We start from the raw sequence: 126,839 nt of genomic DNA on the forward strand, positions 1-126,839 counted from the left end.
AGAAAGGAACAATGTGGGATTTGTTAAGCTACAATTCTTTCTAGTCTCTAGAGGCCTCTAGGGGAATTTAAAGGGGGAAGGCGAACTTCCCACATTTTCAATTTTAGTTTTCTAAATTTAAAAAAAAATTGGGTTAGTGGTAACCTCCCCTAAAATAATTATAATTCTTCCCAGGACCTATGAGAAGCTACATTGTAATCGGTTCAGCGGTAAGCGAGATTCTTCGTTACACACAGACAAACACATACACACATATAGACTTCTTGTTATTGATGTTATTGATTAAGTGAAACTTGTAGCTGGCTAAAATATCTACCCCCCTCCCCATAGTATGTCCCAATCCCTGTATCCCTGCTCATGTTGCTGACACATCAGGATTGGCAAAATTGTATCTTAAATTTTGCTAAGGTTGGAAAAATATAGAAAAATCTTCTATAGTCTCAATAGCTTACAGAAATGGAAACTTAAACCAAACTAAGATTAGGTTTTTCTGTTTTAATTATTATCAAACGCAAATTTAATTATTTTTCTATACAGCTTCGAAACCGATTAATAAAGAATGATTTCCTCTTTTATCCCCTTTACCCCTTCCCAACCCCTCCTACTTAATAAACGAACTGACCAATGAATAACAGGGGAAATAGTAGGCTAAATTGACGATAATTTTTCACCTGTCATAATATCCGCGTATATTCTGCATCCATTATAAAATGTATAAACAAGAGCAATGTTATCCAAATGTAATAATACCAATAATATGGAACTTTCAGAGTAGCTGCACTTCCCTAGATGTTTTTCTTTTTATTTTACATAACCAAATAGTTATTATTCCTCATTGTAAAAATATATTTACTTTATGATTGTGTTAAAATAACAAGTTATGTAATAAAGTTAAATAACTTTGAATATATTTGAATATTTTCTATAACATTAAGACACATATAATGTATAAGGTGAATAAACACAAAACATTGCAGAACTGGATTCATTTAACCAATGAACAGTAGATTTTTGTAGCTAATTTTAGAGAAGGAGGGGACATTGGGCTGTTATTACACTAGTGCCTAACGGTTTATAATTACGTTTTTTATTCGTTGGCTTAACAACTTTTGCAACTTGTATAGCATTTTCATTTGTAGGTTCATTAAGTTTCAACCACTAATTATATTGTATAGATGGGGTAATTTTGTGTATCATCATTGTGGTTGTACTTTTATTTATCGGCTATTATTTTATTCCTTTAGATCCCTGTATTTTATAGCCAATTAAAATTCTTAATATTTATATTATAAGGTGTGTTACTTTTTTATATGTTTCAACAATATTTGGCTACAACTCAGTCAAAATGCTTACAAAATAGACCTTTTTCGACCTAAGATACTCAAATACTTCCTATACAAGCCCCATCAATCATGTTTTAAGATATCCCCATATTTCAAGGAAAATTGACAAAAAAGGCAAATTTGGGTATTACCTTTTTATATGCTCAGATACCACAAAATCAATAAAAAAATACTTATTTTTACTTTTCTCTCAATTTTAAAGTTTGATTCTGTTGAAGTAAATATTCTTGAAGGGAATCATGCATTGATTTTACAGAAACATAATATTTGGTGGAAATAAATGATCTTCAAAAGAATTTTTTTTTGAAAATAAGAAATTTAACCCCCATTGCCATAGAGGACAATCAAGTGACCTCTAGTGTTCATGGTTTTGTCAAGTACATGTTAAAGAAAAAAAAATAGCCAAAAAAGTACATAAAAAAGTAACTTAATGTGTTAGAAAATTAAATTGTCTAACTTCAAATTTGGGGATGCTGCCTCCAATGAAAACATATAAAAAGAACTTTAACAATCTTATTAAAATCACAGTATTTACCTTATGAATTTGAGAATAAAAAAATCATGAGTGTATATTTAGGGATTTCTCTTGATTGGAGGCTGCTAGGAATATATAAATCAGAACATAGATCAATAGTTGTGTTGCCATAATGCTCATGTTCTTCAATGCCTTCCGGGACACCATCACAACCAGTAAGAGCATCTTTAAGGTCAGCATCCCCAAATTTGAAGTTAAACAATTTAATTTCTAACAAGGAAAATAACTTGAACAAATATTTTGAGGATATGAATTTCATTCTTTCCATTATATTTTGCATAGATCTATGCTATATGCATAATCCAAAGGTCCTTCTTTGAAGCCTATTATATAAAACTGCGCCCCTAGCATTTAGACACTAGCTATCTAATCAAAGGGGCAGAAATTAGCTAGGAAAATAGGTAATAACCATTATCTAGACTTAAATTTGAAATAAAATAGCGAAAAACCACTAAAGGAACTTATCTTAATTAAAAAACCAAAACGACCTAGCAGTTATTGAGATAGCAAGCTGAAAAGAAAACCTTACTACTTTATATAATAGGATTGTAAATTTCTTTGTCTGTAGCTTAAGATTTGGATAACTACTGAACCGATTAAGCTTTTTATTTTAAGTAATCTTCTAATAGGTCCATGAATGATTCTAGGCTATATAGTTGTTATATTGTTTTATTTCAGCCCATTTTCCTACTTTACCTACTCCTTCCAAAACAGAGCTCCTATATTATATGAGCGCAGACGCAAGTTATCTATAATCAGATTAAAGTTCAATACTCTTTATAGATTAAGGAAGTTTAAAACTAAGTAAAATAAAAACTCCCATCCAATGAATAAAACTTAAATCTGTGACATTGATTTAGTTGAATAAGATATCCTTGATACTTATTAAGGGATAAGGAATAAGAAGAAAACATGATTGCCCCTATCTACAGATGTTAACAAGGATGACAACATTAATAAAAGTAAAGCTTTAAAATCAGAAGGAAGGACAAACTATAATAACTCTTGAGTATCAGAACTTAAGAACTTATAAAAGGAACCTTAATTTGTTGGTCTAAATAAAATTATACAAAGATTTGTTTCAAAATTTTGTAAATAAAGATTACAGTAAAAGAATATACTTCTATTTCTAGGATTTTTAAAAAATCCACTATCCCTATTTTGTTTTAAACCACCTTTAATGTATGTATTACACCATTGGGATAACACCCCCTACACCACCTTAACAACAATTTAAATACCAATATTGTTGTCTGCATTACACTACACCCCAATAACCCTCTCAAACTTTGAAATCACTCCTTTTACCCCTCAAAATTTTACAAATACATTAGATCACCCCCCTCAAATATTTGAAACCTCTTATGTTAACCCCTCCAAAAAAAAGCATGAACGTCCCTGGTAAAAAAAAGATAAGGGGGTGTCACTACCCTGGCAAAAGTTTTTTTCGTTGCCGTATCCCTGTCTCTTAATCTAAACATATTAAAATCTAAACTTGTATTCAGTTTTACAAGATATATCTTAATTCTTAAATTAGGGTGCGTCGATTTTTTGTTCATATTGCATATAGTTGCTTAGATTTTTTAGTTTTGAATATTGTACCTGTCAATAAAAGAAACAATTTTAAAAGAGGGTGTAAATATTTGTATATATGAACACGCAGAGATCTAAATGAAAAGACAATGGCCAATAAAATAATGTATATCCCCAATGAATATACACAGTATTACCCCTTCTGCAGATCAAAATTTTAGTTAAAACATTTGAACACTCATCTGGTTGAACCAACTAATCAAAATTGACTAAAGTCCCAAAAGTTTCTAAGCCAACGAATAAGAAAATGCTATAAATAAACTTTAGGAAAAGTGTTATAAGTGCCCCCCTTTCTCTCATGAACACACGTACAGAAAGTATGAAATAAATAAAAATTCTATAAATCGATTTATTCTAGCACATGTTTACGGTTGAAAGAGTGGATTGATAATCATGAAGGATTACCAAGGAGGGAGGGGATATTGGAATGTAAATTATTCTAGTACCCAAGGTTTTCTCGTTTTGTCATTTGGGTACATTTAGTAGATCTTGATTGATTGGTACATAAGTTATTAATACTTTTCCACCAAAACTTTCAATCTACAGACGGGGTTATTTTTGTTAAGCATTTTTGAGGGGTTTATATCTTATTTTCAACTAGCGGCTACGCCCCCTAGAGGCCTCTAGTGGCACTTTAAATGTTTGGTGTTAAAAAAAAATAATACGATACATTGCAATGTTGCGAGGGAGTCTCTATCAAATTGCTACGATACTTTGCAATGTTACGTAGGAGTCTCTATTCGAGGGGGGAAAAATCGATTTATTGTGATTTCTCTTGGCAGGGTGGTGGTACCCTCCCCAAAAATAGTTATAAACCTTCCCGGGACCTATGAGAAACTACCCTGTTAAGGAGAACCCGATCAGTTCAGCGGTTAGCGAGATCCTTCGGTACAAACACACAGATACACAAACACACAAAGAGACATCCTGTTACTTTAGTATAAGGATTGTCTTATCCCATAAGATCACTGAGGATTTCAGAACTTTATCCTTGCATATGTGGTTATTGCATTAAACAGCAAAAGTAAGAATTAGCACAGGGGTAGTGTTTAGTCTAATTAATATTTACAAATCCTAAGCAAATTTTTATAGACAAAGATGACAACATTTATAAAAGCTAAGCTGGACAAATTACAATTGACAAATGTAAAGTGATAACGCTTTCTATCCTAAAGTAGCAAGGTTTTTTTGTCTGAAACCTAAATTTTCCATATCATTAAATCAATCGAGTTTTCCTTTTCAGGGAAGTTTTAAATATACCCAGAAATGGTTCTAGGCCATTTTATTTGCACTTTTGACTATTGGAATGTTTTTTTATTTTTTTAGCTAAACATAAAATTGTATTTGCTGTTTTGTTGAATGTTTTTTTTTTATATCTAAATAGTCCGTCCAACCTTTGAAAATTAAATCTCTGGAAAATATCAACTTCCATGTATGACAGAGTGTATATATTGTCTAAGTATATATACAGTTTGCCTTGCATATTAAAATGATTTAATTTTATTATCGTGGAAAATTGTCTGTAATACGATGCTCTTCATGATTTTTCAGTATGAATGAGAACCAGTCAAAATCCAGCGGATATTAATCAGTTTGGAAGCCATACTGGGAAAAAAATTATGATTTTCTACGTTAAAGACGTTTTCTTCAGTATTTTTTTTTGGGGGGAATAGTCCTTTTCGAGGCAACGCCCCTTAAGGGTCGATTTGTGGTATTCTTAAAATGACTTTTTATAGGATATTTTAGGTTAGGTTAGGTTATATTGGGTTAGACGATTGCCCCACAGGGTTAGGCAATTGGCCCCAACTCGCTCCACATACTATACCAGCGTTTAATAGGGCTGGCTAAAGATCTAGAAATTGGTCGTTATCGGCTGTAACACAGTTATGGTAATTTTTGGAGAAAATTGAAATAATTTTTTTGCAATGTCAAAAATCTGCAGGGTCAGCAACCCTGCAGGGCATATTCCTAGAGTGCATTATCCCTTTTGGGCTAACCTGTAACTTGTAGTTAAAAGCAAACTCCTATCATTTGTAACTTAATTCAGAAAAGTAGGGGAAGGAGAAGTAGTTGCTCGAATAGGCACTTTGGGGGAAACGTTCGATTTAGATTAGCTAAAATTTCAAGTTTCAACTCTATATTGGGGCAATTGTCCTATATTCAAGACGACATTTCAAAAGTCTTCCTTTCTTCAGTTGTTTTCTGGTTGACAACTTTAAAAGTAATAATGATTTATCAAATCGTTTTATACGGTTTTCAGTGGAAAGCACAGTGAGGGGTCTAAATCCTAGGCCAATAAAGCAGGGTTTTGTTATATGATTGTTAAAAACAGTTTTTTCCTCAGTGCCTTACTTTATTTCTATAAAGAAACCCATCATATTTTGTTATATAACAGTATTTACATCAGAAATCTCTTGCAATAGCGAATAGATTAATTTACTTTCCTGATGAATTTACACAAATTACCCCTGCTGTAGGTTACTATTGGTGGTTGAAACGTTTAAACACTCAACTTTAAGAATCAACCAATCAAAATTCTATAAACTTACTCAAAGTTGGTAATCCAACGAATAAGGAAACGTTATTATAAAACTTTGGGGACTAGATTAATACAAAGCCCAATGTACCCTGTAAATATACTAGAAGCCCTCCGCCCCCGTCCCTTTCCCCTAAGTACAAACTACCAATGAAAGATTTAAGACATAGAAAAATTTTGGATATTTTATTTATTGTCTTATCCCTATATCCCTGAGTATTACTATATACAGATACTAGCGGCTTCGCCCCTAGCATCTAGGGGCTTTGCCCCAAGAGGTTTGATCAAACCAATTTTTCGTAATTTAGATTTAAAAAAATATATTTTTTTTTGAGGGGGGGGGTATTTTTATTTTTTGAGGGGGATGGGGGTGTTCCACCCCCCCAAAAAATAGTTATAAACCTTCCCGGGACCTATGAAAAGCTACCCTGTAAAGGAGAACCTGGTCGGTTCAGTGGTTAGCGAGATCCTTCGCTACAAACAAACAGACAGACATCGTTCTACTTTGTATTATAGATAATAGCATGCACTCTTCCAAATTGCTTTCTGTCAAAAACATATTATTGTAGAAATTTTCAAATCTATTAATAATTATTTTCTGTTCAGTACATCCTAAGAATCGAGGGCGTACATACCATTTATTATTAGCCGGACGAAGGAAGGGGGGTCGGGGTGGAAAATGTTCCCTCACATGAAAGCAATAGCGTAAAGATAAGTTGTTAGTTTTTTTTGTTAGTTTTTTTTTTGTTAGGGGCTGGGGGGAGTTATGGGTTAAAAATATAATTAATGGTGGGGTAAATTAATTTTCTTATGTCTACAATTTAGGATATATAAGTTGGAAGGAATTTTAATGTTAGGGGGAGATTTAAAATCTGCATCAATTTTAAGGATTTTTTTTTATAAAATTCGTTTTTTGTATAATTCTTTATCTAAAAGCGGAAATGCATTTTAAGTTAATTAATTTTGACCAATAGGATAGGTGGATTTTAAACTACCTGCGCTCTAATTGGATGAATAATGTATGAAACTTAAGCTTCTCCAATCAGAGCGCAGATAGTTTTCAATCCACCAATCAAAAAACGCATTTTATAAAAAATCCTTAAAATTTGATGCAGATTTTAAATCTCCCCCTAACATTAAAATTCCTTCCAACTTATATATCCTAGACTCTACATGTAAATATTCTTCTTCTTGTTTCAAACTGAAAACTTTTTTCCCAGGTAGCAAATAACCACTTCTTTTAACGCCAGAAGTACAATATACTGATAATAAATATGTCAATTGCACATATACTAGTACAAATGGTCATTTAAGAAAGGTTTTGTGATTTTTTCTTTTCATGTCTTCAAGATTTTCTTGCCAAAAAAATATAAGACTACTATTAAAAGTGTACATTCATATGGGTCTATTTAAAGAATTAGATTTTTTGGGCTGCTTTGAAAGATACAGGGCTGATTTTGTAAATCTGAATTTATTTTCAAAGCTGCACGCATGTATGGTAGGTATAATGATGTACGTCACTTAAGCTTCTCCAATCAGGGCGCAGATAGTTTAATCCACCAATCACAGATGTCAAAATTATTTAACTTAATTTGTATTTGCGCTTATAGATAAAGAATTATACAAAAACGAATTTTATAAAAATTCCTTAAAATTTTATACAGATTTCAAATCTATTATATTCATTAAAATTCTTTCCAATTTTTATAGCTTAGTAGGTAATGTTTTATTTTTAACAGTCTGACTGCTTTTTAGCTGATTTTTTTGTCTTTGTAAGATTTCTAGCATTTCTCAGCTTGTATAGATCATATATATGTATATAAAAGTAGTAGAATGTCTGTCTATATGTGTGTACCGAAGGATCTTACTAACTATGGAACCATTATTTTTCTCCTTTACAGTGTAGCTTCTCATAGATCATGAGAAGGTTTAAAACTATTTTGGGTGAGTGCACCACTACCCTCCAAACATAAATCGCCTGTAGAAAAAAATGTCTGGGTGCCCCTAGAAGTCTCTAAGAGCGCTAACACAGTTCTAATATTGTATGTATTTTCCAAATACCATTCATCTAATATTACTTCTAAAAATATTGGTTGACAAACTAACGATTTTGTTTACTCTTGTTTTTCTTTCTTTCTATGTTGTCGACATGTTTGACTGAACGTCACAAAGGATCTAACAGCCAAACGACCAACCAATACAATGTAGTAGATATCTCTTTTATATAATTAATGACTAGCCCCTAGAAGGAAAGTCTCAAAATGAAATCTGTAAAGGTTACTTAGTTCGGTAATGTTAAAAAAGTTTATTTTTAAAAAAATCAGGTTGATAACTTTAAAAATAAGCTCAGAACTCATATTTTAATTTTTGGGGGTCTTTTGTCCCACTAGCCTCTAGAGGGAAAGTCCTAAAATGAAATCTGTAATGGGTACTTAGTTAAGTTATGTTAATAAAGTTTTCTTTGAAAAAATCAGGTTGATATCTTTAAAAAGATCTTTTGCTCTACTAACCCCTAGAAGGAAAGTGCCCAAATCAATTTTCAAAGTCTTATGTGTAGATCCAGTCATATAAGAGATTTTACAAAAAAAATTATGTTGATAAGTATAAAAACAAGCCCAAACGTCCGGCCCAAAATTTTATACTGAATTTCATTTCATATTAGTGTACAAACTTCCACCAACCCCCCCACCCCACCCCCCTTATGCCAGATTATTAAAAACCAAGCTTTTCTATAATAAGGGTCGATCTTTCCTTCGGTCTGTCCTTCACTAATAGTTCTTATCGTTAATTTAAGCATGTTAGAATTGTTTATTCAATTTAAAACGGTGATTTAGAAAGAGTAGCAACTACATATGTTTATCTTACATATGATATATTTATTCTATTCATTTGGTTTGTGCAATAATGATTCCTAGAATAACAGAGTACAATGTTATAAGCAAAGCGATTCTATATCAAGACAAAAATGTAAGTTTGCCCTTAAACAGTATTTTGTTTCAAAACAAATTTACATACAATTATTCGGTTATAGTTATAAATTTATATTCTCATTTTTCAGATCTTTGTTAAGATGTTCGTTTCTTCTTTGTTCTGATTTTATAGCTTCGCTTTTATGGATGTTGTTTCATCCTTATATTCAAATAACTTTTTATCAACTCTTTTAAAGAATTTAAACCTTACATAATTGAATATTGAATTGAAATAATTTTGTTGCATAAGATGTATTATAAAACTATTTATTGAAGAGTTATAAAAAACATTAAAAATGTATTATTCATACTATTTTTCAAGTTAAATAATACAATTTCTCGTATTCATTCGAATCCGGTGGATAGGAACCGGTTCTCATCCATACGAAAAAACTATGTCTAGCATCGTATTATATCCAGCTTTCTACGAATATAAAAATGTACAATCATAAGATTAAAACTAGTTTTTTTAGCCCGAGCCTTCGGAACCTCAGGGCTAAAAAACTGGTTTTAATCTTATAATTGAACATTCTATATACGCGGAAAGCTGTTTATAATACGATGAAAGAAATAACTATTATATAAATATCCAGTGATGGAACAATTTAAAATTGATCTATAATTTGTCGATAAAATGAATAAATCGTATGTCTTCTTGTTAGCAGACATCCAACAAGAAAAGAAGATTTTTCTATAGGTTTATGTTGCTGATTTCTTGAAAAGCAAATGTAGAAACTAAAAAATTAAATTGATTATATAAATGTTACAGATTGTCTGTCTGTATGTACATATATAGATCTCCTTTACAGTAAAGCTTCTTATAGGTCCTTGGCAGCAGTGTTGCGGAGCCGGGAGCCGCCATATTTTGCTGGAGCCGGAGCTGGAGCCGAAGCTGGAGCCGTAATTTTCGTTAAAAAATGGCTTCGGGTCTGGACGAGATAAATAAAGAGATTTTTTATGAATTATAATTTGATAACTCTGTTTTGTCATGTGCAAATGCCTTTTAAAACCTTCAAAAGTCAAAAATAGACATGAGGAAAAAATATGTCGAGTTTTTTTTATGATTTTAAGTCGGAGCCGGAGCCGGAGCTGGAGCCGCAATCATCACAGACGGCTTTGCGGAGCCGGAGCCGCACCAAAATCAAACGGCTCCGCAACGCTGCTTGGCAGGTGTATACTTAATTTGGGAGTGAGCAGGGCTTTTACCTGCTGAGGTCTAACCTAACCTGACCTAAAGTAATAAACAAACAAAACTGCCCTGTCCCCACCCTCTAAAAATGGAGGGTTGAGGTTCTGTGCTCATACTTTTGGGGAAATGTTCAGGTAATAGGAACCCGGTATTAGTGTCGGACTGATTATGACGTAACAAAAAAAATTAGCCAATGAGAGGACATTATTGACCAATGGTAAAATTCATAGTGGCCTCTTATTGGCTAATTTTTTTTGTTACGTCATAATCAGTCCGACACTAATACCGGGTTCAGATTTTCTTGTTTTATTAAATTTATTTAAATTTGCATTGACTTGTTTAAAAAAAACTTTGTATGATTTTGACATCCTGGTATTCAATCATTTTCTCTTATGTACTCATCAGTTTTTAAAGATCATATTTTATACTTATTTTAATTTGGTATGTCCACAAAAGATCTCGTAAACGGTTCAATTGATATTTTTAAAATTCTTAGGAAAGCTACATAATATTCCAGAATCCAGGGAAGTTGTGAAGCCCCAATCAAGTATTGCTCTTAAAAGACTTCTTCCATTTAAAAAACATTTTTTTTTATAACAAGAAATAAATAAGACACCTTCCTCAATGGATATATAATATACGTGGATATTAAGACAGGAGAAAATTTTTTGTCATTTAGGTTGCTAACATGGACACCATTTATTGGTCAGTTCGTTCATCTAGTAGGATGGGAGAGAATGGGGTAAAGTCAGCTTCGAATTTCACTTTATTAGAATACATGTTAATCTGGTGTAAGATTCAAGTTGTTCAAATATATTTTCCCTCTCCCTCTCAGAAAGAAGCCTTTATAGGCTTAGGGCTAAGCCACTAGTTTCAACGATAGAAAAGTATATATTTTTTCAATGCACAAAAAAGGAGATAAATATGTTGTTTAAAAACTGTTGTGTCAAGAAGTTTTATCAGTAAAAATATCTAAACCGAAAGGGGTACAATGCTGACAGAGGAAGAGAAGGAAATATAAAAAAGAGAGAGTAGCATGAACAATGAGGGAGTACACAGCATTGCAAAAACAAAAACAATCTGACCACTGCAGTTTTTTTTTATTCAAACAGAAAAAAAGATAGCTTCAACCTCGTCCTCCACAATGAAGCAGCTTATAGTGCTTAATAAAAATGACGTCCTGCAATATAAATTACCAATGATAGGTAGTATACATTTTACCATTGGACAATTACAATGTATACTGGTCTTTTTATTTGTCATTTGTATTGTATGACGTCATTTTTCTCTCTTCAATCCATCCTCAACACCCCACTTCCAATTTTAGTTTTAGAAAGAAAGAAGTTAAAGTAAAAGTTTTTCTTGATGTGATGTCTCTTGGGAGGTTGGAGAAACACTCCCCAACCTTTCCATGACCTATTAGAAGCTTCTATGGGAGATTACTCGTGAGATATGCTTCCCCAAAGTAGTTATAAACTTTCCCTGAACTTTTGAAAGCTTTACTATAAAAATGAACCATATCGGTCCGATGGTAAGGCAATCATTTGCTATACATAGACATGTGACTTCCTGTTACTTTTATGCAAGGAAAAGCATGCTGAGAATTTGTAATCTAAATGAAAATATTAGGATTAAGATTTTTTTCTTGAATTTTTTCCAAAACTATTCCACCCCCTCCTCCCCCCGACAAAATAATATCCATGGCCGCAGAGCTTAGCCCCTGGCCTGCTTAATTTTAATTTAAGATAAAGACAGCTTTAACAAAAACACAGTTAAAATAAAAAAATTAGTTGTGTGGGTAAAAGTATGACTACTTGGTGTCCTTTTTGGTGTCCATTCATTTTGACTTCTTTAGGGAGGTTAAAAATGTCCTGACCCTCCAAAGAAAAATACTTTTACTTTTTAAAAAAACTTAAATTGAAAATAGGAATAGGTCGACTTTACCCCCTCATACCCTAAGTGTCCTAGAAGCTTCTAGGGGCGAAGCTGCTAGTGTTGTGTTATCTCATAAGTATTACACAAAATTATTTTTAACCACTAATAACCAACCACCCTACCTTATCTTTTAAATGAATTGAAAAAAAGGGCTGGGTTAAATTTTTACTTTTGGCTAGCCCCAAATCTTACAGGGACTATAACTACAGTCCTTAACCCTGCGTGGCTACTGTGATACATTTGAGGAAGTAAATTCTCACTGTTTCTGATATGCAAATTAACATTCAATTCTTTATACTTAAATTTATTATTGAAAGAGAGGTAAAACAATCAAACAAAAAAGTAACTTTTTCGTGTTTTGTAACAGAAAAGATCAACATGATATTTTGCAATTTGAGCTTTTCCTTTTTTTTAAATCCTTTTATATAAAGAAATTTGGAGTCATTTTACCTAGGGATAATACAGAATGTCCTAATATAGAGTAGCAACTCTATCAAAAAATTATCTTAAAGTTATTTTAATGAACATATTAGAACATATTATTACTAAGATGTCACACCAGATTTTCTTTTTCTCTAATATATTGAAGTTCGCACCCACCTTACCCCTACACATCCCCTTCTACTGGATGAACAAACTGATCAATAAATGAGTTCCATGTTAGCAACCTAAATTGGCGATAATTTTTCCCCTGTCATAATATCCACATATTTCCTATATCCATTGTTATTTTACAGTTATCTACAGACTGTACATATATGTTGAAAAGATAAGTTTTAGATTGATACTATGGATAAGAAAAATATTGATTGCTTGTAAGATACTATTTCAGGACAATTTTTTGGGAATGGTTCTTTTTAAGATTTAGGCCAAAATTCTGTGATTTCTTGCAAAGAAATATTAAATACGGTAAGGCCTTAAAACCTGTCAAGATTGTTTAGCAATACAATTTGCAGTATGACTTCTAAACCTTTTGACATCCGCTGGATTAGAACAGATTCTCAGCCATACTGACAAATAATGTAAAGCAATGTATAAACGACAATTTTTCACGAATATTAAAATAAAAATAATAACCATTTTTATCCCATCTATTGGGTTATAGACAACAATTTTCTCATTTTAAAAGCTAGGTGGCATAAAAGTAAATGCACAAAAAATATCAAAATAATGACAAATATTAGGTCACCCACTAAGCATGAAAAGGAAAGTAAACTTTGGGACAGGAATATAACATGGAAAAATATGGTTGCCTCAAACTTTTCCTCCAGTCAAAGAAGATCCCTGTAAAAAAATGAGAAATTGACATTTTACAAATTGGAGAAGAAACAGGTGCATATCTAGCTATTGACGTTCATGTTCATGTTCATGTTCATGGTGGTGGGGAGGGTAAAGAGGGTTATTACCCCCCTTCCCCTTTAAACTTTGAAACCATCATTTTGCCCTGCTAAATTCGTCAAAAGACATTAGATTACCCATTTCAATCCCTCGAAACTCATTATTTTACCCCCCCCCCCCTTAAAATAAAAAGCTTGGGCGTCGCTGTAACTGGCGGTTGTTGTTGATTATTTGAATAATTTGACGGAATGCTTTTGCGGTCGAATTTCTAGGCTGTTGTAAAGTTTTTGAAAATGGAATATAAAATATCATTAAAATGATACCTACCTAATAGTATTCCCTGTCCGAGAAAATTGATTTTTTAGGTTCTCATAGATAAAAATTCTTGACAGATATTTGAGATAATATGAAGCAGGGCCGGGTAGTAAAATCGTTTAATCATAAAATTGATAATATTTTTAAAAGCGGAGCTTTTCGATAATTAGGGTCGGTCCGTCCTTAATGGTTAACTTTTTAAGCTAATTGAGGCATGTTATAATTGTCCTATCGATATCAAACTTTGCATGATGGTTCCTGTAGTAGTCAAATACAATTTAGAAAGAGTAGCAACTCTATAATCGTTGTCAGAATGTCCGTACGTCCATTTACACATGTTGAATTTTTAACTTTTTTTGATAACAAATTTTTATGTGGTATAAAATCCGATTGATCTGATTTTTATTACTACTACAACAAGGTACAATATCAAAAGCGAAGCATCTCTATAACCATAACCAAGTCCTAAAATATAAAATAAATGTCCTTAAACAGTATTCTGCATTTAAGAAGTTTTGCAACAAATTTACGTATAATTTTGTCAAAACTTCAATATTCATATTTTTTATATTCAGTTCTGACACGCTGACACTGAACAAGAGTTAATGTTCGTCTGTCCATAGGCGTCCAAGGGGGGGGGTAATGGGCCATTTGGCACCCCCAAACGATTTTGGGGGTGCCGTAGGCACCCCCAAAATTTTGTGAACAATACCCCCCCCAAAAAAAAATTACCCCTACCTTGGGGGTGCCGTAGGCACCCCCAACGATTTTGGGGGGGGGTATTTACCCCCCCCAAACCATTTTGAGGGGGGTAATTACCCCCCCCAAAATAAATGTTCTTTAAAAAAAATTTTTTGGGGGGGGTATTTACCCCCTCCAAGTTGAATGTTCTTAAAAAAAGATTTTACTGAAAATTTTTTTTTGAGGGGGGGAGGGGGTAAACTAGTTATAAAACTTACCAGGACCTATAAGACGCTTCACTTTAAAGTATAATCATATTGGTTCATTGGTTAGTGAGTTAATTATTGTATTTTTATGTTCTAAAGAATGAGATACTACTATATATTTGAATAGTAGTGGCGCCCTAAGCATCTAAGAACTCGTGTTTTCTAAAGGGTAAAAAGGGAGGAGAAAAATAGCCTAAAACCACTCAAAGGATTGACCTATAATAGTGTGGAACCATCATGGGATCTATGTGAAGCTTTCCTAAAAAGGAGAACTCAGTATTAAAAGTAATGAAATCTGAAGCTATAGTCAAATAAACCTTACTTTACTACTTTATGTTATAGGATAGTACTTATTAACTTAATAGATTAGGTAGGTGCTTTTTTTACATAATTAAATTACCCCCCCCAAAAATTTTACCCCCGGGGTAAATTAGTTTGGGGGGGGTAATTACCCCCCCCAACAGATTTGGGGGGAGTATTTACCCCCCCCAACAGACTTTAGGGGGGGTAATTACCCCCCCCAATCAAATTTTACCCCCGGGGTAAAAATTTTGGGGGGGGTAAAAAAAAATTTCGGCGCGCTTCGCGCGCCATTTTACCCCCCCCAAACACGAATTACCCCCCCCCCTAAAATTTTTTACCCCCCCCAAAAAAAAAAGCTTGGACGCCCCTGCGTCTGTCCTACTGTGGTATTCGGCAACCGTGAGCCATGTCTATGGCACCCCTGATCTGGGGTTCGGTGGAGGGTCAATGGCCCTCCCCCGAGTCCTGGGGAAGGGGTCTAGTGACCCCCTCCCTACGCTTAGAATTAATGATTTGAATCTGTCATGTTTATTATGGTTAACTGTATTCTTAATTCTCCCCCACCCTTTCCAGGGATGGGGGAATCATTATTGCCCAAACTGACCATTGTATATGTATTATTTATGCTTTCATGTTATGATTATTTATTCCTATCCATGTAATTATTGTTTGTTGTATATAGCTTCAGTATCTCTTAACCCTTCAATAAAGTGACAACTGAAAATAGATGTTGATCATTATCTAGTGAAAGCTAGAGAAGCGTAGCTTCTCTATAGTAAGGTGTCCACGTCTGTCACACTGCCGTAATCTAATTGAACTCCGGTGTCTGCCATTTATCCTCGGCGGATACCACAACTTTGGTGACAGCTGTGTGAGATTACGGCGAACCACAAGTGTAGAGCAGACGCGCATCTGAGGCTAAGGTACTCCCAGCAGTGAATCTGGCAAAACTGACGCAAGCAACCTGAATTACCCACCCTGGACAGCAAAGTTTAACTCTGCATCCGGCAGTTGTGGAAGCGAAACAGCGAAATCTGACGAATAACCGCGAGCAGCGCTGATATCTAACGGAGAATTGAGCGCCAAAAGGGCTGAAACAGGCCTGCGGACCGGCTGAAACAAGCCAAATACGTGTAGACGGCTGAAAATAGGCCAACTTTACTGCAAGAAATAGCAGGATCCGAACCAGTGGCGCTAGCAGGACGGGACATTCCCTGCCGCCATCAGCCGGATTTGGATCAGCGGCGCTAGCAGGACGGGACATTCCCTGCCGCCGATAGGCTGAAACATGCCACATAGCTGCAAGCTGCGAGCTAACATACGGGTGTAGTGCACCAGAACAGAGAAAAACTACGTCAACCCCGAGTATCCTGAGAAGCTACAACGCAGCCACCCATCTAGAAAACAGATATTATATCACATTTGCAGGGATTACCACCCTAGTGTGATGGCCAAACAATAGATTTATGAGCAAGGCTTGGATTACTGTGTATTGTGATAACAGCTAAAAATAGAACAGAGTTGGTCAACAAATCTGTTATGCAATTGTGATAAGGACAAAAATAGAGGCTAGATGTAATATAATCAAAACAATCTCAAGCCCACAGCACAACAACAATACACCCCTTATTCCAAGGGAAGGGGAGGGGCCCCTCTCCATTGAAGGCAAATACAATCAGGGTGATATAACAGATAAGCCTAAGATTAAGAAGAAAAGGCCCTATTACACCAGCACACAGTTACCCCCCTCCCTCACAGGGGGAACGGACGGAGTTACCCCCGTCCCCTCACGCGCTTCCCCCTTCCTACCCACACTAGACTAAGTCCGTCTGTAGTGTGGAGCTAGCGATCGGATACACAGAGCGCCATTCACGGGTAGCGCAACAGAGTGCGGAAAATATCATAAATCCAACGGACGAAGCGGACCAATGAGAGAGCGAGCTGAGGGGTGAGAGCGCGTTTTCCCTGTGTGCGCGGATTTGACGGCGCGAACGCGCGTTACAAGGACAGAAGATTCCACGCACACACACACACACACACACTCACACCAGAGCGGAGCTACTCCATAGCATTTAACAGGGGTATTTTTAGCAAACAAAGAATTGCAAGTTTCTTTCCTCCTAGCTCTAGTGTGATAAGGGAAAACCCAATCAGTTCCTGACAGCAGTTCAGACCCTCAACATCTATCTACCTCAACACCTCACTATTGATAAGTACAGCTAAGTTATATCTTTGCAACTAAACTCCCAACCTAGTGATACAACCAGTGTTGGCTGTTAGGCTAGGAAGCCTCAAGTGACAAACCATTCATTGTAGTACTGTATAACTTTGTGCCCGCCGTTTCACCGTTGACCCAATGGACCAGCATCAAGTCCCAGTAGGTGACCAAGCCCCAGGATGGCTCCAGGATGACCCCCAGCCGGCCCCAGCCGAGTACCGCAAGCTGATGCTGAGCAATCTGCCGGAGTTTAGAGGGCCGCCCAAGCAATCCTGGTCGGCACATATCCGCCGACTTGAGATGTCATGGGCGGCTTACCGCGTGCCACCTCATGATTCCCTCAACCGCCGCAACGCCCTACTACTGTCATTGGTAGGGCAAGCGGCGGAAATGGCGTCCCATCTGTTTGGCGAGGCAGGCCAAGCCTTGACCTACGAACAGGTCAAGACCGAGTGTGAATTGCTATTTCGCCCTGCTTTTGAATCCCAAACGCTTAAACAAGCGTTTAGGGATTACAAGCAACACTCGACAGAACCTATACAAGCGTACATATCAACTAAGTGCGCCTTGTATAGGGACGCCTACAACCATGAGGATCTTGAGTTGTTGGTGGACGAATTAAATCGTGGAATTCGTAACGCCAATGTAAAACGCCTCATGATGAACCATGAAATTGCGAGTGTACCTGAGTACACTCGCAAGGCCATGTTCACCGTGACCATGGTTACCAAGCAGCTGAAGGAAGGTGTGTGCTTAGTGGACTCGACCGACGGGCTGACTGGATCTGCCTGCATCCAGTTGCCCCAATATGACGAGTCGGAGCCAATGGAGATTGGCTCCTTGGCTCCGGGTCTCCACCAGATGGGGAAGGTCGCTCCAGATGACAAGGTTCCAGGCCGCTGCTACCGCTGCCAGGGGAGAGGCCACCGAGCTCGAGACTGTCCAACGCCTGTGGAAGTTAGCCTAGAGGAGAGGCGCACCCAGCCACGCCGTGACCGTTCTGCCAAGTGTGAGCGTTGCCACTATGACGGTCACACGGCGGCCGATTGTAGAGCTGACTGGGCCCAGGTAGCCAGCCGCAGGCGCACCGCCGACAAGGGTGCCCCTTCAGGGAAGCCCAGCAGAGTGGCCCATATGGAAGGGAGCGCGCCCCCAGCACCACCACCGCAAGCAGCCGCCCCCAGAGCTGCGGACCGAGCCGATGGGATGCCGCAGTTCGGGACTGTCCCAGCTAGAATCAACGTACTGGGCGGCGCGGCTGAACCCAACCGGGTTGGCCTAGGCTTCAGTCTTAACCATCTGGGGCCAGAGCTGATACAGCCCAACAACATAGCCGAGCCAGAGGTGCTGAGGCCCCAGCCTTTCAGCCTCAACATGATGGAACCTGCCCGACTGAGATTACCCAACAAGAGTGGAGGGGCGCTGCCCAGCGTCCCTGAGACGGTGTATGGGGAGGCCCTGACAGCCGCTGAACGAGAGAGGCAGGAGGTGCTAGCCAGCACCTCTGCATCGATGTATGGGACGCCACCCGGCGTCGCCACCTGGGATGATGGGGGGGTGCTATCCAGCGCCTCCCACCTGGTGCCTGGGGCGACAACCGTCGCCGCCACCGAGATACCTGGATCCTGGAACGAGCCAGCCTCCAACCTGATGTCTGGGGCGACAACCGTCGCCGCCACCGAGAGACCTGAGTCCTGGAACGAGCCAGCGGTCCCAGAGGAAGGGGTGACACCCGTCACCCCCAGCCAGCCAGCGCCACCAGTCTGCAGGGAGAGCCCAGCTACATGCCAGCCAGCGCCACCAGCCTGCAGGGAGAGTCCAGCTACATGCCATCCAGAGCCCTCTACCAGCCAAGGGAACCCAGCTGCTCACCATCAGGATAAGTTGAATTTGTTAAATGTGTTGCATCCAAAATATTGTAAACACCCAGCCTTGCCTGTGCCCCCTGCACCTGAGGCTGGGGAGATTGAAATTTGGGAAAATAAGGACTTGCCTGTGCCACATGCACCTGAGTTCCTAGGGCAGGGGAGGGCATTGAGTAAGGGCGAGCCTGTGCCACATGCACTTCAGCCCCATGCCACTGGGCATGCCTTGGACCAGGGAAGGGAGCACTTAGGGCTAGGGGAGCCGACACCCAGGCAAGTGCCAGTCGCTTGCCAGTCTGTCATTGGGGAGGGTATCGGGGTGCCTCGGCCGCATACAGATAACGCTCAATGGAAATTTGTATCTAGCCAGGAGCAGCCCAGCCGTGTCCAGCCCCAAGAAGCAGCCGTGACCAGAGCCGGAGATCCCCAGCCGCGTGTACGAGGAAGATGGTTACCTGGAAGCCTCTCCCATTGGTGGATGGTCCTGTGGGGCCTCCTGCTGGCAGCCGTGTGGCCTACAACCAGCTACGTCCTGGTGGGATGGGACTGTGCCAACCCCACCCATGTCACGTCTTACAATAAAGAAAAGATGTGTGACACGGAGCCCCTACACCAGGAGGTGCCCCTGGGCCATGAAATACACGTCCTGCAGCAAGTCAAGGTGAGGGAAACCACTGGGTTCAGCTGTCAGCTCACCGTGTCCCAGTGGACATTCAGGTGTGGGGTATGGGGTCACCTCAAGGTGACCTCGGTCCCCACCCTCATGAGGCCAACCAAGATAGACCCAGAAGCGTGCCGAGACCTGGCCAGGAACCGAGTATACACGTTGCCAGGCAAGACCCAGCCACTGACGTTCCAGCTGAACCACCCCCTGTTCTTCACCATCGACATGGTGGGCGCCCTCGTCAACAGCCCCGAGGGGGTGGGTTGCGAGGGGGAGGACGTCCACTTTGAGGGCCAGCTATACCGCAATGAATTAGTGCTCCAGGAGCGGCGGCTGCTGGTCAAGGAGGAGACCTATGTGGTGGAGGATGGACGGGTGGAGTCCCAGTCTGACCACCTGACCCTCGAGTGTCCCCATTCTGAGCTGTCCTGTATCACTGGGGAAGCAACCTACGTGTGGGACCACCTGGGAAGAGATTGCCCCTTGAGGCTGATCCGCAGCCTCCAGCCCAACCTGGTGAGGGATGCATATCTGGTTGACCATCAGGCCCAGTTTTTCATCAACATGACCAACCCCACCTCAATTGTGAACTGCGACTTCGAGGCCCATGCCACCAACCATCCAGCGTTGTTCGTGGCAGCTGACCCAGCCGCGGCTGCGCTGCCCAGGGTGTCGGCCAGGGATGTTGACGTTCCCCTTCAAGCACAGATCCATGCAGGTTATATTGGGTTTACCCTGGAAACGCACATGAAAAGCACTGCAGCGGAAGAAGTAGCGGCCAACTGCTGGAAGCTCCAGCAACTAGATCCGGCCCACCCGGTGCGTGTCCAGGGGAGCACGTTCTCGGTACTGAGGGGAGACATCCTGCTGCAGCTGACCTGCCAAAGGCACAAGTATGTTGTCCGCGAACACAAGGAGTGTTGGGACAAAGTGCCAGTGGAGCCCACAGGTTTTGTAGACGCTGTGACACGGGTATACAGTGAGCACGCCACCAAGATTCCCTGCTCCTCCACCTACCCCCTGACTGTGCACGCGGAGGAAGGCTGGATAGAGTTAACCCCTGCTCCCAAGAAGAGGCCACCCCCGCTGGATACGCCTAAGCAGTTGTTGACAGAACCCTTAGATGACTTCAGTTCAGGTGGTTTGTATTCGCAGGCTGAGTTGAACGACTGGCAACAACTGCTGGCGTTCCCAGCATACAAGAGTGCCATGCTGACCGGCCTATCCTATGGCTCCTGCGTTCAGCAAGGCAGCTGTTCGGCCACAGGAGACCATGGGATAGTGTCCTACAACATTGACCGACTGGCGGAGGAAGGAGAGGCAGCCCTGGATGTCTGGGCAGGATTTAGACAAGCCATCCACGAGTGGGGAGATGGCGCCGCCATACTGTGCTTGCTGTTGCTGATCCTCAAACTGCTGGGGGACCTAACCATCATTTCTCTGGCAGCAGCACAAGGAGGAGTCCGGGCAGCCCTGAATGCGATATCACAAGTGTTCCTGTACCATCCAGCTTTATATAGGAAAGCGCTGGCTAGAGCCAGGCTCAACCATGCCAAGTCCCGGGACTTTTCAGTGGACTGGGATGCCATTCCCATCGGCAGGGAAGCAGCCGAGGAAATGGTGTCTATGAAATCAACTGACAGCGGGCATGACCGCCCAGGTAGGCCAGGACCGCCCTCTGGCAGACCCCGCGGTCCCTCAGGAGGACAGGCCGCTGCTCAGACAATCAACCTGGCAGCCAGTGCCCCAGCCGCTGCCAACAACAACCCGCAGGCCCCACTGCTGACCGTTCCAGCAACAACTGTGCCACCAGCAAACCTGATACCTGCCGGCGCTGACCAACGTATCCAACCCAAGTCAGCCTCTGCCTTCTATCCCACATTGGGAGCCCATCAACCCTAAGAAGATACTCACCACTAGGATTCCATTGAATCATTATCGTTTGTATATATTTTAGCCCTAAGGAGCGGGCCGAAGGCCTCAACCACTGTCGGAAGTCTGATAGGGAAACCACCTCCCAGCCAGAGGGGAGAGTTGTGGTATTCGGCAACCGTGAGCCATGTCTATGGCACCCCTGATCTGGGGTTCGGTGGAGGGTCAATGGCCCTCCCCCGAGTCCTGGGGAAGGGGTCTAGTGACCCCCTCCCTACGCTTAGAATTAATGATTTGAATCTGTCATGTTTATTATGGTTAACTGTATTCTTAATTCTCCCCCACCCTTTCCAGGGATGGGGGAATCATTATTGCCCAAACTGACCATTGTATATGTATTATTTATGCTTTCATGTTATGATTATTTATTCCTATCCATGTAATTATTGTTTGTTGTATATAGCTTCAGTATCTCTTAACCCTTCAATAAAGTGACAACTGAAAATAGATGTTGATCATTATCTAGTGAAAGCTAGAGAAGCGTAGCTTCTCTATAGTAAGGTGTCCACGTCTGTCACACTGCCGTAATCTAATTGAACTCCGGTGTCTGCCATTTATCCTCGGCGGATACCACACTACCGTTTCAGAGCTTCGCTTTTAACGATGTTGTCATCCGTGTTTTCATTGTATTTTGTATGCTTTTGATGTTATGTTTAAAATAAAACTTTTTAAAACTTTATTATTGTATATTAAATAAGGCTTAATAAGTGCGCTTAAGCTGCTTATAGGAGCTCGAGCACATCTTTTGAAAAGCTGAAAAAGGGTTAAAGTATTATGCTCCATTTATCGATTAGTGGAAATTTACAACAGATAAATACCTGTCTTAGTGCAAGAATAGGCTTCAATGTGCTATAAATGTTTCTTCTCCACACAAACAATAATGGGGGGGGGGGGGGGGGAGGGGAGCAAGTTGGATCTGGATTGGATTAATCAAAGTTACATTAATAATTATAATCTTTCAAAGTTAGGAATAATTAATTTATCTTTCTACTAGACTTGTCTAGATGTCTTTAAATACTTCTAATTGAAATGATTAATATGTCTGACCTGAATTTTGAATAAAAATAATTTCGTCCTCTGTTATGTAAATAAATCACAATAGCGTACGGTACTCTAAATGACTCTAATTTAGAAGTGATAGTAGTTTAACAAATTGTTTTACAAACCACAATCTCTGTGTGTTTGTATTTACTTGTCTAGATGTCTTTAAATACTTCTTAATAAAGTTTAGTTCTTAGTTATTTCGATATGACTGAATATAAGCCTGTAACTGCATGATTGTAAATCAATGTTTAGAATCTTTCTATCAATTTAAAACCTAGCCTAAAAATAACTGTAATTCTCTAATTATTAAAATTTTCCACTTTTACATGTTAGAATTTAAATTATCCTAAATCTTTACTAAATGTTTATCGTAAGGAAATTAGCGCATAAAACTTAAATCATTTGTAAAGCTATTCAGTGAATGGTAAGAAATTTTTTTTTTCTAACTGTTCTGAACTTTTTTGGTTGTTTTGTATTTGCATAAGTTGTGACAATTCTAAGAAACTTGAAGGAAATACCAACAAACTTTGGCATGGGCAAAAATCAGGAATGAAGAGACACTTCAGTGAAGTAGTTGATGTGCCTAATAAAAAATTACGCCATACAATACAAATGACCAATGGCAGGCCAGTATATATTGCAATTAATTAAAGGTCTCTCGTTGGTCATTTGTATCGTGTGAAGTCATTTTTATTATGCACTATCAACTGTTGAAATTTCAGTTTCACACCAAAATCTAAATCTTCTCCCTCGATTTTTTTATTAGCACTCCAATTGAGATTTTGTATCCCCCCTCACCTTCCTTTCCCCTAAAAAATGATAAAAAAGCTTGGGCGTCTTCTTGTAAGACCATCTACTTATTGAGTTTCTGGTAACGATCATAGAGTTGCTACGCTCTCCAAATCGTGTCTGATAAAAGAATCATCTTACAAGGTTTTAAGACATGTCTAATTGAACGATAAGAGCAATTCGTTACGGACACACGGACTGACGAACCCTATTTATAGAAAAGATTCGCTTAAGAAAATGAAAGTGTCAAAATACATACTAACTAGCAAGTAGATTACAAAATTCGATATATCATATTAAAGGCGTACAGAAGGGGAATGTATTCTGATCTATGAAAAAATTTTTATAGAGGTGAAGCCAACCTTGACAAGGTTCTACACCCCACTGATACAACCTTGAAAGCATAAGTGGGAGGACTGTAAAAAAAATTAGAGGTGCTTTGAGAACCCCCTTGGCAAAACCCTGAGAACGCCACTGTATTATATTGATGGATGTAGAATATACGTAGATATTATGACAGGGGAAATATTGTCGTCAATTTAGGTTGCTATTTCCCCTTTCATTTATTGCTCAGTTTGTATATCCTGTAGGAGGGGAGGATGTGGGGTATGGATAAGATCGTTATTTATCCAGCTACAAGTTTCATTTTATTATTAGAGTACATGATAATCTGGTGTAAGTTCCAAGTAGTAATAAATCTTTTAGTTGTTAAACACAAAGCGTTATGATAGATTGGACCTGTCAACACAATCTCTGCAAACTGAAACCATTCATTTTTGACCATAATTTAATAAGTGAAGAAATATAGCTAATTAAAAAATCTAGTCACTTCTTTTTTACATTGCTTTGTCAGGCGCGTGACATTAATGGTGAGATTAGTCAGGGAGGTGATAGGTTCGATTCTCGGTCCGACACCGCGTCATAACTATAGACGTTGAAATGGTCCCTACTGCTGCTATGCCGGTTGTGCGACATAAATAGTTAGAGTAGGGGGAATGCCATAGTCCATAAATTCATCACCTTGCACAGTTAGAACTTCTCAGACAAAGGTGGTGCAATCGAAGGGTTGCTTGTGTACATAATATCCCATTACAAGAGGATGATGCTCTGAATTCTCTAGATGATGATCACTTAATAATCAATAGCAGAATTCTGCCTTTTCCAATTTTATTGGTAGGCTTTGTATTAATTTCGAGTTATTTCACTTTGTTTTTTTGTTTGTCTTAATATAAACACTCTCCGAAATAGCAGTGAAGTTGAGCAAAAATAACAAACAGACATCCAATCCTTTGATTGCATTATCTTTGTCTGGAATTTTTAACGACGAACCCCAAACTGTCCCACTTCGAGAAAGACGATTCCAGTGACGTCATATACACAGAAAGGGGGGAAGAAAATCTCTTCAAAAGAGATGGGAAAAAAGGGAAGATATTTTCTTACCCCCTTCCCTAAACGTATATGACGTCACTGGGATCGTCTTTCTCAAAGTGGGGCAGTTTGGGGTTCGTCATTTTTAACTGTTTGCAGGCCAAGGCATATCCCCGTCTCTAACTATTAGGTTAACGTGCCGGACATAGAACAAAAATTTGATTAAATAATATTTGAGGGAATGTCCTTTTGTACAAAAATTAGGACCTACCACTCACGTTTTAACCAGGGATCTAAAGGGATAAGTGATGGTCGATAGATTGATGTACATCTCCAAAGATAGTAGACAAAATTATCCCTTCTGTAAACTAAAATTAGTTGTTGAAATATTTGAACATTCAACTTAATAAACCAACCAATCAAAGTTCAGTAAAGTCCCCAAAGTTGGTAAGCCAACTAATAAGAATGCATTACGATAAAACTTTGGGGACTAGTGTAATAAACAGCCTATTGTCCCTCTCTCTCTTCGTTTTAACTCCCTGGGTTTTGATGCAAATATGTTTGTGTGTCTACTCATGCTGTCATAGGCTCAATGATAAACATAAATAATCATTCAAACTTTGAGTAAAATATAATATAGATTGGTTAATAAGACAACCTTATATTTTTATGTTTCTTATTATCAATTTAACAGCGTCTATCATTCTTTCTTTCTTTCTCTCTTTTTTTCTATTTCATTTTCTCTTTCAGACCCTTTCTCTTTTTTCTCTCTTTACTTCCTTTCCTTTCTTTCTTTCACTATCTCTCTAATTCTGTCTTTATTTTTTTATTTCTCTTATTTCCTTCTATCTATTCATCTTACTTTCTTTCTTTTTCTTTCTATTTATTTCTCTTCTCTCTATCTTTCTCTCTCTCTTGCTCTTTGTTTTTCCTTCCGTTTTCTTTTCGTTTTCTTTCATAGCCATATTATCTCTTTATTCTCTTTTATCCCCTTGTTAATTTCTTTATAATTAGTTTTCATTCTTGTTAACATTTCGCTTTATCCCTATATTTCAATCTACAGACGGGGTTATTTTTGTTAAGCATTTTTGAGGGGTTAATATTTCATTTTCAACTAGCGGCTACGTCTCTAGAGGTCTCTAGTGGCATTTTAAATGTTTGGTGTTGTAAAAAAAATACGATACCTTGCAATGTTGCGAGGGAGTTTCTATCAAATTGCTACGATACTTTGCAATGTTACGTAGGAGTCCCTATTCGAGGGAAAAAAATTCGATTTATTGTGATTTCTCTTAGCAGGGTGGTGGTACCCTCCCCCAAAATAGTTATAAACCTTCCCGGGACCTATGAGAAGCTACCCTGTTAAGGATCGGTTCAGCAGTTAGCAAGATCCTTCGGTACAGACACACAGATACACAGTCACATAGACATCCTGTTACTTTAATATAAGGATATCTCTTTTCTTTTTTACCTTTTTTAAAATTAATTTTAAATAAGAGGTTGCGGAGTGTAAGTTTTTCGATTGTTTGTTTATTATTTTAGGTCAGGTTAGGTTAGGTTACATATGGTAATGATTAGCCCCATTGTGGTTTGGCATTGAGTAAGAAACTATAACCCCTTTTATTTTCTTTTTATTTAAAAAATAAGGGGATTGCCAGTTGGGGGAGGGGGGTTATTAGTGATCAACCGGTTACTTGTGAAAAACAACCATCAAAGTCTTCATAGAAATTCAAAATTTAATCCAGCATGTTTTTCATCCATGATAAGCGGACAATCGGGGAAAATTGGTAAAGAAAGAAAATTGTGTTGAGTTTTGAGCGCGTGGGAGATTTGAATAGAGGCGACAAGGCGCTCAAATGCAAAGGACACTATAATAAAATCGCTCAGTTACACATAAACCAACAACAATGATGGTGTTACAGGTTTGAATAATATTAACTTGTTAGATTTATTGAATGGTTGCATTAGTCATGTTTGTTTCTATTGTGTTACTAATGAGGGAGGGAGGGGGTTAGGGCTGTTACAATAGTCCCAATAGTTTTATAATAACATTTTCTTATTCGTTGGCTTAACAACTTTGGAAAATTGTAATGAGTTTTGAGCGCGTGGAACTTGAATACAGGCGACAAGGCGCTCAAATGGTAAGGACACTATAATAAAATCGCTCAGTTACACATAAACCAACAACAATGACGGTGTTACAGGTTTGACTAATATTAACTTGCTAGATTAATTGAAGAGTTTTATTTTTCATGTTTATTTCTATTGTGTTACTAATGAGGGAGGGAGGGGATTAGGGCTGATACACTAGTCCCAATAGTTATATAATAACATTTTCTTATTCGTTGGCTTTACAACCTTGGACAATTGTAATTAGTTTTGAGCGCGTGGGACACTTTAGTAAAATCGCTCAGTTACATTCGGGAGGGAGGGGATTAGGGCTGATACACTAGTCCCCATAGTTTTATAATAACGTTTTCTTATTCATTGGCTTAAAAACTTTGGAGACTTTTATTGAATTTTCATTGGTTGGCTTAGGAAGTTGAATGGCCAAAAGTTTTAACCACTGATTAAATTTAAATAAGGGGTAATTTTATGTATTATTGATGTATCGGCCATTGTCTTATACTTTTAGAACCCTTTAGAAACACATTTATTAGATTTTATAAGTAAAAAAAATCTTAAAGTTGTTAATCCTTTTTTTTCTTTAATTTTATTTGGAAGACTTGGTATAATCACCTACATTTCTTGTGGACAAAACAAATCCCCACTTGCTCCTTTTTAAAAAATCTGTTTTGAATTTCTGTATATACTAGCGGCTACGCCCCTAGAGGCCTCTAGTGTCACTTTGAATGTTTTTTTTTAAAGAATACGTAACTTTTCTACTGTTTACGTCTATGAGTAAAAATTTTTTTTTTGTGATTTCTCTTGGGAGGGTGGTGGTACCTTCTCCCAAAATAGCTATAAACCATCCCGGGACCTATGCGAAGCTACACTTTGAAGAAGAACCCAATCGGTTCACCAGTTATCGAGATTCTTGGTACAGGACACACAGACAAACACAAATCCTGGTACTTTATTATAAGGATTTCTAACCACAACCTAATTGTTTTCTCTTTAGCCTGACGTCTAGCAAACTAAAATATATTAGATTGTAATTTTTAGTTGCGCAGAAAATTCATTGGTAAAACTTTTGCCATTTTAAGTTATTTACTATTTAAATCACTGTCAAAGCCATATTTTTTTCTAAAAAAGCAAGTTAGTGGCATTTGATGCGCTAGTACCAAAAGTCAGTCAGAACCTGCTAAATTCTTGCCCATTCCCTTTAAGCCAATACCCAAAGTCTGAGACTCCAAAAAATTGAATATTCGATCCATTGTCCCCTCCCTTTCTCCCTGGGTAATTGACTATTTAAAAAATATTTTAGAAATGGATTCATTTATTACTTGGATCTTACACCTGATTATCATGTACTCAATAAAGTGAAACTTGTAGCTGGCTAAAATAAATACCACCTTCCACCAGTTATCCTCTTTACCCCATCCCTTCTCCTTCTAATCAATACACGAGCTTACCAATAAATTATGTGCATGTTAGCAACCTAAATTGAGTACAATTTTTCCTATGTCCACGTATATTCTACATCCATTCTTGTATCTTTTTATCTAAATGGAAGGAAATTATTTAAGATGGTGTTTTATAGAACGTTTTTACTGTTGGTAGAATGCAGGGAATAAGAGTTCATTGGGCTATTTGTTACACTAGTCCCCAAAGTTTTGTAACAACATTTTCTCATTTGTGAGCTTAATAATTTTGGGGACTTTTACTGAATTTTTATTGGTTAGTTCATTAAGTTGAGTGTCCAAACGGTTCAACCTAAAATTGTAATCTACAGAGAGGGTAATTTTATATATCATCATGGGGGATGTACATAAATTTATCGGCCAATGTATTATCCCTTTAGATCTCTGGCGTTTTTACTTGATGGTAGAATGTTTAATTGTGTGCTAGATAAAGAAGAAAATAATGTATTCGTATCATGATACCAAACTTTTTGTTTACTGTCTATATAAACCGTCAAAAATTAGGAATCTACAGGGATAAGCCAATGGCCGATAAATTAACGTACTTCGCCAATGATAATACACAATAGTAATCCCTTTGAAATTAAAATTAGTAGTTAAAACGTCCCTAAACCTGTTAGGCCAACAAATATGAAAACATTGTTTTAAGACTTTAGGGACTAATGCAATACGTATACTGTATAATTCAATCACGATGAAATAAAAGTATCCAAAGTTTATAAGCAAATGAATGAGAGAAAACTTCCAATGCCTTCTACCTTCCTGCATTACAGAGTATCTTTGACGGGTGGTGAGGGAGGGAATATTGGGCTGTTTATTGCATTAGCCCTTAAAGTCTTATAACAATGTTTTCATATTTGTTGGCCTAACAGGTTTCGGGACGTTTCAACCACTAATTTTAATCTTCAAAGGCATTAGTATTGTGTATCATCATTGGCTAATAATCATTTTTAGTAACGTACACTGTACAAGCAGCAATGTCCAAACTTTTCCACCAGTCTTTTTAGTCTTCATCATTGGGGTGGTACATCAATTTAGCGTCCACTGTCTTATTCCTCATGAACCCGGTCTAAAATGAAATTTTTTAGCTTCTTTATCCATCGTCAAACGGTTATAAAATTATGATTTAGACCATAAAACTATCATTGTTCACTAATTATTTCCAATAATGCTTAAAAAAAGATTATTTTGCTAAAAATCATATGATACTATTTATTACCTTTAATCCTTGCAAATTTGTATTTTTTGACATAATCTTGACAATAAACCATTAGGTTAGCAAACTCTTAAGTTTTATCCGGATAGTCAGTCAGACATCATTTTACTTTGTATTATAGATTAGTTTACATCAATTTAGCATTTTTAATTTACTTAAAAAATTAAAATCAAATTTGCTGCTGTTTTTAATTCTTCTCTACTTTTTGACAATGTTTATCCTTTAAATATATATATCCTAAAGTTGAATTTTAATCTGATTAAAACAGTACCGGCGCTACTTAATCAAGTTGATAAAAAGTTTGTTTGTGGTTTCCTTCAGCGTGTCGAGTGAAGCACATAATCCCCCCCCCCTCATTTTAAAAAATAAAATTAGAATATGGGGTTGGGGGTAGTGATCGTGCAGTATATCAGTTTAGGTTAAGTTGTATTAGGTACATAAAGCCTCTCAGGATTATTGCACCGCAGGTACAGGCCCTGCGGATTCTCCATGCAGAGGTTAGACATAACCCTCCTACTCCCCCCCCCCCCAAAAAAAATGTAATTATTATGAACTTATTATTCTAAAAAAGGGGTGAGTAGTTATCTGCCCGCTTGTCACGTTAAGGGAAAGCACGTCTTTTTTTAAAAGTAATGCATCTTACTGCAAGGTCATAAATAACGTCTTGGTATCCACTTTTTGAACCAAGAATCTGAAAAAAGTTAAAATAAAATAATGTTGATAAATAAAAATTGACCTTATTGATTGACTTTTTTTAATGATTATAGATTTCCTATGCTTGACCTAATTATACCTTTGAATTTTGCAAATATTTAAAACCATTGGACTATTCTAACATTACTAAAAAAGGACGTTAAGACAGACGGATTGACCCTGAAAATATAAAGTTTCCCTTTCTTTTAAAATCTAAACTAGCTTAGTGCAATGTCACTGAGAAAATATTCATTTTTGCATTATCTACAATTATGACATTCTTCGGCGTAAAAAGAGCGATCGTGCATATCTTTTTAAATAAGCTTTAGGGACTGATATTAATCAGCGATATACGAAGGGGTTGAGTGGATTCCTTTAGATTAAACAACTATCATTTGTAGGTGTACTAGAACATTAAAATGCAAATTTCCTACCGTTCCTTTTTAGGAGATTTTGCGTTAAAATAGCATATTTTGTCTTTAATTGTGACAAAAATGTTGATCTGTAATGATATTAGAAAACTAAACTATAAAATAAATCAAGAAACAAACTGGGTATAGGCTCTGAACGGGGCCAACCCTGCAGGGCCTTTACGTGCAGTGTCCTGTATTGCTACCCAGTACCCAAAGTAACCTGACCAAAAGTAAAAAACAGACGAAAAACTACCCCTTACACATCCTTCACTTTTTAATTTAATAGCATCTAGACAGAGTCGAAAAATTGCTTCAAACCACCCCAAGACATTTAATAAGCTTCCCTGAAAAGTACAACCTATTATGATCTACAATTTCTGATATTTCATGCCTCAAACTTCACTGTTATACATATATATAGAAATTTCAACATTGAATGCTCGGTAAATAATTGATAATATTCCTGGTTTAAATGAAAAATGGTCGTCTATGTCCATAATAGAAAAATATTGCATGCATAAGTAGCTAATACCTTTTTCAAAATTTATAAAAGCAAAATTAAATGTTTTTCTTTAGACTATTTCTATTTTCTATTTAGAGATTCATTATTTGATAAAATTTGAAGCATGTGATTGTCAATAGAACCATTACTCCTAGATTTTCTTAGCATAATTCCAATTTCTTTGGGAAGTAATTTTAATTGTAGGACATACGTAGAATTATAATCACTTTTTTCGCAGAATATCTATGAAAGAACAAGACCAAATTTAGATTAAATTCCCACTCATCTAAAGAACAAAGCTACTCAATTATCCACTTTTTCTGTTATTAGCGAGGCTAGTCTTTAATTTAGTATGTGCGGCCGTTCGTCCATCATGAATAATAGTATACTTGCATGTTGCTGTATTTCATTGCATTATTGCTAGTTATGGCCGTTTTCGGTCTTGTTTATTTGCTTCATAAAATTTTCTATTATAGTGATATCACTCATTTTTTGGTTTCAAATAACAATCTATAGTACCAAATAAATCAAAGCCCAATACTTAAAGATTAAAAAACAAATAATGGAGGAAAGATAAACTTCTTCAAGATAAATAAAAAATTTTCTCGTATTCATTCGAATCCGGTGGATAGGAAACGGTTCTCATCCATACGAAAAAACTATGTCTAGCATCGTATTATATCCAGCTTTCTACGAATATAGAAATTTACAATCATAAGATTAAAACCAGTTTTTTTAGCCGGTGCCTTCGGCACCTCGGGGCTAAAAAAACTAGTTTTAATCTCATAATTGTACTTTCTAATAATACGATGCGAGAAATAACTATTCCTGGCATTATATAAAACTTCACTCTTAAAAAGAGACCAACCTTATCTTTTGTTAGTTAGCAAGATCCATAAGGATAGTCAAACATATTTTAAGGAAGGGTTTAAGAAGTGCAAGAAAAAAAAATTGGATTTTAAGTACAGAATCCTTGTTTTTTTTAGTCAACTGAAACCGTGAAGTTTGTTTTAATCTAATCTAGAGAATCTAAATGCAGTGTATTACATTTCAGATTTGTCCTTAAAAGTACAAGTAGCTAAAAATAAGACTTTCGGTACAGACAAACATATAAACTTACAAACACCCTGTTACTTTTATCTAAATATAGCTGCCTTTTTTTATTTACTATACTAAACATACATAAATGTATATTAAATCATATTTACTTTTTTCATCAATGTTTTGGTATTTACATGCTACTTATAAGATTAATCATCCTCATATAATTTACTCTGTCTTAATTTCTTTTTGACTTAAAAAATTGGCTATGACCTAAGAAAGCGAAAATCTTTGACCGCAGTAAGCGTATTACTCCTAATCCTTTAAGAAGTATTTTCATTGATCATTGTGACATTTTCTTTCTTTGTCTGTCTGTCTTTAAGATATATTTCAGGAATTAAGTGAAGCTTAACATATCAGAAATATTTATTCAAAAACTAAAATGTTTGGATGTCTTTTTATTAATCAAATGTTGCTGACCTGTAGTTTTTCAGTGATAAAATTCATTTTAAGAAAAATACATGCGATTATTCAGGCGTTTGACAAAGCAGCAGTAGTAACTATGTAAAGAAACTCTGTAAAGTAAAGAACTCAGTAGGTTAAGTAGTTATTGTCAGGGATCTAAATGGATAAGACAATGATCTATGAATTGATTTAATCCCCAATGATGTTACATAAAATTTCCCTTTCTGAAGATTAAAATTAGTGATTGAAACGTTTGAATACACAAATTTATGAACCAATCAATCAAAATTCAACAACAGTCCTACAAGTTGTTAAGCCAACGAATAGGAAAAGATTATTATAAAACTTTTGTGACTGGTGTTTTATAAATATCCCAATGTCTCCTCCCTGCCTTTAAAAATCTCTTTATTCTTGATATGCCTACATGTGATTGAAATGCCAATTGAAAATTTATCAGATATGGCAAAGCAAGGCATGGCGGGCAAAAACAAATCAAGGATGACAACATACTTAAGTAGCGAATCACAAAAAATCACAGAATGGACAAACTGACAGATGGAGTTATAGTACAAATGTTTAGTTCACGTAGCAATGAAAAAAGAGATTATATGCAAAATCATGAAACCTTAAAAATGATGTCTAAATTTTTTTAATCATGACCTACAGACAGACGGACTTAAAATGTATAGATTAGATGCGCAAATGTCATTTTCTTAAGATTAGGTAGCCGAGAAAATTATACCCATAGCGTTACGGAAGTACTGACGGACAGATAAAGTTAAATATAGAGTAGATTCTCTACTAAAAATCGCATTCAAGTCAATACCTTTGATCAGAAACTTTGCAGGGTGATAATTCTAAAATTATTTAAATTATCCTATCTTAATATATAAAGTAGTGTTTTTAGCTTAAGATTTCGATAACTATTGACCGATTGAATTCTCGCTAGAAATAGGAGAAAAGCTACTGTGAAAAATACGAAGATAATTTTGTGTATCATCATTGGGGGTGTACAATTTATCGGTCATTGTCTTATCCCTTTAGATCCCTGGTGTTTATATATATCATATATTTGTTTATAGAGTGTCTGTCATGTCAGTAATCACGCAATAGTTTCTACTCTCATTAATTTTATCATCACCATTATTTGCATATTTCAATTGGCTGGCATTTTTTTTATATTTAATTAACTTAACATGAGATTTCAAGTACGACCAGGTACAATGCTATAAGCGTAGTTATTTTCAACTAGCGGCTATGCTCCTAGAGGCCTCTAGGAGAAATTGAGAATGGGGGGAGTTGAATTCAATAACCCAATTTTTTTTATTTATCTAAAGAAAATGTAAAAAAAATTGGGGAAGAAGGATTTAAAATCTTTTTTTCTTTGGGCGATTTCTCTTGGGTGGATGATTTTATGAAATATCCTATATTATAAAGTCTGACACTCAATATCTCGAAAATTACTGGTTCGAATTGGAATTACTTAAGGATATAAGTGTCTTGGGGTAGTTTTAAACTATTTTCATAAAATAAGAAGAAGGGTCTTGTGTGTTGAGCGAATACTTGGAAAGGATTTTTCGATTGATTTGTTTATTTCATTTACCCGATAAAAGGTCCTTCCCCCCTCCCCTCGCCATCCTCCTCATTTTATAAATGCTAGAGACAAAGCCACAAGAAGAGTTTTAAGGCAATAATTCATTGAAGTAAGATAGATTGAAAGCAGGGATCTAAAGGGATAAGACAATGGCCAATAAATGGATGTATATTTCCAATGATGATACACAAAATTACTTCATCTGTCAAAATAAGAGGTTAAACACTTACCTTAATGAATCAACCAATCAAGTTAACTAAAGTCTCCAGCAAATGAATAAGAAAACGTTATTTTAAAACTTTGGGACTAGTGTAATAAACAGCCTTTTCTCCCCCCCCCCTCTCTCTCTCTCTCTCTGGATTGAAAGACAGATAGAAAATCTATAGAAAGTACATGCATTCAATTTCCTTATTCTAAAAGGCCTAAATACATTAGAAGAAAATTGCAACATCTTGGTGGTCTGCATTGTTTCTGCCAATATTTGGCATACATTCATAAACAATGCCAGAGATACAGGTATGTGACAAGAAAGGATTAATCAATTATGTCTCAATTTCTACCAGAAGTTGAGAGTATCCACCATACTGGCAAAATTAAGAGGGTGGATAAAGGCCCCTAGTTGTACACACACCTTCTAACTCTCTGGAAAGGGTCTACAAGTTACTAGGCCCATAGTTGTACACACACCTTGTACCTCTCTGGAAAGGGTCTACAAGTTACTACAACCCCCTAAAACCGCCAAGGGGTTGTTAAGTTACACCCTAACATTAAAAATTGAATTACTTTTGAGAAAATTGATTTTGTAGGGGGGAGGGGGGTGCATCCACCCACGATTTGATATGATTGTCCTTTCCTTCCCTGAAAAAGAAATATGTCAGGCTATTAATCAATTTATTTGGACCGTGTCAATTATATTTAATGCAAACTAGTGGCAAAAACTGTGCGAAACTTTTATTTTGGCTAATTAATGGTGACTAGCGGCTACGCTCATAGTAATCTCTAGGGGCATTAAAGGTGGGGGGGGGGGGGGGGGGGTGTGAAGTCATTCAGCCCCTTCCTCAAATTTAGTTTTCTTAAAGTAAAAGTAAAGAAAAACTTTCTATGACCTATAAGAAGCTACACTGTAATGGAGAACCATACCGGTTCAGCGGTAGTATTTGGCACAGACAGATAAAGATCCTGTCACTTTTATAATTGTATTTATTTTTAATTTTATGCAAATGTATGGAAACCTAAAGCTTTATTCTTGGCTAGTCCTTGAGAGAATTTTTTCGAAAAATATATTGCTACTTATAAAGTAAGCTCATATTATGATTTATATATTAAGTAAAAGATCCAACTAAACGCTTTTTAAATTTATTGTATCATTGTATTATTCCAATATGTTTATAGCATCGAACCATTAATATACTTAAGTGTAAATTTGATGTAAAAATTAATTAGAGTTTGATAATTAATGGCTATTGATATTGTATGATTGTAGGACCCTAGGTTCTAGAGGGCTTCGCCCTTTAAAACATCATTTAAGAAATATTTTTTGGCGATTTCTCTTGGAAGGGTGGTGGTTCTCTCCCCAAAATATTTATTAACATTTCCAGGACCTATGTAAAGCTATGAAGATACATTGTAAAGGAGTACCTTATCGGATCAGCGGTTAGCGAGAACCTTCTGTACACACAGACACAGATTAAAGATAATGTTATTTTTGACCCTAATTGTCCTTGTTAAAATACATTGTTTGATAGAGAAATTTAAGCACTCGCCCACACTGAGAACAGCGTAATATATAGAGAGCGTAAGATATCAAGAGGAGGAAGGGACATTGGACTGTTTATTACGCTAGCCCCCAAAGTTTTATAATAACTTTATCTTATTCATTGGCTTAACAACTTTGGGGACTTTTTTGGGATCTTAATTGGTTGTTTCATTAAGTTAAATGTCCATAAGTGGTAATTTTGTGTAACATCATCGGGAATATACGTCAATGTATCGGACAATGTCTTATCCCTTTAAATTATTCCTGGTAATATATTCACAGTAGACTTAGTAAGTAAGTATGAACGTTTTCAAATTAATGGCTCTCTCTATATAGCATAGCCAACAATTTAAGGGCGAATTAGAATGAAAATATTTGACATTTGTGAAATTTCATGCTGAAATTTTCTCCTTGTTTGAATATTTAATGTTTAACAACTTTGCTTTTATTTGTTTTTGCGAACAAAAAAAATTTAAATTTTTTCGTAAAATCTTTGATGAGGCCATTTTTAACTTTGTAAGTTAAACTTTTTTATTTAAAATTTTCAAAGTTAGATTTTTAACTTTCTTGAAATAAATAAAATCCCCTACCTAATATAAAAAAAATTAAGCCTGTCAAGGTCATTTATTTCAAAGAAAGAATATACAAGTATGGCTTCAAAACCGATTGATATCCACTTGATTATAACTGGTTCTCCGCCATACTAAAAAATCATGTATAGCATCGTATTACAGGCAATTTTCCACGAATATTAGAATAAAAATAGTAAAAAACAGTTTTGTTTGCATGGGCCGTAGGCTTCTCTAGGATAACAAAAATATTAAATATTTATTTATATCCGCGGAAAGCTGTCTATAACACGATGCGATAGTTAAATATTCTTGCTTCCTTTTCAAGCCTACTGTGTGTGTATGCATTACTTGTAAGTAGATAATTAATCAACTTCAAGATAGCCACAACATTTCAATTAAGACTGTACAAGCGTAAGGACATATATTTAAAACCTAGATGTATCTGGTTGTAGTAGTCAAACAACCCTATAATTAATGTTTGAATGTTTTTTTTTTAATTAAAATATTATAATTCCCATTAATATTTTACTAGAGGCAAAGCCGCCCATAGTTTTTGTCAATTGGGAGGAAGAAAATATAATTTTCTCAGTTATCTTAAGGGTAAGACAATGGGTGATTACTTGATGTACATCCCCAATTATGATAAACACTCATAAATTTCTTACTTATATTAAATTCATTGGTTGTACCTAAAGTTGTAAAGCCAACAAATGAGAGAACCTGATTATAAAACTGTATTCACAGTATTATTAAAGTCCATAGATTAGATAGTCATAGATTTTAATTTTGGTTTAGATTAAGTTTTCTTTCTAATATATAACATGCTTATGACAGGCAAGCATTTTTGAGATCTTAAGTAGCTGACAACTAGACAAAAACTATTTTTTCGTTTTCTGTGAACCTAAAAAAAATTATGTGTACATATGAGAGCTATCCCATCTAAATTCTTTTAAAATATTTGACTAAATATCATATCACAGTAAAGCTTAGAAAGCGTGAAAATGGTTTTAAAAAATGGGCATATTCCAGCAAAAAAAATTTGGTAATTTTTGAAACACCATTATCCCTATATATACATAATGATGTTTGTCTGTACCTATAAACTTCTTGACCGATATGTGTCTCCTTTATCCTTATACTAAAGTAACAGGATGTTTGTGTGTCTATATGTACCGAAGGATCTCGCTAACCGCTGAACCAATCGGGTTCTCCTTAACAGGGAAGCTTCTCATAGGTACCGGGAAGGTTTATAACTAATACCCCCCAAAAAAATGAAAAATTCCCTCCCAAAAAAAATTTTTTTTTTTTAAATTTTTTAACTAAAATTAAAAATGAGGGGGGGGGGGGCACGCCGCACCCCCCCCCCCAAAAAAATGTTTTTACGTTTTCTTTTAAAATCTAAAATAAGAAATTGGGTTATTAAATTCGACTCTCTCCTCCTCAAGTGCCCCTAGAGGCCTCTATGGGCGTAACCGCTAGTTGAGAATATTTTAGTATGGTATTAATTTTTGGTGGGGGGGATAATTGTAACTCCACCCTCAAAAGACAAAATTAAAAAATTTTAAAATTTTGACTTTGATAACAAAAATGTATTGCTATATTTTATAGTATTTGTAATTTCATACTTAAATTGCTTAAATACAGGATACAGTACAAGGACATACTTGCATTCTTCCAAAAATGCCAAAAATCAGATCAAAAGGATAATTAGATCATATAAAAAGTTGCTGTCAAAAAAATGTATTATTCAATATCCCTGTTAAAAACTGAATATAAAAAAATATTTGAAATTCTTGTGAAACTTCTATATCTTAGTATATCTAGCATACTTTAGCCGGTAAAATACTCGTTTTATAAGAATTTTTATGTAAAGCTGCATATGGATCTAAAAGGATAAATAGCCGATAAAATGATGTAAAGCAACGATGATACATTACATTTACCCACCAATTAAAATTCTTGATAAATCCCAAAAGTTTTTAAGCTAACGAATAAGAAAACGTTATTCTAAAAATTTGGGGACTAGTGTATTGGTGTAATAAACAGCCCAAAGTCCGCTCTCTGAAAATTGTATAGATATATTAAAACCGCATATTATCTGTATAATCTGTAAATAGAGTATGTCCGTATATCTATCCGACTATATGTTAACTTTTTTATAGACACACTTGCCTCTTACAAAGCTTTGCACCTTGCCTCTAGGGATTTTTCCCTAAAGGTTCAGTGAAGATTTTTTCAAATCTTTATATTTATTTCTCGCATCGTATTATAAATAATCTTCCGCGGATATAAAAATGTTCAATTATAAGATTAAAACCAGTTCTTTTTAGCCCCGAGAATTTAAAGCTTGTATGTGCCTAAGTCTTTCTCTAGATTAATGAGCTCCATTTTCTAGGTTACTCTATCCCTCGTGTACCTGACCTCCAGTGTGCTGTGTTACGAAGAAACTGGCGGCAATGTGTACGGATATCCTGCCCTCGGCGATGTTAAAAATCCTTACTACGCCCTTATCGACTATCCTGCTTTTGAAGACTTGCGCAAACAGAAAAGTCTGCTCAATACTTTTCCTTTCAATCAAGAAGGTAACAATCGATTTATTATTACTTGGATGTTGCACCAGATTTTCATGTAGTCTGGTAAGTTGGTGCTCTCAGTTGGCTAAATAACAATATCACACACACACACTCTTTACCCCATCCCCTTCTCTCTTACTTTAAGAACTAACTGACCAATGAATGAGGTTCATATTAGTAGGCTAAATTAACGACAAATTTTTCACTCATAATATATCCACTAATGTGTGACATACTGGATATTGAACAAGTGGAGATTGTAAAAGGGGAATTTTTGTCGTCAATTTAGGTTGCTAATATAGTTGGTCAGATATTGGTCAATACGTTCATCCATGATCAGGTGAGGGGATTGGATAAAGTCATGAGGAGAAGGGGGGGTTAAAGTTTAGGTATATTAGCCACCTTAAAGAAACATCATCAGGTTATCAGGGCGGTGGGGTATCAAAATTTTCAAGTGCACTGATCTTATCTCTCTTGCAAAAAAAAGATTAAAATAGATTTTCCTAAAATTGAATTTTCCTTTTTTTCAACTAGTACATTACTTTTAAGTCTTCCTTTTCAAAACCATTTTGCTTGCACTTTACTTCTCGTAAATTTCTAATATTAGATGTATTATACAAATTATAGTCATTTATAAAAGGAAATTTAAAAATAAGAATTTAAATATAGATCTTTTATAGGTAATCATAACTCCTTATGCTTTACCATATTCGTATGAGGAATCAATATACATACATTTCTTATATAAATTAATGGAAATATTAATTGCATCCTGATTTTCACGTTCTCTAATAAAGTTAAACAGCAGTGGGGTAAAGTAACGATTCCCTTCCACCCCCTTTATCCCATCTCCTTCCCTCCTACTGGATTAACAAACTTACCTATAAATGACAGGGGAAAAGCAACCTAAATTGACAATTGTCCTAATATCCAATTATATTCTATTTAAATACATTCATGTAATTATTTCATTTAATGGTTAGTAAATATTTTTTCGCAGACAGTATGAAAAGTTCTTTTTTTTATGAATATATGAAAAGGACTCTACGGGCGTAACCGCTATTGTACCCTCATTTCCTATTTTTTAGAAATAACCCTGTCAGAAAGCCTTAGTGATGAGCCGTTGAACGCGAAGCAAACAGAAAACCGTGGCGTAGCCAGAACTGCTCCTAAGTCAAACAAGAATAAAGTTCCCCCATATAAATTTCTCAAGTAAGAATTTTACCGGTGCGTGGAGAAAAACGTTTTTGATCCAAAACATTATTGACGGTCTTCAGTCCTTCGGGTATATTGATTTTATAATTTTCATTTCAGCGGAAAACTGCCTCTATATGCGACACATAAAAAGTTTCTATAAAATTTTATCAAAAAATATCAAAAAGTGTCTACATTTTGCCATGGTGATTTGTTTAGAAATAATGAAAATGAGACTGATGACTCGGAGGACAATGGTGCAGCTGAAGGAGATGCTACAGAGAGTCATCCTGCTTTTACTACTGTTTCTCCTGATACTACTCAATTTTCTGATGAAGAAGGTAATTATCATTGGAGTGCTACCCAAATTTGAATAAACATGATCCCTAACATTCGTTGGTTTAAAAACTTTGGGTACATTTATCTTGATTGGTTGGTATAAACTAAAAGTGTCCATACAGACTGTTGGTACATTTATTAAATATTGATTAATACCATTTTCTTTATTTTCATTCTTTTTAACAAGGCGATAAAAACCTAGTAATAGTGTCTAACTTTTTATCTTTGTGACGTAACACAAATTGAAAAATGAAAGGGGAGGTGGGAAAGGAAACCCCCCAAAAAGAGATGGATTTTTGTTACGTCACAAAGATAAAAAGTTAGACACTATTACTAGGTTCAGGAGATAACACAGATGAATCAACAACAGATGCTCAAATCCCTTTTGGTAGCTACCCGACGGGAGATGACAAGAATTACTATGGCTCCACCTCCCTCAACACACTGGCTAATCTCAATCCTGGCTCAACTGGAAAGAAATGTGTTAAAAAGGTATCATAATGTTGCAAGATTATGTTTTATATCTTTAAGTGCCTTTATGGGAAATTGAAGGATAAGGAAGGGGGATGATCAACCGCTTTCCATTTCAGTTTTGAATAAAAAAAGTTATGAAGCTTTCCTGGACCGTTGAAGCTGTGGTCGCAATTTTTGTATTACAGAAAAAAAAATTTTGTATTGGTCATATTTTTGCATAAATCAACCACATTTTGGCGGGACACTTTAATGTACACCCAAGAATGATAAAGCTAATCTAATTTAATCACAGGTGATGATGGTTGAGGAGACAGTTTGGGATGATGTGGAAATTTGTGACCATTCTTATGATAGGAGGTGTCACACATCTTTCACTACTACATTTGAGGTACACCTACTTTATATATTGCTTGCGACTACGCCCCTAGAGATAGCGATACTTGAAGGGGGTTGAATAGCGATACTTGAAGAGGGTTGAATTCTACCCCCCCCCCTCTCATTTTGATAATATTTTCTTTTTAATTCGTACCTAACTGTTACAGGAATAAGCATGCAAAGTTTTAAATTTTACAGGACTAAATAAATTTACGGATGAATCGACCGACCAACATACCCTAGATGTAGAAAATCTTGGGTTTTAAACAATATTTTTTTCCAGTACAGCTTCGAAACCGATTAGTATCTGCTGGATTAGAACCAGTTCTCAGCCATATTGTAAAATCATTCACAGCATCGTATTACAGACAGTTTTTTTACGAATATCAAAATTAAAACCATGAAATTAATACTAGTTTTGGTAGCCAGGGCCTTAGGCCTCTCTTGTTCTAATCTTATAAAGTTTCATTTTAATATCTGCGGATAAATAACTAATCTTCTAGGCTCAACAACAAGAAGAGTGTGAAGAGAATTACAGAAAGAATTGTTTTATTAATTATGAAAAAATTGCATTCAATTCAACCGTCCAAATTTGCAGGTAAATAAAACAGGGGTCTAAAGGGATGAGACAATGGCCGATTGATTGATGTACACCCCAAATGATGAAACTTAAAATTACCCCTGCTATAGATCAAAAATAGTGGATGAAACATTTTAACAATCAATTTAATAAACCAACCTATTAAAATTCAGAAAAATTATATTATTATAAAACTTTGGGGACTAGTGGAATAAAAAGCCCATTGCCCCCTCTCTCTTTGAAATAAAAGTGAAAGGGAAAACCAGTAAGTCATTTAGTGGCACCGCCAATATAGATACATTATTCAATATTTTTTGGCGATTTCTCGTAGGATTGTGGTAGTATCCTCCCCCAAAAAAGCTTTGAACCTTCCTATGACCTATGAGAAGCTGAACTGTGGAGGTGAACCATAAACCATATATGAAATAGGTGTTAAAAAATTAATAAATAACATATGAGAGATTTAAACAAAGATCAAAAAATATAAGAGAATATTATTCATAGAGCAACTTAGCTCTTAAGACCTCATTTTTCACACGGAATGAAATATTTCATTCTGATTTATTTTTGCAATTCTGTTTAATTGAAACCAGTGAATATAGTGTAACTTCATAGCAGCAACCTTGCTAAACAGCAGCTTATACCAACAACGAAATTAAATAGGGAAAAAATCACGAAACCCATACATGATTTGCAGCTGTCGTTAGGTTGCAACAATTGACAGCTTTTTTTATTTGCCCCTCAGATATAATTCGCTTATATGCTATTCCTTATTCCTGGCTAAATAGATTTATGTTTTGATTATTTTATTACTTTACTCTTGATTTAAAATCAAAACTAGAACATTTTAGCATACTGACTAATTTTTTTAAAAATCATAAAACTTAAAATTTATAGAAAGTATAATCATTAAGTTACATTGTAACAGATAGAGATGGAACAATGGGCTGTTTATTACACTACTCCCCAAAGTTTTATAATAACGTTTTATCATTCGTTGGCTAAACAACTTTGGGGACTTTACAGAATCTTGATTGGTTGGCTTATCAAGCTGAATAATCAAACTTTCAACATTAATGTTAATCTACAGAAGGGGTAATTTTGTATATCATTCATCATTGGGGATATGCATCAATTTATCGGCCATTGTCTTTTCTCTTTAGATCCAAGCACTGTAAGACTGAGGTTGCTATTTTATTTTCATTTGCTGTTTTTAAGAAATACCAAGCAAAATTTGAGTGGGTTTTATTTGGCTTGTGTACTTGTTTAAATATTGGCGGAGATTTTAGTTCCCATTCATCCTATTTCATTTATATTTATTATATGCAATAAAAAGTACATCATTACCCTCCAAAAGATGCTTTTTAATGACCCTTTATTCAATTTTTATTTAACACACAATTTATTTTCTACAATTATGAAGGTTAGATAGAAAAGAAGAAGACAACATGAATATACTGAGAAGGTTATGGATTGTTATTATAGCCAGCTAAAATTTTCAATTTATTAGAGTACATGATAATCTTGTGTAAGATCCAAGTAATAATAAATCCATTTCTTTAAGATAATCATTTATTTCCTCAAGAAACATAAGGAATCTAAAACAATAAGAAACGTTTGGACAATCGACTTAAATAAATCATCTAATCAAAATTCACAAAGTTGTTAAGTTAACGAATAAGAAAATGTTATTAAAAACTTTGGGGACTTGTGTAATACCAGCCCATTGTCCCCTCTTTCCCTGTAAAACATTCATTCCTTCCAAAAAAAATGTGGTTAGATATAATTCATTTATATGAACTACAAAATAGTACTTTTATCATCAAATAAGATTTTGACTAAAAATTAAATCAGAATTTAAAAAAAATATCTATGTACCTATTCTGTAAACCTTTTTTGATCATTAGTGTATTTTCTAAATATTAAAATATTTTTGGAGAAATTTTTAATTGGGTAGAAAGAAAACATTTCACTGTACAATAACATTAAAAACAAAATATATGTGAATAGGATAAGAGGTTGAACGCTCTTTCTTTTTATTTAGCATGGCTTTTACATTAGAGTAAAACACTAGAGTGAGAAAGGGTTAAATAACTGTATCTCCCCATCGCATCAACCTTGTGCAACCTTTCTATTGGGTTATTGAAAATCAACCAATGGTGTCGCTTATATTAACACAACCAAGTAGCAAAAATAATTTAGAAGCAGACGAAAAGGGTCGTTGAAATATGAAGGGAGGTATTTGTCTGTATATACATTTACAACTATAGATCTGTTGCTTGTACATTCTTATTTTTTGGTAAATCTTTAAGCAGTGTTGCGGGTCCGCATTGATTGTATGCGGATCCGGATCCTCTAAATTTGGTCAGTGCGGATCCTGATCCTTGACAATAAATTTTCAAAAAAAAAATTAATTCTTTAATTTCGAATTTAAAAATACTTTTAATGTTCAAGTCTGAACCTAAACCTTAAAGATTGGCTCTCATCACAAGAATGTCTGATTTTCAAAATTTGTAAGTGACTATTTTATATAAATTTAGGTAGATTTTTCAATAAATTTATACCCCAGGATCCGGATTCGGATCCTTGAACTCAAATAAGTGCGGATCCTTGCGGATCCGGATCCATAACACTGTCTTTAAGTATAAAGAGTTTAAGCCTTTATGTTTTTTAGTAAGTAATGCAATGTACTATGGCTTAATACGAAGTGTTCTCTAAACTATTTAATTTCCATTATAATTTTCTTACGGAATAAACCATTAAAAAATATTTTGGTTAATATTTAAATTAACTAGTATTCAATTAATGTTAAAAGCTTATTAATATTAATCATTTTACTAAGATTCTTAGAATAAAATTTGTTGTATTAAATAGGAAAGTTTTTTTTTTAAGTACAACAATATCTTGTAAGTCTTTAGAAAGAGAAGCTTTATATAGTGCGTATGAAATGTGGCCTACCATTGTTAATTGATATGTATACTGACCTGCCATTGGTAATTTAGTCTGTGTATTGGTCTATCATTGGTTATTTGTATTGTACGATATCATTTAAACAGGCACTATGAAAAGCTTAAAATTATGAACTTAAACGTCCATAAAAGTAAATTTAATAAAAAGCATATCTTTAAGCATCCCAGTAAATTATAAAAGTAACATTTAACAACACGAATAAAGTTAAAAAAACAGCACATTGAATTACACAGACAAACTAACAATTAAGACGTATCAAGTAGCTTTACCTTTAATAAGTGCATTTAATGAGAAAAAAATTACATCCTATCATCATTACATTTCTTTATTTGGAACTTGCAAAAAGGGTAAAAGTGTGATAAGCTAAAGTTAAATGAGTGATTATTTGTTCACAAGGTTCAAAATAGCACAATATATAAGTTAAAATTAATTGTTCCTATCCAGGGATCTAAAGGGATTAGACAATGACTTATTATTGGTGAACTGTATTTCCTCAATGATGATTCACAAACTTGCCCCTTTTGTAGATTACAGTTAGTGGTTAAATGTTTGGACAATCAACTTGAATTAACCAATCACAATTCGATAAAAGTGCCCAAAGTTGTTAGGCTAACGAATAAAAACATTATTATAAAGATTGAGGACTAGTGTAAAAAACAGCTTAATGTCCCATCCCTTCCTGGTGCCTCACCCATAACACTAAAAGTTGGTGCGGAAGTTGAATGTCTCCCCCATTCATGTTTTAAAAATGTTCCTTCCTGATTATTTTATTTGTATTTAGAAATCCCCTGGTAAAGGATTGTTCCAATAAAACTGAATCAGTGTGTAGAACAGAGTATGAATCTGAGTGTGAAACTAGACAGGAGGAACATGAGGTTAGTATGCATGTGTGGGACACCTGCCATAATTTCAATCTATGGCGTGCATAGCGATTCACCATAGGGGAAAGACAATCCGTCCCAATTTCAATTTTAGGTTTTGCCACCCCTCATGAAGGTTGCCACTTCATACTTGCAATTACATTCTGATATTTTTTCCTTAATCATTCTAATAAAGTAACAGGATGTGTGTTTGTCTGTCTGTCTGTGTATGTGTACCGATCGCTAATCGCTGAACCGATCGGGTTCTCCTTAACAGGGTTGCTTCTCATAGGTCCCGGGAAGGTTTATAACTATTTTGAGGGAGGGTAACACCACCCTCCCAAGAGAAATCACAAAAAATCGAAATTTTTATTTTAAGTATAGAGACTCCTACGCAACATTGCAGGGTATCGTAGTGACTTGAAAAGAGACTTGAAAGCAACATAACTAAGTATCGTAGAGACTTGAACAAAAAAAAACATTTAAAGTGCCACTAGAGGCCTCTAGGGGCGTAGCCGCTAGTAATAATTAATATGTGTGTCTGTTTAGCTGTTCTTGAAATATTCCTGAACTTCAGTACTGTAGTAAATGTTTTCATCCTAGTTATAGCTTATTAAAAACACAAAAAATCATTGAAATTGATCTTTTTTAGGATTATTCTTTTGGTATATGATTTTGTATAACATCCATGAGGTGCCTTCCCTTAAAGTGTGTCGTGCCAAAAGAGTAACCCCCCCCCCATTATTTTGAAAAAAATTAAAAATTTACAGATTGGGAGAATAATTTCTTTTCTTTATGTCAAATCCCTGCGGGGGTCTTAACCCTGCGGGTCTAATACCTTTATATTTTTTATTTGATGGGGGGGGGGTTCTGTTTCTGACTAGCAATTTTAGGGAAACCACCAGCCATTCTCAATAAAACATTTAATTTTGTAGGTTGATGATGATGTGGTAGACTGTCAGGAATCATATGAAGACAAGTGCCAAGATGTAGTGTTTGGTTATACTACTACAACCAAATGTCAGAAATTCCCCAAGTAAATAATTTTAATGCTTTAATAGAGAATTCTAGAACTTAAACTATAACCTCTTTGAAATACATCCAAAAAGACCTCTAGGGGCACTTGGGGGATGGGCAGGGGGAAAGTCGACCCTTCACTATTAATTTTTAAAGTAAAATTCATTGAAAAAAAAACAAATTTCAGAGGGGGGTATTTTTCCTAGAGCAATTTCTCTTGTAAAGGTAGAGTTTTTTTCCCGTAAAAATAGTTATAGGCTTCACTGTAAATGATAACCATCTTCTAGAATTAGGAAGAAGATTTATTTCTTTTAAATCACCCTCTATATCCGATACATATAGCATATGAAGCAGGCCGTTTTGGAAATGTTAAAAATTGGAAAATTCTATGAGGTAAAAGTTGTCGCAAATATAGATTAGGTATTAATTAAAAAATTTAAAAAAATTTTCTTAGGAATAAATGCACAGTGACGACAAAGAAGGTAAAGAAATATTCTCCTGTGACAAACTGCAGGAAGGTGCCCATCACACTGTGTGCCCCAGCTGGATGTGGATTCAAAGCGGTAATAGTTACATTTTTTAATTATCTTGGATAGGGGAAAAGAAAAATTTATGCCATACAATAAAAAGGACCAATGATAGGCCAGTGTTCATTGTAATTGACCAATTGTAAAATATATACTGGCCTATAATTGTTCATTTGTATTGTATAACGTCATTTTTTATTAGGCACTATAAGCTTCTTCTTTTCTGGGTAAAATAAGTGGTAATACCTTAAATTGAAAATTAAGGAGGGGGGGGGGGGGGTAGTTTTATTTTTCTATGCCTAAACCCTGCGGGGCCTTTACCAGAATGGCTAATTAGTATTCAATATAATATAATCTAACCTAAATATCAATGCACTATATTTTTTTAACAAAAGTTACAATTTATGATGAAATATGAATTTTAGGAAATATATAAAAAGCAATATATAAATGGTGAGTAAGTCTGAATTTGTCTGAAAAGGACATATTAGACAATTCAATGGCTCACCCCAAAGTGCCATGTCAAACACAGAACACCCCTCCCTTGTGTTAAAATAAATTGAAAATAAGGGCTTGTTTTTTGTTTTTTTTTATATATAGTTTTATTAATATTTAACAAATAAAATAATGAAATGAATAGATGTCTTTTGTTTTTAAATTAAATTTTTTCAGTACAAAGAATATATACTGTCTATGTTTATATCAGTAGTTAGGATGAAAAATTTAATTAATTCCATTAGTCCAAAACAAAATCTCTCTGATTTTGAAGATCCTGGATCATGGCCAGTCCATGGCCGCGGTTACCAATCACACATTTCAAAATTGGCGAGGGGACAATGGATATATAACACGTGGATATTTTGACAGAGGAGATTTTGCCATTATAATAGGTTGCTAATATAGACCTCAGATATTTTCATTATGGTAAGGGAAGGTGATGGGGTAAATTGAAAAGGATGAGATATATCGTTATATTAGCCAGCTAGAAGAAACACTATATCAGGCTACGTGAGAATCTCTGATATGCTTCTCCTTTACATTGTAGTTTCTCATGGACAGGTTTATAACTATTTTGTGGGAAGGGACCACCACCCTTCGAAGAGATATCGCCCTTAAATACATAATGTTATAAGCTGCAACATTTAGACCTGATCCAATATTTGTTTGTAGGGAGCTGAAGTCTGCCATGACAAAGTACAAACCATTGTCCAGGTATAATATTCATTTTCTTTATTTACACACAATTAAAATTATTTATGTACACAGTGTATATAAATCAGGTATATAAAGGGATAAGACAATGGGCGATAAATAGATGTACATCCCTAATGATGTTACACAACCAAGCTCTCACATCATAGAAAAACAGACATTTAAATATATATGGCTTGCGGAAAATGAGGTGCTAAAAATGAAACTGGGAAAGCATTCTTATCACTTTTTACCCCCAAATCGTTTCACACCCCCCTTGTGAATAGATGTTCACGCAACTGCAATTTTTTCATCTCTTTATATCCTTTTTTTCACAGTAATATAAATAATATTAGATAGGTTTAGTGACTGAACATATTTTACTCTCTAGGATAAGCCTACAGAAGAGTGTAATATTGAACCTCAAAGAGTTTGCAAACATGTTACAAAGCTAGTTCCAAGGTAATATTACAAAAAAATTTAATTTTTAGACAATAAAGTTATATAATTTTTTTTATAAAATAACAGGATGTCGGTCTGTCTTTTGGAAAATATATTGCCAACTGCTCTTTTCAATAAAAATGATTATACATAGATATAATGTAGTTTTTACATCTAATTTTAACCCCCCCCCCCCCATCCTCTAAAAAAAGTTTGTTTTTTTGTCAAAGCCCCCCTGCATTAAGGCGGGTTGATTTCCAACTTTTTTGGAATTTCACATTTTTTCATATTGGCAAGGGTTACTGGCAACAACGGGTGCGCGGGGGGGAATAAAAAGTACCCAACCCCTTATAAAACCCAAAATTGAAATTCCTTTAAACACAGGCATGTTGCATATCAAAATGATAGCATTAAAATGCTGATTATGAATCTGAAAACCGTTTTGAAAAATATTGCTCCTAGTTCGAATAAGAGCTCATTAAGTACCTAAAAAGGCTGATTTAGTCAAAATTGTTTATTTTGGTAGGTTATTTGAAAATTATTTCAGACTGAATCAATATTTTTCAAAACGGTTTTCAGTTTTGTAACCAGCATTTTAATGCGGTCATTTTGATATGCAACATGCCTGTGTTTGAAGGAATTTCAATTTTTGGTTTTATAAGGGGGCGGGCACATTTTATAACCCCCGCGCGCCCGTTGTTTTTGGATTTAAAAATCTCTTTCAAATTTCACAGGGTTTTATAATGGCCCAGTAACCCTTGCCAATGTGAAAAAATTTGAAATTCCAAAAAAAATGGAAATTAACCCGCCTTACCCTGCATCCCCTTGAAGAATCTTTAGTGACATCCTCTATCATCCCCTTGAACTATCTTTAATGGCCTTCACTCATTTAATGATAGAAATTATTATTTCAAAACCGATGGATCTTATAGATATTAACCCATCTCCAAAGGCAAAATAGATGAATTTAATGAACAAGCTGTTCTTTCTTAATATCTGATTTATTCCTATTGTTAATTTTATAGACTGAATCCCAAGGAAGAGTGCGTTGATGTGCCAAAAGAAATATGTTCCAGGTAGACTTATCAAAAATTAAAAACTTCATCAGTAAGATTTTAAGTAGCAAGGCTACGCTTTAATTCACCATGTACGTCCGTCTGTCAGTCACTCCGTCGGACGGTCTGACTGCATTTTCGCAGAATTTTGGCTATTTTTTTATTTGTACATTTCGCCCAATATATTTGGTGTTTTTGGTCCAATTTTTTAAAATTCTGTTCTGAGATTCGAGTTTGTAACTTACTTTGACCGTCAGTCTTTCAGCCATCATACAAAATATAAATATTAAAAAATATATGTGAGTAGGTTTTGTGATTTTTTCTCCTATCTATGTTTTTATCTATGTTCTTGACTTTAACAAATGCTATTAAAATCTCTATGTCTGTATTCTTACAACTTCTACTTTACCAGAAAAAAAAGTAATACTATTATTTTTGTTATTTTAAGGGCAAGAAGAAATCCACGAAAGGAAAAGAAGCCCATGATCAAGGAGTGGTGCTATGTGCCGTCACAAGAGTCTGGCCTTTTGTAAAGAAAATGAGCAGTTTGCCGCACAACCAATTATATAGTTGAATGTCGTCTTGCCATCAAGTCAAAATGTGCATTTATAGCACTAATATCTATCGGAATAATGTAAGTTTATGTAATTAATATTATCCATTATTATTATTTTATTCTAATGCCCTTCTTATTATGTTATTGTGAATTATGTTTTCATTTTGTCTAATTGCAATTAAGAATCTCATATTGTATGAATCTCCATTAAAGCTTAACATTTACTTATAAGAGTTTAACCAATATTTTGAATCTCATGTTACAATGCATAATGTTGTTATTTGGATTTCGCTAAAGCGTTTGACGCTGTTTATAATTAATTGACTATTTGTATATCAAACTATTGAAATTATATAGCATATTTTGTTTACATTATTATTTTTTGTATGTATTGTAAATAGGTGAAGGTTTTCATAGGTTCTAATCTGTGATCATATAAATAAATTATTGTTTTGTTTCCGTTTAAATAAAACAGTCATATCCTAAGGATTATTTTAATTTTTAGATTCAAAGATTTTAGGGACAAATTTGATACATTTTTTCTCGCATCGCTTCGGTTTGTATGATGCAAATAGAACTTATTGAGGATTTGTTTGTCTGAATTAAATTTTTACTCAGACGACATTTGGATTGATATAAAATCTAAAATATCATTATCCCATTACCAGAATAAAGTGTTCATTCTTTATGAATTAAAAAGAAAGACAACATCCAATAAAAGCGAAGCTCTAAAATAAGACGGAAGGACAAATGAACATTAATGCTTGTAGAGTATTAGAACTTACTAAAATAACAAAATTGTCTGTAATTATTAAGGAAAGTTGTTGCAAACTTGCTTTTGTACAGGATATTGGTTATGAATACCCTTACATTTTTTAGTCTTGATTTTGTATATGCCTCGCTTATATGGATTGTACCTTGTTGTGCGAAAGACCAAATTTCTGCAAAATTGTGTCAAAAGTAATCTAAGTGATGTCATAAAATGAGGGAGATGAGAGGAGAAGGGGGGAATAAAACCCCTAAAAAGAGATGGATAATTCCTCATTTTTATGACACAATTTTGCAGCAATTTGGTCTTTGTCCTTGTTGTTATTCAAAATATGAGATGAATTATATCATACAAAATGTTTTTGTTTTTAAAAACGGCAATAGATTGCAATCCAAACTATCAAATTTAATTAAAATAAAAGTATAATTCACAAGAAAAGTCGAATCAATATGACATTTATTGAATACATTGCACTGTTTTTGTATTAATACATTCTTGTTATGTTATAAAATAAGAATTTACATCAACTTTGGAAGATTTTTGTGATTATCTTCTGCTGCAGCAGGCAATGTTGAATGGCCAGTTGCAGAGTCCCTGGTCCCCATCAAATACAAGTTCAGCCTCACAGTGCATCAGGTATCCGTGCCCAGCATAACACTAAAAATACCATTGGTCAATTTATATTATATAAGGGGTTTAGATAGACCCATGACAAGGGAGGTAGAGTGATGAACATCTAGTGTATGTTTTGAATCCTCTCAATTTTGCCAGGGGTGTGGATAAAATCTCCCTCTAGTCCACTAATTCATTGGAAATTGTTAGATGAAAATTAAATTATAAGATTGCATGGTAAATATCAGATAAAAATGTACCTGGCAGTAAGTATTTTCGCAGCAGCCCTCAGCAAAAAGTCCATCAGCAGTACAAATATGGTGCTTACATTCAGCTCTGAAAATATTTTGTTATTAAAAAAAGGTTTATAAAAAAGGTTATTTTTTGAACAAAATGATAAAAAATATAACATAAAATACAAATTTATCAATAATTGAAAAAATTTGCAATTTTACCTTACTGTAGTAGATTGAATAGGTATTTGATTTTGTCAGTTTTTGTCACAATATTTACTTTATTGTAGTGGAGGGTGGAGGTGTTTGTGTGACACAGTTGTTATCACAATATTTACCTTACTGTAGTGGAGGGAGAAGGTGTTTGTGTGACACAGTTGTTATCACAATATTTACCTTACTGTAGTGGAGGGAGGAGGTGTTTGTGTGACACAGTTGTTATCACAATATTTACCTTACTGTAGTGGAGGGAGGAGGTGTTTGTGTGACACAGTTGTTATCACAATATTTACCTTACTGTAGTGGAGGGAGAAGGTGTTTGGGTTACAATATTTACCTTACTGTAGTGGAGGGAGAAGGTGTTTGGGTTACAATATTTACCTTACTGTAGTGGAGGGAGGAGGTGTTTGTGTGACACAGTTGTTATCACAATCGTCACAGACAGGCCTAAGCAAACAAAACATACTAAGAACATTTTGGGAGTGTAGTTGCTATTCTGTCTGTCTATCTATTGATGTTTTGGTCAAAAAGTAGTAATTTTATAAAGCACTTAATGAAAACAATAATAAAAACATAACAATTAAATAAATAGGGTTTAATGTACTTATGTCCTTGGTATTTACTTGAAGATTAAAGTTAAAGAATAGAGGGGACAGAAGTTAAATGATTGCTGAACACTCTGTGTCGACTTCAATTGGACTTTGAAAATTAGCCAATAGCGTCGAAATATTAACACAACCAAGCCACTAGTAAAAAAAGAATTTGCTAGTAGAAGGAAAAGGGCTCTACCACTTAAACCAGGTAGTTTTCTAGGTTTTAAATGTATTACTTGAAGGAAGTTAAGCAAAGTTTGTTTACCTTCCACCACAGTCAACTCTATCAGGGAAGTCACACATAATATCCTCGGCATTATAGAGTTCTCCATTGGGGCAGGTCACGTGGTCCTCTTGGCCTTCATAGAAAGATAGATATAAAGTTGAAGTTATTGAAATTTTGGAGAGAAAAAGAAACATAATTCTCTTGACATTTAAAATCAGTAATCACCTATCTTTAATGACAGACAGACAGAAGGACATAGAGACACACACACTTATAGCGTAGCTTTGCTACTAAAAATGGTGAAAATTCTTACCTCCGCTGTAGCAGTGGAAATATTTTCTGCAGTTGTACATATCAGGATAACTAAATAAAATTATTATAATAAAGTAAAAGTATATATATATATGTGTGTCTGTTTGCACAAAATGATCTCCCTAACTGCTGAACAGATATGATCATCCTTTTCTTTTTAAAACTTCAATTCGGGGGGAAATAGACTTCCCCTGCCCCCTCAAGGGCTCGAGAGGCCTTTAGGTGCACAGTTGCCATAGTAAAAAAGCAAAGCTTTTATATAATTAGGGTCAGTTTGTCCGTAACGGATATCTATTTATGCTCATTCAGTTCTGGCACTTTACAAGCGTCACTGATCCTTTGTCCTACCGTTTCAGAGCTTTGCTTTTATGGATGTTGTCATCCTTATTAATTCAATAAACTGAAGCTTTTTTTGTAATGTATTTAGAATCCTTATCTATAAATAAAAAAGTTATTGTGTACGTGTGCAACAACCTTGAATAAGAATTATGAATATTTGTATGACTACACTTATGACACTTGCCCCTGATTTTATCCTGTGTCCGCCAGGATTGAGAAATTGTCCAAGCTTTTTCATTTAGGGGGGGGGGGTAATCTTTATATCATATATGCAATGACATCCAAGCTTTTAATTTTTTTTGGGGGTAAAAATACAAATTTTTCGGGGTTGTCTACAGCACCCCTAAATTTATTTAGTGGTGGGGGTTGCTAATCACCCCTTTACCCTCCCCTCCTTAGACGTCCTTAACCCCCCCCCCCCTCTACCGAAAATATTTTGAATACTTACTATCCATCGGGGACGGCAGTGCAGTCAAATTCATGGCCGCACTGTTCTGTTGTAGATTGTCCGTAAACACAACTAAAACAAAAATAGCATAAAAATATTAAAATCATGTTACATACTCAAATTAGACACAGACAAAGAATGTGTAATTCTTATTTAAAAGGGGCAGGATTTCTAATTTTAGAACAAAAATTGACTTTAATGGCTGCTTACTTACGGCTAATTTGCTTAACTTACAAGTTATTGGCTCATATGGTAATAACCATTAAAATTAAGCCTACAAAAAATCTAGAACAGCCAAGATTCAATAATGCAAAGAAAGTACTAGATAAGATAAATCATATGTAAAATAATTGTTTTTCGCGCATTTATTTGCGCTGCGAAAAAAAACTGTGTACCATTAAGGATTGGCTATTTTCTATATGTTCGTTCAGCCGTTAGTCTGCTATACTCCTTCAAAATTATCTGATTATTGTTATAAATAAACGATTCTACCAACTTTCTACCAGTAGCTAATTTTGTATTGATTTTAGTAAATGAAGATATTTATATACATTATTTCATTTACCTGTAGTAACACTAATGTTTTATACAAAATTATTTAAAATCTAGTTTTATAGAACATACTTTGTTTTATTTTAAATTTATTTACCTGATAAAAACAGCAATAGCAATGAAAAACTTCATTTTGTTTTCAAGGTTTTTGAATGACTGAAATTTTCCAGCTTCCTATAGAAAAAGATAGAATTCAACTCTTATCTTAAATAAATAAGAAGTTACGTGCATGAAGTTTTAAAGAATTAATTGTGTGTTATGAAAATGGATATATAATATAAGTGGATATATGTCAAAGGAAAATTTTTAGTCATTTGGCTTGCTAAAATTGACCTCATATATTATTGACAAGTTTGTTTATCCAGTAGGAAAATTGTATATGGGGTAAAAGGGGTGGAAGGGGTTTATCGTTATTTAAGCTAGCTGCAAGCTTTACTTTACCAAAGTACATGAAAATCGGGTTCACCATCCAAGTAATGATATATCGTTAGTTATGAATTATCAGAGTTAAAGCCAGGTGTCGGCAGTCGCACACAAGGACAAAGTTCCGGCAGTAATTAATGTTAACTTGGGCTGGATACGGCCAAAGTTGCATGAATTAAAATTTTTATAACTGCCACTGTGGTGGCTGAAGCCGAATGGGCTTATAGTGGCTGCAGCTGGGAGTGGCTGAGGTTAATGCTAGTCAATTAAAATATTAGTGGCTGTGTCTAAGGACTACTAAGTAGCTTTGTAACTGCGCGGCTGACAGAGAGGCCCATTACAAAGCCGCACATCGGGTGGAGGCTGTAGCTGAGGATGTTTAAGATCAAAAAATTGTGCAGTACATCCATCTGTCTTTCATAACATTTTCTGGAACCTGTACAAAATTTGCGACTAGTATAAATTATTACAAAAATTCCTTTCGCTTAAGGTCAATTGTTCTTGTTCTGGCGATCACGTTTTCATGTTTTACTTTTCAGTTGTTAATAAATAATAGATTTGCTTATCTCCATTAAGTAAACATTTTTTTATTTTCTCATGTTATAATAGAATGTTTAATGTTAAGGATGTTAAATGTACATTTTTAATCGGTGTAATAAAATCAGCTACCAAAAACGTTTTGTGTTTTACACAATTTTTGTTTTTATTGCCTTAATAAATGTTTATTAAAGTAATAAATAAAAATTAATGAAGATACAGCTTATTTTTTGTCGTCTTCTAAGAGTTAAGTTTTTACAAAATATAAATTTTAGAGAAATGCCTTGATCAAAAAACAGATCAAGTCTACAAAATATTTAGTAGTTAAACCTGTTTTTTTAAAAGATATGCCCTTAAATAAAAGTAACCTGCGCGTTTGTACCAAAGGATCTCGCCAACTGTTGGACCGATACGGTTCTTCTTTACAGTGTAGCTTCTTATATAATTATCAGGATATAATTTACCTGGACTGCAGTTGGTCTGTCAATTATGCTATAAAAACAAAAATATTAAAACAAACCAAAAAATTATATCTCGAAGGTTTTATGATTTTTTCTGCACATCCAATTTTTTATTTCCTTTTTATATGGCTTTTGTGTGCTTCTGGGGCCCTAATGGAAAATTTTTTGTATGTAAATTGTTAAATGTTTTTGCTTAAATAAAAGCAGCCAGTAGCTATATTCCCCCCTGAAGAGTAAAGCCCAATAAGTTCTGTGGTTTCCGTGGATATTTAAATAAAACTTGTATTGATCTTATGATTTTATTTTATGTAGAACTAATAAGTAGTAAACAAAATATATTATGCCTAGATACAATTGACCAAAAGAAATTAAGTAAGATAAGATTACCTATTATAAATGTTAATGATTTTAAGCCTTCCATTTTATCATTGCATTTTAAATGGTTGCAGAGAGAAAAGTACGATCAACATGCCCCAAGTATTAAAACAAGGAAAAGAGATGGTCTTTATTTTCCAGATGTTGAAGGTTTTGAAAACAGTTTTAAAAAAGTAATGTCATTACCTTTAATTTTGCATTATAAATCTTTCTTAGTAGAACAGCTTAATAGAACTCTTGTAAGCAGAAAAAAGTTAATGCATTTTGGCTTACTTGACAATGCAATTTGTCCTAAATGCAATGTAGATTCAACAACCGAACATGGGATTTTTTATTGCTATTTTGCTAAGTACTTTATTCATGCATTGGCACTATTTCTAGACCAAAAATATAATGATGGGAATCCAGAATTCATTTTTTTTAAAGAAAACTTTTTCCTTTTTAACATCATTTATCCTCGATTCAATGATAAAGATTTTCTTCAAATTTCAACAATCATTTTAGTAGCCAAAGACAGAGCATTGAAATCTAGCAAGGACGAAGCTATAAAAAAATGGACTGTTAATAATTGCTACTCTCAAACTCTTTTTGTTGCCCAATTTTCCATAAAAATTTTAGAAAAAACTTCTTCATATAGCAACATTGCATCTGAATTTTTGAATTTTCTTTTACAAAGATATAAAGATAATATTACTTACTTTCAAACCTAAAAATGTTTTTTTTTCCAATGAAATAAAATTTTAACTATTAATACAAACAAAATATTATGCATATTGTTTCATTAATGCGAAATATTTTACTGTATTTTTATTATAAAAAAATCCATAAATATTATAGTTTATTTCATGTTATTTGTAATTATATTGAAATAAATTAATTTATAAATAAAATTTGTGAAAAATTGTAATTAAATTTTAACATAGAACTAAACTCTTCTAAGATAAAATTATCACCTAAAAAAGTTTGTGATCAAAAAAGTTAAACAACGTATTTTTATATAATAATATTATTTTGTTGTATATTCTGTACGCGGTTTGGGTATTATTTAACTCAATAGCTCTTCTTTTCTTTCTTTTCATCACTAAATAATCCAATTTCAATGCGGATCTAAAGGGATAAGACAATGATCGAAAAATTGATATAAATCCTCAATATTGATACACATAATTACCCCTTATGTAGATTATCAGTGGTGGAAACGTTTGAACACTCCACTTTCTGAACCAACCAATAGAAATTCAATAAATGTCCTAAAGTTGTTAAGCCAACGTATAAGAAAACGTTATTATAAAACTTTGGGGACTAGTATAATAAACAGCCCAATGTCCCCCCACATCTGCCTTGAAGTGTAAATGGAAAAGAAAAATTTCTGCCCTATAAGAAGAACAAAAGTTTTAGACATTTATATCAAGATTAATTCCTGAAATTTTCAAAATATTCTAACGAGTGTTTTTTGAGAAAATTAGATTTGAAAATTTCAGGTTCAATTTTCATCCCCTAGGAGTTACCGCATAATCATGACAAGAAAAGCAAAGATTATTTATTTAAAATTTTGAACAAGTTTGCTTTAATAAAGTTCTTCATGAAACCCCTCCTGAAGGGAGTTAATTATGGCCATTTTTATCAGTTGCTTTGCTAAAGGTCACGGAAATTCAGCCTTAAATAGATCATATACAGAGAGGTTTTATGAAAGACTTTATGAAAGAATTCATAAAAGCAAAGTTGTTCAAACTTTTAAATATATAATCTTTGCTTTTCTTGTCATGATTATGCTGTAACTCCTAGGGGATGAAAATTGAACTTAAAATTTTCAAATCTAATTTTCTCATAAAACCCTTCAAGAAAAATGTGCCCCCTCTCTGAATTTCAATAATAAAATAGCAAAGATATTAGAAGTCAAAAAGAAACAGTAAAATATATTTTATTTCTAAAAGCAAACATTTTCTATAATAATTTTCAATTCGTCCGTCCATCTGTCAGTAAAGGAAGACTCTAATCGTTAATATAGTCATGTTAGAATTGACTTATCGATTTCAAATTTTGCATGGTGATTCCTGTAATAAGAGGTAAGATTTCGAAATTGTAGCAATTATATAATCGTTCAGAATGTCCGTACGTCCATATAAAACTTTTAAAAGTGTGAGGAAGGGTGGAAAATGCAACTTTTTTACAATTTAAATTTCAAATAAATAGTACTTTAAAAGTCTGCATTTTTGCATAAACATAGAAAATAATAGCGAAGAGGTGAGAAATATTTATCTAACAAAAGCTGAAAAGGGAAGGAATTTGTTGAATTTATTTTATGTACTATGATATTGGAAATTTAGGAAGAAAAGAAATAAAAAAGTCTTTTCTGAGAAGGTATGAAATAAACCTATTATTTATACTAAACAAAAAATTTGAAGAAAAAAATATTTTAGAGGTCACTATGAGCGTACAAATAGATATGCCGGTAACATTAATATGGTATAGTTACATGGCGATCAAAAAATTAAAACGTAGTCAAGGACGTCAATATTTTTTTGAGGGGGGGGGGGGTTGAGGTAAAAAATATCGGTTTCCAGAGGGGAGGAATGTGGTGGATTTCCATGAATTTGAGAGGATCCTAAGGCAACCAAAAATTTGTTAGAGGGGGTTGGGATTAAACCTTAAACCTTACCCCCCCCCTCTTGGACGTCCTTGGACGTAGTGAATCTGATTAGAGTAACTATGCTTCTAAAAATTCTTTTATCCAGTAGAATTTTTTCGTTATTTTAGCCCGCTGCGTGTCTCACATTATTAGAAAATATTAAAATCTATAATACAAAGTAGTACGATGTATATCTGTCCGTCTGTCTGTCTGTCTGTCTTAAGCTTAAGATCTCAGTAACCACTGAACCGATTGGGCTCTACTTTTGAGGGAATATACCTACTGGTCCTGGGATTATTTTAAGCTATTTTCTGGGGGAGGGGGAGCGACACCCCCAACCCCCAAAAAAATTAAAATACCCCCCCCCCAAAAAAAATTTTTTTTTTACTTTTTCTTCTTAAATCTAAACAACACAAAAATTGGTTAATTAAACCTTTTGGGCAAAGCCCCTAGAGGATAGGGGCGAAGCCGCTAATCTATAATACAAAGTAGCTTGATGTCTGTCCGTCTGTCCGTCTGTCCGTCTGTCTGTCCGTCTGTCTGTCTGTCCCTTAAGATCTCGGTAACCACTGAACCGATCGGATTCTACTCTTCAGGGAATATACCTACTGGTCCTGGGGTGGTTTTAGGCTATTTTCTTGGGGGGTGGGACACCCCCAACCCCCCTCAAAAATAAAAATAAATCCAACCCCCCAAATTTTTTTTTATATTTTTTGTAAAATCTCAGTAACTGCTGATCAAATTGGGCTCTACCCTTCTGGGAATATACCTACTGGTCTTCTGGTGGTTTTAAGCTATTTTCTTGGGGGGTGGGACACCCCAACCCCCCCAAAAATAAAAAAATCCCCACTACGAAAATTTTTTTTTTCAATTTTTTAAAAACAAAAAACAGTAATTGGGGTGGGGGAACCCCACTGCAACATGGGGCGAAGCCCCCATGAATCCCCCCCCCCCCCGAAAAAAAAATCTAAATATTTTTTAAAAAATCAAAATATTTTTTTTTTAGATTTTAATTTTTGTGTATGCGAACAACCTAGGTCTAATTTTTACCAATTGAAATTTTTGTGTATACGGCAAACAACCTGGGTTTAATTTGTACAAATTAAAATTTTTGTGCATAAAGCGCACAACCTGGGTTTAATTTTACCACAGAGTAATTAAACAAAGAATAATTTTTTGAATATTTCTATTAAGGAGGGTTGACTTCCCAAAACTATATAGGGCGAAGCCCCTAGAGGCTAGGGGCGAAGCCGCTAGTATTACATAACTTAATATTCTGGGAAAGAAAAGTAATACAGTAAACAATGTGGTGAATGTTGTTATTCTTTTTAGAAAAATAATACGAGTAATTGTTACCAACTATGTCTGCTATTTCCCAGAGAATGAAGGGACAATGGGCTATTTATTACAATAGTTCCCAAAGTTTTATAAAACCGTTTTCGCATTCGTTGGCTCAACAGCTTAGGGGACTTGTGAATTGTGATTGGTTGTTTCATTAAGTTGTGTGTTTAATCGTTTCAACCACAAGATTTAATTTACAGAAGGGGTAAATTTGGGATGTACATAAATTTACCGGTTATTGTCTTATTCCTTTAGATCCATGGTTATTTCTAACAAAAAAGATATATATGTATTTTTATAAAGGTTTGTCTGAAAAAGCTTTAAAATACGCCAAGTAGAAGCTTATTTTAAAGGCAGCTGGCGTGAAGCTGCAGAAACCCTTGCAGCTTGACAGATTTGTGGCTGCTGTTCAACTTTAGCTCACAGTCGATATAATCTGCAATCTTTTAAAAACTCCATAACCGTAGTATGGGAAATTTATGACTTTAAAATTGATTTTTGTAATGGGTAGAAATCTTTATGATTTAAAATGAATAATCTTGAAAATAAGATGTTTTGAATTTAATACTACAAACAAAAATGACCTTATTAAATATAAAATAAAAAAGGGTTAGGATATTAGTTTTTTTAAAGAAAATATAGGAATTAATATTTTTTCTTTTTGTATTTTTAAAAGCTATGTATACATATTTTAATTATTTAAAATTATTTATTAGCTTTTCTTTTTCTAATGTTATTTTTTGTTATAGAAGTTTATAATTTATAGTATCATAGACAGACAATCCACACACAGGAAGCCGTGCAAACTGGGGTATACTGACGCAACCCAATCTTTCCCACTTTTGTATTAATTTTGTTGAAACATGATTCCAGTTACGTCATATTTTTCTTTCCCGAAAAAGGGAAGGGGGGAAGAAATAAAAGATGGGAGAAAAGGGGGTTTTCCCCATCTTTTTTGAAGAGATTTTCTTCCCCCCTTCCCTTTTTCGGGAAAGAAAAATATGACGTAACTGGAATCATGTTCCAACAAAATTAATACAAAAGTGGGAAAGATTGGGTTTTGTCGGGTATACTAGAGGAGGTTCATAATCATTTTGGTTGTCTAGGGTTAAAAAATCAAGAAAAAAACACTACCCTCGTTGACATTATTACTTTCCCTTGCTGACGGTCAATCAAACAGAAATACAATGATCAGGGCTCAGCATAGTCGCGTCTTTATCTGCATGGCTAAGGGTGGCTTTGTCTGTGCTTCCCAGTTGCGTGAGTATGTCTGGGTGTTGGCTGCCGAGCCCTGTTAATAATTCTATAATTGCAAGTATAGAGTTTTTCTCTTAAATATCCAACTATCCTTAAAATAAGGTAACAGGATGTCTGTTTGTCTGTGTTTGTGTTTGTATGTTTGTACCGAAGGATCTCGCTAACCGCTGAACCGATGTGGTCCTCTTTTACAGGGTAGCTTCTCATAAGTTCTAGGAAAATCTATAGCTTTTTTTGGGGAGGGTACCACCACCATACCCAGAGAAATCGCCAAAAATAATAAAAATAAAAAAACACCGAACTGCGGATAATTTTGGAACTTAGCTAAAAACATTACTATCTATCACAATTTAGCGGCGAAAATAATGATTTTGATAAATACAAATTTTATTGTTTTACACCTTGTACAGTAATAACATTTCAATACTTCAAGACTTTTTTACTTTTAAAGGTGAAGATATAAAGAATTTGAAATATTTCATGACCTTAAATAGTATAGGAGTTATATAATACAAGCTTGTACTATTAACATTTTACTTTTTCACGTATATTTGTTGTGAAAAAGCATTAAAAATAATAAACTAATTATAGATTTAATGAAGGTGTTTAGGACAAACTTTATGCATAAAAATTGTAATTGTATGAAGTATTTTAGTCCTGATTAAATAGTTTAGACTTGAGATTTGCAAAACTGAGTGAAATTGCAAGAATTCAACATAAATGCTATAAAAAAAAGTAAACTAAATTTTCAAGTATTTGACCTGTACTTGATTTTCTCAAAGGTGTGGCCTTGAAATTGCAAATCTTAAAAAAGCAAATCATAAAATAGCTAATTTTCTTGCTATAATTCATTAAAATAAAAGAACAGAAATTATAGATAATTTTTAAAAATAATTTTTTTTTATTGAAGAGTCTAGCCAAGAAATTTTTGAAATAACTAGAATTTTTGCAATTAGCTAGATTTCAGAGAGGTGTTGTAATTTGCAAGGATAGAACATTGGACAATAAATAGATATACATTTCCATTTACGAGAAACAAATGTTTCCCTTTTGTAGTATAAAATTATTAATTGAAACTTTTAGACAATCATTATTTGAAACTAATAATATCAAAAATGAATAAAAGTACCCAAAGTTTTAAGCCAGCGCATAAGAAAGCGTCTTTGTAAAACTTTGGGTGCCAGTGTAATAAACTTTCCAATATCTCCTCCCTCTCTGGCAATTTGGAACTTTGCAGCTTAACTCTACACTTTCCATATATGTAGAGAAAAATACAAGTTATTAGGAAGGTTCACTTTTTTTTATCTATAATACAAATAAGAATGATGTTTGTCCGTCCGTCCTTCCGTCTGTCCTTCTAAAGCTTAAGATCACTGTAACCACTGAAACGATTGGATTCTACTCTTCATGGAATATATCTAGTGGTCCTGCGGTGGTTTTAGGCTATTTTTGGGGACTAGGACACCTTTAACCCACCCAAAAATAAAAAATCCCCCCCCCCCCCATATTATAAAATGAATGGATAGACCAATATTTAAGTCTGTACTGTTCATAGTAAATTATGTTTTAAACGTTTTTTCCACAATTTACTTGTCGAACATTGATTCCCATCAGGGGGTAGATTTTTTCCTAACACCAGCAAGGGAACCTAACTATGCAATTTTACCCAAAACTAATATGATATAATCTAAAGTTTTGACCAAAAACAAACAATAAAACTACTCACGCTTATTTTCAACTTATTTCAATAAATTGAGAGGGTTATTTTTGTTCAACAAGACATAACTCCAAGTATTATACAAAAATTAAAACAAATTGTAAGTAAATTTGTTGAAAAACTGCTTAAAAACATGATATTGTTTACTCGTTTTAATATAATATTATAAGATCATAAATATTTCAAACCTAATCATTTCTTGTTGTTAATAAATGAGAGAAATTTTGCAAATTATTTAAATTTTTGAAAATTAAATAGAAAACAAGAAAAACACCATTCAATGACCATTAATTGTTAAGTGTCACAAAAAAATCATTATTCAAAAAACCTTAATGAATCGCAACACAACAATCAAATTTTTCTGTTTCAAGCCTTCAGCTCAATGGCCAATAAGGAATATTAAAAGTGATAAAAAAAATTTTAACAGGTAACCCAATTTTGGAAAAGTATTGAATTAAAACTCTATTCATTCAAGACAATAACTTTTTGTATAATAGATAAATTAAGACTATTTACAAATATTGATCAATTTATCTAAATTTTAAATGTATCTAATCATTTGGAAGTTTTAGTTATTTTGTTTTCATATTATTTTGTATACATTTAAATTTTAGAAAGAGTCTATTCAATGGTAATTTTTTTCTGAGTAAACTAATTTTCTTTTTGAATTAATAAGTTTTCTTACAAGATGTTTAGAAATTGCGTTGTTTCATTAAAGTAAAAGAATAGAGGGGCCGAGTTATCTATTTCACTCTAATACATACTGGGTGGGGACCCTGTGCTACAAAAGTTACTACAAAAAAACAGATAGCAATTTGCTATCAGACGAAAAAAGTCTTTACTACATGGGCCAGGTCATTGGGTTATGCATCTACATACTTATACATTTTTTTTTAACTGGATTAAATAGGAATTTTAAAAACTTGGACGCAAAGCATTTTAATTATTTTGAAAATTTTTAGGATCTACTGCAGTTCACGGTAAAATATTGCTGGTAACGAACATTGCCAAAAATCTATGAATTTTAAAGGCTGCTAGCTGCCAAACGGCTGAACGTACAGATCATACCCGCACACCATTTTAAGCGGTATAAGAAGGCCTACAAATAATATGGAATAGCCAAGATCATATGATGCACAGGGAAAGCTTCACTGAATAAAAAGCGCGTAAAATAGGCCTTTTTCGCGCATTTCTCTGCACTGCGAGATAATTATACATTATTGATTTATGGCTATTCCAGACTATTTGTAGGCCTTCTTATGCCGCTTAAAACAGTGTGCGGGCTTGATCTGTACGTTCAGCCGTTTGGCAGCTAGCAGCCTTCATAGATTTTTAGCAATATTCGTTATCAGCAATTTTTTATTGTGAACTGCAGTAGATCCAATTTTTAAGTTAGTTTTGGTTTTCAAAAATAATTTTCAAGTTTAAAACTGCTACCTATTATTGTTTTTCATCCATAATCAAAAAGTTATTTTTCTTCGTTTTCAATCATCCAGAACTGTCTTTTCAGTAATGCTTCGAAACCGATTAATATCTGGTGGATTAAAACCGGTAATCAGCAATACTGAAAAATCATGCATAACATTAAATTATAGACAATTTTTTCACAAATATTAAAATAAAAATCATGAAATTAACACCGGTTTTATCAGACCTGAGGGGCCGAAGGCACGAGCTGACAAATTAAAAAAAATATTTTAATATCCACAGAAATCTCTCCATAATACATTCCAATAAAAGCTAATATACCCTTTGATCCATTTTAGAAATAAAAACTTTTTGTTATAAAACTAAATTAGGTTACATAAATTTTATACACCAAACGTTCTTTCATACTTCAATACACTTTTGTTGGAGTGGTGTCTTATTGGCTCTTGAGTTAAAATAAAAATATTATCTTTACTTTGGATCCATTTGTGTAAGTTTGACTTTAATGTAGCACTTGATAGTAACTTAGCATAATAGAAAAATGTAATAGTACATGGTTTTATCATAAATGGTTATAGATGATAGGCGAGGTAGCTTATTTTAAATGGAGAGAAAAAGAGTTTATAATGGACCAAGCCAATTTGCAGGAAGATAGGAGACATTCAGATCTTTATTACACTAGCCCCTAAAGTTTCATAAAAAAATCTATTCTTATTCATTGACTCAACAACTTTTGGGACTTTTATTGAATTTATTCATAAAATTGAATGTCTTAAAGTTTCAACCACTGATTATAATCTACAGAAGGCATCACTGAATTTTGTTTATCATCATTGGGGATGTACATTAATTTATCGGGCATTGTGGAGATGCGATCCTAAACGCCCCATTCGCACACACAATTGTCTAATTCCTTTAGTTTCCTGAAAAATTTGACACAAACAACGGGCAAAAGAACAGATACATGTTCATACGTTAGACAAATTAATAAAAAAAAACGAACAAACACCTACAGATTAACGAACATAGAAAGATATTATGAACAGGCAGAAAAATGAATAAATATAACTAACAGACAGGTAAATGTACAAACAACTTACACATATATCGATGGACGGATGAATTCTTACCATACATACGAAGGCAACGCTTAATCTTATAAAACTAAAAACAAATGACCCACCCTAATTATTTGCAGTAAAGTTGAATTATCAAAAAGACACTTGGGAAAAATCAGAAACAAAGAAAACTAACTATTCTCATCTATAGTACAAAGTAGAACGATGTCTGTCAGTCTGTTTGTTTGTTTGTTTGTTTGTAGCGAAGGATCTCGCTAACCGCTAAACCGATCGGGTTCTTCTTTACGGGGGAGCATTCATAGGTCCCGGGAAGGTTTATAGCTATTTTCTTGGGGGTGGGACAACCCCAACACCCCCAAAAATAAAAATACCCCCCCCCAAAAAAAAAATAATTTCTTTTTAAAACTAAAATTGAATCCCCCCCCCAAAAAAAAATTTTAATTTTTTTATTTTTCTATTAAAATTGTTTTTTAAATTTTAAAATACGAAAAGTTAGATTGATCAAACCTCTGGGGGCACAGCCCCTAGAGGCTAGGGGCGAAGCCGCTAGTATTATATAAATGGGCAAAAGAAATTCTTTCAAAAATACATTTTTTTCAAATGATAGCAAATAAACCAAAAGTGTCCTCCTTATTACTCATCGAATAAACAAATAGATATACAATATTAAACTTAATTTAGACAATAAAGCAACAAATTTAAAATTTATTTTTTGGCTTAAATGTCAGGATACCGCACAAAAGTTCTTTATAAAATTGTAGGAAAAAGTAAACTTAAAGAGTAATACACTCAGTATTCATACTTTCTTGCAAAAAAGAAAAAAAATATTGCTTTAATTTCATCAACCCTATTGTATAAAGTAGTAAGGTTTTTTTCTGAAGCTCAAGATCTCAACAACTACTCAGTAGTTGTTGAGTAGTTACTACTGAATTGATTATGTTTTTCTATTTTAAGATAAGCTTCACATAGGTCCCGTGTTGGTTTTAGGTCATTATATTTTCAGATTTAAACTTTATGTGGTTTTAAGATATTTTTCTTGCAGCCACTAGAGACCCTAAATGCTAAAGGCGCATCCGTTAGTATTTTATAACATAATTTTACACGAAGTGAGGGTTGGAATTTTTTGTGGGGAGGGGAGGGGTTACTTTCTACCAGGGGCAAATTCAAAAGAACGAAGGTTAATTCCCTCCTTCCCCCCACCTTAATCAAACCTTCTTAGGTCATATACTTAGCATTAGATCGATCCAATGATTTTCTAGATCTTACTCGTCACATACGGACAAGCATACCTCCATCCACTCCTTATAAAATGAAAGAAGTCTATTGTTTCTACTGCAACACCGTTTAAGGCACAGCACTGAAAAAAAATCATTTTTCAGTTATCTTTTATTTGAAATCAGAGATAACCTAAATTTACTATTTCTTAAAACAGTTGTAATTATAATGCACACCAAAAAAATGTTTGGGGTCATACATGATAAAACTAATTAAAAGAGAAGCTTAAAAAACGGTGCATTGAAAAAGGTATGGAGAAAAGAAAGGGTTGGGAATGCGGTCAAAAGAACAAAAGGAAGCTTTTGGGGATCACGCTGTGTTAAAGTACAAGAAAAGTTTAAGAGGTTCAGATTCATTTGAAATCAATGATTATTAGTCTATTGTCCATAATAAAAAGTTCCTTGTAGCCTTTTACGAAAAAAGGTCTTTGACGTTCACAGAAAAAGAAATGTAAACTCCCTTTTTTGTTAAATAAAAAATACTAATTGCCTCCTCTAGTCTCTAAAGAGGTCAGATAATAAGCCTAAAAGCACCCAAAGATATTATTTAACTTGATGCTGTCTAAAATGGTGCAAAAAATGGGGACAAATTTCAAATTGTTTTGGCCTGTGACGTCATACCCCCATCTCTTTTCTAGGGGGTTTCTTTCCTCCTTCCCTTTTCTTTCCCCTCACTTGTGACGTAAATAAACAGCCCCGTCAAATCAATTTCAAATTTGTCCCCATTTTTTGCACCATTTTAGACAGCATCATTTAACTTCCATAAAAAAAAATCTGAGATCTTTAGCCTCAATCAAAAAAAACTTTTTACTACTTTCTCAATTACATTTGTGTAATCTAAATAAGCTTTTATAAATATAAATCTCACCTTTAACTTTCCTTATACTCCAGCACAACATGAGGAGTGTATAGGCTAAAGGAGGAGAGGGGAAGGGGGGGCATTACTATGGAAGCGGTCAAGTGAGCTGGAAACAGGTTTAGTCGGAACTATTCGACTCAGGTGCGAGCAGAGAAGGTTGTGAGAGCCTCTCTCTCTTTTCTTCCATCAAAGTCCTCCATCTTTCCATCATTCATTACTCATACATTTAGGTATATATTTAAATTAGTTTTTGTTTGTATTTTCGTACCTTTCGGTTACTCTACGATTTTTTATACACATTTGTCCGTTATTTTCTGGGTTTTTTTAGGTGAAGATTCCTCTTAACAATTCGAATTTAACTTTTACTTTATTATGTTCGTGCATTTTCTTCTTTCTGGAGAATTGTTATGAATGTTGTTATTCTTGTTGTATATAAATGTTATTATCATATAAAATGTAAGTAGACATTTTTGGGATCTTAAATAACAACAAAAAACTTTTCAGCTTATTAAGTGTTTTGTCTATTTGGTTAACAGGAGTATTTCAAGTGTTAATTTTGTTCAAATAATTTAAATAGTTCACAAAATCAAAGTTTTTTTTTTAAAGTCTGACCTTAAACGGAATGTACATTTTTCGTTTTAATCAAAGAGTTTTACACATGCAATATGTGTTTTACATAGCTTAAACTTGTCAAAAAGTCTTTCAAGTTTGATTTTTTTAGCAAAGGCTTTGGTCCACATGAGAATGAATATATTTTCTAAATAACCTATTTAATTGGGTTGGTTGTTTGATAAGGTATAGAGTTATGTTAGGTTAGCTCCCTCATACAGAGGTGAATTCTTTAAAAACTTAAAAAAATTACTGAGACTCGCTAAAAAGTTTTTGTGAAAATCCTCCAAAATCGCGTTAAAAATCTACAAAAATTAAACAAAATCTTATGTTAATAACCCTTTTATGATTTTATTTTACTTTTGTAGATTTTTTATGCAATTTTGGAGGATTTTTCATATTTTTTAAAGAATCCACCTCAGTTTAGGTTATCGCAAGGTTATTTGGGTTGAATCTTAAGGGAATTAAATTCCATTCTATCAACAATGTGAGTGTGTTGCTTTTATGTACCCCTGTCCCCTTTCCTTCCAAGAGTTCAAATTAAAGAAGTAAAATGTAAAATTGTTTGAGGCAGGGATAAAGTGATGGGAAAATGGGAAAAAATCTTGGACTTTGGGCACTAAACCTAATGTAACTTTATTTAATTTTATTATTCTTTTATTTTACAGACTCAGAGCACTAGCGCAAAGTATGCCTTTAAAATTCAAAACAAGTTTGGATTTGGGTTGGTTCAGCAAAATTGCATAAGCATTTATAAGCTCTCCTGTAAATTGTAGTTTAGCTATTTTGAATATGAAACTAAAACATAAAGAGATTAAGAAATTGAACTTTACTCGTTAAAATATAAACCAGAGGTGAATTAAAAAAAAAATTCTGCCTCACTAAAATTTTAGTGAGGCAAAAATATCTCTCTAAACTTTTAGCGAGCCTCACTGATTTTAGTGAGGCAAAATTTTTTTAAGAATTCACCTCAGAATATAATAGTGTCCTCTTTAGGGAGCCTCACTGATTTTAGTGAGGCAAAAATTTTTTAAGAATTCACCTCAGAATATAATAGTGTCCTTTTGAAGGTAACTGAGTAATTATTTTAATTTTTGTTGTGTCCAGATATGTCACTCTAATTATATTTGCATAAGCAGATTTGGCTACATTTGGCTAGATCCCTCAAATAACGCAGTGGATCATAAAAATACAAACACAACCAAATTCCCATATTTATAAAATTAAAAATGCAAGAGAAGGAGAACCTGTGGAGTTAGGTTGGGTGCAGAGTAGCCCGTTTGGATTCAGATTCCTGTTCGTGTCTCTTAGCAGTTCAATATTTTTTCGAGTCCTTGAAAAAAAAGAGTTGCTCGTCCAGTTTTCAATGTCTATTTTCCTCCCTTAAAAAAATGGGTGTTGAGGTTAAATGAAAAATTGGTGTTTTGAGTGACTATACTTGACTTTGAGATTTAATGTATAATTGTGTCAAAAAATGTGCAATTTTCTTTCTAAAATGCAATTATATTTTGCAGAACTTGTTTGTCGTTAGAGCATTCTTTTTAAAAATATTATAAAGAGAAAGTTTAAAGATAAAGGTTTACTTTTAACTTTAATCTGTTTATTGGCCATTGTATTTTTCCTTGTATAAATTCACTAGAGTAAAAAAAGGATTGTTCATATTGTTCTGATTTTAGGATATATTTTTGTAAACATGGCACCCTCTGCAGTCTTCTTTAGTTTAGCTAGTTGTCAATTAGACAAGTTGGGAAAGGGATTGATAAAAAAAAAAAGATTTTCTTCGTCGGTTTAAGCAATATTCGGGTGGCTAGATTATTAAAACATTCGTTTTCGATTTGCAACCATCATTAAGTCCCCTCTCTCAATATAATGTGGGAGCCTTTGTAAAGTAGAAAAAAAAATCGACGGTCTACCAATTAAAGTAAAAGAAGAGAGGGGGCACTAGTAATATGTAACCCTACCCACGGGTCGGGGACACTGCCGACTTTCAATTGGCTCTTTGAATATCAGCCAATAGCGTTGGAGATAGAAACACAGACCAGTCGATACAAAAGAGCAATTAGCTAGCATTCCAAAAAGGCTCCAACAATTTGGACTAGGTGGTTGTCTATACATCTATACCTATACATATATCATTATTTAATAATTTTGTTGTAGGTGAGTATAAAATCTCAACACCATGGACGCCATCAGAAAGAAGATGCAGAGCTTGAAGGGCGAGACAGAGGCCCTCTACGCCACCATCAGGAGGTTTGAGGACCAGACTAAGATGTACACAGCCACAGCTGATCAGGTATAAATCTATCTATCTATCATCAATCGGTTTATTTATTTAACTATCTGTTTATCTATCTATCTATGTAAATACCATCAGGAGGGTCGTGGACCAGACTAAGATGTAATTGTACACAGCTACAGCTGAAAAGGTGAACATCTACATATCTATCTATCTACTATCAATCTATTTATCTAACTATAAAACTATCTGTTTATCTATCTATCTATGCTACAAACCAACAGGAGGTTCGTGAACAAGACTAATTTGTACACAGCAACAGCTGAAAAGGTGAACATCTATCTATCTATCTACTATCAATCTATTTATCTAACTATAAAACTATCTGTTTATCTACCTATCTATGCTACAAACCAACAGGAGGTTCGTGGGCCAGACTAAGATGTACACAGCAACAGCTAAAAAGGTGAACATCTATCTATCTATCTACTATTAATCTGTTTACCAATCTATTTATCTTTGAGTTGAGTATCCACACGTTTCTACCACTAATCGTAAAGGGGTGATTGTGTGTATTAACATTGGGGATGTACATCAATTTATATGCTATTGTCTTATCCCTTTAAATCCCTGAATTTTCACACATTCTAAGTAACCATCTCTCTATCTATCTGTATATCAGGCTGACTGTGACATCCGTGACTATGGTAAGAAAGTGCAACAGCTGGAGATTGGATTTGACGAGACGAACGACAAGATGATCAAGGCCACCGAGTCTCTCGAGGAGAAGGAGAAGATGTTCAAGGAGGTCGAGTCGGATGTCGCCGCCTTGTCCAGGTACATGCTTGTTGGAGATAATGAGTGTCATGTGATTAGAATAGAATGATTTAGGCGTATTTTTATGATGTCACACATGACATTTTCCGTATCACCGTTCTTGTCAATAATTAAATCTAATTTTTTGTTAGAGAATCTACTCTACGATTCACTTTATATGTCCATTTGTCTGTCTATATTGCTATGAGGAAAATATGGCTGCTATTAAGGATATACTGCTAATTAGTTAGCGAAAATATCTCTTAACAAAAGAGCAACCAGTAAATAATTTACTTTGTGTGTCAGTCGGGCAAAAATATCTATTTGTTTTAGAAATGTTTCGTTATTTGATATTGTTAATTAATCACATATTCTCTCCTTTTCTTTATCTTCTTATGACTACTAGACATCTGCTCTATAACTTTCTTTGTCCGTTTGTCCATCCATGATTTCTTCATACCTTGTTACTTATGGATACTACCTTTCTTATTTTTTTCACCTTCTTATATAGGATAAAGTTACTTCTCAAAGCTAAAGATTAAAACAAGGACATATGAACTCATAGGAAAATAAGCATTCTATATATACTCAAATTCATCAAGAAATAATAGAAAATAGAAAAGCTACTGTATGTGAAAAGTCGACGATACCCGATACATCGTTTTCTTTCTACGATCCCAATATTATTTAGACGTATCATGTTGATGGAGGAAGAGGCCAAGAAGTCTGAGACCGCTCTGGCAGAGACAGTGACCAAGCTGGCCGTCACTTCCAAGGAGGCGGATAACGTACTCAAGTCTGTTAAGGTGAGTTTCATCTTTTACGTGGTTTATACATCATAAGCAAGGATGTTCTTAAGGGTGGGGGGGGGGGAGGTGTTACAGAGATGAATATCCCCTCCAAAGCAATTAGGAAGGTGGGTGAACTTAAAAATGTTAGGAAAGAACTAACTTTTGTGATTTTTTAAAATAGCTAGTCGGTACTTTTAGTACGTAGTAGATGTATAATGATCCATAGAATTTAGATATGCAATCGTTTTTTTGCCGATCTCTTATTTTGAAGTAATTTAAGCTTTAGAAAAAATGAGTTGGTTTTAAGACAACAAAAATTGCCATTATGAACAAAAATCATAAGATCTTCAATTTAACACCTTACTTTTTGAATTCTGTTGAGTGATGTTGAAAAAATCTAATTTGTTGAACCCCGGTGAATCAAAACTTTGAACTTTGGGAGCTCGTAACGAATGGGTTAAAAAAATCACAAAAGTTCTTTATTAGTTTACCCTTCTTCACCAATAAAGATACTCCTAAAAAAATTATAGGATAGGTTAAAAAAAGGTTAGGGCTCTTCAGGGTTAGACCAACGTGCAGGGGTTAAAAAGATAAGGGGAGGGTTCAGTGGTTAAGAAATAGGTTAAGGTATAAGCCCCAATTTTTTAAAACAATAACTACAGTGTGTTTTATTTTATGAGAACTTTTTTGAAAGCAATTTTACCCCACTTATAGTTATCAGAAATTAATGATTAATGGCTTATTTTCTTCGTTTTTTAATGCAATTTATAAAACAACAAACAAATATTATAGTTTTAGTCTAAAAAGTACAGTAAAATGTAAAAATTTAAAACTTAGGTGTCAACATCTAAAAATGGTTTTAGCGCATTTTTCTTATGTTCTACCTTTTGCAAGAATGGCTGCAAAACGCTTCAAAGTTGAGATATAGAGCTAAAAATTGATACAGATACTATTGGGGACATGTACTAGAATATATCAAAGTTTGAAGGCCATATCTCAATCAGGTAGGGAGTACTGGCCCTCCAAAGTCAACTACTGAAAATCAAAAAAAAAATTCTTGCAAAGGGTATAAGATTTAAACATAAGAAAAATGCGCTAAAACCATTTTTAGATGTTGTCACCTAAGTTTGAATTTTGGATTTTACTGTACTTTTTAATTAAAAAACTGAAATATTTTTTTAATGTTCTATTAATTGCCTTAAAAAACAAAGAAAATAAGCCATTAATAAATAAATTCTGATAACTATAAGTGGGATAAAATTGCTTTCAAAAAAGTTCTCATAAAAAAAACACACTGTATTATGTTAATACCGTACATTTTTACACTGCTTAATAAAAATATCATAAAAATATGTGTTGACTTGAAGTATTAATCCAACACGAGTTTAATTGATCAATGTAGAATATATATATATATATAATGTAAATATTATAAATAGAGTGCAAACAACAACAAAAATTAAATTAAAAATCAATTTCAAAAAGCAAAGCTTATTATAATAAGGGTCGGTCCGTTCGTCCGTCCGTAACGGTTAGCTCTTTTTGTCAATCTAGACATATTAGAATTATATTTTTGATTTCAAACTTTGCATTATGTTTCGCATAATAATTAAGTGCGTTTTAGGAAGCGTAGCAAGTAGTTACCAGAATGTCAGTACTACCATTTAAAATATGCTGATTGTACAACAACTTTTTATATGATGTAATTATCTAATTCATTTGATTTTTGGAGTAACGTTCTTTGGACAACAAGTTAGTACAATATTATAAGCGAGGCATCTCTATAATTAAATCCTTATAGATAAAAGTATTTTCTTTTTCCTGTATCCTGTATTTACTCAATTTTGCCAAAAAATATGTACAATTTAGTTTAGACTTACAAATTGATATTTTGCTTATTAGGTTCTAACACTTCCTTCCTTTCTTATGATTTTGTCATCCTTGTTCAAATTGCAATTCATGGTCATTGCATACACATTATTGATGTTTTTCTTTATTTCTTTTATCATGTGATGCTTTTCAGGGAGGGAGGGGACATTGAGCTGTTTATTACACTAGTCCCTAAAGTTGTATAATAACATTTTCTTATTTGTTTTCATAACAACTATGGGGACTTCAAGTGAATTAGAATGGTTGATTCATTCAATTGAGTATCCAAATGGTTTGACCACTAATTGTAAGCTACAAAAGGGGTTGTCTTGTGTATCACAATTGGAGATGTATATCAATTTATCGGCCATAGCCGTAACCCTCTAAAACCCTGGATGCTTTTAATGCAATAAAAGAAATATAATTTTTGTGCTTACAATGTATTTATTTGACATCCATCAGTTTCTTCCTATTTGCAGATTTTTCCTTTCTATTATCTACAAATATGATTCTTTATCTTTTTGAAAATTTTTACTTCATCTCTCAAACATTGAATATCTTTCTACCAAAGTATAGGCTACACCCACCCCTAGAGGCATCTAGGGGCACTTTAGAGGGGTTGGGTTAATTCAAATACCCCATTTTTATATCCTATTTATAATGAATAACTAATTTTTTGTGGATTTTTTTCTTAGTGTTGATTATCTTTGGAAGGTAGTGGTACGCAAAATAGTTTTAAACCTTCCCAGGACCTGTGAGATGCTAGATTGGAAAGGAGAATCATATCGGTTCAGCGTTTAGTAAGATCCTTTGGCGCACACACACACACACACAGACAGATATCTTTTTACTTCATTTTTTGGATGATTTATTAGTATAGTTATTAATTTTCCTTTTTGTATGCATCCAACTCCTTATATTATTATATTTTCTTATACTCTGTCATCTATCTATCTATCCCTTTCAATGTCTAGGGTGTTGAGAGCAAGTGTATGGGTAATGAGGTGAGTATTGAGGAGCTTGACAAAAACCTGAGAGCCACCTCCAAGATGGCCTCTGACAGCGAACAAAAACTGGATGAATTGAGCAGGAACATTGTTATCCATTACATTATTAACAAATATTATCCATTGCACCTAGAAGCTATGGGCGAAGTAAAACGCTTAATTGATTGGGTCATCTAGAAGTTTTTTTTTTGGTTGCTTTGGGGGTTCCCGTATGGTTTAAGGTTACAAATCTGTCCTATTTGTGTTACTAATGGTGCAGGGACTTTTAGGTTTAACTTGGGGTTTAATTTTTTTATTACTTGGGATGATTTTAGGTTTTTTCCTACCACCTCTCATCGAATTATCAGCCCTTATACGCTTGGGATGCAGCTGCTAGTATCTAAATATATGATAAATTTCAGAGTGGCTTGTTTAATTATCGTTATAAGAATTTTATCAGCTCATTTAATTTTAAGGAGTTTATATCTTTTAAAGTATAAAATCCACCAATATAAAGGGAACTAATTTTTTATAACACACTTATATATTCATAAACAATGTAATGGATATTTTCATTGAACAGAAAGTTGGGCGTGCAGGAGAGCGAGTTGAAGAGAGGTATTGACAGAGCTGAACTTGCTGAGAGTAATCTTAAGGTACATATAGTTGTATAGTTGAAGGGAGGTATTGACAGAGCTGCACTTGCTGAGAGTAATCTTAATGTACATATAGTTGTAGAGAGGTATTGACAGAGCTGAACTTACTGAGAGTAATGTAAGGTATATATAGTTGGATAGTTGAAGTACTCAAAGTTTTCAAGCCAACCAAAAAGAAAACATGTTTATTAAACATTGGGTACCAGTAAAATTACAGTCCATGTCCCTTGCCTCCCTGGGTTTTGATAAAAATCATGCTTTTAGCATAGAAATTTTTAAATATGTTTTCCATTCTTTCAGGGGCGAATTTTAAACTTTGTGATCTAGTAGAACTACAGTCCAATGTTTTTTTTTAGGTTTTGTAGCACGTTTTTCTTGGTGTATTTTCGAAAGTATCATATGTATTTCCTCTATACATTTATACACCAGAATATAGCAAACACATAGTTTTTTATATTAAATAAAATGGAGATTTTTTGAGATTAAGTTTCAAAAAGTAACTTTTTAAGTGCCAAAAAGAATATATTTTTCAGACAATCAACGCTTTTTCATTTGTTACTAAAGGCATTTTTGAATACATTATTTTAAAAATTTAACTATATTATTTTCTGTAGAAAGTTGAGAGTGAGTTGGAGAAGGTTGGTGAGAACATGAAGACTCTGGAGAAATCTGCTGAACAGGCTCTGGAGAGAGAGGAGAAACTCAAGGATAAAATCCTCCAACTGCAGGCTAAATACAAGGCTGCTGAAGCCAAGTAAGTACATATTTATGCAAAAAAAAAAGATAAAAAAAGAATTAATGATAATTTTTTTTTTAAATCAATAGTTAAAAATTCTAATTAAAGAAAATTTGTTTGCTCTTTTTGAGTTATGTCAGGTTAAGTATGCAATTTGCTAGCAGACGAAAATGATCCCAACCACCAATTGATCCATGTAGTTGTCTGGAATATACATCTATACTTATACATTTATTAGTATTTATAGAAATTTGATGTTTTTAATTTAATTTTAAACACAATTGCATAAACCAAATTCATTTCATGTGAAAATAAGAGCAAATAAATTGGGGTCATGATAATTGAATTAAAAGCCTTACAAAAATTTAAGAAAAGTGTTCCAAAAACATTTCATAATTCAATATCTTTTTTTATTTCTCATTACAAAAGTATGAAGTTAAAGGTATAAGACAATGGCCGATAAATTGATTTACATCCCCAACGATGATACAAAAAATTACCCCTTCTGTTAATTACCATTAATGATTACATCGACTGGACACTCAACTTTATAAACCAACCCAATAAAATTCAATAATTGTCACCAAAGCAGTTTTTTAGCCAACGAATTAGAAAACGTTAGTACACTTTGGGGACAAGTGTAAAAAAGCCCAATGTTCCCTTCCCTCCCTGGTACAAAAGACTGGCTTGAATTATTTGAATTGCAAATTATTGTGATTGTTTCTGTAGCATAAATTCTTTACTCTTCAGTTTTCACAGGGCTGATTCAAGTTCTAGTTACGTAAAAGCTTGAAAATAAAGAATTTTAAACAATTGGCCAAAATAACTTCCAAGTTTTTATTTTATTTTTCGAGGTAATTTAATGTAAGAGGAATAAAATGAAATATGATAAATTTGTTAGGGGGAAAGTGAAATGTCAAATTTACTTGATTTGTAAAAAGCAATATCTTTGTCCCAATGTTTATTGAAGGGTTTCGTTAATCACCTATTAACCCCCCCCCCCCCACAATCATAAATCACCCCTTTTGAACAGAGAGAGGGCTGTCTATTACACTAGTCCCCAAAGTTTTGTAATAACGTTTTCTTATTCATTGGCTTAACAACTTTTGGAACTTTAGGAAATTTTGACTTGTTGTTTTTTTAAGTTAATTGTTTAAACATTTTAAAAACTAATTTTAATCTACAGAAGGGGTAATTTTGTGCATCATCCTTGGAGATGCACATCAATTTATCGACCATTGTCTTATCCCTTTAGATCCCCGACTTGATTCTTATTTTCCTAACTTTTAGTATATAATCTAGGGGCTGGGCCTGGTCTTTGATTGACATTGTGCATAGATCTATGTGTGTATGTGTGTGAGTGTGTTTGTGTGTGTGACCTCTGTTGCAAATATTTGAAGTATTTAATCTGGAGACAAAGTAACTTATAGGCGTAGCATTTCACCTTTTTATGTCGCACACAGTGTTACACAATTTCAGCATAAAAACATACAAATTTTCAACAAATCAGATATTTTTGTACGCTGGTTCTGAAATACACTGAAACATATTTTCGTTTTACAGTTTTAGAAAATAACAAGGATAACAACATCCATAAAAGCGAAGCACTGAAACGGTAGGACAAATTGACATTAACACTTGTATAGTGTCTGAACTGAATAATCAGAATATAAAAGTATAAGAGTCGAAGCAAAATTGTAAATAAATTTGTTGAAAAACTGCTTGATACAAGACAAATGTTTATGGAAAAACTTACATTTTTAGGACTTGATTATAAAGTTGCTTCGCTTATAATATTGTTCGTTGTTGTCCCAGGAATAAATATACAAAAATTCAGATCAAACGTATAATTAGATCACATAAAATTTGTTGTTAAAAGAGTAGAAAAATCAACATGTTTAAAATGAACGCACGGATATTCTGGTAATGATTATAAAGTTGCTACGCTTTCTAAATCGTACCTGACTACTACAGGAATCACCATGCAAAGTTTGAAATCGATAGGACAATTCTAACATGCCTAAATTAACGAATAAAAGCTATCTGTCTCGGACGGACGTACGGACCGACCCTAATTATAGAAAAGCTTCGCTTTTAAAATCTCAGGGAGGAAGGGGACATTTTTTACTACACTTGTCCCAAAAGTTTCATTATTACGCTTTCTTATTAGTTGGCCTCAGAACTTTTAGGACTTTTTTTGAATTTTGATTGGTTGGTTCAATAAGTTGAGTGTCCAAACGTTTTAACCACTAATTCTACTCTACAGAAAAGATAATTTTGTTTATCATTATTGGGGATGTACAATGTACATCAATTTATCGGCCATATTCTTATCCCATTAGACCCCTGTAAAAATCATAGAATTAGTCCATGTAGCACTTAGTAATCTGCGAACAAATATCACTGTTTTAAAATTTAAAAAATATCACATATAAATGTTAGGACGAAAATAGATATGGATCTTAAGCAATTACTATCTACCATTCAAGATATAACAAACATATACAAAGCATATTTGTTACGACTCTTTTCAATAATTAAAGTATTCCGAACGACTATCGTTACATAAATAAAAAAATTATAATTTTTGTCTTGCATTTTTTGGGGGGAAAAATTAAGTTTTTCTGTACTTTGATTGAAGTAGGAATGCAAGTGAAATTAATTATCAAAAAAAAGACAGAAAGGGAAAAAAATAAAAATAGATAGTAAACAGATAATAAGAAAAGTGGTGTCTCAATGATATTAAATATATGTATATTAAAGTAAAAGAATAGGGGGTTATGATTTATATGAAACTCTCCTCTCATGACAGAGACCCTGTCTCGATCGATTTTGTATTGGGTCTTTGTAATTAGAAAAAAGTGTAGGAAATATTAAAACATCCAAGTCCCTACAAAAAAAAATTTGCTAGCAGACGAAAAGGGTCTCTGCCACTAGAAGCCGCTTGTTGTCTGGATTATACATCAATACTTTATTTATGCATTTACTATATGTTTCACACACAAAAAAATAATTGTCATGAAAATGAAAAAAAATTTAAAATGATTTAGAAATGCTTTTTATATTCACAAAAAAGATTTTGGCCCATAACCTTTAGGACTTTGTCCTTAAGTTATTTGGGCTCCCCATAAATTATCATATTTGCTTTAAAAAAGAAATAGAATTATTAAGAGGAATTTTTTTCTTGAAAAGCTTTGTTCTTAGAAGAGGAAGTGGGAACTCTCTATCCCCCCACCCTCCCCAAGTTTTTTACAATGTCTTCTTCAAGGGAGGTGTGATGTACTGTGGTATCCGCCGAGGATGAATGGCAGACACCAGAGTTCAAATGACTACGGCAGTGTGAACAGACGTGGACACCTATACTATAGAGAAGCTACGCTTCTCTAGCAATCACTAAATAATAAACAGGATCTATTCAGTTGTTCCTTTATTGAAGGTCTAAGGATTACTAAAGTTATATACAACAAACAATAGCTACACAGATAGGAATAAATAATCATAAATAAAAGCAATATAATACATATACAATAGTCAGTTTGGGCAATAATGATCCCCCATCCCTGGAAAGGGTGGGGGGAATTAACAATACAGCTTAACCATAATAAGGCTGTCAGAATCAATCATTAATTTTAGGCATAGGGAGGGGGTCGGCAGACCCCTTCCCCAGGACTCGGGGGAGGGCCTTTGGCCCTTCCCCGAACCCCGGTCAGGGTTGCCATAGGCATGGCTCACGGTTGCCGAATACCACAACTCTCCCCTCGGAAGGCTGGGAGGGGGTCTCCCTGCCAGACTTCCGACAGTGGTTGAGGCCTTCGGCCCGCTCCTTAGGGCTAAGATATATATACAACGATAATGATTCAATGGAATCCTAGTGGTGATTTTCAGGGCTGATGGGCTCCCAACGTGGGATAGAAGGTAGAGGCTGGCTTTGGTTGGACACGTAGCTCGGCGCCAGCAGGTGTCAGGTTGGCGTGGGGCACAGCCGCTGCGGGGCCGGTCAGTAACGGGGCATTCTGGTTGTTGTTGGCAGCGGCTGGGGCACTGGCTACCAAGTTGACCGTCTGAGCGACAGCCTGGCCTCCCGAGGGGCCGCGGGGCTTTCCAGAGGGTGGTCCAGGCCTGCCTGGGCGGTCATGCCCGCTATCAGCTGATTGCATGGACACCATTTCCTCGGCTGCTTCCCGGCCGATAGGAATGGCATCCCAGTCTACTGAAAAGTCCCGGGACTTGGCATGGGTGAGTCGGGCTCTGGCCAAGGCCTTCCTGTACAAGGTTGGATGGTACAGGAACACTTGTGACATCGCATTCATGGCGGCCCGTACACCTCCTTGTGCGGCTGCCAGGGAAATGATGGTTAAATCCCCCAGCAGTTTGAGGATCAACAACAGCAAACACAGTATGGCTGCGCCATCTCCCCACTCGTGAATAGTTTGTCTGAACCCAGCCCAGACATCCAGGGCGGCCTTTCCTTCATCCGCCAGTCGGTCGATATTGTAGGACACGATCCCATGGTCTCCGGTGGCCGAACAGCTACCTTGCTGAACGCATGAGCCATAAGACAGGCCGGTCAGCATGGCGGCTTTATACGCTGGGAACGATAGCAGCTGCTGCCAGTCGTTCAGCTCAGCCTGCAAATACAAGCCTCCCGAACTAAAGTCATCCAAGGGTTCTGTCAGCAGCTGCTTGGGCGTATCCAGCGGGGGTGGCCTCTTCTTAGGTGCGGGGGTTAGCTCTATCCAGCCTTCCTCCGCGTGCACAGTTAGGGGGTAGGTGGAGGAGCAAGGAATCTTGGTGGCGTGGCCGCTATACACCCTTGTCACGGCGTCTACGAATCCTGTGGGTTCCACTGGTACTTTATCCCAACATTCATTGCTCTCACGGACAACATATTTGTTGCGTTGGCAGGTAAGCTGGAGCAGGACATCTCCCCTCAGCACAGAGAACGTGCTCCCCTGGACACGCACCGGGTGAGCCGGGTCTAGTTGCTGGAGCTTCCAGCAATTGGCCGCTACTTCTTCTGCCGCTGTGCTTTTCATGCGTGTCTCCAGGGTAAATCCAATGTAGCCTGCATGTATCTGGGCCTGCAGGGGGACATCCACATCCCTGGCCGATACTCTGGGCAGCGCTGCCGCGGCCGGGTCAGCTGCCACGAACAATGCTGGGTGGTTGGTGGCATGGGCCTCAAAGTCGCAGTTCACTATTGAGGTGGGGGTGGTCATGTTGATGAAGAACTGGGCTTGATGGTCAACCAGGAACGCATCCATCACTAGGCTAGGCTGGAGGCTGCGGATCAGCCCCAAGGGGCAATCTCTCCCCAGGTGGTCCCACACGTAGGTGGCTTCCCCAGTAATGCAAGACAGCTCAGAATGGGGACATTCTAGGGTCAGGTGGTCAGATTGGGACTCCACCCGTCCATCCTCTACTACGTAGGTCTCTTCCTTGACCAGCAGCCGTCGTTCCTGGAGCACTAATTCATTGCGGTACAGCTGGCCCTCGAAATGGACGTCCTCCCCTTCACAACCCACCCCCTCGGGGCTGTTGACCAAGGCGCCCACCATGTCGAGGGTGAAGAACAGGGGATGGTTCAGCTGGAACGTCAGTGGCTGGGTCTTGCCTGGCAGCGTGTAGACTCGGTTCCTGGCCAGGTCTCGGCACGTTTCTGGATCAATCTTGGTTGGCCTCATGAGGGTGGGGACCGAGGTCACCTTGAGGTGACCCCATACCCCACACCTAAATGTCCACTGGGACACGGTGAGCTGACAACTATATCCTGTTGTTTCCCTAATCTTAACTTGCTGCAGGACATGTACCTCGTGGCCCAGGGGCACCTCCTGGTGTAGCGGTTCCGTGCTACACATCTTCTCCTTGTTGTAGGCTGTGACGTGGGTGGGGTTGGCGCAGTCCCACCCTACCAGGACGTAGCTAGTTGTAGGCCACACGGCTGCAAACAGTAGTCCCCACAGAACCATCCACCAGTGTGAGAAGCTACCAGACAGCCATCTACCTCGCACACGCGGCTGGGGATCTTCGGCTCGGGCCACGGCTGCTTCTTGGGGCTGGACACGGCTGGGTTGCTCCTGGCTAGATACAAATTTCCATTGAGCATTATCTTTGGGTGCCCGGGGCATCCCGATACCCTCCCCAATGACAGACTGACAGGCGACTGGCGCCTGCCTGGGTGTCGGCTCCCCTAGCCCCAAGGGGTCCCTTCCCTTGTCCATGGCATGCCCAGTGGCATGGGGCTGAAGTGCGTGTGGCACAGGCTCGCCCTGAATTACGTCCCTCCCCTGCCCTAGGAACTCAGGTGCATGTGGCACAGGCAAGTCCTTATATCCCCAAATTTCAATCTCCCCAGCCTCTGGTGCAGGAGGCACAGGCAAGGTTGGGGGGTTACAATAATTTGGATACAATACATTTGTCAAATTTAACTTATCCTGGCTCGACTGGAAGTGATGGGCAGCTGGGTTCCCTCGGCTGGCAGTGGGCGCTGGATGGTGTATGGCTGGGCTCTCCCTACGGGCTGGTGGCGCTGACTGACTGGGGGTGACGGGTGTCACCCCTTCCTCTGGGACTGCTGGCTCGTTCCAGGATCCAGGTATCTCGGTGGCGGCGACGGTTGTCGCCCCAGGCACCAGGGTGGGGGCGCTGGATAGCACCCCCCAGTCATCGCAGGTGGCGGCGCCGGGTGGCGCCCCATACATCGACTCTGATGCGCTGGTTAGCGCCTCCTGCCTCTCTCGTTCAACGGCCGCCAGGGCCTCTCCGTACACCGTCTCAGTGACGCTGGGTAGCGCCCCTCCACTCTTGCTGGGTAGGCTCGGTCAGGCAGGCCCCATCATGTTTAGGCTGAAGGGCTGGGGCCTCAGGACTTCTGGCTCGGCGATGTTGTTGGGCTGCACAAACTCCGGCCCCAGGTGGTTGAGGCTGAAGCCCAGGCCAACCCGGTTGGGTTCAGCCGCTCCTCCCAGTACGTTGATTCTAGCTGGGACGGTTCCAAACTGCGGCATCCCGTCGGCTCGGCCCGCTGCGTTGGGGGCGGCTGCTTGCTGCGGTGTTGCTGGGGGCGCGCTCCCTTCCATGTTGGCTACTCTGCTGGGCTTTCCTGGGGGAGCGCCCTTGTCTGCAGTGCGCCTCCGGCCGGCTACCTGGTCCCAGTCGGCTCTGCACTCGGCCGCCGTATGGCCGGCATAGTGGCAACGGTCGCACTTGGCAGGACGGTCACGGCGTGGCTGGGTGCGTCTCTCTTCTAGGCTGACTTCCATAGGCGTCGGACAGTCTCGGGCTCGGTGGCCTTTCCCTTGGCAGCGGAAACAGCGGCCTGAAGTCTTGTCATCTGGGGCGACCTTCCCCATCTGGTGGAGACCCGGAGCCAAGGCGCCAATCTCCATTGGCTCCGACTCGTCGTAGTGGGGCAACTGGACGCTGGCTGATCCCGTGAGCCCGTCGGTGGCGTCCACTAGGCACACACCCTCCTTCAGCTGCTTGGTAATCATTGTGACGGTGAACATGGCTCGCCTCGTGTACTCAGGTACCGAGGCGATCTCATGACTCATCATTTCACGTGTCACATTAGCGTTACGAATGCCACGATTTAATTCGTCTATCAACAATTCAAGGTCCTCATGGCTGTAGGCCTCCCTATACAAGGCACACTTTGTGGATATGTATGCTTGTATAGGTTCTGTCGAGTGTTGCCTGTAATCCCTGAAGGCTTGCTTCAAAGTCTGGGATTCAAAGGCTGGACGAAATAACATTTCACACTCGGCCTTGACTTGTTCGTATGTCAAGGCTTGGCCTGCCTCGCCAAACAGATAAGAGGCCATCTCCGCCGCTTTCCCCACCAGTGACAGTAAAAGGGCGTTGCGGCGGTTTAGTGTGTCATGGGGAGGCACGCGGTAAGCCGCCCATGACATCTCGAGTCTGCGGATGTGGGAACTCCAGGATTGCTTGGGCGGTCCTCTATACTCCGGCAGGTTACTCAGCATCAGCTTGCGGTACTCGGCTGGAGCCGGTTGGGGGTCATCCTGGAGCCATCCTTGGGCTTGGTCGCCTCCTGGCGCTGGCGGCTGCTCCATCGGGTCAACGGTTCAGCGGCGGGACACGAAGTTTTAAGTCAATACTATAAATGGTTTACACTTGAGGCTTTCTAGCCTAGCAGCCAACACTGTTTATCACTAGGTTGGTAGTTTAACTACAAAGATGTAACTTAGATGTACTTGTCACTAGTTTTTTTCTGAGTTGTAGAGTAGGCTGGTAGGGGTAGATAGCTGTTGAGGGTCTGAACTGCTGTCAGGAACTGATTGGGTTTTCCCTTATCACACTATAGATAGGAGGGAGAAGTTTGTAAGTCTTGTTTTCTAAAAATATCTCTGTTAGATGCTATGGAGTAGCTCCGCTCCGGTGTGTGTGTGTGCGTGAAATATCCTTTCCTTGCAACGCGCTTACGCACCGTCAAATCCGCGCACACAGGTAAAACGCGCACTTATCCCTCAACCCGCTCTCTCATTGGTCCGCTTTGTCTTATTTGTCCGTTGAATTTTGTTATACGTCCCGAACTCTGCTGCGCGACCCGTAAATGGCGCTCTGTTCTCCCGGTCGCTATCTCCACACCGTGGGCGGACTTAGTCAAGTGTGGGTAGGAGGGGGGAAGCGCGTGAGGGGACGGGGTAAAACCGTCCGTTTCCCCCTGTGGAGAGGGGGGAGTGCTGTGGGTTTGAGGTAACTGTGTGGTGAGGTAATTGTGCCCTTTACCTTAATCCTGGGCTTATTGTTATGTCACCTCGATTGTATTTTCCTCAATGGATGGTGGGCCCCTCCCTTTCCTCTGGAATAAGGGGTGTATTTGTTGTGCTGGAGGCTTGGGTGGTTAGATTGTTTATCAATGCATTGTTATATTACATCTAGATTCTATTTTTGGCCTTATCACAATACACAGCAGATTTGCTTACCAAGCCTGTTCTATTTTTAGTTTTATCACAATACACAACAAATTGTTTACCAATCCTTGCTCATAAATCTATTGTTCAGCCTTCACACTAGGGTGGTAATCCCTAAAATGTGATATAATATCTGCTTTTCTAGATGGGTGGCTGCGCTGTAGCCTCTCAGAATACTTGGAGTTGACGTAGTTTCCTCTGCTTGGTACACTACACTCGTATGTTGGCTCGCAGCTCGCAGCTATTTGGCGTGTTTCAGCCTGTCGGCGGCAGGGAATGTCCCGTCCTGCAGCGCCGTGTATCCGAATCCAGCTGGTGGCGGCAGGGAATGTCCCGTCCTGCAGCGCCGCTGGTTCGAATCCTTGGCTTGTTTCAGTCTGTCGGCGGCAGGGAATGTCCCGTCCTGCAGCGCCGTGTATCCGAATCCGGCTGGTGGCGGCAGGGAATGTCCCGTCCTGCAGCGCCGCTGGTTCGAATCCTGCTATCTCTTGCAGTAAATGTTGGCCTATTTTCAGCCGTTTACACTTAGTTGGCCTGTTTCAGCCCGTCCGCAGGCCTGTTTCAGCCCTTGAGCGCTCAATTCTCCGTTAGATGTCGGCGCTTCTCGCGGTTCTCCGTCAAGTTTCGCTGCTCTCCGCAGTCTCTCATCCAATCTCGCTAGATTTCGCTTCCACAACTGCCGGATGCAGAGTTAGACCTTGCTATCCAGGGTGGGTAATTCAGGTTGCTTGTGTCAGTTTTGCCAGTTTCACTGCTGGGAGTACCTTAGCCTCAGCTGCGCGTCTGCTCTACACTTGTGGTTTGCCGTAATCTCACACAGCTGTCATTAAAAGTTGTGGTATCCGCCGAGGATGAATGGCAGACACCAGAGTTCAAATGACTACGGCAGTGTGAACAGACGTGGTCACCTATACTTTAGAGAAGCTACGCTTCTCTAGCAATCACTAAATAATAAACAGGATCTATTCAGTTGTTCCTTTATTGAAGGTCTAAGGATTACTAAAGTTATATACAACAAACAATAGCTACACAGATAGGAATAAATAATCATAAATAAAAGCAATATAATACATATACAATAGTCAGTTTGGGCAATAATGATCCCCCATCCCTGGAAAGGGTGGGGGGAATTAACAATACAGCTTAACCATAATAAGGCTGTCAGAATCAATCATTAATTTTAGGCATAGGGAGGGGGTCGGCAGACCCCTTCCCCAGGACTCGGGGGAGGGCCTTTGGCCCTTCCCCGAACCCCGGTCAGGGTTGCCATAGGCATGGCTCACGGTTGCCGAATACCACAGTACCACTTGCTCAGAAAAGTAGGGCTTAATTGGTTCAGTTGTTACTTAGAATCTAAGCTTCAGACAGACATTGCTTTACTTTACTTTACTAAAATTGACTCTCGAGACCTATTGCTATACGCTGGATTAAAACCGCTTCTCAGCCATACTGAAAAAGCACGTATAGCATCGAATTACATACGATTTTTCACAAATATTAAAATAAAAATCTTTAAACTAATTCTAGTTTTGATAGCTCGGGCCTTCGGCCCCTCGGGCTAACAAACCTGGTTTTCATTTTAACATTTTTTCATTTGAAAGCTGTCTATAATCATATGTGAAAAATAAATATTGATATTGAGTTGTCAATTTTGTAGCACCACAAAAAAGAGATCACACGATTATTTAGCCGAGGAAAAAACAATCTGTTAAATTAGATAGAAAAAAAAGTATCTATATCTGTGGGCAGAGTTACATATAGCTCTTGCCCCCTCTATTCTTTTACTTTAATTTTTTGACTAAGACATATGAATCTAGGTTCGAGTATGGTGAGATGAACATCGCCAAGCTGAACCACAGAATCAACGATATCGAAGACGAGATCTACAGAGAGAAACTCAAGATTAAGAAGTCCTCTGATGAGATGAATGATACTTTTGATGATATGTTGGCTCATTATTAGATCATCTTTATCCTAAATCACCATAAAAAATGAGTCATTTTCATTGATTTTTTTCAATATGAAATGAAAATAGAAAGATTTTTTTCGAAAAAAAAATCTGTTTAATATTTTATTTTTCAAACAATACAATTATATAAAAAAAAATAATGAATTGAATATTGTATATGTAAACATAAAAGTAATAATTGTGATTTTATTATTATTAAGTTTTGTTTGAAAGTTTGTTGCGCCCCCAGTCTCGGCGCAGCAACTATCGTATCGCCCTGCCACACACATACACAAGCTCGCCACGCTACGCCCCACGACAGACTAGAGGCGTTGGAAGGCCAACGCCTCAAAGGCGGTTTTGTTCTTGGTTGCCGCCTCCGTGATATTGGCTGGAAACCGCCAAACATAGACCCTGCCGTATATATCGCCCGCCACTAATCTGAAAGAAATATACATATCTTAATACTTTACGTATACCAAAAATTTAGTTTTTTATTCTTTATTGAAAGCTACTCTATAATTACTTTGGCAGTATTTGTACGTAACTACTCTGCAACAAGGAAATGATTGTCCTTCCCCAATTAATTACCCAAAAATGGAAGTACCTTCGGTGTTATTTAATAATGCAGCTACTCTAAACTAGGGTTTGTTAATACGTTTAAATCTCTCACTTATAAATAGCTTCAGTATATTATTTGTTACCATCAGACGGTTAATAGTTATTTCTCGCATCGTATTATAAACAGCTTTCTGCGGATAAATTCGTAGAAATACGAAAATAATACGATGCTAGACATAGTTTTTTCGTATGGATGAGAATCGGTTCCTATCCACCGGATTCGAATGAATACGAGAAATGTAATTCTTTTTTTGTATAATAAACTATCGTTTACTACATTCTTAAATAGGTTTGAAATGCGATAGGGTTCAAAGATGTAGCCACTAATTTCAGATAAAAAACTTACTACTCTATATATGTAATACTTTATTTATTACTAGGAGCACTTGAGTAGGGGGGAGTTGAATCCCAAAACCTTTTTTTTTAATTTAGATCTATTTTAAAAGTAAGAAAATTTTTTTTTTATTTAGTTTTAAAAAATTTGATTTAATTTCTTTTTTTTGGAGGTAATTTTTTTCTAGGGGCGATTTCTCCTAAGAGGGTGGTGGTATCTTCCCCCAAAATAGTTAAACCTTCCCGGGACCTATAAGAATCTACCCTGTTAAGGAGAACACGATCGGTTCTGCGGTTAGCAAGTCCTTCGGTACAGACACACAGATAAACCACACATCCTGTTATTTTATTATACGGATATTAGAGGGATAGTAGAGCCTCCACATTACATTTTTGTTTAAAGAAAAAGAAGAAAAAATACAACCCTCCCCCATTTTATAATACACTTTTAATAAGACAATAATAAAAATGTCATTCTGAAAGAACAATATTTTACAATGAAAATTAATAAAAATTCAATAAAAATTAATTAAGTAGATGGTAATACACACACGATCATTGATAATTAAAAACAATAATTTTAATAAAATCAACAAGGACAAACACGTTTATAAATAGCGCAGCAATAACGGATTAGAAGAACAATGAGTGAAACAGTGATAAGCATGTTATGATTAGTTTGAAGATCTAAGATTAATGAATTTTTTTCTCGTATTCATTCAAATCCGGTGAATAGGAACCGGTTCTCATCCATACGAAAAAACTATGTCTAGCATCGTATTATACAGATGCGAGAAATAACTATTCTCAATATTAAGCATTTTTTTAAATTGTTCAATAAACAAAAAAGACGTAAATTTAGATAACACAGTCAAACAAAGTGACGTGGGGACAGACACTTATTTTAAGTTGTCTTCGCTGCGCTTCTTACAAATTACTACTCGTGTATCGAAACGTGTTAAAAGTTTGAATGGAATATATATATGGCACATTATACGGTGGGGTAAAGTCAGGAATAAAGTACGGTTTCGCAGGCTCGGAACTTAATATTTTGTTCATGTAAAATGTAAAAGTCAGTTCTTTTTAATTTTATATTTTAGCCAATACACAAAAAGACAATTTCTGCAAAGTTGAAAATTTTGTTCTCTTGTTCTTCCTTCCTCCCACTCCCAAATAATAATAGTTCCATCCTTTTTCATCTATTTGGAAAAGTTAGATTGAGTAAAAATTCCTTGGAAAATGTATTATAGCATTTCTTTATATTAATATCTATCAAGATTAAGAACAATTTAGTCTTGAAAACAATTAAACAAGAAAAATCTTTATGTATAGTTATGAAGCCAAATAAAAGTTAATTGTTAAAGAGACTTATTCTTTTGGGAGAAAATAGTGCAAATATTTAAAAACCTTGCCATGCCCTATCAGAAGATACAATGTAAAGAAAAACATATCGGTTCATTGGTTGGCGAGATCCTTTATTACACACAGACAAATAGATAGACACACATGCATCATTTGATGGTATATTAGGGTTATCTCCAATAATTTAGCATAAATCGGTCTCAAAATTATAAAGGAAGAAAATTATACCAATTACATTTTGTAACACCTACAAACTTTTGGTAACAATTATAGAGATTCTATGCTTTCTAAAATGTATCTTTTTATTACAAAAATCCTCATGCAAAGTTTTAAATCTAATATTCTAAAATACCTAAATCACCGTTACAGAAATACGGACGCACCTATCCTTAATGTAGGTAAGCTTCTCTTTAAACAATAATCTTTTTTATTGTTTAGAAATACTTTTTTATACCACAAAGATATTGTATTTTTAATATTTAAAACAAAGGAAAAAAATCTTTTAAGTCTGTTCTTCAGAAAATCTAGTTTGAACCAATTTAGAAAAGGAATTTTATCTTCTGGGTATGGTTTTAGAATATATCCATTCTTCTGGGCCTTTATGTAGATGCTATCGGCTACGCCCCTGGAGGCCTTTAGGAGAACTGAGGGCGAGGAGGAGGTTAAATTAGTTTTGTCTTCCTTTTATTTCTTATTTAATGAAGAGGTAATCTTTTTTGTCTGTAGCGAAGGATATGATTCTCCTTTGAAGTGAGGCTTCTTATAGGTTCTAGAAAAGTTTTAGGCTAATAATAAATAAGTCTGGATATGAATTTTAGGCTATTTTTCTACCCTTCCTCATCCCTTCAAATATAGATCCTCTTGATTTAAATATGAATTAAATTTGTACTATTGCGTCATTTTATCTGTATGTAATTGAATGTATGCTCGCAAAGATCAAGTTAACAGTTAGAAAAGACCGATAGTTCCACAATTATAAGGGAAGTTTAGTATTGGTCCAGAGCTGTATTAAAAATTTCAATTTCCCCCCACAGCGCATTTTTGGTAAAGCTCCTTGGGGGACATTGGAGAAAAAGCATAGAAACTATTTGAGCTTTCATAATTTAAAAAACAGAAATCGAAGAAAATTTAATGAATTTTTAAATACAATAGTTGAATTGAGTCAGGGAGAGTACAAACTTCTTTCCAACTAAACCAAGCCTCCACTTAAAACTAATACACCAGCTACCAAAGACAAAACCTAACAAATATTTTTGCCACTGTCCCATCCCTGACTGAATTACAATCATTTAAATCTATTTGGCCATGGCCTTGCAAAGTGAAACTATTTCTGCAAGGAATTTATTTTGGCGAGCAAAATAAAAATCAGAGTGTCTAAATAGTGTCCAAAAAAGCTTTATAGAAAGTCCAAATAAACTTTATAGAGTGTCTAAATAGAGTGCCCAACTAAGCTTAATAGAGCGTCTAAATAGAGTGTTCAAATAAGCTTTGCAGAGTGTCTGAATAGAGTTTTCCAAAATGCTTTACAAGGTGTCAAAATTTATAGTGTCTAAACTGAATGCCCAAATAGAAAATCAAGTTTTTTTTTATCTTTTTATATAAAAAAAAATTTTCTTTTATAAAAGTATTAGGATATCTTTCTTTGTTTCTGTCTGTACCGAAGGATCTCGCTAACTGCTAACAATGTAGCTTCTTATGACAGTTTCTACTTCCATGACGTTCCTGCGCTACTTATGATATTGTCATCCTTGCTTGTTATCTGCTTTGTCTCCTATGTATTTTCCAAAGTAATTAAAAGTAGTGATTTTGTTTAAATAAAGAAAAAACACACACAAATCAATAACCTAGTGATAAGTAATAAGGCACTATGTTCCACGAGTGACAAAAAATCGTTTTTTACATTTTGGAAAATACACTTTTAAACAATTGTTTAGTAATATACACAAGTTTTTGGAAATAAAGCCGAAAGAATTAGCTCTTTATTATGAAAAATAAGAATTTTACGTGTAATTATACCAGAGGTATGGAATTAAGTTCCTTTTCATCATTGTAAACAACTATTTTTAAGGTCAACTAAACTACATTTCAAATCAATGTGGACCCCTTATTTTTAAAGCTATTTTTAAGTATTATATATTTTTGGAACCAGTATGTAATAATTTATACGTTTAGCCTTTAAAAGAAGTCAAATCTCCATTTTTTGTTGTAATTGTAGATGGTTTTCTTAGCATACTCGATTTCTGTAAAATAGACAATTTTCTTCTAATGAAAATTTTACGTTTGGTTCCAGATCTTTTAAGACCAAAAGAGTCCAAGCAAATCCTCTTACATGGTGATATTAGATGTATGTACAATATCAGAGAACTTTACCCTGTGTATGCGAAGGTATGCGAAGTTTGTTTTTTTTAAGCCCTAAAGATACTGGGTCTATAAAAAAATAACAATTTTTTAAGATATAAAAGTAATTTATTTTTCTACTTATTTCCAACACATAATCAATTAAACTAAAAGTAAAGAAAAGTTTTAAATAAAGATTATCCCTAAATGTCTAGGCTCTTATTTGAACTATTTTACCTTTTTATTGGGGGGGGGGGGGGAGGGGGGTAATGCCCCACTTATATCCACATCTAAACCCATTAAAGCTAGAAGTTTAAAAAATTTTATGTGGTTTCCTAGTTCAAATATATATTCTTATATAATTAGCATTATTTACTCCCTTCACACTTATATTAAGCAATTTTTTTCCAAAGGTGCTTTCAAAAAGACAAGTAGAATTTGTATTGTTTAAGATAGAAAATGCTTCCTTTCAAGTAAATTGAAAATAAAATGAAAGTCTTATATCAGAGATTTATAGGGATTATACAATGGCCGAGAAATTAATGTACATTCCCAATGCTAATACACAAAATTGGCCCTTCTTTAAATTACAATTAGTGATTGAAACGTTTGGACACTCAACTAATAAACCAACCAATCAAAATTCAATAAAAATCCCACAAATTGTTATGCCTACAAATAAGAAAACGCTATTTTGTTAATTTGGGGACTATTATAATAAACAGCCCATTGTCCCCTCCCTCCGTACATTTACACACAGAAAATAAATAAGAAATAGGCTCATCTGTATGTAAACTTGAGATTGGAAATCTCAAAAAATAAATTTCGGCGGCGGCGATCGGCGGTAAAACGGCGGCAGATTTTCATATAGTTTCAGTAGGTCATACATACTTGTTAGAAAAGCTTATGTTTAAAATTTAAAGTCTATAGGTAAAAAATTGCAGTCTCAAGAGCTGTTTTAAGATTTCTGAGAGATCAGGATCATACCTGGACCCTGAAATTGACTTAAACACTTAAATTTCATATTGGTATGTACTAGTATAGGATATTTTAGTATTTGGTAACTTAAAATGCTTAGTTTAAGGCAAACAAAATATTTTTGCTCTTTACCTGTATGACCCTGCCAGGTCTGCTGGCATCCTGTGCCAACCAGGATGGAGATATTCAAAATTTCGTCATTACATTGAAAGATATATGGATACTTATTACTACTTAAATAAAATTTCGTCAAAATTTTAAAATATACACTCGCTATGATTTTTTGTCATTTTTTTGCTTTTCTGGAACACAGTGTAAGGTGTAATGTGTAATCCTTATATAAAAGTAACTTGATGTCCGCCTGTGTTTCTATCTAAATCTTAATAAACCATGTTTTCTTTACAGTAAAAGTAAAATTTCCTACAATTCAAGGGAAGATTAATAATTTGATGGAGGGTACCCCTATTCTCCCAAAGAATCAACCTTGGAAAAAAAAACTATCCCACCCTCTTCCTAATTTTCCTTTTCCTTCAAAACTAAAATCGACTTTTTTACAGAAAGGAAATAAAAGACTAGAATTCAGCCTCTCTCAAAATGTGCTTAATCAAAATAGCGACAACTTAATAAACAGTAAACACCAATGCTTACCTTGACCCATCTGAGGGTGGAAATCTTAAAACATTAAGCTGTATCTTCATGTTTCCTGGACCAACTTTTATTCTGAAAAAAATACAACGTAGAAATATTTTATTCAATTTAGAAAATTTAAAACATCCTTGCCTGCCTAACCGCAGCGCTCGGCCCCCTTGACTGCCTAGAGGATAACGCCATATTGAATTAATTTGTTATTATTAAGGATCCTGTTAAATATAGACGTCTAAATGAGGGTGTAACTAGGGATGGGATGGGATGGGGAACAGAAGAGAAGAAGAAAGAAAGAGGAAGGTGCAAGGGATATATATGTATATGGGAATTGCAGTGATGGGTAAAACATCTTGTCTATGCTTCTTTAAAAATGGGCAATACCACACTAATGAAAGACAGTTACTAACACTTATATTTAGAGTAGCTTTGCTGTTAGATACATATAGTTATGAATAATATGACTTACCTATGAATTGGGCCATTCGTATTTTGAGTAACATCAAAAACAAAAACAACACCCACACTTGCGCCAACTATAAAAAGAAAACTTGTTATGATTCTTATTTTCGTTATCCGATTATCTTTTTTATAAATAGAGTTTTTTATATTTGAAAAAATAAACTCTTTAGTTGAAACTAAAAAGAGAAAACATATATATTTCTAGCTAATCAATTAGAATAAAACATGAGTTACTAGCGGCTACGCCCCTTGATACCTAACGAGGTGGGGGAGATATATAAACGGAAGCTATTTCTCTTGGGATGTTAAAGAAGTTATCACTAAACAAAAATCACCACTTACAGAAGACCAGCCAGCAATGTGGAGTAAAAAAAGGCTGAAAATCGATCGGAATGGCTGAATCGTAGCCCCTTGCAATCTTACCCCCCCCCCCAAAAAAAAAAAAAAAAAATAAATAAATGTGACTTGTTCAAATCGCAGAGAAACACACACACTTATATAAAGACAATGAAAATTTAATTACCAATTCAGCTTTTTAACAAGAAACCTAAAAGTCAAACCTTTTTTTTTGTTTTCAAAAAGTCTTCTTTTTTAAGTCAAAACAACTTGTAAAGATCTTTTATGGAAACTGATTTTTAGAAATTTTGGTAAAAACAGATCAATTATATTATATTGCTAGCTTAATTATATGAAATATGATTTTCTAAAACAAATACAAAGAATAATGATAATGAAATCATAATAACCATATGTGTAAAACATGTTTGTATTTTTTATTTGGTAAATAAACTGTAAGAAGCTCTTACCGATGGTTATATCATTTCACCAGATTTTTATGTTCCCTTATAAAGTGAAACTTGCATCGGGTAAAATAAAGATTTCCCCTTCCACTACACCCCCTTAATCTCATCCCCTCCCCTCCTAGTGGATGAACGAAATGATCAATAAACGAGTTCAGTGTTAGCAAGCTAAATTAATGACGATTTTTCCTTTATTCTAAATCCATTCTCTTACCCAATAGGCAATCATTTGTAGGTGACCAATCACAAGACTTGATAGCAGAGTCTAGATTGTAGCTGACCAATGGTAAGCCTTACCTAATAGACAATCATTTGTAGGTGACCAATCACAAGACTTGATAGCAGAGTCTAGATTGTAGCTGACCAATGGGAAGTCAGGCTGAACTATGCTCAGTATTTGTAATGTCTAAAATAGTAATTTGGTAATTTGTTTTAGATTGTATTAGCTGTATTGTCTACTAGGAATCAGCATTCAGCATGTATAAATGAGAGATTTTTTTTATCTTAATTGGGGATTTATATAATTTGTTTTCCACCGTCCTATCTCTGCTGTAATATAATTTTGTTTGATTTAAATACAGTATAAATTAACTTAAATTACACTGGTACACAAGTTTTGAAAACCACGTTATCTTATTTGTTTGCTCCAAATTGTAGGTACTTTTAATGAAATCTAATTAAACACTTTAAAACTTTTTCATGAATAATTTGAAATTACACAAGGATAGTTTTGTTTATCGTTATTCGGGATACCATACATTAATCTATTGGCTTGTAAATTACACTGGTACCCAGAGCATTCATTTTCTCAAGAACTTTTTCACAAATGATTTTATTTTACAGAGGGATTTATTTAAATTTATTGTCCATTGTCTTATCCCTTAATATCCCTTCACTCACCTTATCCTCTGCAGCTGTGGCTACAACATTTCCTTGTATTGGACTCACTGCTATACAACTTAATATCCCTGCACTCACCTTATTCCCTGCAGCTGTGGCTACAACATTTCCTTGTATTGGACTCACTGCTATACAACTTAATATCCCTGCACTCACCTTATCCTCTGCAGCTGTGGCTACAACATTTCCTTGTATTGGACTCACTACTATACAACTTAATATCCTTGCACTCACCTTATCCTCTGCAGCTGTGGCTACAACATTTCCTTGTATTGGACTCACTACTATACAACTTAATATCCTTGCACTCACCTTATCCTCTGCAGCTGTGGCTACAACATTTCCTTGTATTGGACTCACTACTATACAACTTAATATCCCTTCACTCACCTTATCCTCTGCAGCTGTGGCTACAACATTTCCTTGTATTGGACTCACTGCTATACAACTTAATATCCCTGCACTCACCTTATCCTCTGCAGCTGTGGCTACAACATTTCCTTGTATTGGACTCACTGCTATACAACTTAATATCCCTGCACTCACCTTATCCTCTGCAGCTGTGGCTACAACATTTCCTTGTATTGGGCTCACTGCTATACAACTTATGGGGGCTGAATGGATCTGCAAATAAAAAAAAAACATTATAATTAAACAAAAAAAATATTGATAATTAATATATAGAAAGTTCCTAAAATTCAACTTGTCTTTATCACATTTAAAAATAACAATTCTTTTAAAACTACATAAATGCCATTATTTAGTGTTAGGAGCTTTTGTCCTATTGATGAAAAATGATACATTTGTCCTAAGTTACAAGGAAAAATTGTTTTTTAAAGAGATTTTGCATAGTTCTTTTCTTCCAAAGCTTAAGCGTGCGCAACACACCATTGAAAATTGAAATTAATAAGACCTGCCCTCCCATTTTTTCACCCACTCTAGTAGTTACCCCTCTGGCAACCCCCTGTTCTAAACGCACATGTTTAAGATTGACTTAAATATTGGGAAACTATTGTTAAATAAATAGGTATATTATTTATAGTAATTCTTTATATGTTTTCTTATTTTTCTCTTACATAAACAGCAATAAAAGTTTTCATATCAAACATTAGTAAACCAAAGACAATATAGAAAACAAGGATGACAATATCCACAACAAGCAAAGCTAAAACAAAAGCTGGAAGGACAAACGAACAAAGAGAGTTATACGATTTTCAGTGGTCACACAAAAAAAAGAAAGAAGTATTTTTTTGTAGCATATTCGAAAGACAGACAGACAAAGTTAAATATTATGTTTCTTCAACAGCAGTCTATATTAAATAGCAGCCGAGATAATTCTCACCTTACATACACCAAATTATATACGAATGAATAGACGGACAAAGTTAATTACAGAGTAGAACCATTAAGAAAATACACACAGGAAATAACCAAAATAAAGACAATTTTTGGTGTGCCTTAATATCCACATATTATCATACATGCAAATGTACTTTATAACTGAAAAATAACATACGGATCTACTGCAGTTCACGGTAAAATATTGCTGGTAACGAATATTGCCAAAAATCTATGAATTTTAAAGGCTGCTAGCTGCCGAACGGCTGAACGTACAGATCATGCCCGCACACTGTTTTAAGCGGCATAACAAGGCCTACAAATAATCTGGAATAGCCATAAAACATTTATGCATAATTATCTCGCAGCGCAGACAAATGCGCTAAAAAGGCCTATTTTACGCGTTTTTTCTTCAGTGAAGCTTTCCCTGTGCATCATTTGATCTTGGCTATTCCAGATTATTTTTAGGCCTTCTTATACTGCTTAAAATGGTGTGCGGGTATGATCTGTACGTTCAGCCGTTTGGCAGCTAGCAGCCTTTAAAATTAATAGATTTTAAGCAATATTCGTTACCAGCAATGTTTTACCGTGAACTGCAGTAGATCCGAAAAAAGTAATACTTTTGTCCTATTAAAAAAACACCCTGTACATGGATATTATAACAGAGGTAAAATTTCGTCAATTTAGGTTGCTATCATGAACCTCATTTATAGGTCAGTTCGTTCGACCATTAGGAGGGGAGAGGTGGGATAAAGGTGGTGAATGGGAGTATCGTTATTTTAGCCAGCTGAGAGTATCGCTTTAATATCAAGTAATAACATATAAATTTTTGTATTATTTTTATAGGTAAAAACAAATAAAATACTCTTTTATTATTTCTAAAAGTTTTTTAGTAGCAACCACACTCTTTAGTTCACTTTGTTTGTCCCACTGTCCTTCATTCATGCTATTGGAGAAATGTGAGTTACTTAGCTGTTATTAAAGTTAGAGCTCTGATTTATTTTGTAAAAATTCCTACAAATTAACTAGTAAATTGCACTGCCCCGAAATAAACGTGTAAAATCATTCGTTGACTTACAAACTTTCTTATTCAGGGTTGATATTTGACAGGTTAAATTTTTCACTTATAAGATATGGTTAAATTTTGTTAATAATAATTGGGGGGAGGGTAATGTTTATATCCCCATCAAACTTTGAAACCCTTAGTATTTCAAAAATACATTAGATTCCCCACCATCCAAGCTTCGAAACCTCTTATTTTTCCATTCTTAAAAAGCTTAGACCTCCTTTGGGGGAGGAGGCATTAATTTAACGTCCATTGTCCCATCACTTCAGATCTCTCTTAATACCTGGTGTGTTCTGATGACAGGGTCGAACATTGTGTCTTCCTCACATCCTAAACACATATATTTTTTTTCCAGCTTCGAAACCAATGGATTATAACCGGTTTTAATCAATACTGAAAAATAATGTATCGCATCTTTTTACAGACAACCTTCCACGAATATTAAAAATTATTAAAATCAATACTATTTTAGTTGGCCCTGGTTTTCAGGGCCAACGGGGCCAACTAAACTAAAATTAATCCCAATTTTTTTGTTTTACTATCTACAGAAAACTGTCTATAATACAAAAAAAAACTCAATTTTTCGGTGAAGATTCCTATGAAAAATGCGCATCCAATTTATACATTGTATGTCGTTCATGCTTAAAAATAGACAAATCTTATTTTCTTTAAGTTTCTGCATATTCTTTCTGTGTTTTCTGTATAATGACAACTAACCATTAGCTCTATAAAGCGCCATGTCTATTCTATGATTTTTTTGTGTTTTACTACTTATGAATGTTGTCATCCTTGTTTCAAAATTATTTAACTCACCATCAGCTAGAAGTTCTGAGGAGATATCGGCCACAACGAGAACTCCAGCCTCGGTTGCAAGCAATACGGTTTCAGGGTCATCCTTCAAAAAAATGAATGATTGAAAGCAAAGGTAAATAACAAATACACCTACCTCCCATGTAATTGTTACCAGGTTACAAATTTTAGGATTTTGAACACCGACACAAATAAAATAAGATAATAAAAAAGCTTGGACGTCCTTGGTTAAAACTTGAAATCTCAGATCTTCACAATTTAATCAATTGATTTTTCTCAAGAGGATCCTATTGAGCTTTAAATTGTTTGTGAATTTCACCTTGCAGTAGTTAATCAATGCTTCCCATAATCTAAACGGTAAAATAATGTATAATGGGATACCTAGGGGTCATTTTTTGCCGCTAATATTTAAATAAACCGATCGAAAAAATTGCCTTCCAACAACTTTTATAAACGGTACATATCCATTTTCTCGCGTTTTGAAGGTGGTTGGTACAGATATTTTTTAGGATGATTAAAGCATATCTAGTTTTCTTTTCCTAGTGTTTTTTAGAACAAAAAACTTCTTTATTTTGATAAATTTTTCCTCTTAGCGAATTTGAGGAAAATATTAATTCATTCTGAGAATTCTTTGTTGCTAAAATCATAAATTATAAGATTTAATAGAATGGACATAGTTTATAATATTCTAATGTAATTGTATATCTATATAAAGTACGCACATTTACATATATATAAGGATACATTTCAAAGAAGTAGGGCAAATTTAGATTATTAGAAAATATAAAATTAGATAAAATAAAAATCACGCAACCTATCAAAATGAAAATTTTATTTAATCTAAGACTATATATAATGTCTTTACCGGGAGCAAGGACGTCCAAGCATTCATTTTTCTCAAATCTGAATAATTGGGGATGATTCACCATTTGAGGCCAGGTTAACGCGGAAAAAATTTTACCCCATGCCAAAAAGAATTTCTACCCCAAGGGTAAAATTTACAAAGGGGAATAATTAAGCTCTAGAAACTCTAGGGTGGGGGGTAAAACCCCATATTTTAGTTGTGAAATGTAAAAAATACCTGATTTTAAAAACTGAGGAAATTTACCTATGTTTTTGCAATAACTATTTATGTTTTCGTGTATATAACCATTGGCTTATAGAACATACATTGCATTAAAACGAGGGCTCGGCAGCCGCGCCTCATACGCCTATAGGCCTCAGTGAAATCAACCATTTACAAAATAAAAATAGCAAGTCAAAACCTGACCCAACGATGGCTATACCTCTTTTCAAACAAAAAAATCCAAAGCATCCAAACGGGTTGAAATTTTAGAATTTGTCGCGGCTGATGCGCGTCTGCCGAGCCCTATCTAAAACTGTAAATATGAACCTGTAAGAAAGCTGCATGAGTAATTCCAACTTCTCCGCTGCGAATCGACTTCAGTTTTCTTGGCATATGCTCTGCACATATCTTGAAGGTCTAGAGAATATTGGAAATTGCCCTTCATATCTATAATACAAAGTAGCTTGATGTCTGTCCGTCTGTCCCTCAAGATCTCGGTAACCACTGAACCGATCGAATTCTACTCTTCAGGGAATATACCTACTGGACCTGTGGTGGTTTTAGGTTATTTTCTTGGGGGGTTGGAACAACCCCAACCCCAGAAAAAAAACATTTTTATAAAGAAGATGTTGATTCTGCACCACATGTACTACATTTTTTTTTAATTAACTGTTGGGGCACAGCCCCTAGAGGCTAGGAACAAAGCCGCTAGTAAACTATATATATAAGGGGATTGTTTATTACTTTAGGTAAGGTTAGGTTATATTGGGTACTTATTAGGGTTGGGCCGGATATCCGGTGTGGCCGGATATCCGGCCGGATATCCGGCCATTTTCAATATCCGGCCGGATACCGGATATTGTAACTATCCGGCCGGATACCGGATATTGTAACTATCCGGCCGGATACCGGATATTGTAACTATCCGGCCGGATATCCGGTTCTATAATTTTTTATACTTTACACCAAAAATCTCTGCTTTTTAAAATTTTAAATGGCTATAATTTTCATATTATTGAAGCTAGAAGAACATTTTTTCTGAACAAGTTTAACTTTATGTAAATTTATATAAGATTTCTGAAAAAAAAAATTTTTGCTACCTTAGTAACTGGTAATTTGGCCGGTTATCCGGCCGGATATCCGGTAATTTGGCCGGATAACCGGATATTTGCTGGATATCCGGCGTTAGCCGGATATCCGGCTGGTTACCGGATATCCGGCGTTTGAAATCAGCCTGATATCCGGTATCCGGTATCCAGTATCCGGCCAAAAAAGTATCCGGCCCAACCCTAGTACTTACATTAGGTACTGAGTAGCACCGCAGGGTTGGGAGACCAAATGTACTTGTCCTGCAGGGTTATTGCACTTCACAGGGGTTAGCCTAGAGATCCCTCCCACCCCTTTCCTTTTTTTTATTATTTCAAAAGTGAGGGGATCTAGGTTTCAGTGTTCGAATGGCGCTTTGAGGGAAAGCATCATTTTAAACAGAAATGTTATAATTTTAAACTATATTTATAAAACTCGACCCTGTAGTATGTTGGCTAAACAAATTCAACGTTACAAATAAATGTATATATTATATTGCAATGAATGTAGCTTCATTTTGTTTTAGAATATTACACTTTAGATTACACTTCGACCTCCCTAGACCGTTGACCTTTAAATTAATGAATAGATATTTTTGTAACTGGACAATTTTAAGAGCTAGTACATTTATTTTTATGGCTTTTTAAGGCTTACTCGAAGCCGTGGATGGGTTAAAGAAGTCTTTTTCAATAAAATTCTAAAAAATTTCATTACTACGATTTCTTCAGAATTTGGAGAATTCATAAAATTCAATATTTTTTTATAAAAAGTTATTTTTCTCTAAAACTTTATTATACTATAAAAAAAACTTTCCATATATTTTTACATTCATAGATACAGTAAAGTTTTGGCCATTAAAAAGGTGCTAATTGCTTGTAACTAAGTGTTTTAAACAGTTGCTTTATACCATTCATAAATTTAAATAAAAACTGATATGAAAAAGAGTTAACCCGCGTCATTAGCGTTAATGCATTTCATTTTATTTTTACACGTGGGTAAAAATAAAGTGAAGTTAGATATATTTTTCCACCGCAAATTAAAATAAATTCTAGCCAATTCATATCATATTTTATTTAAAACATATTTTAAGAAAAGTGATAACTTAGTATATTTCTTAAGATATTTTATTTAGTTAGTATATTAAATGTGCTTCTTCAATTATAGATTTAATATTGAATAAAATATCTTTCTTTCAGTTTTATTTATAACTGGCGCAACTAATTATCATGCACAATTTAAAAATGAGGTTTGAAGTTTCCCCCCTCCCAGAGGTTCTAGGGGCTTAGCCCCTAGTTTAATATAATTAAGTGTTACCCTTTCCAGAGCTAGTTCATTTTTCTTTGTATCCCAAAGCCTGAAACAAAACATAAATTAAAATCAAATTTTAGACTGAAATTAAACTATTCTTAGAGGCACTCCAATCCTCTCTAAACCTTTTGTATTATGTCATTGTCGACATACAATTTCATTGTTGCCGCAATTATGTAACTTTCTCGCGTTACTAATCCAGAAAACTACCTGCCCCAAGTGGTGGAGAGTGGAGACCCTTTTCGTCTGTCTGCAAGTTCTTTTGTAGGAACTCGGCTGTGTTTATATTTCCTATGCTATTAGTTGTTTTCAAAGCCCAAATACAAAATCGGACAGGGTCTACGCTCTGTGGGCAAATTTACGTGTTGCTCATGTTCCCTCTAGTCTTTTACTATAATAGCTTGTTATTGCTGCGCTGTATATGAACATAATTTCCTCTTGTTTTTATAAAACCAATGCATTTTAGTCCAAGAAACATTACCTTAAAATGCCATTGGCATGCACAGCAATTAGTTTGAGCCTTGTTAACCAGAGCAGCGCAACCACTGCACAATAATTCTCTACTTGTCCAATGGATATCTCATTTTCACCCCTAGGTTATTTATCGCATCGAATTATAGACAGCTTTCCGCGGATATAAAAATAAAAAAATTAAATTTTGTTAGCCCCGAGTGGCTGAAGGACCGGGCTAACGTGGAAAAATGTCTGTAATACGATGCTATATAGATTTTTCAGTATGGCTAAGAACTGGTTCTAATCCAGCGGATATTAATCGGTTTCGAAGCCATACTTGAAATTATATTTTAACATTTAGAATAGAATAGTTATTTCTTTCATCGTATTATAAACCGCTTTCCGCGGATATAGAATGTACAATTATAAGATTAAAACCAGTTTTTTAGCCCCGCGGTGCCGAAGGCACGGGCTAAAAAAACTGGTTTTAATCTTATTATTGTACATTTTTATATTCATAGAAAGCGGTTTATAATATGATGCTAGACATAGTTTTTTCGTATGGATGAGAACCGGTTCCTATCCACCGGATTCGAATGAATACGAGAAAAGTAAATAAAGTAGTTAATGATTGTTAGTCCACCGTTTCAGAGCTTACCTTTTATGGATGTTGTCATCCTTGTTTATAAGCGTTTATGAATAATTATGAATTTAAATAAAAAAAAACAAGGTTTTCTACAGAATAAACTTCTATAAACATTTCCTGTAGGTATAGTTCATTACAATTGTATAACTCTAATTAATTTGAATAGTCAGTTCAAATTTAAAAATTTAATCAAAATTAGACGTACTTTAGTTTTTTAATAAACAAGGATGACAACATCCATAAAAGCGAAGCTCTGAAGTGGTAGGACAAACGAACATAAACACTTGTTGTAGAGTGTCAGATTTAAATAATCAGAATATAAATGTATAATATCGAAACAAATTGTAAGTAAATTTGTTGAAAAACTGCCTAAATACAGGATAATGTTTTAGGACATTTTTATGACTTGATTATAACGATGCTTCGTTTATAACATTGTACTTTGTTGTAATAGCTATAAGTATTCCAAAAATCAGATCAATCGGATAATTTTATCACATAAAAATTAGTTGTTGAAAATAAAATAGTTAAAAATTTAACATGTTTAAAATGGACGCATGGACATTCTGGTAACGATCATAGAGGTACTAATCTTTCGAATTCGTACCTGCTTAAATTAACGAAATGAGCTAACTATCCGTGGCGTACTGACCTACGAACCGATCCTAATTATAGAAAAGCTTCGCTTTTAATAATCTTCATTTTGCGCATTTTTAAAAAATTATTAAAAAACGAGAAAAAATTAAATTATAAGGAAACAAATTAATTTTGTTTTTTTTAATAAAAATTAATCTCTTCATAAATCAACTAACACAAAAAAATTAAAACCATGGGTTTATTTGTAATTCATAGAATAAATAAATGGGGGGGAGTACACCCCCCCCCCCCTTATCATTTTCAGTTTTACTTTTAAAAAGAAAAAAGTAAAAAACCTGGGAGGTTAATATCGGTTTAGCGGTTAAAAAGATCCTTCTGTACTCATAAAAATGCTGTTAATTTATTCATTTTATGGTTTAAAAGTTTGGAAAAATATTGTTTAAATAAAAATCATGTGTTTCAAAACAGAAATATTTGTCTTGCACAAAGTAGATTATGTAACGAATTTATAGTTTTTTAAAATTTAACTTTAAATTGATTATAAAAAATCCTATTCATTTTAATTTCTTCTGAAATTAATTTAGATGTGGAAACTTAAAGAAAAAAAACTATTCAAACCCAAAACGTTTTTTTAGTAAAGAACCTTTTTAGTATTATTAAACAAATGTTCTGTTATATAAGTTTACTAGCGGCTTCGCCCCTAGCCTCTAGGGACTTTGCCCCAAGGGTAATTGAAAAGAAAAAATAAAGTACTACTGGTGCTACTTATAGTCTAATGTATTCTCAAGAAAATTACTACTGGTGCTGCTCATAGTCTAATGTGTTCTCAAGAAAATTATTTTTTTTTGGGGGGGGGGAAATTTTCATTTTTTGGGGGGTTGGGGGTTTCCCACCCCCCAAGAAAATAGCATAAAACCACCACAGGACCAGTAGGTATATTCCCTGAAGAGTAGAATCCGATCGGTTCAGTGGTTACCGAGATCTTAAGGGACGGACAGACGGACAGACATCGTTCTACTTTGTATTATAGATATGTTTGAAGCTTGTGCGTGGGAGTTTTTAAATTACGTATTTCTCTAAAAAAATGTCAAAGCTAAATTTAAATTTAAAAGTGTGTACCTCTCCTGTTTGAATAGCAGTATTTCACCGGTGGCTGTTGAAGTGGCCAACAGCTGGGAATCAGACCTGTGGCCAGCTACCTGAAATAATAGAAAGAGGCTGTTAAAAATATGGCACTCAAAGATAAAAAATTGCCTTAAAATTTATGCAAGTCAAAAAGGATCATAAGATGTATTTATAATTTTGTAACACAAAGAAGATTAATGTCTGAAGCTTTAGATCTTAATAAACACTTTATCTACCTTAAATTGTCAGGCCTTAGTAATTAAACATACCTGTGTTGCTTTTCAATCAAAAAATCTTACATAAAAGAATCACAATAACTTTTTAAAACAATATCATGTTTTTAACTAATTATTTATTTTTTTTACGATATTGTTTTCACTTAAAAATTTATATTCTACTTATTAAGTTCTGGCATTCTACAAGTGTTTATGTTCATTTGTCATACCGTCTAATTTTAGAGCTTCGCTTTTGTTGATGTTGTCATCCTTGTTTTTGTGTTTCAAACCCATTTAGAAATGCAGAAGCATTGAACGTCTGCCTAATTTATGTAGAAGTCGCACATATACTTCGTATTAAATTCTAGATTACATTTTCATCTATGGATTTCAGATATTGGAACATAAATCTTATATTTCTATATAATTTAGACATTATTTGTCTTTTTCATTCATTGTTAATTCCTTTATAATTCTTTCTTTTGGTGTTTCTGCTTCTATTTGTAAATGTAATTTTTCAGTGCTTTCACAAAAAAAAATGCCAGTTGAGCACTGATAAAACCCTCTTATTTCTTAATAAATTATAAATTGGAAGGGCCAGCCTAACTACATAGAAGCGTCCTCAAGAAATGTGTAAAACCATTGGGGTGTGAAAAAAGGAGCCTTCTTAAGATGGATGTTTACACCCTTAAACTACCCCATACCGTAAGCCACTATATATAACCTAACTTAAAACCTGACATAAATTAATAAATAAACAAAAGAAAATCTTCACTCCCAAGTGTTATATGAATTTATTATGTTTTAAAAAAATTTTGAAGCAGTAAAGTAACTTTGATATTATTTGTTAGACCAGCGGAGACTCATGAAAATTGCTGAATAGCTTTCCCTGTACATAATATATCTGGCCTTACTAAATCTTTCATGCCAAATGGTGTTATTGCAGGGAGGGAGGGGCCATTGGGCTAGTACCCAAAGTTTTATAACCACTTTATCTTATTCAGTGGATCAGAAACTTTGGGTATATTTACTGAAATTTTACTTCAAAAATGGCAGTGTCCTAATGTTTCAAACAATAATTTTAGTCTACAAAAGGGTTAATCTTGTTTAATATCAATTATCATGGATTTTTATCAATTTATCGTTGATTGTCTTATCCCTTAAAATCCCTGTGTTATTGAAAATGAGAAAAGAGGAAGAATATTTACTATCCATTTTTCATACAAATTAAACAGTGAGTGCACAGCAAGGGTGAAAAATCAATAAAAAATCAGTTTTTAACATGTTTTAACGATGATGACAACATTCATAAGTAGCAAAGCATAAAAAAATGTGGATGGACTAACAGATAAAATGACTTATATAGCAGATATTCATTGTCATAAAAACATTCATGTAAAAATGATATGTATTATTCTTTTGTAGCATGGCCTACGTACCAATTAAATCACGTTCTAGATGCAGTATCTTCACAAAAAAACTTTCAGATGTCTACCTTGAAGAACAGCCGAAAAAATCACGTTTCTTCAAGGCAAATGGACGCCATTTCGTATTATAGAATAGATTCACTACTATAAAGACTCATTATTCATTATAATCCTAAAGTAAGCGACAACCTATGATTTAAGAAAAGTTATTTACCCTGTTTTTAATATTGTGTAATTTTTCTGTTATATAACTGACATCACATTTAAATTATACCTGGGTTACACAAGAAGGAAGGTTGAATTTGGCGTATTCTTTATCGCCAACCAATTCTCCAGAACGATTCAGCCTAAAAACAGAAACGATTAGAATCATCAAATTATTTTTGTAGCAAAGAAAATCATTTTTCAATATTTTAGAAATAGCTATTCTAAAATAACTATTTCTATAAATTGAAAAAAAAATAAATTATTGGTTGAAAAGTTTCGATAGTTATAGTTTGAACCAATCAAAAGAACCCACCAAAGCTTTAAGCCAATGAATCAGAAATACCATCCAATCCAACATACATTTATACCTGTAAGAGTTAAGAACAGGTAGATGATCACACCAGCTATTATGTTTACCCTCCAATCCAACATAGATTTATACCTGTAAGAGTTAAGAACAGGCAAATGATCACACCAGCTATTATGTTTACCCTCTAATCCAACATAGATTTGACTTCCTACAAATATAAACATTAAATAAAAATATAGTTGATCTTACATTAGATTTTCATGTATTTTAATAAAGTGAAACTTGTAGCTGGCTAAAATAACGATCTCCCTATCCACACATTTGTCTAAATTTGTCCATCGGTCTATTTAGAGATATATTTGAAGTGATAATGGTATTTTATGCATCGAACTTATGAATATTCGTCATCCTTTGGTAGGGGATATTGAATTTGACATCCAAATAAATATTTAATATTAGTTTTTAAATTTAACAATACATATTTTAATTCATTGGACTATTAACTTCGGGAACTTTCATTAAATCTTGATTAATTGGTACGTACAAACTAGTAGTACGATTCCACAAATACCAATCTAATTTTGTTAATTATAATTGTGGGTGTACATTAATTTATTGTCCATTGTCTTTTCCCTGAAGATTCTTATATAATTTAAAGCTTATAAAATATTGTCAATGTGTGGTATTCGGCAACTCTGGGCCATGCGGAAACCAAGATATTATAGTGATGCTACGCACCCAGCTAATTCTGTTATTCTACAATTGTAAAGCCACCTGCAAATATGTAAGATAACGGTATTGATTGCATCTCTCAGTTGTCCTGCAAGTGGAGGGAGGGGTGTGACCCCTCCCTCTCCCTTCTTAAGCACCGGAACCTTCCCCTTCAACCACCAAGTTATCAGCACCACCTCAGCCCTGAGGATAAAGGTTCTAAGCCTTCCTTCACCCGATAGATTCACCACCCACACAGACTGTTGTTGTCACAGTAATCATCAAACCTTCCCTTTTAGTACCCAGACCTACCACTCAACCCCTCTATTCTTATCTACCTATTGTGCTGTTCCATGGGCTATCCTGCCTCCCCCCGACAGGGATAGCCATCTACCTAACCATTGCAACTATCTATGTTTCACTTGTATGATTTACCTTTAACTATCTCTATTCCTAATCCATATGTATTTATATTATGTTGTACATCTTTAGTAAACCTTAGACCCTGAATAAAGTAACATCTGAATAGACTCTGTTTATTATTTAGTGATTGCTAGAGAAGCGTAGCTTCTCTATAATATATGTGTCCACGTCTGTTCGCACTGCCGTAGTCATTTGAACTCGGGTGTCTGCCATTTAACCAAGGCGGATACCACAAATGCACATATTTTGTATCTGATAACTCCATTGAAATTTTGTCATTGAAGAAATTTTGAAGTAAAAAGTTTGGATGACATACTTTGTATGAAAATCAATGATCCAAGAAATCTGTAATTTTAAACTAGAGAGTTACATAATATATTTTATTTTCCAGTTTGGCTTCGAAACCGATTAATATCTAGTGGATTAGAACCGGTTCTCAACCAAACTGAAAAATCATGTATAGCCTCGAATTACAGGCAATGTTCCACGAATATCAAAATAAAAATAATAAAATGATTATCCTGGGCCTTTATCTTCTCGGGGCTAACAAAACTGGTTTTAATCTTATAATTTTGCATTTTAATATCCACGGAAAGCTGTCTATAGTATGAAAATGTATATATATATGTATATTTTTAGAGGCCTCCAGGGGCAATTTAGGAAAGGTGGTGCGGCAGGTCAACCCTCTAATTTCAAGTTTAGCTTCATTAGAAAAAGTAGAAAATAATTAGTTGGGGAAGATAATTTTTCTACACCTATTTTACTTGATGAAGGTATATGAGAACCATATCAGACATCATGTTAATTTTACATAAGGAAGATTGAAACCCAATGTTTCTTAATTATTTTTATTCAACTGAGAATTTGTAAGATAGTGGACAGAAATAACCTTCCTTTCTGAGAATTTGCAAGAAAAAGGAAATGAAATAGCCGTCCTATACCCAAGGAAGGCAATTTCTGTCCTTTTTAGGAATGACTTCATTTCCTTCATATGATCAAAAAAAAATGAAAAGTATTTTGTTGTAAGAAAAGCAAAGGAAAAGGTCCAAACTTTTGTAGTTACAAATGAAATGTTACCCTCAAGTTGGTTTCATCCAGGAGGAAGGAGACGTTGGTCTGAAAATTAAATTGGTACCCAAAAATTGTATAACCATGTTATCTTATACAATGATGGTACAAAAACTAAGGCCATTTTATTAAATTTTGATAGGTTGGTTCTAAACTAGTAGGGTACAATCTTTTGTATAAAGAGGGGGTAATTTTGTTTTCCATCATTAAGGATAAATATAAATTTATCGTCTATTGTCTTATCCCTTAGGATCCCTGGTTTTATCAAAAGTTTTATTATCTGCAGTGACAAGGGAAAGGTATTCAAGATTATTGCAGTTTTATAGATTTCATATGTTTTTATATAAGAAATTTTTTGTAAATAGGCTATGATACTTTTTACCCAACTATGAATCACAGAACAATGTTTTGGAACCAAACAATTACGATTCAATAAAAGTACCAGAAGTATTTTAGACAACGAATAAAAGAGCGTTTTTATAAAACTTTGGGTACCAGTGTAATTTACAGTCCCATGTCCCCTCCCTAATTGTTTCTTTAATTCTACGCACCAAGAAACTATATAAAGGAAGATATTAGAAATTTTCGAAACTCAAAAGTTGATCTTTTTTAACTTCCATGCAAACTTATTCATATTTTGATATTCTATTGTGGGACAAGCTTGAAATCGCTTGCCCCCCCCCACATACAAACACCTCATTGTATCGTACCTGAGCTGTTCCAAGAAAGATCACTGATTCTAAATCCATCTGCAACCTAGAATAAAAGTGGCGTATAAAGAGCATTACATGACTTTTCATCAACAGTAATAACAATATTTATAACATTTTCTGTTACAGTCAAATAGTTTTGATAAAATGAACATAATAGTAGTATTTAAAGTGACTGAGACACTGGGTTACATTAAACAAAGAAATCCCCCACTTAGTTTTTTTTAGATTAGAAATAAAGGGGAGAGAGTAGTTTTTCGTTGCTTTAAGTCAGGTTAGGTTAGATCATATTTGAAACTTGGTATCCCCTCTGATCTGGTTTAGAACACCAAAAGTATATGGTTAGTGACCCCCGCAGAGGTTAGAGAAAATCTACCATTCCCTTATTTGCAATTTATTTAAAAATGAGGTACTTTTGGTAAAAATAGATTATGGCAACTTGAGAAGCGCTGAAAAGTGTCATGTGTGACATCATAAAAATAAGTCTAAATTCATCTCTTTTTTAAGGGTTTCCTTTCCTTTCTTCTCCTCTCATCATTTATATTTTAGACGTATTCTTTTAACAACACACATTACAGCGCTTTGTAACTTAGACATAAATTTTGATGTAATACCTCTATTGTGTTGACAAGAGTTATCTCAGTTTCTTCATCATCCAAGTCATTATACCTTAAAATTGCAAGAATCACTTAAGAAATATAAACTTTTGATAAACCTCCAATCTGCAGTATTAAAAAATTAAAGTAAATAATAGATATACGTAACTCTACCCAGGGGGCCGAGGACACTGTGCCAACTTTTGAGTCTTTCAATATCAGACAATAGCATCGGAAATATAGAAACAGACGAGTCGATACAAAAGAACAGAAAGCAATTTGCTCGCAGACGAAAAAGGTCGCCACCACATTAAAACTATCCTCAGCTAAACTGAAAAAAATGTATTGTAAGTTAATACAATTGTCCACAAAAAGAAAGTAAATGTTATATTTTTAATATATTTTTCCTCATATTGCTTTTTAAATTTTGGTAAATTAATAAACTGAAATACTTCTTATACTATTTGATAATTGACCGAACAAAGTTTAAGAAAATTAGTTAACATAAAAGGAACATGACAATTTAATTAAATTTCATATTTGTTACATGAAATTCGCTTATAAAATTATTACCTCAATGAACTGTCAAAAGCCCTGCTATTTAGAATTGAATCTGAAAACATAAGTAATTCTGTTATTAAACTTCAGTATGTATATCTTTTTATTACTTTAAGAAATTTTAGGGAAGTATCTAAACTATTCATTTGTTGTTTTGATCGCAATATTTGACTAAAAAAGTATCAGGTTTCCTTAAATTTCTTATAGTTTACAAGACAACTAGTTTCCGTGAAAAAAAGCATATTTTTATCATAGTGTTTTAAAGGTCAAACATAGGTTTGGGTGAATGCACTAAAAGATTAACCTAATTCATCTTCTATAATTGCTGAAGCAGTTCTTAAAAACGCCGCCAATTTATCCATGTTCACTTCTTTGGGTTGCCGTTCATCTGCACCAACTAAAATCAAATAATAAGATTTAGTTTTAAAAATTTTAATTTTAATATTTGGTCAGTAATTCTTTAGAAAACCTGAAACTCTGAAATAGTTGCATAATTCGGTAATAATTCCTTTATAGCTTTAAGGAAGTTTTATTAATATATATATCAGTTACAATATCAAAATGTTGTAACTGTACCATTTACCAAATTTAAAGAAAGTTTTGAAAGGATCAATTTCTTAAACTTGGATATAATGTGTTATCTAAATTCTCCTGAAAAAAAAAGTGGCAAAACTTAGGATGCAATTTCAGTAAACTTGGATAAGTGAAATTAGTTATATTTATAATTTCAAGTAACAATGGATATATGATAACATGGATATATTGACAATTACATCCATCTGTCGTCAATTTATTTGCTAAATTGGACCTCATTTATATGCCAGTGTCAGGGAATGGGGTGAAGGGGTGGGTGAGGGGAATCGTTATTTTAGCCAGCTGCAAGCGTCACTTTATTAGAGTACATGGAAATCTGGTACAATATTCATGTAATGATATATCGATTCGAGTAACATACTCTCAAAAACTTTGGAGAGAAAAAAATGAAACATTAAAATTAAAGTACCAAAAGAAATAATATCATGTTTATAATTTAAAGACAATTTGAACAAAATGTATTGTTTTTCTGTAAGCTCTTTTTTTGTAGAAAATTAGTTAATTTTCTTAATTATCTAAACTTTTTGCGGATTATTTGAGTGTAAAATAGTTTTTGTTTTATTGAAATGTTCCCTAATTTAGAATAAGAACTTGGAGGAGCTGCGAAACTTTTGGAAATTGTCTTACTTGTTGGTCTAATGAATTTACGAACGTCAGTTGAGATAATTAGAAGCTGGTGGCAAAAAAGTAATTACTGAAGTGTCAAAAAGTTTCATAGAGTTCATAGAGAAAAGGCTGTAGCACCAAATAAATTTTGATTGGACCATTTGTATATATTTACCTATTTCATATATAATCGTGGCTACTCTCCTAGAGGTCACTATAGAAGCACTTGTGATGGTGGGGGGATAAAAATTGAAACCCCCCACCCCTATTCTATCTGTTTTAAAAATTAAAAGTTTACAACAACAAAAAATTCAATTTAGCTACTCTAAATTTTACATATAAAGACAGATAAATTCCTATTTTTTGGCAGATTTAAAAAAAATGTTAGAATATGAACTATTTTCAGTTCAAATCAAATCAAAAAGGAAACTATTCATCGGTCTTTTATAATATTATTTGTTTCTGTTTACGTCTATTCAAGCGATAATCTTTTCTTTCAAACATTTTAATTATTACCCCTTGATGAAAGGAAAATTTTCCATGATCTGAGAGTGAGACAAAAATATAATTGGAAAATACATAATTACAGAAAAGCTTAAATAAATAAAAGTGTTTTGTTGTATCGTATTATAGACAGTTTTCCACGGATATCAAAAGTTTGAAACCAGTTTTGTGAGCCCTTTGGGGTCAAAGGCCCGGGCTAACAATTTTATGATTCTTATTTGAATATTCAGGGAAAATTGTTTGTATTACGATGTTGTACATGCTTTATAGATTTGGCTGAGAACCGGTTTTAGTCCAACGGATATTAATTGGTTTCAAAGCCATACTGGAATAGTTATTTCTCGTATAGTATTATAAACGGCTTTCCGCGGATATAGAATGTACAATTATAAGATTAAAACTAGTTTTTTTAAGCCGGCACCGGCTAAAAGAACTGGTTTTAATATTATGATTGTACATTTCTATATTCGTAGAAAACTGGGTATAATACGATGCTAGACATAGTTTTTTCGTATGGATGAGAACCGGTTCCTATCCACCGGATTCGAATGAATACGAGAATAGTTATTTCTCGTATCGTATTATAAACGGCTTTCCGCGGATATAGAAAGTACAATTATAAGATTAAAACTAGTTTTTTTAGCCCTGAGGTGCCGGAGGCACCGGCTAAAAAAACTTGTTTTAATATTATGATTGTACATTTCTATATTCGTAGAAAACTGGATATAATACGATGCTAGACATAGTTTTTTCGTATTTATGAGAACCGGCTCCTATCCACCGGATTCGAATAAATACGAGAAAATTGTTTATTATTATTTTTAACTTAGTTTTGTTGACAATATGATGAATGGAACCCAAAGGTCAAATAACAGAGACTTCATATAATTTACGTATCTCAAGTAGATGATTAGAGTCCCTCAACAGATTATGACGTCATACGATAAAATAACCAATGAGAGGCCAGAATAAATTTTACCATTGGTCAATAACAGTGTATACTGGCCTCTCATTGACTTTTCAATCGTATGACGTCGTAATCTGTTGAGGGACTTTAATCATCTTCGTATATCAAAAGTATGACCTTAGTTAATTTTTCCTTCTCCTTTTAAATCAACACGGTATATCGTATATAATACAAGTAACAGGATGTCTGTGTGTGTGTGTCTGTATCAAAGGACTTTGTTTCACTTAAACAAAGCGTTTTCTTTAACCAAAGTACTAAAATATCCTATAATAGTAAATCCTCTTATGTAATACAGGTGTTATTATTAAAATCATATTCCAGGTATGATCGTTTGGTCCTCATGATACTCCAGAAAAGGCGCAGAAAAGTTTCCGACTTTTAAGGGTTAAAGTAACAGACTAAGTGACTGATAAAGTTTATGAGATTTCAATTATTGAAGCAGCTTATAGTGTCTCAAAAAAATGGCCAAAAATTTCAATGTTTGGCCAACCGATGCCAATTTAAGTCAATTCCCTTTTAATATGACGTCAAACAGGATAGCTTGGTTTAGCGCCCACTTTTGTAAAGACACTATACGCTGCTTCATCTATGACCATTACCATTCTTATTTAATGATAAAATAATTCTTAATGAGAAAATATAAGAAATATGATTCCTTTACTAAACTAATAATTCATAAGTAAAAATCCTGTATGTTAAAAATTATCCAAACATTTTAATATAAGAAAATTTGTTAGCAAAAGGCCACAATCAGTAAAAAGTAAAAGTTCCGCCCCTCCAAGAAATCAAAAGCATCTGTATAATCTATATAGCATGGAACCCAACCACCCCCCAACCCTGTTATCTCCTATGCCACTCTAAAAAGTTAGGTGTGAACAAGGATGGTAATATCCATAAGTAGCGAAGCCTATGAAATAGAGAAACGGACAAAGTGAGGTATAGAGCAGATTTTCTGTTATCATAACAAACAAAAGGGTATATGATTATATGAATGAGATGATGTTAAGGTTTGATAATCTGATGAGAAATTTTCTCGTTCACAGTCCCTTTAAGATTCTCAATAGAAATGAAAGTTTTATAACTACATATTTTAGTATTAATTACAAAATGTTTATGTGATTAGTAAAAATAAAAAAGTATTTTATAAGAGTAAAAAACAATTATGTAAAGTAAATCGTCAATTTCACTTAAACCGAAAGTGGCCCACAATCAAACTTTTTAAAGAAAAATATTTAAATTTTATAGTTTGGCTGAGTTAGGGAACGCTTAAGGATACAAAGATACTAAATCTTTTTTTTAATGGGAAATAAGCAGGGAGGCTTTAACGGGGAAAATACTTTTAAACTGAAAAAAAAATAAATACACAGACGATTTATGTAATTCATACAAGGGAATGCTATTGTAGCAAACAATGCTTTAGAGCTTATTTCATAGATTTCCAGTTTAAACTAGATGATAAAATCAAGCAACTTTTAGAAGAATAGATAAGAAACTAAAGCATTATTCTATCAGTTTTTGCTTTCTTTACTATAAGCCATGCAAAAATGATTGTCAGAGTTAAGTTGCAAGATCAGTTTTGAGATGATTTTCCCTGATTGAATAGGATATTTAAATTAAGGAGAGGGGACAGTGGGCTGTTTAATACATTTATTACCAATTATTTTTATAAAAACGTTTCCTTATTCGTTGTCTTAACAACTTTTGGGACATTCTTTAAAATTTAAATGATTTGTTTCAATCACAAATTATCATCTAGAGAAGGGGTAATTAAGTACATTATCATTGGGGAGATTTTCAAATTTATTGGCAATAGTCTTATCCCTTTAGATCCCTGCATTAAATTATTATACCTTGATCTGTTTGTTGTTCCGCATCACTCTTACAACTTGTTTGGCTTTCATTTTCTTTCGCCTAAAAATAAGTCTATTTATTCAAGGATAGGCTAATGGACATAAAAGTTAGACAAGAAAACAAGATGCACACACACACACAGTTTGTTTGGTACTTTCCCTCAAAGTTCTTAGAGAGCACAGCAACGTCCACCCCTTTTTTAGATCTTACACCCAATTATGATATTTTCCAATAAAGTGGCACTTATTGCCGGCTAAATAACGATTCTCTACCCCCTTTACCCCATCCCCTCCCATTTTACTGGATGAACGAACTGAACAATAAATGATATCCATGTTATTAAGCTAAATTGACGACAATTTTCTACTGTCATAATATCCATGTTTATTCTAAATCCATTGATTTACATCAAAATAACTGAGTGGGGTTTTATACTTGACTATAGGCACTTTGAGAGAAACTAGGTAATTCGTTTACCTTGCAAGGATCTGTTTGAATTTCTATGCTTTCTGATGTTATCTCTGTTCTGAAATATTAAAAATGTAAGTAGCCAGAAAAATATCTCTCACTTTTTCTTTCCTTCTTTATTAATCTACTAGTTGCCTCACCATTGCTATGGAGGTAAAAAAATACACGGATCAGCAATTATCATAAAAATCTTACTATTTTATATCATAGGATAACTCTCTCTCTCTCTCTCTCTCTCTCTCTCTCTCTCTCTCTCTCTCTCTCTCTCTCTCTCTCTCTCTCTCTCTCTCTCTCTCTCTCTCTCTCTCTCTCTCTCTCTCTCTCTCTCTCTCTCTCTCTCTCTCTCTCTCTCTCTCTCTCTCTCTCTCTCTCTGTCTCTCTCTCTCTCTCTCTCTCTCTCTCTCTCTCTCTCTCTCTCTGTCTCTCTGTCTCTCTCTCTCTCTCTCTCTCTCTCTCTCTCTCTCTCTCTCTCTTTCTCTCTCTCTCTCTCTATCTCTATCTATCTCTCTCTCTCTCTCTTGGCATGAAAAATACGTTTGTAAATTTGTGAGCTTTCTCTTTATCGATGTTGTCATCCTTGTTTCAATTAAGATGTAAATATTTATCCAGGCAACAATTTTCTCAAAATTTTCAAGCTTTAAAGATTTTGCATTGGCAATGCATTTCTAGTTTTATAGCAGAAAATCTCTCAATTTATAGCTGGCACTTAAAACACATTTACACCATACATAAGGAAACTAGGAGAACCACGTCTGTAAAGGGCGCAGCAATAAGAAGCCAACAGTATTCTGTATTAAACAAGGATGAAAACATCCGTAAGTAGCGAAGCACAAAAAAATCATGGATAATGATACAGACAAGAGATTTATAAAGAATACTGAATGTTCAGAAAACGGGAAATCTTATTTTGATATCCACAAAACTTTGAAAATCGGACCAAAAACACCAAAATATCTAAAAGCCAAAAACTTGCTTAAAGGCAGTCTGATGCAGCATGGAAATTTCCTTAGAACGACGAGAAATTTTGTTTAGAAATCCCTATCCACAAAAGTTTTGTAAATCGCAGCAAAGATATGGTGGAAAATGTTAAAAATAGCCAAAATCCTGCAGATAAGCAGTCCGACCACCATGGATGTTTTACTTGATTATTTTAAAGATTGTTAAAGATAAGCTACGCTACTAAAAATTATAGTTTTCCAATTATTTGAATAGTCAGTGTACGCATTAAATTGTCGATTTAGTTTTTATTCTGCAATTTTCCGCTGATACACAATATCCGAAAAAAAACAAGAATGAAAATATAAAATCTAACAATTTTAAGCCTACAAATACTTTTAAGTATTAGGTTATTCTACAGCCAAAGGATCTTAAAGGATGTACTATGAATATATGTTAACTATCAATTAAGATAAACAAAGATAAACACATTAGTAGATTATATCTGCACTGTACTGTATATATACTACAGGTAGAGGTTACAATAACCCAATATTCCGAGAATGTATGCAAGTCTCATAAGTACAATGGCCAATAACCACTAAAATACGGCTTCTAAAAGAAAGTTCAATGTTTGGTTTCAACGATCTCTTTTGAACGTTATAAAAAAATTGAGAAACACTACTTGTTTTTTAAAAGAATTGCTTCTAAAACTTTAGCTGACGGAAAATAGAAAAATTATAATCAATTTTCTTTATCAATAGTACAACGTTAAACAAAAATATGTTCCAAATTGTAAATACTTGTTATATTAAAATTCAAGATATATTCCTTCTGGTTATGTTTTAAGTCAAATATTCTTTCTTTTTCTGAAATGAAAAAAAAGACCGAAAACGGTCATAGATGCGTAGATGTATTATATATCAGAGTAAAACACTATAGGGGAAAGGTGTTAAATAACTGTATGTCTCCATCCCAAGGACATTGTGTCGACTCTCAATTGGGTCTTTGAAAATCAACCAAAAGTAAGGGGAATACTAACACAGCAAAGTAACAGAAAACAATTTGCTAGCAGACGAAAAGGGTCCTTAGAAATTGGGACAGGTAGTCATCTATACTATAGTTTTGTTATATAAACAATCAATATGATTTAACAAAGAAAGAATGAATAACAAGAAAAAGAGAGAGAGATATTTTGATTTTATTTTCAATGTCCTGGGTCAAATTCTCTTGGGTGGGTGTAGGTATCCTCCCCCAAAGTAGTTATAAACTTGCACTGGGCCTATAAATGGCTTCACTGTAAAGATGAACCATATCGGCCTAGCATTCATCGAGATCCTAACTACAGACAAACAAACACACACACATGTAGAGAGACATCCTGTTACTTTTATATAAGGTAAAATTGTACTTACTTCCAGCATGTAAAATATTCCGCATCAATCTCTGCTGGTCTGTCTACAAACATTTCAATTCTACAAATTAGGTTAGTTTGTCATGAAACTGAGCGTATTGTGCGTGAAATTGTGTTTATTATATTGATTAGTGTCTGTCCGTACGTCTGTCTGTCTGACCGTCTGAAGTATAAGATCACAAAACTCTGCTTTTTATGGAACAAAACTTCTTGCTTTAAGCAATACAGTTTTATTATTATTATATGGACCTCATTTCTTGGTCAGGTAGTTCATCCAGTAGGAGGGGAAGGGATTGTCGTTATTTTTTGCCAGCTGCGAGTATTCTTTATCTGTTGCAACATTCAAGAAAAAAAACATTTCAGTATTACAGCCAAGAATTAAATCGACGGGACAATTATAACGTTTACAATTTTAGCTAACTGTATTAAAAATATTATTCTCAAATTTTCCTTTTACATAAAACTTTTACAGAAAATCTTTTACATAAGAAATATCAAAAATAAATTTATTATCTACTTTTTTATGAAAGGGTAGTCTTCCAAAATATCTTATAAATAGATACAAAAATATCTTCAACGGAATAAATTTATACCGAAATAAAGTTTTATTTTTCATAGCATAGCACACTTATTAAATTTAATCAACCAAAGAATTTTTTATCCAATCTTAACCAGACAAATGCCATCTAGCTAAAAAAGATGCGTAGATTTCATTTCTGGCAACCAGAAAATCCGCAGAAATCGAATCAACGAGATCCAAAAAAGTTGTATTAAAAAAAAACCTTACACCAAAAAGAACAAACAATAAATATAACGACGACTTAGTTTTTTTTTCCTGTTTAATACAAATTTTTTTAACTAATTTTCAGGCATGCATGTATTTTATAATATTCTTTTCTGAGAAACATAAAAAGGATTTTTAACATGAACAAAAAGCTACTTTCTGTTCTAATGAAAGATACTCTTTTTTTCTTGTAATAAAATTACTTTTGTACATTAAAAAAACCCGCATTGTCTCTATTTTATATTTAAACATGCATGTCGTAATGATTAAAAAATCCAGCCATTTGATATACCTAGAAAGAAAAAAAAGAATATTTTCTCCCTGTGGGCAAAAGAAATTTTCAATTATAAGGGTGAAAGAAAGGTTTTTGAAAAATATAGTGAATTATTAAAAAGTGAGGTGACATGGTAATATAAAAATAATCGGGTGTAGTCCTTTTCGTAACATCGCACCTTATAGGGCAATTCTTTGTATTTAAAACAGTAGCTTACTCCTATTTCTAGCCCTTTGGGGGGGGGGGGGCTCTAACCCTGCGGAGCCAATTACCTAACCCTGTGGGGAAATCACCTAATCAAATGTAACCTAACCTAACCTAAAATAACCTATAAAAAGCCATTTTAAAAATGCGACGAATCACCCCTTATGGGGCCATGTTACGAAAGGGACGATTCCCAAATAATTAAATATGTTTTTTTTTGTGGGACAGTCATTCATTTAGTAGCAAAGCATTGTTATGAAAATTAAATGCCTTTAATTTTTTCAGCAGCTTATTTGTAATGGTTCCAATACTGTTTACTATGTCTGTATGTTTATTAGCTCTCTCCAATTCTTCTTCTTGGTATTAAATCTTGTTAGATAAACTCTTTTTCTGTACTGAGAATTTTTAATTTTTGATTACTTTGTTTCCAAGTGACATAAAACAGGCCTTTAATTACTGATTAAAACTGTGTCTTATTTATGCATAATTTTTTTCACTTTGGAACACCCTAAAAAGGTTAAAAATGAAAATACTTTGTTTTGTCAGGTATGTCCAAGGGTGTGTTTATTGTTTACCCCCCTCCCCACATACACACACCCAAAACGCATTTGGGGATGTCATAGGCACCATGTATATTTAAGAAGAAAAAAATGTTATTTTACTCATCCCCCCCCCCCCAACCAAAAAATTTACCAACAACCATTTTGGTGGAAGTATTTACCCTCCCTTCCCCAAAAAAATAGGATTTTAAAGAATTTCGTCTTTTTATCTCCCCCACCCAAATAAAAAAGCTTTGATGTCCATGATCATGGCTCTGAATACAATATAAATAGAGATTACTAGGGTATACTGATTAGGTTGGCTCAAGAATAATAAATCATAAAAAAATATTTAATGGTTGAAAAGTTAAAACCGGGTAATAAAACCAAAACCGAGCAGGGTTTTAAAACTGTTGGGCATTTATGGCCATGCCGAACCGGGTCATAATAGGGCATAAAAACAATAAAAAAATCATATAAAAAATAATAATTTAAATAAAACGAATTCACAAATAGATGTACTTGTCAATAAACATTAGATTTCACGAAAAAAATCAGCAACTTTACTATAAAAACAAAAAAGTTAGAAGGGGTATTTTGAATTGACCAAAATTTTCGTGGTTTTCAAATTTTGTTGAGCTATACCGGCAAACGGAAGTAAGCAAAACTGCAGGCTCCGGGGGGAAATGAAAACCAGGGTAGTAGAGGGGGGATTCATACTGAGAATGATGCAATTTGAAGACTGGAAACCGTTTTTTTTTAACATTTTCTTGAACCGGGTGGAACCAGGTTTTAATACCCGGTTCGTCACTAATGGTTTAATATAAACCACTTGCCATTGACAGAAAATAATAATCTATATCTTAATTTCTTTATTGGGTTAGGGCAATTTGTATAACATAATAATACTTGGCGATTTTCAACAAATTATGTCATAAAAACCAATTTTTCCAAAGTACCTATTTTTGGAAGATTTTTGGATCATGACCAATTTAAAGAGTGTGCAAAAATGCATATATTTTTAAAATTCAAATTGCGCGGCTTGTGTTGGTAGTGCGAATGGGGCGCTTGTCCAATGTTATGGCATGGAGATCGCTCTTCTATGAGTACTACTTAAATCCTACTTTTACTGCAATACACATAGACATTCTCAGTCAGTGTAGAATACTTTTCCTTTTGTTTCGACAAGTATAATACGAATTTGGTTGAACCCGTGGCAGTTCAACAAAGACCCACGTGCGGTATTATATTGCTTTATGCTAAGAATAAATGGCTGGTTAGGATGTTCGATCTATATCATATAAGTATAGTAAGCACTCAAGAAGGAAGATGGTTTTATAAAGTGTATTTATATTACAAGTGAATCAGTTAAGTATGAAATATTTACAGGATAGGGTATAATAAACATAAGTAGTGTAGGACAGAAAAGTGCCCTAAGTCCAAAGCATCTAATTGTGCATAGTGTTAGATCTTTAACATAAGACCTAGGCACAATTCATGCTAAGTACTAAAGGACCTAAATTTAAACTACAATGCATGCTAAATTAACTAAGATCATTACCTTTAAGCCAGGAGAACTTGATAGTTCAAGAGTCAATGAATAACTGAGATATTTTAAGAAGTGCAAGTTATAACAACAACTATTTACCAGGATCTAAGTCCTTGTCTGTTTAATGAAGTGTTTGTATGTTAAACTTGTGACGTAAATGAAGCTATGGCTATAGGTATACTTAGTATTACATAATGGTTACATGATTACTTTAACAATAGATATGATGTTTTATATAAGCATATAACAATAATCAATCACATACAGATTACCATGATTAGGCTAGTATTACCCATATATGGTATTATATTGGTAATAATAGACTCATAAATGCATAAAAATACATAAAAAGTGCCTAAGGGCTGACCAGAGTAATTGTGTCTTGTGCCTGAAGTGTGTGCGATAATTACTATGGCCTGTCAATCATTATTTAGATCAAAGTTTTATATGGTGTTAAATTTATAGAGCATTTCTTTGAGAATCTTGTTCGTACGTTCAAAGAATTTTGAAATTTGGATGTCGCATCTCCAGTGTTAATAGCAGAAAAATGTTATGCATATCGTTAGAATCATCATAAACTCTACAGATTGACCATCAAAAAAGCATTTTTTATTGCATTAAAAAACATTTCTTTTACATATAATAGGGGAGGGGGAGGCATTGAACGCCCCCCCCCCCCCCCCCTCCCCCTGGCCGATAAAGGTGCGGCAAGAGGCCCAACTGTTAAGGGTTAAGCTTTGGAAGGGGTCCGACTGTTTAGGTTAAAATAATTTCAATTTATTTATCTCTAGGGGCTCTGTTTTCTGAAGGGTTAAGAAGGGAACGTAAAATAGCTTAAACCCATACCGGGACCAATGTAAAATTTCCCTAAAATGGAGAACTCAATCAGTTTAGCAGTATCAAACCTTAAGATACTGACAAAATATCTTACTAAGTTTATATAATAGGATAGGCCCAACAAGTGTTATTTATAATTTTAAATTCTATCAGTCTAATAATAAAAGCGGAAAGAGTTTATAAAGACGACACAAAAACATTTATAAAAATTACTTATTTTTTTCTTTTTTTAGATTCTTTAATGATTTTAACGTTTTTATTATGTAAATGAATAAAGTTTTATTCAAACTTAAAGAATTTAATCTTTTTCTTTGAAATTTATATGTCTAAACAGTAAAAATATGAAGTTCTTTATTACGAAATCTCAAATCATTAGATTTTAATTAAGTTTATTCATAAAAATAAAGAATAAATTTGGCAAAAAATATAGCTACAAAAAGGATTACTGCTTTATAAAACTACCTTGATTGTAGAATTGCGTTGATTTTGTTTAATAACTGTAAAAAATGAGTTTTTATGTGATGCGTTGCTTATAATCAAACCTAAAAGTGCATTTTATTCAATGATAGAGTGAAAAAAACATATACCTTGTTTTATAGTTTTTTTTCTCTCTCTTTTTATTCATTTATATAATATGTATATTAAAAATAAAAAGTATTTATTTCTTTAAATATTCATTCTTTGCTAAAATGCCCTGGTAACTTTTTGCAATATATTCGCTCTAAAAAGGATTCAGTATCTGACTTTTGCATTTAAAATGATTGATTTTATACCAATTATTATGTTTACTGCAGAAAAAATTTTTTTTTGTGTTTATATGCAATTTTCTATAATAAAATTTGAGAAATGCCTTTTTTCACACGTAGGGCGAAAAAACTAACACTGAAAATAAAATGTATGTCTTGAACATGTCCTAAACTCATAGATAAAAACTTTCATAAGAACATTTATTTCAAAATATGTCATTTAAGGCATCAAATTAATTTTGCAAATTTACATTGCAAATGTTTGCAAATAACTTTTGAAAATGATTTCTGCGGATTTTCTAACTTACTTAGGTGTTTTCTGCACATTTTCCCCTTTCCAAAAATACCTTCCTCGTTCAGATTGGTTTCAAGAAAGTATTTACTTTCCAAAAATGATATGTGATAGTGAAGCTACTAACATTTGATAATATATACTTTCATAATTATATATACATTTCTTATAAGTATATGGACCATTATATCATAATTTACGCGTCTGACTTAGCAGAAGACTTAAACTCTTTACACTTTAAACCGCGATTTTTGGAGTTATCCTCTTAGAAATTTTTTTTTCAATTTTTTTCAAATTTGTACCCCCCCCCCCCTGACTACCGCCGACGAACAACTATTTTAGGTTAAGTTAGGTTTTAGGCTAGGGAGCCGAGCGCTGCGGGCCGAGCGCTGTGGCTAGGCAGGCAAGGGGGCCGAGCGCTGCGGCTAGGCAGGCAAGGGGGCCGAGCGCTGCGGCTAGTCAGGCAAGGGGGCCGAGCGCTGCGGCCAGAGTTCATAGTTCGCTGTCGGGGGGGGGGTACTCGAATTTTCAATATTGAAAAAAAATTCTAAGAGGATAATACCCGATTTTTTTACAAACTTAGTGTACAAACTTTGCCACCAATAATAAAATCAATGCTTTTTATTCTATTGATTATAATTTAAACATTAAAATAGTTAATTTAAGTTACATAAAAAGGTTATATGTACTTCTAATGTTTAATAATAAACGAAATTACTTCTAAATATAAAGACAAATATTTTCCAGTAATCGAAACTGATTAATATCCCCTGAATCAGAATCAATTCCAAGCCATACTGAAAAATAATGTATAGTATCTTAGTATAGATAATTTTCCACGAATATTAGAATACAATTCATAGAATCAATACCAGTTTGGTTTTAATCTTATAATTCTTTATTTTAATATCTGCAGAAAGCTGTCTATAATACGATGCGATTAATAACTTTTATTTTTTTATTAAAAAACCGGAAAGATACTTTGTCAGCATTCCAACCAAAACATTTAAACGGCTTTCTTTTGGTAGTAACTGTTAGTTGCATTCAGTATACCTTTGAAATCGATATATTATTACTTGGATGTTGCACCAGACTTTTATGTACTCTAATAAAGTGTAACAATCAGCGGGCTAAAATAACGATCCAATCCAATCCTCCTACTACTGGATGAACAAACTTACCAATAAAAAGGGTTCATATGAGTAAGCTAAATTGACGACAAATATATCCATATATTCTATATCCATTCATTAAGTATACCTTTGGTTAGCAGCTTTCTATGGTATTTTTAAATGGTGGAAAGTAGGTAACAATTTAATATACTTCCTACCTTTTGCTTTCTATTAGACTTAATTTAGAGTGCGCTTTCCCTTTTAATAAGATTTTCTAATTTGAAAAAAATATATCAATAGGGATAAGACAATGGTCGATAAATGATGATACAAAAAATTACCCATTCTCTAGATTATTATTAGTGGTTGAAACGTTTGGACACTTAACCTAATGAACCAACCAATCAAAATTTAATAAAAGTCTCCAAAGTTGTTAAGCCAATTAATAAGAAAACGTTGTTATAAAATTTGGGGACTAGTGTAATATAACGCCAAATGCCCTTTCCCTCCCTGATAAATTTGCTTGATTTAGTTCATTAAGTCAATAATACTAATGATTTCGCTTATTGGTCAGTTTTTGTAAAAAAAAAACAGTTTTATTTTTTAAAAATTGTGATAATTCTATTGCTAAGGTACAGATGAACTTAACTGTCCTTTCAGGTATAACTCTTAAAATTTAAATATTTTACCTTTGAAACTTAAATTGATTGGTCAGTAACTAATTGGTCTATTATAAATATAAAATAGTTCCTATATTGCTTATCAACTCAGGTAGAAAAAAAAATATAGAAAGCTAACTTAAATAAACCATTCATATACAGAAATAAACAAATAGTATTGTATTATATTGTTAGAAAAGTTGATTTTATTAAA

At 34.6% G+C, this 126,839-nt stretch overlaps 4 protein-coding genes across 5 annotated transcripts; 2 read left to right on the plus strand and 2 right to left on the minus strand.

Moving 5' to 3' along the window:
- Positions 1-26,711: 26,711 nt before the first annotated feature.
- LOC145328871 (uncharacterized) lies at positions 26,712-51,354 on the plus strand. Of its 2 annotated transcripts, none has more exons than XM_080172795.1 (14): positions 26,712-26,802; positions 39,112-39,298; positions 40,378-40,501; positions 40,703-40,824; positions 41,160-41,314; positions 41,589-41,684; positions 42,175-42,269; positions 46,003-46,096; positions 47,017-47,117; positions 47,553-47,661; positions 48,796-48,837; positions 49,208-49,278; positions 50,283-50,333; positions 50,761-51,354. In XM_080172795.1, the coding sequence occupies exons 1-14, from the start codon at positions 26,788-26,790 to the stop codon at positions 50,843-50,845; spliced, it is 1,347 nt and encodes a 448-aa protein (XP_080028921.1). In that variant the 5' UTR covers positions 26,712-26,787; the 3' UTR covers positions 50,846-51,354. The 2 variants fall into 2 exon arrangements, with proteins under 2 accessions (XP_080028921.1, XP_080028920.1); XM_080172794.1 differs by lacking the exon at positions 26,712-26,802 and adding an exon at positions 26,992-27,084.
- Positions 51,355-52,076: 722 nt separating this feature from the next.
- On the minus strand, positions 52,077-55,396 carry LOC145328872 (chondroitin proteoglycan 2-like). Its single transcript, XM_080172796.1, has 7 exons — positions 55,269-55,396; positions 54,620-54,691; positions 53,834-53,883; positions 53,560-53,653; positions 53,083-53,148; positions 52,510-52,585; positions 52,077-52,294 (listed from the first exon to the last, which is right to left on the minus strand). Exons 1-7 carry the CDS (start codon positions 55,301-55,303, stop codon positions 52,184-52,186), a joined length of 504 nt encoding a protein of 167 aa, XP_080028922.1. The 5' UTR covers positions 55,304-55,396; the 3' UTR covers positions 52,077-52,183.
- Positions 55,397-68,634: 13,238 nt separating this feature from the next.
- On the plus strand, positions 68,635-88,619 carry LOC145328873 (uncharacterized). The gene is made up of 8 exons (XM_080172797.1): positions 68,635-68,781; positions 71,318-71,453; positions 72,079-72,233; positions 72,904-73,018; positions 75,847-75,959; positions 76,439-76,514; positions 77,129-77,268; positions 88,004-88,619. The coding sequence occupies exons 2-8, from the start codon at positions 71,340-71,342 to the stop codon at positions 88,146-88,148; spliced, it is 858 nt and encodes a 285-aa protein (XP_080028923.1). The 5' UTR covers positions 68,635-68,781; positions 71,318-71,339; the 3' UTR covers positions 88,149-88,619.
- Positions 88,458-119,686, minus strand: LOC145327531 (cytoplasmic dynein 2 intermediate chain 2). Its single transcript, XM_080171076.1, has 20 exons — positions 119,631-119,686; positions 117,289-117,337; positions 116,811-116,871; positions 112,594-112,686; positions 112,305-112,344; positions 111,750-111,804; positions 111,136-111,181; positions 108,356-108,431; positions 107,981-108,053; positions 106,059-106,138; positions 103,725-103,835; positions 103,250-103,289; positions 101,177-101,266; positions 99,787-99,868; positions 99,257-99,303; positions 97,116-97,193; positions 95,967-96,075; positions 94,877-94,943; positions 94,414-94,485; positions 88,458-88,575 (listed from the first exon to the last, which is right to left on the minus strand). Exons 1-20 carry the CDS (start codon positions 119,681-119,683, stop codon positions 88,458-88,460), a joined length of 1,440 nt encoding a protein of 479 aa, XP_080027202.1. The 5' UTR covers positions 119,684-119,686.
- Positions 119,687-126,839: the final 7,153 nt, after the last annotated feature.

This window comes from Acartia tonsa, chromosome 9, assembly GCF_053477335.1.
Source record: "Acartia tonsa isolate MP-2025a chromosome 9, ASM5347733v1, whole genome shotgun sequence".
Taxonomy (NCBI): Eukaryota; Metazoa; Arthropoda; class Copepoda; order Calanoida; family Acartiidae; genus Acartia; species Acartia tonsa.

Excerpts from the sequence above, each read along its gene's own strand:
- LOC145328873 (XM_080172797.1), top strand. The coding sequence starts at position 71,340 with ATGGACGCCATCAGAAAGAAGATGCAGAGCTTGAAGGGCGAGACAGAG. Across the intron at positions 72,234-72,903 it reads GATGTCGCCGCCTTGTCCAG|ACGTATCATGTTGATGGAGG; the intron begins GTACATGCTTGT and ends AATATTATTTAG. Across the intron at positions 76,515-77,128 it reads TTGCTGAGAGTAATCTTAAG|AAAGTTGAGAGTGAGTTGGA; the intron begins GTACATATAGTT and ends TATTTTCTGTAG.
- LOC145328871 (XM_080172795.1), top strand. Across the intron at positions 40,825-41,159 it reads TCAATTTTCTGATGAAGAAG|GTTCAGGAGATAACACAGAT; the intron begins GTAATTATCATT and ends CACTATTACTAG. Across the intron at positions 47,118-47,552 it reads AAATGTCAGAAATTCCCCAA|GAATAAATGCACAGTGACGA; the intron begins GTAAATAATTTT and ends AAATTTTCTTAG.
- LOC145328872 (XM_080172796.1), bottom strand. The coding sequence starts at position 55,303 with ATGAAGTTTTTCATTGCTATTGCTGTTTTTATCAG. Across the intron at positions 53,884-54,619 it reads ACTGCCGTCCCCGATGGATA|TTATCCTGATATGTACAACT; the intron begins GTAAGTATTCAA and ends AATTTTATTTAG. Across the intron at positions 53,149-53,559 it reads AGAGTTGACTGTGGTGGAAG|GCCTGTCTGTGACGATTGTG; the intron begins GTAAACAAACTT and ends TTGTTTGCTTAG.
- LOC145327531 (XM_080171076.1), bottom strand. The coding sequence starts at position 119,683 with ATGTTTGTAGACAGACCAGCAGAGATTGATGCGGAATATTTTACATGC. Across the intron at positions 97,194-99,256 it reads CTGTCATCAGAACACACCAG|ATCCATTCAGCCCCCATAAG; the intron begins GTATTAAGAGAG and ends TTTTATTTGCAG. Across the intron at positions 94,944-95,966 it reads TACAAATGATTGTCTATTAG|TTGGCGCAAGTGTGGGTGTT; the intron begins GTAAGGCTTACC and ends TTCTTTTTATAG.